The sequence below is a fragment of the Mytilus californianus genome, unplaced genomic scaffold, assembly GCF_021869535.1.
Source record: "Mytilus californianus isolate M0D057914Y unplaced genomic scaffold, xbMytCali1.0.p SCAF_1, whole genome shotgun sequence".
Lineage (NCBI taxonomy): Eukaryota > Metazoa > Mollusca > Bivalvia > Mytilida > Mytilidae > Mytilus > Mytilus californianus.
In genome coordinates this window covers 74505551-74649729 of record NW_026262581.1, presented here as the reverse complement: position 1 = coordinate 74649729, position 144179 = coordinate 74505551, and the positions used below count along the sequence as shown (strand labels likewise).

At 32.5% G+C, this 144179-nt stretch overlaps 2 protein-coding genes across 2 annotated transcripts; both read right to left on the bottom strand.

Annotated features, from left to right (window-relative positions):
* Window positions 1–52100: 52100 nt before the first annotated feature.
* Window positions 52101–85175, bottom strand: LOC127723988 (sialin-like). The gene is made up of 11 exons (XM_052230699.1): window positions 85063–85175; window positions 76095–76160; window positions 75567–75787; window positions 74174–74407; window positions 72875–72962; window positions 70997–71092; window positions 68919–69058; window positions 68068–68217; window positions 66377–66509; window positions 65471–65712; window positions 52101–52585 (listed from the first exon to the last, which is right to left on the bottom strand). The coding sequence occupies exons 2-11, from the start codon at window positions 76156–76158 to the stop codon at window positions 52397–52399; spliced, it is 1557 nt and encodes a 518-aa protein (XP_052086659.1). The 5' UTR covers window positions 76159–76160; window positions 85063–85175; the 3' UTR covers window positions 52101–52396.
* A 33571-nt stretch (window positions 85176–118746) lies between these two features.
* Window positions 118747–134494, bottom strand: LOC127724012 (elongation factor Tu-like). The gene is made up of 2 exons (XM_052230749.1): window positions 134050–134494; window positions 118747–120082 (listed from the first exon to the last, which is right to left on the bottom strand). The coding sequence occupies exons 1-2, from the start codon at window positions 134450–134452 to the stop codon at window positions 119100–119102; spliced, it is 1386 nt and encodes a 461-aa protein (XP_052086709.1). The 5' UTR covers window positions 134453–134494; the 3' UTR covers window positions 118747–119099.
* Window positions 134495–144179: the final 9685 nt, after the last annotated feature.

The window sequence follows — 144179 nt, the reverse complement described above, 5'->3', positions numbered from 1 at the left end:
CTTTCATCTTCTGGATGATTGTGGTGTTGATCTTATGTTGTTCTTTATTACCCTTCCGTTTAAACTCGTAATTGTCTGTTGTCAGTTCTTCGATTTTTGCAATTTGGATATCGGAGAGCTTTTCTGGGATTCTTTCATGGAACTTTCAAAAGAACCTAGCTTATTGCTCATCAGAGTGTCGATTCTGGAAAGCATGGAATTCTGAGGACTCTGTACAGCATTATGAACCTCGTTTGCTATTAACTGTTTAAACGCCGGCTCGTCCATTTTGTTGTTTACTATCGAACGTCCACGGCTAGAATGAAGACCTTAACACAAGACACTACATTTGGCGCCAAACCATAAAAACCTTGACCATTGGTCATTCTAAACACGTGACTACACTTAGTCTTGATGAACCGTGCAATACATTATTTTTCTACTATACTACGAAACGCAGAAAAATATACTTGTGTGTGGATTGTAAAATTGAAAAAAAAATCAATAAAGGAAAAACAAATATGCAGTCTACTTTCACTTTTATACCACAGTAACTATGCAATATAGCTGGAAGTTTTCAATAAGTTTAAATTTCAAGGGTTGATAGAATACAGGACTAACAGAAATTCGATAAAAATACAGGACTTACAAATATGGTGATCTTCATTAATTCAGACATTTTTGTGTAGATAGCATTATCTTTTGTACACTTTTACAGTAAGTATTTGTTAAAGGAATTTATGTATTATTTTGTAATACCATTTACAGTAAATGTTTTATATCTTAAAAAAGATTACTTTTACAAATATATGATACGAAATAGTAAACATGTATCTAATCCATGAGGTACGAAATGGTAGATGCATTAGGCCCATAGGGTACGAAATGGTTTCTATTGTGGGTACGAAATGGTAAATGTTGGGTACGAAAGGGTAACTTTGGGTACGAAATGGCAGAGGTACGAAATGTTCAAGGTACGAAATAGTAAACATGTATCTAATCCATGAGGTACGAAATGGTAGATGTATTAGGCCCATGGGGTAATAAATGGTTTCTATTGTGGGTACGAAATGGTAAATGTTGGGTACGAAAGGGTAATTTTGGGTACGAAATGGCAGAGGTACGAAATGGTCAAGGTGAGAAATGACTTGCTACAGTTCAATCGAAGTAGCAATATGGCGGTAAACACTGAAATTTTAGATTTGTGGCATTACACGTCATCAATGAAATATGACCTCTGTTTCAAAGGTAGATATGGTATCTGATTGTCAAACAAAAATGATTAAAACAATGCTCTTCTCGAGGTATTCCATTGTTGTTTCCTTGATTCATTTTCATGAGAGTACATTTCGATATTGTTTTGATATATATGTTTATGTATAAGTAATGGCGTGTCAGGTTTTAAAGAACGTAATATTTTCACTCAATATTAAATATATTTTATAGTTAAACAAATATAGATATCTTACTGATTAGATAAACTTTTTTTACTAAATTTTTCATATACTCGTTACTATGGAAGTAAAAGTCACAATGATTTTTTTTTAAAAGTGGTTTTTCAAACACAGCTTTTTGCGGTTGTACTATTTATAAAACTTATAAAGAAGTTAGGAAATCCAAATATTGCTTTTAAATCTTTCTATTTGTCTTAATAGACGCTTTGAAAAAGCGAATATCTATACCGTTATTGCGTAGAGTATTTTCCAGTTCCTTTTGTTTTTTCGGCATTAAAACTCTATGCAGATTTTATTCTGTACAATATTGTGGGTTTTTTTTGTTTTTGTTTTGTTGATGACCTTGCGGCTTCACTCTGAATTAAATAAACCGATATTATAAAAGATAGGACGACACATATTTTGGTACTTTAAGCTGGCTTTCAACATCTGCGAGCATTCTTTGATGCGGTATCGTGAATCATACCATCTTAAAATATATAGTTTTCCTGTAATAATTTTTATTGTTCATGCATGTTCTTTTATGCACATTTTAATGTGTTAGTCCACTCATCGAGATTTACAAGGAGAGAATTTATATTTATAAAAACAAAATACCTCTCTACATTATTCAGGATTCTGTCTGCAACCTTGTCAGTGGTATAGACCCCTGTATATTATTGTAGGCTGTATGTTTACAGGTAGATGCCTTTTGGTTTGATTTGATTTGAATTGAGGGAGGAGTTTATGTATCGTTAAGTTGTTGTTTCATTTATACATTCACCTAAAACCTCTATTTACTCAAATCGAATACAATTTATGATTCAGTGTTATGGTTGTGGAATTCGATATATATCCGCCAAAACATTTGATGAAAATTTGCAGTAAAATTATATCATAAGATTGAGAATGGAAATGAGGAATGTGTCAAAGAGACAACAACCCGTCCAAAAGAGCAGAAAACAGCCGAAGGCCACCAATGGGTCTTCAAGACAGCGAGAAAATTCCGCACCCGGAGGCGGGCTTCAGCTGGCCCCTAAACAAAAATGTGTACTGGTTCAATGAAAATGGACGTCACACTAAACCCCAAAACATATAAATGGACTTCAACTAAAAAACATAAAAGACTAACAAAGGCCAGAGGCTCCTGACTTAGGACCGGCGCAAAAATACGGCGGGGTTAAACATGTTTTGTGAGATCTCAACCCTCCCCTATACCTCTAGCCAATGTAAAATAAACAAACACAGCAATACGCACAGTTTAAAAGAAGTCCGAGTCCAATGTCAGAATAGACAACAAAAGAAACTAAGCAAAATGACAATGATACATACATTAACAAAGGACTACTAGCAGTTACTGACATGCCAGCTCCAGACGTCAATTAAGCTGATTGAAAGATTATGTCTTCATTATATGAAAATCAAGTACAATCCTTCCCGTTAGGGGTTTAGTATCATACCATCATAAAATAAATGAGAAGAACATAACCCGTATCATGCCAACAACTGGTTGTAGGATAAATGTGTTTATTTCCGATGCAAAGACCCTATGATTGAATCAATATTAATACCAAAATATGCCATCTTTAATGACCTTACAACCGTATCGTAACTATATCCCTTCTGAATAAGTCTGTTTAAAGGTTTGGTTAGCTTTTGAGGTGAATGTCGACACTTTTGTGCTTTGTATAGAATATTACCATAAAAGATTGAATGTGAAATACCTGAACGTATAAGATGTCTGCATGTTGATTTATATTTACGAATGATGTCCTTGTACCGATGATAAAATTTAGTAAATGTTTTGACTAGTTTGTGATATCGAAAACCTGGGTGTAATAATTTTTCAGTAATACAGAGGATTTTTTCGTTAAAATCAAATACGTTGTTACATACACGAGCGAATCGAACAAGTTGAGATATATAAACACCATAAGATGGTGACAAGGGAACATCACCATCTAAAAATGGATAATTAACAATAGGAAATGAAAAATCATCTCTTTTATCATAAATTTTTGTATTAAGCTTCCCGTTTAAGATATAGATATCAAGATCCAGGAAAGGGTAGTGTTCATTGTTAATATTAGCTTTATTTAAAGTCAGTTCAGCAGGATAAATCTCTTTAGTGTACATACTGAAGTCGTCATTATTGAGAGCCAATATAAAAGTGTTATTACATTTTTGTATCAGATGTTGTTTCGAGCGGTCTTTGCTGATTTCGGTCATAAATTGTAACTCATAACATTACAGAAACAGGTCCGCAATAAGCGGTGCACAGTAAGTCCCCATTTCAATTCCGATAACTTGACGATTTACGGAATCTCCATTGCGAAGAAAAATGTTATCTTGTAAAAATTCAAGGGCAGTTAACGTATCAAAGCAGGTCCAATTGACATAGTTCTTTTGTCTGTTGTTACTTAAAAATGACTTAAAAGAGTTAGAACATATATATATTTGCATTCTGACTTTTTGAATGCCCATTTGATTAGGTGTGTGAATTTTTTCTTAATAAGATTATGAGGCAAAGTGGTATATAGGGTAGAAAAATCAAAACTTTGAACAGATTCGAAATCACCAATATTAGCATGCAATTTATCAAGTACTTCCAAAGACGTTTTGACACTCCGAATAGGGCGGATATATTTGATTTATGTACATTAATCTGAATTCAGAAAGTTTACTTATTTGAAATCAATAGAATTTGGCTGTCACCAAGGCAAAACAGTACTTCAAATACTAGCTGTATTTTAAGTAATATGAATTACAACAACTCTAAATTTAAACATATAACAGGAAACAACCTCTGTAAGAAGTTATAGAACCAATTCGAACTAAATGTGTAATATCTACATTTTAATAACTCAAATATTTGACACCAGATCTTAAACATCTATCTTTCAAACTTTCAGAGGCGATGCGATCACAACCAAAGGAGAAAATTGAAGACATGACATTGACCTTTGACCTTGACCCTAACTTTCAAAGTCATAAGCCAAGAAACTGTAATCAAAAGCCTCTATGACTTAAAGGTTTACGGTTACTGTTTTACACCTACACACCGCAAAGAACAACTACCCAAGGGGAGCTAACTTCTTTAAGATGTCATTGGATTGCTTCTGTCAAACTAAGCAATTTAAAACAAAATAACATTTCCGATATCTTTTTTATTTTATAAATTAAAACCTTGGGATCACTGGGTATATGGTCATCCCTTAATTGTTCTTCTTCCGAACGGAGGTAAAACCTTTGCCAAATGAAAATGAAAATAGGGTGATGGAAACAACACCAAACAATGATAATCAAAACAATTTCTTAATGTCTTTCCAGTAAAAGATGGAAACAACTGACAACCACTAGTTTTTGTGTTATCAACTCCTACAGTTTTATTTTGTCATACAATTGGGAGGGAAGATTGAGCTAGCTATAAAACCTGGTTTATTCTACATTTTTTTGGCGGAAAATGCCTGTACCAAGTCGAAAATGTAGATATATATAGGTAATGGATATAGGGGTGCACGTATTCTAGTATTTAACTAATTATGCACATGTATAGCATGGACTTATTTGAACAAAGTTAATACTACATAATAGTTATTATGTGGTCTTAACAATTAACTTTCTAGTAGTATGCATGTTTCAATACCCATTAAAATAATTTTAATCGTATTGCAATCTACATATCATATTTAAATGGGAATGGGACAATAGTCGAAACACAAGATATCTAGCTTGATTTTCAATATTATAAGGAAAAATAGTTTCATTCAACTTAAGCAATTCTCAATACTATGTATTTTTCAAAGTAGTTTTAATTTGTGTACAGTCAACAGGTTATTTAAGTATATATCACGTACACGAGCAGCATTTTTTTTGTGCTTTTCTTGTGCTAATTATGCAAAACATTTCCAAATGATAAACAGTATCAAGAAAGTTGCACTTTTTTCACGTTTCAATGTTGATTTTGTTGTATTCATCCTGTAGGTAAACATTTTAGTTTTCTCTTTACGAGAAAAAAAAACCCGGTGCAATCTAAACGACACTCAGTAGTGTCGTATCACATATTGCCGGCTTTTTCAAATTTTCCCAGCTTCCTTTATTCTACCCTTTATGATGATTGTGGATACACGCATATAAATTTATGATATCTTTAACAAAATCTAAGACCATAAATCTTTAAATCTCTTATTTTCTATTTTCTACAAACTTGCATGAGTTATTCAGACAAGGGAAAAAGAGGTTCATAAAATATGTGATCTTAATCATGAACAGTCCTCTTAAAACTTCAGTGTTTTCAACCTCCTCACCTGTGACTTATCAGTCCACTGAAGCTATCCTGATTACGTTTTCTGTCATATACTCATATGTTCTAGCAAGATGCATGTGTAACCTTTTCTTTGTGTCGAATACAGAACGAATTATTTACCTAAACGTACTTATTCTACTGCAGAAAAACAACTGTGCTCAGAGTTGTTACTTATAATCGTGCGTAATTACTTACTGAAAGCGTTTGTATGATATGAGCCATAATTTTATATATGAAGGATGTCTGGTCGTTAAATGTGCTAGGAATACATTACCTTAGTTGTATTTGGCAAAACCTTTTGAAATTCGGGGTCCACAATGCTCTTCGACTAACTTCTTTATTTGGCCTTTGTAATTTTTTTATTCGAGCATCACTGATGAGTCTTTTGTAGACGAAACGTGCGTCCGGTGTACAAAATTTCAATCCTGATATCTATAATGAGCTTACATGTGGTGGAACTGTGAAGTCATGGACAGCAATGATTGACATATTTGAATGATAATGGCCATTTTAGCATATAACTTTCAGTTAACTAAGTATTAGCCGCACTCTTACCCAACAATTATTTTCACTTGTATAAGACACTTCCTTTTTGAGAGGTTGTTGCTCATATCTAAATATGAAAACGGAAAGCTGATAATGCAGCTAGTTTGTCAGTTTTATGTTTCACCTATATTTTTCATAATGAAATTCATTCTTGATGACAAATTCTGTAATCTTTAGGAAAATATGATGACGCCCTTGTTCAATAAAGAAGTTATTTTTACTGTTGTTAAACTTAGATACCCTATAATCCTTACTTATCTTCTATTTGCGTTGCAACATTATTTGATCATCTATATGTACCATTTTGATGAAAAAGATCACAATATTATCGTAACCAAAGACAGATACACACGCGTCCGCGGAGTTACTCAGGCAGAAAGGACATTCAACGATTTTTGAGTAGATAAGTAATATGTATTACCCATACTCAAAAAACGACAGCCCGTCGAATGGTATACACGCCGGATATAATTATGTTCAAATAACACTTAAAATTCACAAATACCAAACATATATAACATATACCTATGTATCAAACAGTATATTTGCCTATAGTCATATCTCTGAATTTACCCGTCATAGATAGTCAAGGCAGTTCAGGAAAAACGACATATTTTTTTATAGATATTTAAGTATGAACCATGGAAACCTGTATCCGATGCCAATGCTTGGCCTCTCGAATATATATGATAAGCAGTAACACCAACACAGTATTTTCCCGCTATACCATTCGAACCGCGGAATACTTCTAGTATCATCTATACGGTATTGCTAAATATATAACAAACAAAAAAAACCCAAACAAATGTGAATTTCTTGACAGCCATCGAACGTGATAGCTTGCTGTGGTAAACAAAATGAAGCGATTGAAAAGAACAGCCATATCTTAAAACAAAATCCGACTTCCTGATTGGTCGATTTTGATCGACCTTATGAATATCTATGATGATCATAACAACAAAACAATATTTTCACTATCTGACTTTTGGAAAGTCTATTTTCAGTTTTATATCAAAAGTAACTATCGAACTGGTAATTTTCTATTAAAAACACGAAATAAAGAAATGTTATGTGTTGATTATTGAATCAAAAAATAAAACAATAAAGGAAAAAAAACCAATATGAAGTCTACTTTCACTTTTATATCACATTAACTTTGCAATAAAGTTGGAAGTATTCAATAATCCAAAAGTTCAAGGGTTGTTAGAATACAAGAAATACAGAAATTCGATAGAATGCAGGACTTACAGATATGGTGATCTTCATTAATTCATACATTCCTGTATGGATAGCATTATCTTTTGAACGCTTTACAGTAAGTATTTATTAAAGGAATTTTATATCTTTTTGTAATGTCATTTACAGTATTTTTGATAATCAGTTCAATCGATGTGGCAATATGGCGGGCAATACTGAAATTTCAGATTTCTACCATTACAAGTCATAAATGAAGTGACTGAATGAAAGGTAAATATGGTATCCGATTGCAATAATGATTAAAACCATGCTCATGTCGAGGTATTCCATTGTTGTTTCATTAATTCCTTCTTATTGAGTGAACATTTCTATATTATTTTGATATATATGTGAATGTGTAAGCAATGGCGTCTTAGCTTTCAATGAAGGTAATATTTTCACTCACTATTAGATATTGTTTATAGTTAAAAAATACAGATATCTAACAGATAAGTTCAACTTATTTGCTTAAATTTCCCATATACACGTTTAGAGATTTATTATGTAGGTAAGATTCAATGTGATTTTTTTTAAAGTGGTATTTCTAACCCAGTTTTTTCGGTTGTATTTGTGATAAAACTTATAAAGAAGTGCTCTTAAATTTTTCTCTTTTGCTTAATAGACGCGTTGAAAAGGGGAATATCTATTCCGTTATTGCGTTATATGTTTTTTCGGCATTTAAAGTCGATGCAAAGTTTACTCTGTACAATATATAGTGGTTTGATTTCTTTTGTTGATGACCTTGCGACTTTACTCTGAAGTAAAGCAATCGATATTATAGGACGACACATATTTTAGTACTTTAAACCGGCTTTCAATATCTACCAGCATTCTTTGATGCGGTATTTTTCATCATCATTAGATTCATATAGAGTTTTCCTGTAATGCTGTTTATTGTACATGAATGTTCTTTTATGCACATTTTAATTTGTTAGTCCACTCATCGATATTTACAAGGAGAGGATCTGTATTTGTAAAACTAAAATACCTCTTTACATTCTGTGAGCCACCTTGTCAGTGGTGTTTGTCTGTTGCTATCTTTGAATAATTTTGTCATTTGAAAATTGTGTTGATCTTTGATAGTTTCTGCTCAGTTCACATTTTTTTGGTCTCGGGGCGATTTAAAATTTGATACGTTGTATAGAACTCAATCTATTATTGTAGACTGTATGTCTATATGTAGACGGCTTTTAGTTTGATTTGATTTGATTTGAGGGAGGAGTTCATGTATCGTTAAGTTGTTGTTGCATTTATACATTTATCTCAAACTTCTATTTATTCATATGGAATTCAATTTATGATTCACTGTTATAGTTGTGGAATTCGATATTTATCCGCCATGTAGGACGGATATATGTGATTTATGTACATTAATCAAAATTCGGAAAATCAGTTGTTATGAAATCCATAGAATTTGGCGGTAGCCAAGGCAAAAAAACTTTAAAAAGAACAAACTATAAAGAATTAAAGAAACGATTGTTTATAGAGAAAAGTTACTTCTGGTGTCAAAAGATAGACTATGTGCTTATGAAATAAAATTATTACTTAGATTGCAGTCTATGTTATATGAAATAACGGCAATAATACGCACTTTCTTATTTCACAAAAATTCCTAAACATATATGGTTTCTTCGTATTTTCATTTGAATCTAGTGTTGGGAGGTAATTTGCTACTTCTGGTTTCCAATGTAATATCAAATGTTTTCTTTTTACTTCTGGTTGATTTAACGTCACTTCCGATGTCTCCTCAAAGGCTATTTAATTCCAATTCGAAACATTTATGGTTTCCTAGTACATTTCTATGAAATTAGAGTTACTTTCGTTAAACAACGGGCCATTGTCGTTATCATACGATAGCTTCGAACTGCTATGGTTGCAAAAGCACTTTTCCATGAAATAACTACAAAACAACTACCAACGGTTAGTTCAAGGTCATTTTCGATTGACTTTTGTCAAGGTTTCCATGCCGCCAATAATCTGCCGCAAAGATCCAATGGCATTGTCGTGTAGCAGTTTTAAGTAATATGAATTACGAAAACCTTAAATTTAAACATATAACAGGAAACAACTCCTATAGGAAGTTATGAAACCAATTCGAACTAAATGTGTAACATCTACATTTCAATAACTAAAACATTTGGCACCAGTTCTTAAAAATCTATCCTTTATACTTTCAGATCACAACTAAAGGAGAAAACTTAGAACATGACATTGGCCTTTGACCTTGACCCTGGATTTCAAAGTAATAAGCCAACAAACTATAATCAAAAGCCTCTATGAGGTATCCGGTTAATGGGTTGCAACTACACACCGCAAAAAAAAATAAACAAGGGGAGCTAACTCCTTTAAGATGTCACTTGATTTCTTCGGTCAAACTAAGCAATTCAGAACATCAGAACTTTCCGATAACTTTTTTCTATAAATCCAAACCTTGGGATCACTGGGGTATATATGTTCATCCTTTAATTGTTCTTCTTCCGAACGGATGGAAAATTTTTGCCAAATGAAAATGAAAATAGGGTGATGGATTAAAACCGAAATAATGTTAATCAAAACAATTTCTAAATGTCTTTCCAAGAAAAGATGGAAACAACTGGCAACCAATAGTTTTTGTGTTATCAACTCCTCCTACATTTTTCTTTGTCATACAGTTGGGAGGGAAGGTTGAGCTTGCTATAAAACCAGGTTTATTCCACAATTTGTTTTTCAGAAAAAGCCTGTACCAAGTCAGGATTTACAGTTGTTTTCCAGCTGGTTGAAGTCAAAAATTAGATTTAATAACTTTTTATTGACTTTCCCTTTTTGAACTTTTTGAACTTACCTTGGAGTTCGATATTTTTGTTTATTTTTTTCCTTCTTCAGTTTTCAATCTGAAACTGTACTGAAAGATTGCATATATGTTGAAATTGTGCAACTGATATTATTGAATTGTTTGAAGAATTTTTTCTCATTTTTCTAGACTTGGGAACTGTATCATTTTTCAGCAAAGTTAATGTTATGAGCACCTCTTATACGTTTTAAATCCAGATTCAAGACTTCAAAGAAAGATTGTTATGCAACTTCTATTATGGAATTATTTGCAGGAATTTTTACATTTTTCGGACTTGGGACCTTAGTTATTTTCCAGCGAAATTTACAACCTTCGTGAAATTGCAACTACATAGTAAACATTCTACATTGATTAGTCACAAATATTGCAACCCATTCATTTATAAATTAGGCCCATTTTTATGCAATCGAAAATGTAGATATATATAGGTAATCGAGTTAGGGGTGCCCATATTCTAGTATTTAATGTATTATTCACACATATAGCATGTAATTATTTGAACAAAATTAATATTATATAATAGTTATTATGTGGTCTTAACAAATATTTTTCTAATGTTATTCATGTTACTATACCCATTACAATAACATTAATCATATTGCAATCTACATATCAAAATTTAAATGTGAATGGGACAATTGTCTAAACACAAGATATCCAGCCTTAACTATCAATTTAATAAGGAAGAATTGTATTCAAATTATTTTGTTTCACTCAACCAAATCAATTCACAATATATAAATAACACATAGCTGAGAGGGTGATAGAGTAGATTGTTACCCCGAGAAAACATTGTCAACAGCGGCGAAGCCAAGGTTGACAATGCTTTTTCGAGGGGTACCAATCTGCTCTATCACCCTCTCAGCTATGTGTTATTTAATTTATTATACTGAATGTCCTATCATTTTTGTCTCTTACAGATTAATTTTATTTTAAAAGTATTTTCAATGACGTCACGTACATAACAACGTTACGAGTATTACAAAAAACAACAAAAGTGAGGCAAGATTTTTTATTTTATTTTATTTTGACAGTCTAATAATAAAATCTGAGCCAAAACGTAGAACTTAAGAATTGTATCTAATTACTTGATGTAAATTCAATTCATTGTCCTTTAAATTGTCGATTTTTGATTGGTCTGGACGAGAGGGTGACATTCAAAAAAATTGTCACCCGCTCAGCCATGTGATAGAGTAAATTTACACCCTCGTATTAGCCAATCAAAATATGGCATTTTAACGTGAAGTATAATAATACTATATATTTTTGAAGTAATTTAATTTGTGTACAGTCAACAAATTATCTAAGTATATATTATGTACACGAGCAGCATTATTTGGTGTTTTTCTTGTGCTAATTATGAAATACTTTTCCAAATGATAAACAATATCAAGTAAAAAGTACCGAACTCCAAGGAAAATTCAAAAAGGAAAGTTCTTTATCAAATGGCAAAATCAAAAACTAATACACACCAAACGAATGGAAAACAACTGTCATATTCCTGACTTGGTACAGGCTTTTTCCTGTGTAGAAAATTGTGGATTGAACCTGGTTTTATAGCTAGCTTAATATCTCACTTGTATGAAAGAGGGACGAAAAGATACCAGAGGGACAGTCAAACTCATAGATTGAAAATAAACTGACAACGCCATGGCTAAAAATAAAAAGACAAACAGACAAATAATAGTACAGAAGACACAACATAGAAAACTAAAGACTAAGCAAAACGAACCCAACCAAAAACTGGGGGTGATCTCAGGTGCTCTGGAAGGGTAAGCAGATCCTACTCCACATGTGGCACCCGTCGTGTTGCTTATGTTATTACAAATCCGGTTAATACTCTAATTCGGTAGGTCAAATTCGTGAAAAGGGAAGGATATTGTAGTTACGACATAAGAGTAATATCCGATATCATCTGTGAAACGGTTATTCCATAACGGTCAACCAACTCGTGATGGCGTCCGTAAAATTTACGAAGGGATGATTTCAACTTCACCATTTGGAACTCTTGGTTTAATAGCGTCCGTGTGAGCAGCAATCCTCTACAAGGAAATAATGATAGGAAATACAAGCCCGGGAATATCGTATCAATTGGGAGATATATACTCCGTATGCAGGCGCTGCTGGAATGTTGCTACATCGAAATGGAAAGTTCACAATTGGGAAGCTGAAATCATCTCTTTTGTCGTAAAGTTTTGTTTTCAACCGAACCTCATTGTCAGTTTCTAGATGTAAGTCAAGATATGAGGCAGACTTATCTGTATCTGTAGTATCCTTTATCTCTAGTTTGATGGAATAGATTCGTTCAACATAGTCACCAAATTTTGTATTAATTAGTGAGAGAACATCATCTATATAGCGAATCGTAAAATTAAAGGATTTTGCTAACTTCTTATCGTTCTTCCTAAGAAGTTCCTGTATGAAGTCAGCCTCGTGATAATAAAGAAACAAGTCGGCAAGAACAGGGGCACAATTGGTTCCCATTGGAATTCCGACAATCTGTTGGAAAACACATCCTCCAAACGTAACAAATATGTTGTCAATCAAGAAATCAAGCATCTTGATAATGTCAGTTTCAGAGAAATTTTTGTTTGAATCAGAGTGATTTATCCCTCCCCAAAACAAGATACTTGTGAGCAGCAATCCTCTATCAAGGAAATCATGATAGTAAATACAAGCCCGGGAATATCGTATCAATTGGAAATGGAAAGTTCAGAATTGGGAAGCTGAAATCATCTCTTTTGTCGTAAAGTTTTGTTTTCAACCGACCCTCATTGTCAATTTCTAGATGTAAGTCAAGTATTACAGTTGCAAAGAATTCCATTATATTGACAACAATTTGTGAACAAAACAAACAGACATAATAGGTAAAAATGTCAAAAATAGGGGTACAGCAGTCAACAATGTGTTATAATCTTAAAACAAACCAATATGTTAACAAAGAAAAACAAAATGGCATACAGACAAAGCACATAAGCAAAAATGAAAGCATGAAGACAAAACTTGACCATAGCACAATTACACAATGGCGTGATGTTTAAGGATCGAGCCACGCCCAAAAACGGACTAAACAGTAAAGGTTAATAATTTACAAAGATAAGTAAAAGAACACTAAAACACGTAATTAAGATGAAAAACAACGTCAGTACCTAGAATCTATACTTCAGGACCATCAAGTCCATACGTAATATTTATCAACAAGGTCTTGGTATCTTTCGATGAACTTTTTTTTAGAAAAAGGACGAGATGTTCTTTAACATAACCCTGTATCATCAACTTTCTGCTCAGACAATAGATTACCGTAGCCGTATTTGGCAAAACATTTCGAAATTCGGGGTCCTCAATGCTCTTTTACTTCGTTTTTTATTTGGCCTTTGTAAATTTTTTGATTCGAGCATCACTGATGAGTCGTTTGTAGACGAAACGGGCGTCTGGCGTACAAAATTTCAATCCTGGTATCTATGATGAGTTTTAATCCTGCAATCAGCCAACTATTGTACAAATAACAGGTACACAAATAAATGTTTGCTTTATTTGTACTTGTACAAATAGAATCTTCATATTGGGCAAACGGTAGTGTGAATATTTCATTTTGTGTGACAGTTCATTTTGGGCACCTCTTGGCGGTCCGCTTTTTAACTATGACAATTTCTGTGAAAAATCAGGGACAACTTTTTGGACTTGAACAACTACAGCTCAAAGTTCCGGGTGTAAATTGCAGGATAAAAACAATATATATGTGGCGCAACTGTGAAAATTGTCATTTTAGCATATACCTTTCAGTTAACTTTAAGTATTAGCTGCACTCTTACTCAACATTTAATTTCACTTGTTTGAGACACGTCCTTTCAGACAAAGTTGGCCTTAGATGGATTGGGCTATTTTTTAGGGCCTTTTTGGTTTAAAGCTCTTCAAATTTTCGATCCTTATACATCTTTGGCTTTCATATATTCGGCTTTCAGCGTTCATGATGAAGGTAAATCCAGAAAAGCGCTTCGGACGCATGAAATTTATAACGTGTTGTTTTAATTTTTTATAAGAGATTGTTGCTAATATCTAAATATGAAAACGACAATCTGATAATGCAGCTAGTTTGACAGTTTTGTATTTTACCTTAAACGAAGGAACTTTGAAGGCTTGTATCAGATACGTAAGACCAATTCAGATATGTCATGATAGGTATCTGACATACACAGTTTTGTGTACATCTGATGAAAGCTATTTGGTTGATCGATTTATAATAAATACTTGGTAATTTGTAGACTTATCGATCTTGACAATGTCGTTATTGACATAACTTTAAGTGGGAATAAACAGTCAAGTTTTTTTATTTGGTCATATGTTTAGAATTATAAATGTTGATACTGATTGCTTGATTATTTTTGTGGTTGTTTAAAGTCCAGTATCAAATATTTCATTTATATTCAGAACGAGCATTTAAGTTATAATTGGCGTTCAACCTTCTGACCAGTTGTAGGTCATCAAAAATAATTCCAGACACTCAAACAAAGGATAATTAATATGTTTCATTTGTGATTGTGCAATCAATATCAAACACAGTTTGTGATTGTGCAATGAATATTAAACACAGTTTGTGATTGTGAAATCAATATTAAACACAGAAATAGATAGTACTGATTTAAAATCTCTACAAAAAGGAAATACTTGGATGTTCTTCCGCTATCATATTTCTTTTAAAATTTTACACCATGCTTTAGATTTTTGAAAGTTACTACCATTGTGTAGTAAAGCTTATGTTTATGTCCATTAAACACTTTTAATATATGCATACTGTTCTTGCTCTATGAAAATGTTGTTTGACTTTAAATTATTTATCAATGATAATTTAGGTCCATGCCTTTATGCTATATTAAAAACAGAATTGTAGTAATAGTTATTTACTTAAATCAATGAATAAATAATGAATAAAAGAAAGCATATTAGATACGTGAAAAACAAAGAAGGAAAAAAAAAAAAAACTTGCCGATATCGTGTTATCAATTTATAACTGTGATAAGATTTTTTTGTATCAGTCAACAATTGGAACATATAATGATAAAATTCGTACTTAAGAAGTTTTTTTCTTCATCGTCTATTCCTCGATTCTTCCATAATGAAAGTAAATTAGTTTAAATAACAATAATAGCCCCTCATTATAACTTTTTTTTTATAATTTGGAAAGATTGCAAAATTACTGGATATTTTTATTGAAATTCGTGATTAATGGAGTACAATTTAATTTATTTGTTTCATAATGAAATTCATCCGTGATGACACATTCTCTAATCTTAAGGAAAATATGATGACGCCCATGTCAGACTTAGATACCCTAGAATCCTAACTTATCATCGATTTGCGTCGCAACACTATTTATGATCTATATGTACCATTTTAATGAAAGACAGCACAAAATAGCGTAAGAGAAATACGTGTCCGCGGAGCTTTTCAGGCAAAAAAAAAAAACATTCAGGGATTTTTGAGTAAATAATAATATTTCTTATGAAGCAAGAATATTGCAATATGAGTGGTTAATTACTCGGTTGTAAATGACAGCCCACCCAAAATGTTTCCAAAATTCAAAAAAAAAAAAGAAGCATAAAATACAAAAAAAATATAGGCGAAATAAAAATATTTTTTTGCCCAAATAATTTTTTTATTAGTGTATTTGACTATATCTATATCTCTGAATTTACCCGTCATAGATAGTCGAGGCAGTCCAGGAAAAACAGGGACATGTTTTTTTTTTTAGATATATAAGTATGTTTCTGATTGCAATGTTCGGCCTTTTGAATATAAATCTTCATTTCAATTTTTAACAACGGTCATTTTAATGTGTTTAACTACCTAAATAATCATGACGAAAAATATATGTGTTCAGTATCGAAGTCAAAAGGAAAATCGGAACCTGTTTGCAACCGAGATTCCGCAATAGGAGGTGAATTCGTGAATTCCTCGTGTTCCACGTTTTTCTTTTCAATTGAAAACTGTATCAACGACTTATTTTTCCACGAATATTAATACATTTTGAATGTTTTCTTCATGTTTACAGCGCCGGAGTCCGCCATTTTTTATTTCACGGACGCAAGAACCATAACTATACCAATTGAAATGACTGAAACAATTTGCCCCGATCCCGACCATAGACGATCTCGGAATCAATCTTTATTTTTTGGAACCTCATTTCAGAGATCATTTCTCTTGAGCGGTCACATTTGATACTTCCCAAGAGTGAATGCTTACCTTAATACAGATTTGACTGTATATCGTAAAACAAAACCAAACTTCCTGATTGGTCGATTTTAATCGGCCTTATAAATATTTATGATAAGCATAACGACAATACGATATTTTCACACTATTCTATTGCAACTGCGAGAAAATATTATTACTTGACAAAATGAAATTTAAAAAAAAAATGAACTAACAAATACATAATATCATTTGCGTATCTCATTTCATGATTTCAACTTATAATAAAATTCCATGCCAAAACATAAATATAATTGAAATAAGATGTCTGGGCATTCAAACTCATAAGTCGATAATAGACTGATAACGTCATGGCTATAAAAGAAAAAAGACCAACAGACAAACAATAGTTCACAAATACAACATGGAAAACTAAAGACTGAGCAACTCGAACCCCTACAAAACTGGAGCTGATCTCAGGTGCTCCGGTAGGGTAAGCAGATCCTGCTCCACATGTGGGACCCGTACTGTTGCTCATGTTAATTCAAACCCGGTAATAAGTCTAATTCGGTAGGTCACATTCGGGGAAAAGGGAACGGGATTGTAGTTACGATATTTGAATATATCTGCTATCATTTGTGAAACGGATATTCCTTAGCGGTCAACCAACTCGTGATGGCGAATTGGGATGATTTCAACTTCACCACTTGGAACTTTTGGTTTAATAGCTTTCATGTGAGCAGCAACCCTCTATCAAGGAAATCATGATAGGAAATACAAGCCCGGGAATATCGTATCAACTAGGAGATCTATACTCCGTATGCAGGTGTTGCTGGAATGTTGCTACACAGAAATGGAAAGTTCACAATTGGAAAGCTGAAGTCATATCTTTTGTCGTAAAGTTTTGTTCTCAACCGACCCTCGTTGTCAATTTCTAGATGTAAGTCAAGATTTGAGGCAGACTTAACTGTATCCTTTATCATCTCAAGTTTGATGGGAAATATGCGTTCAACATAGTCACCAAATTTTGAATTATTTAGTGAGAGAACATCATCTTTATAGCGGAAAGTAAAGTTAAAGGATACTGCTAACTGTTCTTTCTTCCTAAGAAGTTCCTATACGAATAAAGGAACACGTCGTCAAGAAGAGGAGCACAGTTGGTTCCCATGGGAATGAATGTCGATTGTTTATCAAAAACACGTCCTTAAAAACGTAACAAATATGTTGTCAATCAAGAAATCAAGCATCTTGATAATGTCAGTTTCAGAGAATTTTTTGTTTGAATCAGAGTGATTTTTTTTCAAAGTAGGATTTACCCCTCCCTTAGACAAGATACTTGTATCTACGTTGGCCTTTCTTTTTTATGAAACAAAGCAGGACCAACGCTTTCAATTTGTCTTTTAGTTTGGAATGGGGGATACTCGTATCAAGTGCAGAAAAGTCAATTGTTTTAATACTTTTGCAAGATGAAAGAGTCTTAGATTGTATGTACTCTAAAAGATTTTGGAATTTTTTAGTATCCACATCTGATTCACGCCACCTCTAGAATATGTAGTTTCACAATAACTTTGAAGTCCGGCTTTTGTTGCTGATAAAATTGATGTTAATAATTTAGAAAGAGGTTTCGTGGAGAACTTGGAAGACCCACCAATATACCATAAATGTACCCAGTATATCATCTGCGAACATATCTCCCAGTTGATATGATATTCGAGAGCTTGCATTTCCTATCATAATTTCCTTGAAGATGTGCTGCTGCTTACAAGGGAGCTTTAACCAAGAGATCCAAGTGTTAAAGTTCAAATCATCCATTCGAAAATTTTACGGATACTATCACGGGTTGGTTGACCGTTACGGAATATCTGCTTCAAAGACGACGGATGCCACATGTGCTGACCCTTCCCGAGCCGCTCAGATCAGCCCTGTGTTTGTTGGGTTCGTGATGCCTACCTAGTCTTTGGTAGCAATACACAGTTAGGTGTTTGGTTTTGCATTTTTGCCTGGTGATTTTTTTCAATATAAAAGGTTTTGTGCAATAAAATTGGTTTTTAGATAGCTGAAGAATAATTTACCCTTCAAAGTGGGTTTATATGAACATCAAGATTTTTTTGCATGTTTTATATGCTATTTTCCGGTTTTTTTCACATCCGTACCACCCATATGTCCATAAGTTATTGTATATTTAGTTTTTGTGCAATAAAATTGGTTTTTAGACAGCTGAAGAATAATTTAGCCTTCAAAGTGAGTTTATATGAACATCAAGATTTTTTTGCATGTTTTATATGCTATTTTCCGGTTTTCTTTCACATCCGTACCACCCATATGTCCAGAAATTATTGTAGTGTTTTCCAACAAATATTTGACGCTCGAAATGTTCAATACAATTTATCGAAAAATAAGGTGAAATGCATATGATTTTTATTTGATAGATAAATGGCAATGGTTTCAGAAAATGTTTCACTTTAATGTATTGAAATTCTACTTTGGACCATATTTTGGGGACTTTTGTGACCCCCTTTTTAAAATATTTTGTATCAAATAAATGCAAATAAATGTTGATTGTTGCCATGGCTACACCAAAAAGAGATTATTTCATTGTTTAACTATCGGAAATCAAATCTATTGAAGATACTGTTTCCATACATATGAACATACATAACACAAACATTAAGCCTTATTTGATTTAAAGCAAGGAAAAGAAGGTGCTTAAAATTATGAGTGTCAATCTTAGGTTTTTTTCCTGACTGTGTATTGCAACCTTTAGTTTTCTATGTTGTGTTTTAATATTTAAGACTTTAGCTAAGTGTTTTGATAAGTAAACATGGGTCATGCCGAACTCATGATATATGACCTTTCAAATATCCAAATCGTCTAAAGTCAATTAAGAATGCACAATAATATTATGGAAGCCGGATACGACCAATTTCGCTTTTTTGCTTTTGTATTTTCAAAACCGAAACCGCAAATTCGCGAGAGCAAAAACGCTAAATAAAGTTGATTTCGCATGTTCGCGATTTCGACAATTCAAGGTCGACAACGCGAAAACGTAAACTGGCCCCATCCGTCTTCCATAAGTAGTATTTTGTTATTTCAAAGGCGAAATAGCGAACTTGATTCGCTTTTGCGTTTTCGCCTTAGAAAATACGGCGATTAGGCGTAATTTGCCACATACGGCTTCCAAAACTATTAATTGTTACAACGAGTACTTACGTATTTGGTATTGATTATCTGTAGCACTGGCCGGTTTTATTTTATTACAGGTGGCTAAACGAAAACCTGATCAACACAAAATGAGTTATACGATAAAAAATTACTAGATAATTTCATTTTCAATTTAAAATATTTGAAATATAATTTACAAAAACAATGAATGATCATGAATTGTTTGAATTCCTGACTATTCTATTCCATTGCACTCTCAATTTTCTTTTTGTGATATAGGATAAATGCAATCAAATGCCTTTTCATGATTAAAACTATTTCTTTATAAACTCTAGAGCCATTTTGCATGTAATGTATTATAAACGATGACTAACTTAATACTCTGTCAGAGACAATTTTCCCTATAATCTGGCCAAACCCATTTTACTGAGTAATTACAAAGTTACAATTATCCTTGGTATATGACACACACATCTTCAACTTTCATTTTATGTTTTCATTCAACTTGATAAAAATCATCTTAGAATTAGCAATGCAAATAGTTTTTGCATCACAAGTCCCTACTCAATGGTTAAACGAAAAAAAAACAGTACTAATTTAATAGAATAAACAAGAATTTAAACAATTCATTAGCATTCATTGTCGGTGTTAAATATATTAAAGATATTGTAAATCAAAAATGAAATAACTTTAGTAAATGTTTATCGTATAACTCATTTTGTGTTGGAATTTCACGATTTCGCGTTTTCGCTATTGAAAATACGTATGCAACAACACAAAAACGCGAAAACGTAACATTCACCACATCCGGCTTCCATACAATATTACAAATATGTATCAGCCAATAATTAATAAGAGTGTACTTAATAAATCATAATTCACATCTGGCCGGATACAAACTTCTGGGGACTTAGAGTCCATCCGCAATGTCATAGATCTGCTCTTTATTTGTTTTTTGTTTTGTTTTGTTTTGTTTTGTTAAGGGAATTGAGCATTCATGATTTCAAATGAAAGAATCTGATGTCATGGCCGACAGCCGAAAGGAAATTCCTGATGAATGTATAAATGAACAAAACACACAGGAAATAAACTCTGATCCGTCTGGTGGCTTGATTGATAGTCAAGTGCAAATAAATAAACCATCATGTCTTAATATAGCTCCTAACACTATACAAGTTCAATGGAATGAATGCAGAGTATTACAAGAAAGTCTGATATCATATGAAATAAGATACAAGAAAGCAGAATCTGACTCAGAACTATGGCAAACTGCATTAACAAATAAGACAGATTGTCAAAGAGATTTTTCCAACTTGGACGAAGACACACATTATTTTTTCAAAGTAAGAGCAATATTCAACAACTCCGAAGGTCCATTTAGTATGGAAAGTGATCCTGTCTAAACGTCTGTAAACATGAGTGAGCCACTGACTTCATTAGGAAGTTGTATAAGCAGCCAGGAGAAGAACACTTCAAATGCGTGTGATAATGAAAGTGTTGAGAGTGAACATGATAAGTATATCCCAATAGTTGAAGATTATAAGACAGTAAGACAACCGGTATGCTTTCCTATCTCATCAGATACAATCAAGGTAACATGGGTTCCGTTTTCGCAATTGCCTAAGAACTTTCAGTCGTTCGAAGTAAGATACAAATCAACAACTGAAACGACAAAGCGATGGCATTCAAAATTTACCAACGGAAACGAATGTGAACTTGACATTGTCAATTTAGTTGGAAATACCAAGTATTGTTTTAAACTACGGTCTATATAAGATAATGTCGAAGGACCATTCAGTGATATCAGCGATCCCGTGTCAACACTTCTGATCACTTTAGATCTGCAGTTAAACATGCCAGGAAAACAAATGGCAGAAAACAGAACATCAACCTCGATATCTTTAAAATGGACATCTCCAGTGAAAACTACCGGTGCAGTTGATTGTTATGAGATAAAATACAAAGAAAAAGATACAGTAAGCAAACGGTGGATTTCCCTATGGACAAACGGAACTGAAACTAACATACTGTTAGAAGGACTAAAGGACAATACAAGTTATTCCATAAAAATTCGACCAATGATTGAAGGAGAAGACGGTCCGTTTAGTAAAATGGTGACCGCAAAAACCAATGCCAAAATGAATAGACCGGGAATTCCTCAGAAAATAAAATCTTCATCAACTCAACTAACTATTTCATGGTTAGAGCCATATTGCAGTTCCACTAAAAAAAGCTATTATGAAATCAGATTCAGAGAACAAAATTTAGGCACTAAATGGCAGTCTATTCATACAGACGACTGGCATAATATAGTGGAAGTACAAAATTTGAAGGAAAATACATTTTATGAATTCAAAGTTCGAGCTGTCTATGGGGAACCGAAGGGCCATTCAGCGATCCTGTTGCAAAAATATCAACCGAACAATCTGGTGCTAACTGTCCTATACCTTCAAACAATTGTCCAACAATTAAAGTTGAAACTGTTACCAAAAACACAGTTATTTTGACATGGGACAAAATTGATTGTAGTAGTAGCTCTGTGGACTTTTTTGAAGTTCGGTATACAGAAATGGGAATAAACAAGGTGTCGTCCATTACTACCACTGGAAATGAATTTAGAATTGAAATTAGTGGGTTGAGAAATGAAACAGAATACGAATTTAAAGTGCGTGCCATAATCGACGGAGAAGATGGAACGTTTAGCATGCCAGTGAAAGTTACAACACGAGATGCATCCCATACTACAACATGTCCTAAGTTTTATCCTCCCACTGAACTCAACAGAACAACAGACAGTATTTATTTGCAATGGAAACCAACAGCCCTATACCCTGAGAAAATTTTACATTATGAGTTGAGATACAGGAAACAATGTGGATCAAAATGGTTGACCACTCACACGATTGGGAACGAAAATGAAATCAATGTTTCTAAACTTGATGCCAATATAGAATATGAATTTAAAGTCAGACCTATATATGAAGATGAAGACGGAGTTTTCAGTGATGTCAAAAGAATATGGACATTACCCATTACAGATGAACCCAAAGCCTTAGTTGCAAAAGAGGTTTCATATAATTGCATTAAGCTACAATGGACACCATCCGAAAATATTCAACACGTTGATTCGTATAATATCCGATATAAGATGAGCCCAAACGGAAAATGGACTCTTGTTACTACAGGTGAAACAGAACACACCATATGCGATTTACTAGAAAATACCGAATATGAATTCAAGGTAAGAGCGATTTATGGGGACATAGAGGGGAGTTTCAGTGAAACTATCAAAACTTCAACAAGATGTCAAGATCAATTGTTACCTCGGATATTTCAAATTGAAAAGTTGCAAGTAAAAGATATTTCAAGTAATACAGCAACGATCGAATGGGATCTTCCTGAAAACTCACCAAATGTGGAGGTTTATGAAGTAAGATACAGACAACGTCCAAAGGGAAAATGGTATTTTGAAGGCAAGTTTAGTGATACCATCAGCGTAACAACAACGAATAAGAATATTGCAGTCGAAAATCAAAAACCTGGAAGTCCTGAAAAGGAGCATGCAACATTTAACACTATCAAAATCATATGGAAAAGTCCAGTGAGCTCGCGTGGTATAGGATACTATGATGTTCTGTACAGACATTATAAAACGGAAAAGTGGATTATAAATGCCGCAAATGAGAACAAAGCTACTATAAATAACCTACAGCCATCAACTGAATATGAATTTAAGGTTCGAGCAGTGTTTGGGAATTTTCATAGAATTTTCAGTGAAACCACCAGCATTTCCACGGGAAAAATTGAGTCACCACAAACAGAATCAAATAAAATACAACCAGGAAAGCCAGTGATTATAAAAAAAGGATATTGTCATGCAGTCTTACGATAGTCAATTTCAGATTTGAAAACACACGATATCTAATACCATGAGTTGAAATAAAGGGAATTTAAGGGAAGTAAACGAGGAAACTGGGAATCAGTTCAATCTGACAATGGTCAAAATGAATATAAACTCCAAGGTTTAAAACCGTCGACGGAATATGAATTTCGTGTTAGTGCTGTTTTTACTAATTCTATAAAGAGTCCTTTGAGTGCCGTGAGTGACCCAGTTAGAACATTTACATGTGAAATGGGTGAGGTTCAACTGAAAGATGAAACGCATGAAACTATACCGTTATATTGGAAACCTCCAGAATTCGAAGATGAAGTGGAAGGTTATGAAACTTTATATCGTAAGCGACTCTCTACAGTTCAAACATGGCAATCAGCGAAATCAAACAAGAACGAAATAATTCTTGTAGGACTTAGGGAATTTACAGAATATGAAGTTAAGATCCGCTGTCTTATGCTAAATGGTGTTGGTTGTTTTAATGAAGTTAAATCAGCCTGCAAAACAAATATGCGACCCATTCGAAAAGAGCCTGGTCAACCAGTAAAATTTGCAGTGACATCCAGAAGTATTTCCATAACATGGAAGCCTTCTGAACTAACAAAAGTTGATAACTATGAAATAAGATATAGAGAGCAGGGGACAAAGACTAAAAAATGGCTATCTGTATTAACAGAGGATGGATCGGTGCAGTTTACAGTTATTGACTTAAAAGTCGGGACCGATTATGAATTTAAAGTAGCAGCGATAGTAAATGGTGAGTCTGTTGCGTTCAGCGTAGTAAGCCAAAAGATTTGTACAAAACTGTCATTAGCAAGAACAATACAGTTAGATGCAAAACAACTCATAGACCGTGGACCTCCTCAGAGATTCAAATTACCTGTCGTTGTAAAAACGGAAAACAGAGTTGCAAAAACTAGGAAATGTCAGTTGGGTGAGTTGTATTTTACCTTAAGAAATTTAGTACACCGAATATTTCACTGACGCTTGATGCATGCAACCTCTTTTTGTGTTAGAAATATGTTCCTAAAATTTTTAAAAGCTTATTTTTATTTAATATTCGATTTTATGCTCACGCCAACACAAATTGATAGTATCAGTAGTTCATTAATGTCGTCCCTCCAGAGAAGTGAAACATATGAAGTATTGCCATAAAGGTAGACGTTCGGTACACTGTACAAAATAAGACGATATGGTATGATTTCCAAGAGACCACTTTCATTATTTTTTTTCAACCAGAGACCAAGTGACATAGAACTGCAGGTTTCTGACTTAGGACAAGCACATACATAGTGATTAAAATTATAACGCAATGTTGACTGCTGTACCCCAAATTTTGACATTTTTACCTATTATGTCTGTTTGTTTTGCTCACACATTGTTGTCAATACAATGGAATTCTATGCGACTGTCATACAAGTGAGAGGTTTAGCAGTTCAGTGTTTCTGTTGTTCCGTTTTGTTTTCTCTTATAGTTGATGTGTTTCCCTCAGTTTTGGTTTGAGACCCGGATTTGTTTCAGTTAAATCGATTTAAGACTATTGAACAGCGGTATACTATTATTGCCTTTATTTAGCAAGCTATACAACCAGATTTTATCCACCATTTTCTACATAAGGAAATGTCTGTTCAAGTCAGGAATATGACAGTTTTTCATTGGTTTGATGTGTTTGAGCTTTTGATTTTGCCATTTGATAAGGAACTTTCCGTTTTGAATTTTTGTTGGAGTTTGGTATTTTTGTTATTTCAATTTATACAGAATATGGCGAGATTATATATTCGTGTGAGCGCTTAGCATTCCCGGTTGCACGGGACAGTTATAAAATAGCACAACATTAAAACAAAATATGATTTTAACCTAATACATGTAATATATTTAAGTACTAATTTAATAAAAGGTTAATTCAAAGACATATAATGTCCCCAAGAAATCTTAACATATAGTATTGAAATCATAACATGAACTGCTGCTACCATAAAATTGTGTTTGTATGAACAAGAATGTGACTATATGAAATAATTAAGATGCTTTATTGAAAAAAATCTTTAACAAACAAATTTGAAATAAGAAATCGTCTTTTGGCAGTGCGGAAACAACATAAATGAATCTGAAAATAAAAATTTACGGATCATCCAGACAAACAAATCTTATTGTCTTACCATACGATCAAAATGAACGTTAATTTACTTTGGTTATTGAATAGAATGGTTAGTTGATTAAAATTTATAATGTATGTCACACTTGGAATAACAAAATTGTTATGGACTTATCTAGGCTTTTTAGATTCAATACTTGTGTGATTGGCACTAATTGTTACATATAAAGACAATTCATTAATTGTTATAGGTAATTTTGTTTCTGACTTGTCATGTAGTCTTAGAAAAAAGACGAAAATATTATTTCCTAGATAAGGAATCACTGTTTCCATGTTTGTCATCAGATCAGTATGAAACTATGATTTTCTATAGAGCTTGTCTCAATCATTATTTTTTGGGAGGTCTGATCTCATTTCATTTTTAATTCATTCAGAGAAGAAATTCAAAATTAACCAATCGGATCGGAGAATTGCCTCATGCAGCCACGTTTTCCGGAAGAGATTATAATCTGTCATATTCTTATAAAGGCTTTCCATTTAATTTATTTTTTTAGATACGTTTAGTTCGTGAACTATTCGTCTGCGTTCAAAAAAAAAATGAATAAATATGAATTTTAATAAGATACTATCTTTGCTGCCACCTGTGCCTTTGAATCAGCAGGAAGTTAGGAATCATTGTTAATGATCCCATTACTTTGAGGTTTAAAAAGAAAAGGACTCGCAGCTTCGAAAGAGAAAATGAAAATCGACCAAGACCAATCTGAATCGCGAATTGCCTTTGTCATGTTAGCATATTGTTTTTTGCCGAATCAGAATAAAGAAAATATATATACACGAAGGGCGTTTTTTTATATTATTGCTGGTTTGTTCAAACTAGCCAATTAGTTTTAGAGAGGAAAAAAAGTAAATGCGATGTAGTTTCAGGGGAATTGAAATTTATAAATTGACCAATCAGAGTCAAGGACAACTTCTGACGGTCACGTGTTTGCATAAACTGGATAAATCAAATATTTTTAATTGTAAGTTTTCCATACAGTATTTCTTGCGAGTTCGCGACAAATTATTCGTTTAATTTAGAAAAAAACAATGAAAATGTGATTTTCCATAGAGCTCAGTGGAAACCTTTGTGGCATGATGTCCGCAAAGTTTTCAAACAAATAATCGAAAAAGGAAGATTCGTTTAGAATAATCTTCCAATCCTCATTTGTTAAAGTTTCAAAAAATTGGTCTTCAAATGATACATTAATTTAAAATTGATCAATTAGAATAAAAAATTGCGATTTAATAATTTTTTTTCATCCCACTGAAAAGATAAGTTTTTGATAGGACTTTATTTATATTATTCTTTGGTAGTTTGTTTCGATTGCGGGGATCATTCAAAGAAGAAAAAATGAAAATATAAAAAGGTATTGGATGCCAATGATGGATATAACTCACCCTGTTCCAAAGGTTCAGATGAACTAAAATTATTAAGTAGATTAAGAATTTTAACCCGTATGCCGTGATATACAGATTCCTTCGTGATGTCGCTGGTAATGGATCACTTGATGTGCTCTAGATTATACGTTCTAAGTCAGACTGGACGTAACTGCGTATTATACAAACTTTTCGCAGACTTCGTAGCAGTACATTAAACGCACACACACTTAAAAGAGAGGGAGAAGATACCACAAAGGATATTCAAACTTCAAAACGTCGAAAGTAAACTGACAACCCCATCGAAAACACGAAAAACAACGAACACAAACAAAAAACTAAAGACTGAGTTACATGAACCCCACCAAAAAAAACGGAGATGATTGCCGATGCTCCAGAAGGGTAAGCACAACCTGCTCCACATGTGTCACCCGTCGTGTTGCAAAAATACGTACACAGCCAGTGCTAAATCTCATTTGGTGATGTCACAATCGCCAAAAAGAAGACGGGATTTTGGGAACGACAATTAGATCATTCCAATCGTCATCTGTGAAACAGATATTCCATGACGGTCAACCAACTCGTGATGGCGTCCTTAAAATTCTGAAGGAATGTCTTAATCACTTGAAACCCTTGTTTCAAACACCATTCAGCAGCAACCTGTATCAAGGAAATCATGATAGGAAACGCAAGTTCTTGAATATCATGTCGACTGGGAGATATACACTCCATATAAAGGCACTGGTGGAATGTTGCTACATAGAAATGGAAAATTCACAATTGGGAAGGAAGCTGAAATCATCGGTTATGTGTAAAGTTATGTTTTCCCAACCGACACTTATTGTCATCTCCTAAATGTGAGTCAAGATATGAAGCAGACTTTACTGTATCTGTGATATCCTTTATTTCAAGTTTGATGGGATAGATGCGTTTAACATATTCATCAAAATTTGAACTATTTAATGATAGGACATTATCTATATACCGGAACCTGAAATTAAATGATAATGCCAGCTTCTATTCCTTCTTCTCCCTGTTTGAAGTTTGCCATAATCGACAAGAAGAGAAGCCCATCTGCTTCACATATTAATGTCGATTGTTTGTTCAAAACACGCCTTCCAACAATACAAATATACAATCAATCAAGGAATCTAGCATCTTGACAATGTCCGTTTCAGGGAATTTGTTTTTAATCAGAGTGGTTTTTAAAGTATGATTTATCCTTCCTTGAACAAGAGATTTGTATCTACATTTGCCATTCTTTTCAATCTGTCCCTAAATTTTGCATGGGGAATACTTATGTTAAGGGTTGAAAAGTCAAATGTTTTATACTATTGAAAGATGAAAGAGACTTAGATATTCTGTACTGTAATAGATCTTTTAACTTTTTTAGTATCCCCTTCCATAGAGAATGTAGCTTCACGAAAACTCTGAAGCCGGGTTTTGGTGTTAATAGTTTCGAAAGAGGTTTCGTGGAGCACTTTGTAGACCCAGAAAAACAACTTTGTTTGTTAGGAAAATTTTTTAACATTTTGTTAGGAAACGTATTTAACATTTTGTAAGGAAATTTATATAGCATAGGTGTCCAACAAAGTGATGTAAGAGTCAGTTCTGTATCTTTGGTTGAAATCCTGAAAATTCCTAGAATAGACTATGATTTTTCAGAATTATTACAAGGAGTATATACAAAACAGACAATCCAAACTTTCAATCGAAACAAAAGACAACATATCACGGCCAAAAAGAAAAACGATGAAAAAAAAACAACTGTCCACAAATCATCTGCATTTCTATTTCCATTTTAACCAAAGTGTAAAATATTCATCAGAAACAACATAACATCTATTTTCAGATCACATAAGCTTTGATGTAAACAAAAACAATAATGCAAAGACATCATCTGCTCAGAAAAGAGGCTCAGGTTGGATATTTCTCTATTTAATTCGATTATTAGTCAAAGTAGTTTATTATTTGAATGAGTATATTAAGATATGTTGTTTTTTTTTCTTAATGTTCGACTGACTACTGTTTCTTTCTTTGTGGACACGAAAACAAACCTAAATGACCTTTCAACTTAAAGATTGACTTGCGATGAAGTAGAATTCGGAGTTGACTTCTTTATTCGTTTTTTACGTACATGTACAGTAAATGTGGCAATATTCAACCTATTTCATTTCGCAATTCTGTATGTATATGTGATGGAATAAGATATGAATGACCAACAATTATTTTTGCAGGATTTAATAGACCATTTACGTTTTAATTTTTTTTAATCCACCATCTCTCATTGGATATTGTAACAATTTTGTTCCTGGACTAGAGTATTGTACATTTTATCACCTTGTTTTCAGAGATTTAAATTATTGAATAAAGCGTACACTATAATTTTTTGCATTAAGTCCGACTTTTGAATTATATAATATCTGAGTAAAAGGGAGACTCGCATTTAATTTCTGTTACAAACTGGAGTGGTATAAGTGAAGATAAATGACTTTATTGAAAACTTCAAAAAGTCCTTTACTAACAGTACTTGTATAAAATTCATAACATTCAAACTGAATTTTTTCATCTACAGGTTTTGGATCAATGGTATATTCATGGTTCAAATCAAGTAAGTATCATCATAAGCTTTAAAGCAGGTAAGACCCATTTTGCATGGAATACTTTCATCAGCAGTCATTTAAAATAAAACTGTATCACAAGTTTTTGTGTATATATTGAGATTGTTACGACATTTGGTATTTCCTTTGGTGTTATCTTCATGCTAACAGATTTCTTAAGACTAAAGGGGATTGATTATGAAAATAAGTGACTTGATATTTTCAATAGAATGTACTGAAGATTATTGAGTCACCTTCCTTTTCAGACTTTTTATTGGGTTTTGAAATATAAAAATAAGAAGATGTGGTATAATTGCCAACTCTCCACCAGAGACCAAATGACACAGAAGTTAACAACTATAGGTCACCGTACGGCCTTCAACAATGAGCAAAACCAATACCGCATAGTCTGCTATAAAAGGCCCCGAAAGTATGTGTGGTCATTGGTAAAATTAACATTTATGGGCAGTGTTAAATTTAATTTTGCATTCTGAACAAAATAACCAAAATACAAATACCATTACCGTTAATGTTATCAATTTTACTGCACCAGCTGTGCATTCCGACAATAAACGTCTCTTTAGGGATGCTTGAGGCCGAAATGTTTAAAGTCCAAACCTAATAAAAACGTTGAAGAGCTGATATGTATTGTTTGTCTCTTTTTGTACCGTTTTAGTCAACTTACTGATATCTAGAAAAGGGGGAAAGGGGTTCGGGGGGGGGGGGGGGTTGTTGGGGGGGGACGGGGGGCGGTAATATCTTATTTTGTCATATCTTAATGTTTTTTGCTATTAGGGGAATTATGATACAACATCTCTTTATTTTGATATTAGTTTTGTTTGAAGATCTTTTCTTTTATATTAATTTGCATCGCTTTGAAGACTCCAGAAGGTATAGAACCATTAATTCGGGCCAGAAAGAGTCAGAAAGAACATACAAGAAAGTAGTACATATTTTAAACTAAATCGTTCCTACGCATAGCTGTAACTTTGTCAATAAGTTAAATATATAGATAATTTTAGTATCAAATGAAACCTAAGGACTTGAGATCACTGTAGAACCCTTGTTGAAAGTTTGTTTTGAATATTTGAAAATAATATGAAATTATAATAGGAGGGCACAATTGCCCTGTTGCTCAGATCAGAATTACCTGTTTTTGTACTACCAAACTTCCGAGAACCAGGGCGCTCTAATATGCAATAAAAGATATGTTGCAATGTTCAGCACAAGTCAGGATATGGTATAGTTTTGACATGAAATGACTGCCACTTTATTTGAACTTAAGGCAACGTAGCCATTAATGCTTAACATTACAGAATTTAACATAGAAAGCAATGGAGCTATGAATTAGTGGTTTTATTCCAGAAGAGGAACATTTATTGTGCAGACTCATGTCTATCGTTGAAACCTTTATTTTGTCCTTTGGCTGACATTTGGTTAATTTAGTTATTGCTTTCGTAAGACTAACAACCCAAGTCTCTTTGTGTAAGCTTATATTTTATTCTATAAAATTGGCTTCATTAACTTCAGTTTTGTTGTTGTTTCAAAAACGACAGCTTACAATACCTTCAAGCAAACATGTATCATTTTTGACAGGTGCCAAGAAGTAAAAAATAAGCTTATAGTATGGTGATATCGGGCGGGCGGCGAAAAGTTGGTACTTATTTTGTGTTATCAACTGTCCTTTAGAAGTCTTTTGGTTATTTAAGTTGTTGCTTTCTTACTAACCCACAAGTCTCTTTTTAGGTTATAAATATATTATTCTATGTAATCGGTTGCTTTTTAGACGGAAAAAGTAGGTCAGCAAAATTTTTTTCTTATTTTTTTCTATTTGATCGTCAAATCCGAAAATATCCTTATCGGTTTCGGCATTGAATCTGTTATTGCATTTCCCAATATTTTTGGTCAACAGCTTTTTGTCAGAGTTGTTTTTGTCAGTCATATATGTTTACTCAGTTTTACAAAAACTTGTTGATAATAAAGAAATGTCAGCAATAAAATAAAAACAATTTTATATACACAAAAAAATCAATGATAACTATGCTTGGGTATTCATAGGCTTGACAATGAGAAAGGTAAATCTGCAATTTACATTCAAAATAGACGATTTTCTTGTATAGAACTGAGTAATATAGCAAACTCTTGCAGTCGTAAAATAAATCCCTTTTAAATTACCTAAAGAAGCCTTAAAACATTGCACATACCAGAGATGCTGCCACTCTTATATCTTATTATTACTATCTTCAGATTTATAACAAATCTTTCTGAAATTGTCCGATTATCAATTTAGAAATAAATAATAATTAAATCCCTAAGGATATGTTGACCTTAGCTGAATTTTGCTATTATTTCTATGTCCTTTTTGGTCATATAGCTCTTCAACTGTTTCGGTTCTTATACATCCTTGGCTTTTAAAAATTCGGTTTGACCGTTCATAATGAAGGAAAATCCAGGACAGCGCTTCGGGCGCATGCAATTTATAACGTGTTGCTTTCTTTTTTACAGCAGTGGATTGATACCGCTTGTGGTGAATTATCAGTCCCCGAGGGTATCATCAGCTCAGTTTTCAGTACTACGGTACTGACATGATTTATAACAACCGTTTCTCAAATTTTCCGATTATAAATTTAGAAACTATTAAGAAACTAAGGTTTCAACTCCCTCAGGCAAAGTGAACTTTAGATGGATAAGGCTATTATTTTAGGTCCTTTTTGGTCATATAACTCTTCAACTGTTTCGGTCCTTATACATTCTTGGCTTTCAAAAATTCGGCTTTGAGCGTTCCTGATGTAGGTAAATCCAGAAAAACGCGTAGGACGCAACAAATTTATAAATTATTGTTTTTTTACTTTTTGCAGAGCCAAATGTTCAGTATTCACTACCGAACGCGATAGGATTAAACGAAAAGACTATAATGTTGGTTGGAGCAACAGGTTCCGGCAAGAGTACACTTATTGATGGCATGATAAACTATATAACTGATGTTTCTTGGGAGGATGATTTCCGATTTTCTTTGATCGATGTTACACAAGATGAAAAGAAACATCAAGGTGATCAGTTAAGTTGGTTCCCTGATTTCACCAAAATGAATCCTAAACTTTTATATCACAATACAGCACCTATGTTCGTGCAGAACTAATATCTTTTAATGATTCTCGAGTCTAAATATTTGGTACTCCGAAACCGAAAAAAAGGATCAAAATTAGGTTTTTCAGTTAATTGTTCCATATTCTTGTACATATTATTCAATTGATTTATTTTGTTCATTTTGTTCAAGTTATAGAACGTAAATGTCTGTATAAAAAACCCAAAGCAAAACAAACAAAAAACCAAACAACAGACAAAACTAAACAAACAATGTTCAGTATGTATATATGTATGAGGAAAGAAAAAAACGAAAATGCAAATATATCGTCGTTTTAAAATTGTTTACGTTATTCCTACGGGTTTCACACCTCACAAAAGATATGTATGGCAAGCATCCATTATCTAATAATACAATAAACGTTGTCTAAAGTTACGTCACCCTATCTACAAAAATACAATACTAAATTTTAAGGTTCTAACATTAAAGATGAAAAATAAAAGGTGCTCCGTATATGTGGACGTCTACATTTTTAACGGAACGTTCATTGTTATCATTTTAAAACCGAGTATTGGTTTTCGCTCATTTTGATTTTTTTTTTATCTTCTAAGGCCCGTCTCTAGTTCTAGAAATGCGCTTCAATAATGGCACATTTTGATAAATCATACTAAAGGCATTATTGTTTTTTAGTGTGTCGAAGTATATGGTAATACATTGATATTTTCTTGAATTTTGGTTGTTCGTAGTTCACGAATATTAATGGATTAGGCTCTCGCTATTCCGTAGTAAATGACTTAAACTACACAATTTCTGCCTATGAGGACCTGTAGACATTCGTTACACAATTTCGAGTAGATACCCATGACACAATAGTACATATTAATTTCGATAGTTAAACGGGGTATTAGTTCTGGTATGTTTCGATAAACATGCATTAGATAATAAGTATTGTTTGGAATCCGTTGGTTTTTAATATATGTCCGTCTCTATGCGGTTGTTTCTTTTGAGAAGTAGTATATGCAAGAAGGTTAGTTTATTTTTTACCGTATTCTATCGTAAAAAGTTTTGTTTGACGCCAGTAATCATTGTTTCAAAAACTAGAAGCTTTTCATCACCTTCATTCCGCAGTCAACCAAACTCTATTTTAAAAGAATTTCTATTAGATATTTGTAGAAGTCTTTTCATAGATTTTGGTTTAAAGATACCCAATGACTAAATGTGCCTAGTTTAAAGTTACTCAATTGTGGCCATAGCAGCAATATCGTTCAGAATAAATTTTGTACCCTTTTCAGAAAATAATTGTTTAGGGGTTAAATAACTTTTCCAAGTTTATATTTTTGACATGTCTAAGTATTACAGTTGCAAAAAGAGAACATTGTGCGTCTTAAATATATAAACAAACAACAGTCAACACTTAATCTGAAATACCAGTAAATCCCTTCTGAATAAAACGCAAAATTAATCAAAATATGGAGAGGTTTTCGATAGAAGAAGATTATGGGATATATTAAGATTCGTCTTTAATATATAACACAAAATTCATGTAGCAACCATTTAAGCCTTAGAAATACAAAACATCCATCCAGAAATAGACCAAATAGACCAAAAAAGTCTATGAAATCAACATGTACACCACTCCAAAACATAAATCATTGTTTGACATGTTATAGTTAGAATTCAGCATAAGGAATACGTTTACACTTAAAGTTGATTATTGAATGAATAAAGTAATAGTATCGTCATTGTTACGGTTAATTTTGCATAATGTAACTTTTTACTCGTAGACTGTATCACAGACAGAATGGATAAGTACTTACAGAATTCCATGTATTCGTGGAAGTAAGTTGGACTATACCATAAACATCATCGATACACCAGGTTTTGGAGACACCAGAGGGATAACGAGAGACAAAGAGTTAGTAGCACAGGTATCAAAACTGTTTGAGGCTAGGGATCTAAATGGAATTCAAACATTGGATGCTGTTTGTTTTGTAACACAGTCACCTTTAGCCCGGCTTACACAACCCCAGCTATAAATTTTTGATTCTATCTTATCCTTATTTGGAAAGGATATTGCTAACAATATTTTTGTTTTAATCACCTTTGCGGACGGAAAAACTCCACCGGTTCTTGATGCACTTCAAAAGGCACAAATTCCAGTCCAAAAACATTTTATATTTAAGAATTCGGCACTTTTTGAAACTAATAATGTTGCCGTCAATAAAGCAGGATTTTCAAAACTGTTCTGGAAAATGGGGGGAAGATAGTTTCAAAACATTTTTCAAGCATCTCAAAACAGTGGAACCTAAAAGTTTGCAGTTGACAGCAGATGTTCTTTAAACCAGAATGCTTCTGGAGGTAACGATTGAAGGTTTACAAAAGCAAGTAACAAATGGTATGATTCAACTTAACACAATACGACAAGAAGCAGAAATATTGAAACATCATCAGAGTGAAATTAAATGTAATACAAATTTCAATTATAAAGTTGAAGAAGTAGTAATGACACAAATTAATTTAGAAGCTGGAGAATTTGTAACTGATTGCCTTCAATGTAACATTACGTGTCATTATCCTTGTCTTATCAAAACAGACGAGGACAAGAAGCGTTGTAAAGCAATGGGGGGAACGGAGACGTGTCAGGTATGTCCCATGAACTGTCATTGGACAAAACACAGAAATGCAAGTTTCAAACTAGAAGCTATTCCACAAACCGTCAAAAAAACTTATCACGAATTAAAGCAGAAGTTTGAAATTGCAAAGAAAGAAGCAACATGTCAAACTGCTGTCCTACAAAAAGTTAAAAGGAAATTTCTTAATTTGAGAAAAGACGTTTATGGAAAAATCGTTGGTGTTCAAAGATGCATTAACAATCTTGACAAATTTGCATTAAAACCGAATCCTCTGAGTAATTCGGAATACATTGATCTCCTTATCGCAGCAGAAGAGCATGAATTGAAGTACGGCTGGGAGGAAAGAGAGAAAATGCTTCAAATTTTTTAGAAAAGAAGCTCAGATGATCCACGCAGTAAGATCCGGAACACTTCAACCATTTAAGGATACAGATGACATTCTGCGAAGCTTTGATATTGATTGAAACGAAGACTCTTTTTTTATATATTTTGGGATCCATTTGCTGTCTCCCTATGCAACAATAATATGAGATGTCTACATTCTTCGAGTAGTTATTTTTGAACCACACTGTTTTATTTCCACGCTTACCATTCAAGTATAATGTAGCTTATTCATCTAGTTAAGACACCGGAAGTAAAGAGAAATATATTTTTTGAAGTGTTGTATCTCCACTATAGACAGAATGCGATACATAGGTATTACTATCCACCGGCGGCGACGGTTTTGTAAACTATTTGTATAAAGCTTTATATTTCAAAAGGTAGACAACATGGATGCTTCATACCTTGTATGCAGATACCTGATGTTGCGAAGTTTCCATCCGTAATATGTTCATTGCCTTTGATCTCATTTTCATGTTTAAGCGACTACTTGAAAAAAAGTATAATTGTTTGGTCATGTGAATTTCTCACTAATGAGTTATAAGATAACTATATTTCATATATCATGTATATGGTTTCCTTGTATTGTCTTCATGTCCGTCAGACAGGGTTCACCTGACCTCAACCTCATTTCATGAATTAGTGAGCATGGTTACAGTTACGTGATTATGTCCGTTTCTCAGATACTAAAAGGGGTACATGTCAGTCTGGTAGGTTTCATCTGACCTTGACATCAGTTTCATGGTTCATTGGTCAATGTTAAATTTTTTGTGTTTTATTGTGTATTTCGAATACTTTAAGCATTAGATAAACTATATGAGATGTATGGAATTATTGTAAGGTGTACATACCTGTCTGGCAGATATCATTAATCCTTGACTTCAATTTCATGGTTCATTGGTAAATGTTTAGTTTTTGTGTTTTGGTATGCTTTTCGAATACTATAAGCAATAGGTCAACTATATTTGGTGTATGGAGGGATCGTAAGATGTACATGTCTTTCTGACAGGTATCATTTGTCCTTTACCTCATGGTCCATTGGTCAATGTTAAGTTTCCTGGTTTAGTCTGTTTCTTTGATACTATAAGCAAAAGGTCAACTTTATTTGGTGTATGGAATGATTGTAAAGTGTACATGTATGTCTGCCAGGGTTTATCTGATCTTGACCTTGTTGTCATCGATTATTGATAATGTTAATTTTATGTGATATTTGGAGAAAACCTTTATGATGTAACTTGTATGATTTTCAACATTTAATCAGTCAAAGTTAGTAAAGTAGTCGAGACATTTCAGCGTGTGCACTCTTGTTTTATTCTTTTTAAATGCCTACTTTTTTGCGTGATTTGAACTTAATTTATGACTAATTTTCATCAAATCAAACATCCCCAAATTCCAAAACCCATGGTCTATTTCCAATAGAAATATATGAAATTATTTCAGAAAAAAAATAATAATCTGTGATAAAGTGTTCTATCTTTACGAAAGAGGATACAAAACAAGTGAACCAAGAGTTGTTTTTCAAGTCCTTAATTTTGGTTGTTTTAACACAACTTTCTATATCCTGGTCAAATATTTATGATATTGCGCTTTTAAACTTCATTTTCGATTTCCTGACATTTAGAAAAATATGAGTTACAAAATGAATAAAACTCTCACGGCGTAGTTTGCATTTATTGTTAATTTGATACCTATTCGAAATGTTGAAATGATTTTCCTGTTTTGCTCCGATTGATAATTGTATACCGTTTTGACGATGACGTATAAACACCAAGAGAAGTAAGGAAATCGAATGAACCCAAACGAAGCGAGATGTGGTGCTTCGACATGGTATACGTCTCTTGAAATGAATGCACCACCATGAATGCGAATCCAGACTCAAGATAGCCTTTTGGTGTAAACGTGTCGTCATTTATTCAAGTATGCAATTACTAACTTGTTTCATGGTAAACTTTGAAGAATTATATGTCTTGTTAATGTTTATCGTGTTTAATATTTAGTTTATTTTATGTTATTTCATGTAATTAACAATGTCTTATTTTAATGACTAATAATTTGTTTATAGTGGCCTGAAATTATCGTTTGTTCTACACATGGTTTGATAAATATTTTTTATGATCGAGACAATTTTTACCAGCAAGAATAGAAGAGCAACATGTTTTGTTTTGATTGAAGTGTGGCTCCCAAAGGAAAAGAATGATACAAAGAGGGTGTATCTTTCGTATTTATAAGTTTGTCTCATTTTGGGAAATTTAGTGGAATATTAACATTTGTAAATAGTTGTGTTAAAACATAGATGTGAAGTTTGGGAAATAAAGCATACTAAGTTTACTTGATTATATCCCTGATTTTCATTATTAAAGCAAAATGAACTTTTCTGCTTAAATTTCAGAACGATATTCGCTTTTTTCGGTTGGGACAACAGGAAATAGGGTACAATTATTAACCAAATTTCATTATGTATATTTTTTTAATTCAATTTACCACAATTCCTGTTTAGCTGCCTGTATTATCAAAGAATGCATTAGTAGACAAGATGGGCAAGGCTCGGTTTATCAAGGATGATGAAATGGAGAAGAGCCCATTCAACCGAGTAGTATAGATCCCTCGATTTGGATTTATCGGACCAACAATGTGAAGTCATTTGCAGTTCCTTGCCGCATTATAATTTTAGAATATTTTATATTCTAAATAACACATTTGAAGTTGGAGTTCGGTATTTTTTTTAATATTTTTTGGCAAATCAAAATGAATTGTGTTTGTCAATTTCTTATCACACAATACATTAAAATTCAAGGATTATAGAGAAATCAAAGAAAGAACGTGGATTACTCTGTTGTAAACGTAAACAAATGCATAGCGGAAAATGCTACACTGAGTTTCAAAAAATATTTATATTACCAAAATTACTAAAAGTAACATTGTTATATTTGACATTTATCTTGGGAAGTTTTAAATATTTTGTATGTAAAGGAAAATTGGTCAGCTTGAAAAAATTTGGTCCGCTGAAATAACTGTTAAATTTCCTTTTTAATTTAAGTGTTATGGAAATAAGAAGATGTGGTATGAGTGCCAATGAGACAATTCTATATATGGATAAACCTTTGGATCCGCCATTATGTTAATTAAAAAAAATTAACGGAAAAGTACTTGTAGTTTAACTAGATTTGTATAAAGGATCCGAATAACCCAAACTAAATTTCAAATACAGAAAAAGTAAAATAGCAAAAATACCGAACTCCAAGGAAAATTCAAAAAGGAAAGTCTTTTATCAAATGGCAAAATCAAAAGCTCAAACATATCAAACGAATGGAAAACAACTGTCATATTCCTGACTTGGTAAAGGCATTTCCTCATGTAGAAAATGGTGGATTAAACCTGGTTTTATAGCTAGCTAAATCTCTCACTTGTATGACAGTCGCATAAAACAGCACATATTTAAATTGGAAAAAAAAACCCCGCAGAATATTGACATTTGACCTACATTCGATACCAGTTAACGATCCCATCGATTTCCTTAAGATTTTAGTGACACATTTATTTTGTCATGTGATTGCTTCGGAGATGATTTATTACAATTAGTTGCAAAACAAGTCTTTCGAGTCTTTCGTGTCTTACCTATCTTAAAAAGAAGAACACCATGAGCTCCAGTAGGGTAAGCTGATCCTACTCCACTAGTTGCACCTGTCATGTTGTTCATGGAAAGTAAAAGATCGGTGAAATATAGAGGTAGCGATTGTGACACATATATACAATAACTGTCAAGTAAATCATAATGGCGTCCGTAAAATTTACAAGAGATAACTTCAACTTGACCATTTGCATCTTTTTGTTGAATATCTTCTTTGTAACCAACAACACTCTATAACGGGAATCATAATAGGAAACTTAAGCCCTGGAATATCGTTACAACTGGGGGTATAAACGAAATATGCAGGAATTGTTGGTATGACAATATGGAAAAATGAATGTCATCTCTTCGTCATAAAGTTCGTATTCAAACGACGTTTGTCAATTTCTAGATTTCAACCATAATATCAAGCAGATTTAGCAGACAAGCAGACTTCGCAGACAAGCAGACAAGGAGACAAGTCTAAATAGTTGCTTACCTCCACTTCATTTGGTTTCGGGTGGATAGTTGTCTCAAAGGCAATCATACCATATCTCCTTATATTTCTTTTACAATAATTGCATCTTTGGTATCCTGTATTTGAAGTTAAATGAAACAGTTGCGATCAACATAGTCACGTAACTTACTACAGTGAGAGGACATCATCTATATAGCGGAGTGTGAGGTTAAAAGACAATGACAGGTACTTCTTACGCTTCTTGAGAAGCTCCTGTATGACGTCTGCCTTATACGAATAAAAAGAAAAGTCGAGGACAAGTTGTGCTCAGTTGGTTCCCATAAGAATGTCGATCGTCTGTTGAAAAACCCTTCGTTATAATTTTGTCTTAGCGAGATTCTTCAGTAATAAACAATACTAGAAAAGATAACATTTTACAAATTTACTAATAATTAGTATTAATTTCAGTTTTAAATGCAATACGAAATACTGACAGCAAAGTATTGCGTCCTATTTTCATAAAAAAAAATTCATGTTATCGTTTTAATTTGAAATAACTAGACACAAAAATGTGCAAGCACCTGTATCCGCTGGCAAGTTGCAGAAGCTATTCTGATCAATTCTATCAAAGACTATTGACAAAAATTGAAAACAACACGTTATAAATAGCATGAGTCATAAGCGCCTTTCTGGATTTACTTTCATCAGGAACGCTCAATGCCGAAAATTTGAAAGCCAATGAAGTATAAGAACCGAAACAGTTGATGAGTTATATGATCAAAATGAACCTACATAAAGCCAAATCCATCTAAGGCCAACTTTCTCTGAGGGAGTTTGTAACTTAAAATTTATAAACGGACAATTTTAGAAAGGTTTGTCATAAATCATGTCAGTCCCTAAGTACTGACGACCTTCATGAGGAACGATGAAAGCCGAATATTTGAAAGCCAATGATGAATAAGAACCGAATAGTTGTAGAGCTATCTGACAACATAGTCCGGTAAGCAGAGTAAGAATTGTTTTTAATCGTCAGAACTACTACACGGCTATAGCATATATCATTCGATTCAAAATATTGGTACTTTAGAATTAATGTGGTCGTCAAAAGAAAATATGACGCAGTTTTTCAGACATCTAGAAGATCAATGGTAACCAATACTTTTCCTCAAAGAAATATTGAATATCTTATTCTAATTTAAATCCCCTTTTTTGCAGTAGAATGATTACAAACTTGCATATATATATTTTTTTTCCTTTTCCAATTTTTTATTCAAAGAGTTGAAAACACCTATAAGATGATTTTCTCGAGTAAACGTATGCCATTTTACAAAAAGGGGGTTGTTTTTATTTAAAAAAAATATTTTTCAAATCATTAGACTCAGTTCAACCGCCGTCAAAACTATACAAAATGTATAGAAAATGTGCAAAAACATTTATATAATTTAATTTTATTAATATATAGATATGAGAAGATATGGTATAAGTGCCAATTAGACCAACTCTCCATCCAAGTTACAATTTGTAAAAGTAAACCATTATATAGGTCAAAGTACGGCCTTCAACACATAGCCTTCGCTCACACCGAACAGTAACTTAAAATTTATAAACGGACAATTTATAAAGGTTTGTCATAAATCATGTCAGTCCCTAAGTACTGACGACCTTCATGAGGAACGATGAAAGCCGAATATATGAAAGCCAATGATGAATAAGAACCGAATAGTTGTAGAGCTATCTGACAACATAGTCCGGTGACCAGAGTAAGAATTTTTTTTTAATCGTCAGAACTACTTCACGGCTATAGCATATATCATTCGATTCAAAATAATGGTACATTAGAATTAATGTGGTCGTCAAAAGAAAATATGACGCAGTTTTTCAGACATCTAGAAGATCAATGGTAACCAATACTTTTCCTCAAAAAAATATTGAATATGTTAATCTATTTTAAATCCCCTTTTTTGCAGTAGAATGATTACAAACTTGCATATATATTTTTTTTTCCTTTTCCAATTTTTTATTCAAAGAGTTGAAAACACCTATAAGATGATTTCAACCGCCGTCAAAACTATACAAAATGTATAGAAAATGTGCAAAAACATTTATATAATTTAATTTTGTTAATATATAGATATGAGAAGATATGGTATAAGTGCCAATGAAACCAACTCTCCATCCAAGTTACAATTTGTAAAAGTAAACCATTATAGGTCAAAGTACGGCCTTCAACACGCAGCCTTCGCTCACACCGAACAGCAAGCTATAAAGGGCCCCAAAAATGGCTAGTGTATAACCATTCAAACAGGAAAACCAACGGTCTAATCTATATAAAAAACGAAGAAACGAGAAACACTTATGTACCACATCAACAAACGACAACCACTGAACATCAGGTTTATAACTATATATTATTCCTCAATGGAAGTGGAAATATTGAGTTTTGAGCATATAGTTTTAACTTAGTGCATGCCAAACTGGCAACAAAATCTCTTTCAAAACAGAATTATATTTAAGCTGAAATAGTGTCATGCCTTTTTGTATGAAATGAAATGCATTAAAAGAAACATAAAACAGTATAAAATAGACTAACAAATTTAAATTGAATTTTGAATGACTAGAAGCGTCTTTTCTCCTGATTAAAAATAGTGAAAGCTTCGATTGTTCAATCCAAAACTTACTGACACAAGATTAGAAATTCTTTTCTATACAGGTAATTAAACATCACACTAAAAACTTTACTTTAATATGTAATTTAGACCTCGAATGACTTCTGTTAGATTATCGTGGGAACGTTATTACAAGGTTTCGACCCTTGGCGGGAACATATATGTTCGTTCATACCAGGTTCTGCTAAATAAATCACGAATGTAAACATCGGTCAAAAGTTTCACGATAGTGGATAAGAACACGATAAATTGCTTAAACCACAAATCTTGATAATATTGCGATTATGAATGTTAAGCTTCGGACATTTGAATTGTTGTGCAATGGAATAGAGTACTGGTCGAATATTTGTGTACAACATGAGGTGTGCTTTAAATTTGTCCAGCAGCATAGGACAGTTCAAAACATTTCTTTATTGCGGAATACACTTTGGCCATATCAATCGGTTATGTATTTAAAATTATGGGATATTAAACAACTGTAACATCGGGGCACTTTTAGGACAAATGATATTTACTAAAATCTTGTTCAAATGAACTTCTACCGGCAATGACAAACATTGTTAATTGCTCGTTGTCAGAATCACTGGTGCCATCTTTATTTAAGCAAGCTATCGTCCGACCATTGCTGAAGAAACCTAGTCTAGATCGTGAAGTGTTCAAAAATTACCGTCCGGTGTCAAACCTTCCGTTTTTGTCGAAGGTCTTGGAAAAAGTTGTTTCATCTCGGCTTGAACACCACATAGAATCGAATAATCTGCACGAAAATCTGCAATCTGCATACCGAGCTCGTCATTCTACAGAAACAGCTCTTCTACGTGTTCACCACGATATAGTTTCTGCACTGGACAAAAACAGTTGTGTTGTACTTCTGATGCTCGATCTTTCGGCCGCATTTGATGTTATTGACCACAAGATTTTACTAGAACGTCTGAACTATTCTTTCGGAGTCTCCGATAGCGCCTTATCGTGGATAGAGTCTTACTTGAAAGATAGAACTCAGCGAGTTGCCATTGGCACCTAACAATCTGACGATCTACGTCTTCAATATGGTGTGCCTCAAGGCTCTGTTCTAGGACCAAAGTTATACTGCATGTACTCGAAACCTGTTGGTGAAATATGCAGGCGACATAAAATGCTATACCACTCGTATGCCGACGACACTCAGGCATATCAAGTGATTAAACCGAAAGGTGATTGGGACGATCTATCCGACCGATTGAAAGCGTGTTTGTCAGAGATAAGCGACTGGATGACTTCAAATATGCTGAAACTGAATCAGGACAAAATAGAGCTCATCGTATTTTCTCCGAAACGTCGAGTTAAACAGTTATCAAAGTATGAGCTACCCTTCGATGGCACTATTTTAAGTGATGCGAACTATGTTAGGAATCTGGAAGTGTTCTTTGATAAGACCTTGAGTATGGAACAGCAGGTAACAGCCGTCTCAAAATCATGTTACCACCAGATTCGAACCATCGGAAACATAAGGTCATATATCACTGAAAATGCGTGTAAGACACTAGTCTGCTCTCTTGTCACCTCCAGATTAGACTATGGAAACGCTTTGTTATATAATGTAAACTCTTCCACTATAGCAAGACTGCAACGCGTTCAAAACATAGCAGCTAGACTTATCACAAGAAAAAGGAAGTTTGACTCCATAACACCTGTCCTGATGCAGCTGCATTGGCTCCCCGTGCAATACCAATCACATTTTAAACTTTTACTTTTACGTTTTTAAGGCATTACACGATAAAGCACCTAAATATTTGGAAGAACTGATTGTACCATACGCTCCTATTAGAACACTTCGGTCAGAAAATGAAGGACTCATAACGAAACCAAGAGATGTCCGCACTAAAACATACGGTGAAATGCGGTTCGACCGAGCTGGAGCTACATTGTGGAATGACCTACCAATTCATTTACGGAAAGAACAATCGCTTCCTCGTTTTATAAAAGGTTTAAAGACATATCTTTTTAGATTGGCGTACTGTGATGTGTAAGACCTGTATTATTTATTTATTATTCTAACAGTTTAAGTGATAGGGCCTTTTTAATTTTATTTTATCTAAATTTTTAATTTTTAGTTTTAAAATTTTTATTTAAGAGACAGTTTTATTTATTTTTTCTCTGTGTTTTACTGGTTAAATTTCTACCTTATATTTTCTCTTAGCTAAGTGAATAAATCCTTTAATGCAAATTGTTATAGGTTTTACTTGTGTATATACGGCAGGGAATGTAAATACTTATAATTTTCATCATTATTTTATTTAATTTTGATTAACTGTTATATTCTAATATGTTTTTATGGTATTCATTGTGATATATATTTCCCCTTTCAATGCTTTTAATTTACATCATTATTCTATTTAATTTCTGTTTCATTCTTATGTTCATATAAATATATATATATATATATATATTTGCTATTATTGTATTCATTGTGATATATATTTTCCTTCAATTTTATATGCTAAGCGCTTAGAGTAGTATGTTTATTAGATAGGCGCTATATAAAAGCTATGTAATAAAATAAAAATAAAATAAAATGACAAATTAAGCCTGTCCAGAAAGGAATATTTTGTCCTGTTGCTAGCACCTGGGTCAGAGGGTATGGTACTAGTGAAATCAATCAGACCTAGTTTGCTATCTATTTATATGTATATTTATGTTTATATCGGGTTATATGATCGTCGACATGGATAACTAGACGGTGTCTGGTCATAAATACGCACGAAATGCTGATACCTTATAGCGAGCCCATACGTTAATAACTGTTTGTTTTGGACTTTTTTTAATTTGGATATACGTTTTAGTATGTTATAAATAATTATGAAAATTTGAGTCAAATCGGTGAACATGAATTTGATAGCTAATGCTCTTTTTAAGACTACAAATTACAACTGATACATAATTGTCCTTATGGTCGAATCTTATAGAGGATTGTTTTAAGGTTTAACTCCTCCATAGCAATGACGTCACTAGCAATTTTATGTCAGAATAGTACATTAAAAACATTTATAACATACATGCAGTGTTGTGTAAATTCAATATAGAATAAGTTATTCTATGTGAAAGATGATATTTCAGGCATAGAAAGACTCCCTCCCTTCATTTAATATTCGTTGGTTTATAAACAATTTATAACAGTTGAAGTGAAATGACTTCTTTTGCCTAATAACTCAAACAGAAATTTCTAAAAAAATTTTGTTGTTTTTCCGGTTAAGTTAATTTTTCTTCTATGCCATGACATGTTAGTTATTATAGAAGACATTTTTACAGGGTACCAGAAAGGGTTGGAGTTCATGAATAAAGGTAGTGACTTTATTTGAAATAAAGCGGAACAGGTAACATTTTAAAATGCTTGATTTACAAAAGAATAATACGAGAAAATGATGGTGGTATTACACCTTCCTTACTTTCGGAATAGCATGCTTGTGTATAAAGATTAATCTTTCATTCTACTTTTTCAAAAGGTAGTCAGTCCATAGTAAGATTCTTGAATTTAATTGGCCAGACAATTTGAATAATAAAACTAGTATATTAATCCAATACGCACGTTTCGTTACCAATTTTAGTTCATTGATTCATCACCTTTAAACTGAAAAGAGAGGCGAAGCATACCAAATGGACATTCAAACTCATAAGTCGAAAATAAACTGACAACGCCATGGCTTAAACAGAAAAAGACAAACAGACAAACAACAGTACACAAAAAACAATATAGAAAACTAAAGACTGAGCAACACGAACCCCACCAAAATGGTGTTGATCTCAGGTGCTCGGGAAGGGTAAGCAGATCCTAGTCCACATGCGGCACCCGTCGTGTTGCTCATGTAAATACAAACCCGATGATAAGTCTAATTTGGTAGGTCACATTCGGGGTAAAAGGGAACGGGATTGTAGTTACAACAATTAGAACATATCCGTCGTCATTCCTTAACCGTCAACTACCTCGTGATGGCGACCGTAAAATTTACGAAAGGATGATTGCAACCTCACCACTTGGAACTCTTGGTTTAATAGCTTCCTTGTGAACAGTAACCCTCTATCGGAAATCAGGATAAGAAATTCAAGCCCTGGAATATTGTATCAACTGGGAGATACATACTCCGTATGCAGGCGCTGCTGGAATGTTGCTACATAGAAATGGAAAGTTCACAATTTGGAAGCTGAAATCTTTTTGTTGTAAAGTTTTGTTTTCAACCGACCCTCATTGTCAATTTCTATATGCATGTCAAGATATGAGGAAGACTTAACTGTATCTGTTGTATCCTTTATCTCAAGGTTCGATGGGAAAGATGCGTTCAACATAGTCACCAAATTTTGAATTATTTAGTGAAAAAACATCATCCATGTAGCGGAAAGTGAAGTTGAAGGATACTGCTAACTTTTTTTCTTTCTTTCTAAGAAGTTTCTGTATGAATTCAGCCTCAAATGAATAAAAGAACAAGTCGGAAAGAAGAGGAACACGGTTGGTTCCCATGGGAATGTAGATTGTTTGTTGAAAAACACGTCCTCGAAACGTAACAAATATGTTGTCAAGTATCTTGATAATGTCAGTTTCAGAGAATTTTTTGTTTGAATCAGAGTGATTTTTTACAAAGAACGATTTATTCCTCGAAATGATGTTTCCCTAAATTTATCGTGGTCATGGAACTTCTCGATAAAACTTCTTTACAGTTCTGATTATAGTCGCAGTCATAAAAGTTTTCGATCTGACACGATTACATGTTGTTTTGGTAATCCAGCTTTTATCATTCATTGGACATCTGTACGTTCTGTGCATTTATTATTCTACGGTTATATGAATATGGGTGGGTATTTAAAGGAATTTTATGGGACCGATAAAAATCAATGTGTCGATGAAATTAATTATGACGAAAAGAACGTTAACATATAATCAAATATTTTTCATTCGTTTTTTATATACAAAATGTACTATCTCCCTGAAAAAAACGTAGAAACTGCCTCTTTTCAATTTTTTTGTGTGAACAGTACTCATTTGAATATTGTAACGCAGTTTACTGATTTATTAAATTTTGCAACAAGTTAAGGAGCAAAATGATGATGGCATATTTTCCATGTATATATATATAACTCGTATATTCCTCTTACTACTTTTTTTTATCCCTTTTTAAATCAATGTGTCGATGAAATTAATTATGACGAAAAGAACGTTAACATATAATCAAATATTTTTCATTCGTTTTTTATATACAAAATGTACTATCTCCCTGAAAAAAACGTAGAAACTGCCTCTTTTCAATTTTTTTGTGTGAACAGTACTCATTTGAATATTGTAACGCAGTTAACTGATTTATTAACTTTTGCAACAAGTTAAGGAGCAAAATGATGATGGCATATTTTCCATGTATATATATATAACTCGTATATTCCTCTTACTACTTTTTTTTATCCCTTTTTAAATAAAGAGAAATTATTTTCTACCTGATTTTGACAACAGTCGATGTGTTTTCTAAACAAAGAAAAGCAAAATGATCCCTTTTTGCAGATGACGTGATTTTGGGCAAATGTAAAAAAAAAATGGGGCCCATAACAATAAATGATAAATGAGCTGAATTTCAAGCTATATTTTAGTGTAGAGATTTATAATCGTACCGATGCCGACACAAGTAATTATTCACGATCATGTCCAACCATTACGAAGCTGAAAAGATATTTTTTGTCTGTGTGTATGTTATTTTGTCGTATAAAATGTTCAACTTTTGTATCTGGTTCAATAAGTATTATGTACTGCAACGGTTACGTGCAAATAACCTGGTAGCTTAAACTGTAGTGGTCTAAATACTGGCTTCTAAGTCAACAATACAATGAACAAAAACATTTATAAGTTTCAACAATAGATATAAGAAGATGTGGTATGAGTGCCAATGAGACAACTCTCCATCCAAGTCAAAATTTATAAAAGTAAACCATTATAGGTCACAGTACGGTCTTCAACACGGAGCCTTGGCTCACACCGAACAGTAAGCTATAAAGGGCCCCCAAAATTACTAGTGTAAAACCATTCAAACGGGAAAACCAACGGTCTAATCTATATAAAAAAACGAGAAACGAGAAACACTTATGAACCACATCAACAAACGACAACTACTAAACATCAGATTCCTGACTTAGGACAGGTGCAAACAATGACTATTTATTCAGTCCAATCAAAACCTGTATAGAAGTTTTTTCGAGATATTCAAGGACAGCGAAAAATATCAGTGCATAGTATATAAATAAATCCCCCAAGAGCGAATAGTACAATGACCAACTTGTAGTTGTCCTGAGTAAACATGGCATAACTTGTAGTATTCCCATACTTTATAATGGTTATACTGTATATATCATGCGGTCGAAATATAAAGAGTTCATGTATACAGTCTTTTCGTCAATAACAAATACACAATAAATAAATAAGTGCTGCTAAGTGTATCAAAACCATGAACATGACAAGAAACCGGGAATGTTAAAATGAACGTATTTGATATACAAAAAACACAAGACAAGAAAAAATAAATAAACCAAAAAGCACGTCATATGATCACTTTAAATTACTGAGTTATTCTAAATTTTCAATTTCGACCACCAAAATAAAATATCTTTGGCGTAATATAAACGGTCTGAAGAAATACGTTTATTAAACTTTTTTTTTTATCTTAGTCAAACGATTTTAAAAATTGTAAAAATGCTCCACAGAGGAGTATTTTAATTTTTTTGTGAAATTTTCGAAAAATGAAAATTAAACCACGATGCCTGTACCAAGTAAGGACTATGACAGTTGTTTTCCATTCGTTTGATGTGTTTGACATTTTGATTTTGTCATTTTATAAGGGACTTTCCGATTTGAATTTTCCTTGGAGTTCGGTATTTTTGTTATTTTACTTTTCATGGACTATTTTTTAAATTGATCGAGAAGTTTCAAAATGAAATAAAAATGTTTTACAGAGGAGTATTCTTTTTATTTTTGAGTTGAAAACTAAAAAAGGGTAATGTAATTTTTATCTTAGCATTTCAAGTTTCAATTTGTGAAAAAATGAAAAATCCTGTAATGGACGGATTTTTTTATATTTTTTTTTTACCACATTCTTTAAAACGAAATTGAAGAAGCCGTATAAATGTGCATTCATTTGTAGTAAAAAAACCAAAAAACAATGTTCTGTAAAAGTTCACTTATACTTTATTAATTCTGTATCAATGTTAAGAAATGAAATTGATCTACAACATGAACCATTTTATTTCCTTTCGAATTATCTAGAAATACAAGTAAATATATTTTTTAATCTTCAAGTTAATATTGAAATGAGAAAAATTTTTGTATTTTTCAATTGTTATTTTTTCCCAGATATGGGATCACTTTAAAGTACTGAGTAATTCTAAATTTTCAATTTCGACAATTTCGTATGATATGTCGGTTTTAAAAGCTCTAAAGAACTTATGTTTTACTTTATTGTATGCGTTTTACCGACTTTAAAAAAATTCTATTTGATTTCATTTGACCACCAAAATTAAATATCTTTGGCGTAAATATACACGGTCTATGTCATCATACAAATAAACCAATCACACTTAACTCCTACCCTTAAAGATAACACTACACACAAACTCCAAGCTTTATTTTGAGTTTATCACTATAAGTGCGTACAGTGGACAGTTTGTATTCAATAGGAACTTATAACATACAAAGTGACAACGGTTATTAAACTAATTTTGTATTTGAATATACTCATCATAGATACCAGGATTAGAATTGTGTACGCCAGACGCGCGTTTCGTCTGTAAAAGACTCATCAATGACGCTCGAATAAAAAAAGTTAAAATGCCAAATAAAGTAGGAGGTTGAAGGGCATTGAGGAACCAAAATTCCAAAAAGGTTTTGCTGAATACAGCTACGGCAATCTATGAATTATATCTTTACCAGTATGTTGATGAATAAATGTAGCCGATACACATGTAAAACATTCAATGCATTAAATCAACCACAGCAAAAACAAATACATTCTAAGGTGATTTTCCTTGGATTTCTCGAGCTCCGCCATGCACTTAAGGAAAATATCTTATTTCAGTTTTAAATGAAAAAAAGGAGACAGGAAATACCAAAGGCACGCTAAAAAATCATAATTTGAAAATATTCCAACAATACAATGGACAAAAAGAAAAACGACGAACTACAAAACACGGGAAAGAAAACTAAAGACTCTTACTTTTATACAGAAAAAAATATCTCATTGATTTTTCCTTAAATATTTTCACTCAGAGTAAAACTTTTATATGCACTATTGAAATATGCAAAGAAAGACATTCCTTCAAAGCTTACTTTTCGAAATATTTAAGTTTAAGTTTTACATGCTTCATGTATATATATGTAGATACACAAAATTTCATTTCTGACTAGTTTGCAAAGAAATAACACAAACTTGAAACAAAAAGATATAATGTCATCCGTTATTTTGCCCAGTGTGATCCTTACCTTAAATGCCTTTACGTAAGTCCCCACAGAAAAAGTCTGAATGCGATAAAATTTTTGGGATACAAATTTTTTACACACAAAAAAAATAAAAAGTCGTGGAGAATTTCTTGCCAAAACAAATGCATATAATAGAAAAAATTGTCGTTGATATTTTCTTGAAATTTCGGTATGTTGTTCCTGAAATAGTACATAGTCGATTGCAAAAGAAAACAAATCGGGTTCCTTGTGCTTATTTTTCAGTTAGAAATAGAAAACTTAGTGTTTTAAATGCTGGGGATCCCGTTTCTCTTTTTGACGATTAATTACGTCGTAGTGTATTCTTAATGCAACATCGTCGGACAGCTATTCCCATCGTACACCAAAACGCTATACGATACACTGTCATATACGAATATATCGATAAAAGAAAAGTAAACAAACTCGAATTTTATGCTCTACAGCGTGTGCTTAAATATTCAACATATAATCGTATTCCCTTACTCTGCTCGTACATAGATGTAAAGAGTCTAATGTTATCTTAACTTAAAATATCCATAATGTAAATTCAAATTTTAGTTGTTTTGAAAGTTCACATTTAAAAAGATGGAGATTTTTAAGTAATTGCCGCGATTGCTTCAAAATGAAACTGCACAACCGGGCAAAACTTCCGATGAAGATCTTTTGTAAAGTTGTTGTGTTAGTATTACACACGTTCAAAACAATGCAAATTTTGAGAATCGTTCAGTGTTTGTATTGTATATAGAACACTTATCTTGTCTATAGCATTGATAGAGTAAAGAAACAAAAAAATTAATCTCAGCATTTAAGGCAACATTACAGTCTGACTTTTCTCAAACCTACTGTCTTTAAAGACAACTTTCACCAAAAATACACACTGGTTTTTTTTTAAATCTTCAACTCATTTTAAAACTGGGGCTACCAGTAAACATTCTATTTTCAATCATTGAAAACAATTTGCATGAAAAATTGTATGAAAAATCCTCTCAAAACGGAATATCCTCCTTTAAACCCTTATAAATGCACTATAAATATAAAAATTCCACTGAAACTCTAAAGGTGTGATGTTTTCTGACACCATAATTTAATCAGTTTAATAAAGAAACTGAAATTAACTGTTATATAATTTAATAAAAAAACATTAATCACAAAATTTTGATGCCAAAGACAGCAGACATCATCCCTGATACGTTCATAAATATCGATTATCAAAGTTATCGTGGAAAGACTAACAACAACAGCACAATATCATTATGTGACATATCAAACCTTGGAGTCGCATTATAAAGTTATAAAACAAACACATACTATAAATCAGCAACAAATAGAAAAATATGATATATCACAGAAAACGCTGATTTGTTCATTTTACAAGCATATTAATCAACAACAATGCATTATTCAAAATCACATATCATCGTCATCGTCCATAAGATTATCGGCATTTTGCTCTTCCAGTGGAATCGATATAGTAACAGGTTCCTGTGCCCATGGTTGTAATTCACCACTAGCAAATATAATATAGAATATTGCACCAAATAGATAAATGCCTGCTGCAATGTAGAAAACTATCTGCCACTCAGCTCGAGTTTGTGCCTGTAAAGACAAATGCGTACTTAGATGAGTTAGGTATATCATAAACGAGTGCCAAATTAAAAAAAGAAACTCCAAAGTCTTGTTATTGCTTTACCAAAGCGACAGTCCTTTTTTGGATGAACACTTTTTTTAAAGGACTGTATTATAAACTCGATTATTCCGTTGTCGGTCTTCTAAGAAAGTTCATAAATAATGAAAAGACATAACAAGTGTGTCCAAATACAAAAAGCATAACAAAACAATACAACACATAAAAACTAAATTAACAAACAAACAAACAAAAAATATTCAGATTGTTGCAATTAATTTTTTTTTGACACAGATGCATATTTAGAGATTTCAAACCTTTAAACAATGTAGCGTAGCATATAATTTATCTAGAAAAAGCTAGTTGGAACCAAAGAGCTTGAACGTTTCAAATAAACCGGAATTTAGAAACATGTATATGACTTGTTCTATAATTTTCCTGGTGAAACATTTATAACAAGTTACAGTTGAACGCAAAGGCCGTGCTGGGTGCAGCATGATACGAACGTACTATTTCGAAGAAGCGTATATGAAAAGTGTTTATTAGATTATTTAATCCCCTTTATTATACACATTGTCTCTTGATATAAGCAGTGACATTGAATTAACTTATGCTATAACTAAAACTGACTGTCAGTAAAAAGTGACGACTTTGTTGTGTCAGTTTCCTCAAGCCCCTAAAACCACTACATCCGTAACTATAAAGGTAAATCAATTAGCCTGAAAAATTTAGGCGGAGAATTTCATAACACATTAAATGTAAAAGACTTCAAAATTGGACAAATTGTTTTTGACTCTTAGTATTTTTTTGTTTAAAATACATCTCATCCTTATGCTACTCCAATCGGCAAATTAACTTTTTATTAAAATTAGTTGCAAAAAAGTATTTAGAGTCTTTCGAGTCTTTCGTGTCTTACCTATCTTAAAAAGAAGAAGAACACAATGAAAAAAACGACGAAAAGAACAAACAACAGTTTAAACAACACTGCAAAGAAAACTAAAGAGATTGAGCAACACGAACCAAACTAAAAAAAAATCAGGGTGAACTTATGTCATGAGCTCCAGTAGGGTAAGCTGTTCCTACTCCACTAGTTGCACCCGTCATGTTGCTCATGGAAAGTAAAAGATCGGTGAAATATAGAGGTAGCGATTGTGACACATATATACAATAACTGTCAAGTAAATCATAATGGCGTCCGTAAAATTTACAAGAGATAACTTCAACTTGACCATTTGCATCTTTTTGTTGAATGTCTTCTTTGTAACCAACACCACTCTATAACGGAAATCATAATAGGAAACTTAAGCCCTGGAATATCGTTACAACTGGGGGTATAAACGAAATATGCAGGAATTGCTGGTATGACAATATGGAAAAATGAATGTCATCTCTTCGTCATAAAGTTCGTATTCAAACGACGTTTGTCAATTTCTAGATTTCAACCATAATATCAAGAAGATTTAGCAGACAAGCAGACTTGGCAGACAAGCAGACTTAGCAGACAAGTCGAAATAGTTGCTTACCTCCACTTCATTTGGTTTCGGGTGGATAGTTGTCTCAAAGGCAATCATACCATATCTCCTTATATTTCTTTTACAATAATTGCATCTTTGGTATCCTGTATTTGAAGTTAAATGAAACAGTTGCGATCAACATAGTCACTTGTACGACTTTGCCCCCAGCAGAGCTATAGAAGAACAGTACATTAACGGGTGTTACACGGACACTTTTTAGATGATACACGGACACTTTTTAGTTGTTACACGGACACTTTTTATGAATAGAATCACTCGTGCATGATCAGTGAGTTCATGGGCACTTTAAATTTCAATCAGATTTGAACTTTTTGTTTCACCGACATATTTCCTGTCTTTTTTATTAAAATATTTACGTTAGCATCAATAACTATATTTTTTTTCAAACAATTCCAGTAACTATTCATATTAGTACACTAAGGGGTTGACCATTTAACTTCAAAAGGCCGGTTATGGTTTTTTCCTAAAAAAACACATTTTGATCCCCAATTTTCTGAGAAAAAATATATAATGGTCAAGCAGATGACACTGAAAATAATGTTCTGGCTCCTGACTTTCCGAATACCGTCTATAAAAGTGCTGATTTCGAAAAAAAAAATATTTGGGCGATAGCGTTGAAAAACTAAATAATTTTCTTACTCAGAAAAGAACACACCCCCTTTTGAAGCTAAATGGTCGGTCCGTAAATGTATTTTTTTTTCAATATATGGACATGAATAGTATTCTGGACAATGCTGAAAGAAATGCTGGTACCAACGTTTATATTTCAATAAAAAGACAGGAAATATATATATATAAATCAAATCTAATCAAAAGATAAAATCCCTATCAACTCACCAATGCACGATTGATCCTATAAATAAAAAGTGTCCGTGTAATACATGTTCAAATATGCAGCAAATCGTAAAGAAAATAATTCAACTTATGTCATCAATTTTGGACGGTAAGCTCTGATTGGATCATATAGTGACACGTGTTTAATCCTGATCAACACTATCAGAGACATATAAAAACCTATAAGCATGAACATTTTTTTTTGAATCCAAAACATATGCCTATATATATATATATAATAACAAGACATGGACATGGCACATCCTGCATTTTTTCAACAAAAAAAGGATGAAGCCTGTTTATCTTAAATTTATTTTAACACCCCCCCCCAATAAAATCAAATGGTAGCTTGCTTACCTCTGAAATCTTTTTTATACATTACTTACTTGCGAAGTTGTATTTCAAAAAGTCTCAAATGTGTATAACATTCACCTTTAACTTGAAATGGTTCTTTTTATAAAGTTATTAGATTCTTGAATTTTTTGAGAAAAAACTCTCGGCTGAAGGGAAGTGAGAAAAAAAATTGAGTTTAAACTGTAACTTACATTAACTGGTATATGGCCATTTAAGTTTCTAATATCTTAAGTTTTGCTACCTCTTCTAAATGCAAAATGTACTTCTTCCTTCTTGAAACGTCGTACAAGTCAGATACAAAACAAAGGTAACAAAAAACAGGCCGGAAACAACCTGCCGTATAGTTTGTCTGCACTTGTAGTCAGGTCAAGGTCCTCGGCTATCGCCTCGGACCTTGACCTGACTACTCGTGCAGAAAAACTATCCGGCAACGGTTGTTACCGGCCTGTTTCTTTGTTACCTTTGTATTGTATCTAATACGTAACTTACTACAGTAAGAGGACATCATCTATATAGCGGAGTGTGAGGTTAAAAGACAATTACAGCTTCTTCTTACGCTTCTTGAGAAGCTCCTGTATGACGTCTGCCTTATACAAATAAAACGAAAAGTCGGGGACAAGTTGTGCTCAGTTGGTTCCCATAAGAATGCCGATCGTCTGTGGAAAAACCCTTCGTTATAATTTTGTCTTAGCGAGATTCTTCAGTAATAAACAATACTAGATAACATTTTACAAATTTACTAATAATTAGTATTAATTTCAATTTTAAATGCAATACGAAATACTGACAGCAAGGTATTGCGTCCTATTTTCATAAAAAAAAAACATGTTATCGTTTTAATTTGAAATAACTAGACACAAAAATATGCAAGCACCTGTATCCGCTGGCAAGTTGCAGAAGCTATTCTGATCAATTCTATCAAAGACTATTGACAAAAATTGAAAACAACACGTTATAAATAGCATGAGTCATAAGCGCCTTTCTGGATTTACTTTCATCAGGAACGCTCAAAGCCGAATATTTGAAAGCCAATGAAATATAAGAACCGAAACAGTTGATGAGCTGTATGATCAAAATGAACCTACAAAAAGCCAAATCCATCTGAGGTCAACTTTCTCTGAGGTAGTTTGTAACTTAAAATTTATAAACGGACAATTTATAAAGGTTTGTCATAAATCATGTCAGTCCCTAAGTACTGACGACCTTCATGAGGAACGATGAAAGCCGAATATATGAAAGCCAATGATGAATAAGAACCGAATAGTTGTAGAGCTATCTGACAACATAGTCCGGTGACCAGAGTAAGAATTTTTTTTTAATCGTCAGAACTACTTCACGGCTATAGCATATATCATTCGATTCAAAATAATGGTACATTAGAATTAATGTGGTCGTCAAAAGAAAATATGACGCAGTTTTTCAGACATCTAGAAGATCAATGGTAACCAATACTTTTCCTCAAAAAAATATTGAATATGTTAATCTATTTTAAATCCCCTTTTTTGCAGTAGAATGATTACAAACTTGCATATATATTTTTTTTTCCTTTTCCAATTTTTTATTCAAAGAGTTGAAAACACCTATAAGATGATTTCAACCGCCGTCAAAACTATACAAAATGTATAGAAAATGTGCAAAAACATTTATATAATTTAATTTTGTTAATATATAGATATGAGAAGATATGGTATAAGTGCCAATGAAACCAACTCTCCATCCAAGTTACAATTTGTAAAAGTAAACCATTATAGGTCAAAGTACGGCCTTCAACACGCAGCCTTCGCTCACACCGAACAGCAAGCTATAAAGGGCCCCAAAAATGGCTAGTGTATAACCATTCAAACAGGAAAACCAACGGTCTAATCTATATAAAAAACGAAGAAACGAGAAACACTTATGTACCACATCAACAAACGACAACCACTGAACATCAGGTTTATAACTATATATTATTCCTCAATGGAAGTGGAAATATTGAGTTTTGAGCATATAGTTTTTTAACTTAGTGCATGCCAAACTGGCAACAAAAACTCTTTCAAAACAGTTTCACGATAGTGGATAAGAACACGACAAATTGCTTAAACCACAAATCTTGATAATATTACGATTATGAATGTTAAGCTTCGGACATTTGAATTGTTGTGCAATGGAATAGAGTACTGGTCGAATATTTGTGTACAACATGAGGTGTGCTTTAAATTTGTCCAGCAGCATAGGACAGTTCAAAACATTTCTTTATTGCGGAATACACTTTGGCCATATCAATCGGTTATGTATTTAAAATTATGGGATATTAAACAACTGTAACATCGGGGCACTTTTAGGACAAATGACAAATTAAGCCTTTCCAGAAAGGAATATTTTGTCCTGTTGCTAGCACCTGGGTCAGAGGGTATGGTACTAGTGAAATCAATAAGTCCTAGAAAAATCTAATTACACGAGTTTGCTATCTATTTATATGTATATGTATTTTTATATCGGGTTATATGATCGTCGACATGGATAACTAGACGGTGTCTGGTCATAAATACGCACGAAATGCTGATACATTATAGCGAGCCCTTACGTTAACAACTGTTTGTTTTGGACTTTTTTTAATTTGGATATACGTTTTAGTATGTTATAATTAATTATGAAAATTTGAGTCAAATCGGTGAACATGAATTTGATAGCTAATGCTCTTTTTAAGACTACAAATTACAACTGATACATAATTGTCCTTATGGTCGAATCTTATAGAGGATTGTTTTAAGGTTTAACTCCTCCATAGCAATGACGTCACTAGCAATTTTATGTCAGAATAGTACATTAAAAACATTTATAACATACATGCAGTGTTGTGTAAATTCAATATAGAATAAATTATTCTATGTGAAAGATGATATTTCAGGCATAGAAAGACTCCCTCCCTTCATTTAATATTCGTTGGATTCATAAACAATTTATAACAGTTGAAGTGAAATGACTTCTTTTGCCTAATAACTCAAACAAAAATTTCAAAATTTTTTTTGTTGTTTTTTCGGTTAAGTTGATTTTTTTTCTATGCCATGACATGTTAGTTATTATAGAAGACATTTTTACAGGGTACCAGAAAGGGTTGGAATTCATGAATAAAGGTAGTGACTTTATTTGAAATAAAGCGGAACAGGTAACATTTTAAAATGCTTGATTTACAAAAGAATAATACGAGAAAATGATGGTGGTATTACACCTTCCTTACTTTCGGAATAGCATGCTTGTGTATAAAGATTAATCTTTCATTCTACTTTTTCAAAGGGTAGTCAGTCCATAGTAAATTTCTTGAATTTAATAGGCCAGACAATTTGAATAATAAAACTAGTATATTAATCCAATACGCACGTTTCGTTACCAATTTTAGTTCATTGATTCATCACCTTTAAACTGAAAAGAGAGGCGAAGCATACCAAATGGACATTCAAACTCATAAGTCGAAAATAAACTGACAACTCCATGGCTAAAACAGAAAAAGACAAACAGACAAACGACAGTACACAAAAAACAATATAGAAAACTAAAGACTAAGCAACACGAACCCCACCAAAATGGTGTTGATCTCAGGTGTTCGGGAAGGGTAAGCAGATCCTAGTCCACATGTGGCACCCGTCGTGTTGCTCATGTAAATACAAACCCAATGATAAGTCTAATTTGGTAAGTCACATTCGGGGAAAAGGGAACGGGATTGTAGTTACAACAATTGGAACATATCCGTCGTCATTTATTAACCGTCAACTAACTCGTGATGGCGACCGTAAAATTTACGAAAGGATGAGTGCAACCTCACCACTTGGAACTCTTGGTTTAATAGCTTCCTTGTGAACAGCAACTCTCTATCGGAAATCAGGATAGGAAATTCACGCCCTGGAATATCGCATCAACTGGGAGATACATACTCCGTATGCAGGCGCTGCTGGAATGTTGCTACATAAAAATGGAAAGTTCACAATTTGGAAGCTGAAATCTTTTTGTTGTAAAGTTTTGTTATCAACCGACCATCATTGTCAATTTCTATATGCATGTCAAGATATGAGGCAGACTTAACTGTATCTGTTGTATCCTTTATCTCAAGGTTCGATGGGAAAGATGCGTTCAACATAGTCACCAAATATTGAATTATTTAGTGAAAGAACATCATCTATGTAGCGGAAAGTGAAGTTGAAGGATACTGCTAACTTTTTTTCTTTCTTTCTAAGAAGTTTCTGTATGAATTCAGCCTCAAATGAATAAAAGAACAAGTCGGAAAGAAGAGGAACACGGTTGGTTTCCATGGGAATGTAGATTGTTTGTTGAAAAACACGTCCTCTAAGTATCTTGATAATGTCAGTTTCAGAGAATTTTTTGTTTGAATCAGAGTGATTTTTTACAAAGAACGATTTATTCCTCGAAATGATGTTTCCCTAAATTTATCGTGGTCATGGAACTTCTCGATTAAACTTCTATACAGTTCTGATTATAGTCGCAGTCATAAAAGTTTTCGATCTGACACGATTACATTTTGTTTTGGTAATCCAGCTTTTATCATTCAATAGACATCTGTACGTTCTGTGCATTTATTATTCTACGGTTATATGAATATGGGTGGGTATTTAAAGGAATTTTATCGGACCGATAAAAATCAATTTGTCGATGAAATTAATTATGACGAAAAGAACGTTAACATATAATCAAATATTTTTCATTCGTTTTTTATATACAAAATGTACTATCTCCCTGAAAAATTGTTTTGAAAAAAACGAAGAAACTGCCTCTTTTCATTTTTTTTGTGTGAACAGTATTCATTTGAATATTGTAACGCAGTTAACTAAAAAATATCAGTGCATAGTATATAAATAAATCCCCCAAGAGCGAATAGTATGATGACCAACTTGTAGTTGTCCTGAGTAAACATGGCATAACTTGTAGTTTTCCCATACTTTACAATGGTTATACTGTATATATCATGCGGTCGAAATATAAAGAGTTCATGTATACAGTCTTTTCGTCAATAACAAATACACAATAAATAAATAAGTGCTGCTAAAAGTAGCAAAACCATGAACATGACAAGAAACCGGGAATGTAAAAATGAACGTATTTGATATAAAAAAAAACAAGACAAGAAAAAAATAAATAAACCAAAAAGCACGTCATATGATCACTTTAAATTACTGGGTTATTCTAAATTTTCAATTTCGACCACCAGAATAAAATATCTTTGGCGTAATATAAACGGTCTGTAGAAATACGTTTATTAAACTTTTTTTTATCTTAGTCAAACGATTTCAAAAATTGTAAAAATGCTCCACAGAGGAGTATTTTCATTTTTTTGTGAAATTTTCGAAAAATGAAAATTAAACCACGATGCCTGTACCAAGTTAGGACTATGACAGTTGTTTTCCATTCGTTTGATGTGTTTGACATTTTGATTTTGCCATTTTATAAGGGACTTTCCGATTTGAATTTTCCTTGGAGTTCGGTATTTTTGTTATTTTACTTTTTATGGACTATTTTTTAAATTGGATCGAGAAGTTTCAAAATGAAAAAAAGTTTTACAGAGGAGTATTCTTTTTATTTTTGAGTTGAAAACTAAAAAAGGGTAATGTAATTTTTATCTTAGCATTTCAAGTTTCAATTTGTGAAAAAATGAAAAATCCTGAAATGGACGGATTTTTTTAAATTTTTTTTACCACATTCTTTAAAGAGAAATTGAAGAAGCCGTATAAATGTGCATTCATTTGTAGTAAAAAAACAAAATGCAATGTTCTGTAAAAGTTCACTTATACTTTATTACTCTGTATCAATGTTAAGAAATGAAATTGATCTACAACATGAACCATTTTACTTTTTTCGAATTATCTAAAAAATACAAGTAAATTTATTTTTTAATCTTCAAGTTAATATTGAAATGAGAAAAAATTAAATATTTTTCAATTGTTATTTTTTCCTAGACATGGGATCACTTTAAAGTACTGAGTAATTCTAAATTTTCAATTTCGACAATTTTGTGTTTATGATATGTCGGTTTTAAAAGCTCTAAAGAGCTTATGTTTTACTTTATTGTATGCTTTTTACCGACTTTAAAAAAATTCTATTTGATTTCATTTGACCACCAAAATTAAATATCTTTGGCGTAAATATACACGGTCTACGTCATCATACAAATAAACCAATCACACTTAACTCCTACCCTTAAAGATAACACTACACACAAACTCCAACCTTTATTTTGAGTATATCACTATACGTGCGTACAGTGGACAGTTTATATTCAATAGGAACTTATAACATTTAAAGTGACAACGGTAATTAAACTAATTTTGTATTTGAATATACTCATAAAAGATACCAGGATTAGAATTGTGTACGCCAGACGCGCGTTTCGTCTATAAAAGACTCATCAGTGACGCTCGAATCAAAAAAGCATAAAAGGCCAAATAAAGTAGGAGGTTGAAGAGCATTGAGGACCCAAAATTCCGAAAAGGTTTTGACAAATAAAGCTACGGTAATCTATGAATTATATCTTTGTCAGTATGTTGATGAATAAATGTAGCCTATTCACATGTAAAACATTCAATGCATTAAATCAACCACAGCAAAAACAAATACATTCTAAGGTGATTTTCCTTGGATTTCTCGAGCTCCGCCATGCACTTAAGGAAAATATCTTATTTCAGTTTTAAATGAAAAAAAGGAGGCAGGAAATACCAAAGGCACGCTAAAAAATCATAATTTGAAAATATTCCAACAATACAATGGACAAAAAGAAAAACGACGAACTACAAAACACGGGTAAGAAAACTAAAGACTCTAACTTTTATACAGAAAAAAATATCTCATTGATTTTTCCTTAAAATTTTTCACTCAGAGTAAACCTTTTATATGCACTATTAAAATATGCAAAGAAAGATATTCCTTCATGGCTTACTTTTCGAAATATTTAAGTTTAAGTTTTGCATGTTTCATGCATATATATATAGTTACACAAAATTTCATTTCTCACTAGTTTGCAAAAAAAAACACAAATTTCAAACGAAAAGATAAAATTTCATCCGTTTTTTTTGCCCAAGGTGATCCTTACCTTAAATGCCTTTACGGAAGTCCCCCCAGAAAAAGTCTGAATGCGATAAAATTTTTGGGATACAAATTTTTTACACACAAAAAAATGAATAAAAAGCCGTTGAGAATTTCTTGCCAAAACAAATGTATATAATAGAAAAAATTGTCGTTGATATTTTCTTGAAATTTCGGTATGTTGTTCCTGAAATAGTACATAGTCGATTGCAAAAGAAAACAAATCGGGTTCCTTGTGCTTATTTTTCAGTTAGAAATAGAAAACCTAGTGTTTTAAATGCTAGGGATTCCGTTTCTCTTTTTGACAATTAATTACGTCGTAGTGTATTCTTAATGCAACATCGTCGGGCAGCTATTCCCACCGTACATCAAAACGCAATACGATACACTGTCATATACGAATATATCGATAAAAGAAAAGTAAACAAACTCGAATTTTATGCTTTACAGCGCGTGCTTAAATATTCAACATATTTTCGTATTCCCTTACTCTGCTCGTACATAGATGTAAAGAGTCTAATGTTATCTTAACTAAATATCCATAATGTAAATTTATTTTTGTTTGTTTTGAAAGTTCACATTAAAAAAAAGATGGAGATTTTAAAGTAATTGCCGCGATTGCTTCAAAATGAATCTGCACAACCGGGCAAACTTCAATGAAGATCTTTTGTAAAGTTGTTGTGTAAGTATTACATGCGTTCAAAACAATGCAAATTTTAAGAATCATTCAGTGTTTGTATTGTATATTGAACACTTATCTTGTCTATAGCATTGATAGAGTCAAGAAACAAACAATTCAATCTCAGCATTTAAGGCAACATTACAGTCTAACTTTTCCTACTCAAACCTACCGTCTTTAAAGACAACTTTCACCAAAAATACACACTGGTTTTTTTTTTAAATCTTCAACTCATTTTAAAGCTGGGGCTACCAGTAAACATTCTATTTTCAATCATTGAAAACAATTCTCATGAAAAATTGTATGAAAAATCCTCTCAAAACGGAATATCCTCCTTTAAACCCTTATAAATGCAATATAAATATAAAAATTCCACTGGAACTCTTATTTTATCAGTTTAATAAAAAAAAAAAAGCTGAAATTAACTGTAATATAATTTATTAAAAAAAACATTAATCACAAAATTTAGATGCCAAAGACAGCAGACATCATCCCTGATACGTTCATAAATATCGATTATCAAAGTTATCGTGGAAAGACTAACAACAACAGCACAATATCATTATGTGACATATCAAACCTTGGAGTCGCATTATAAAGTTATAAAAAAAAACATACTATAAATCAGCAACACATAGAAAAATATGATATATCACAGAAAACGCTGATTTGTTCATTTTACAAGCATATTAATCAATAACAATGCGTTATTCAAAATCACATATCATCGTCATCGTCCATAAGATTTCCGGCATTTTGCTCTTCCAGTGGAATCGATATAGTAACAGGTTCCTGTGCCCATGGTTGTAATTCACCACTAGCAAATATAATATAGAATATTGCACCAAATAGATAAATGCCTGCTGCAATGTAGAAAACTATCTGCCACTCAGCTCGAGTTTGTGCCTGTAAAGACGAATGCGTACTTAGATGAGTTAGGTATATCATAAACCAGTGCCAAGTTAAAAAAAGAAACTCCAAAGTCTTGTTATTGCTTTACCAAAGCGACAGTCCTTTCTGGATGAACACTTTTTTTAAAGGACTGTATTATAAACTCGATTATTCCATTGTCGTTCTTCTAAGAAAGTTCATAAATAGTGAAAAGACATAACAAGTGTGTCCACATACAAAAAGCATAACAAATCAATACAACACACAAAAACTAAATTAACAAACAAACAAACAAAAAATATTCAGATTGTTGCAATTATTTTTTTTTACGCAGATGCATATTTAGAGATTTCAAACCTTTAAATAACACAGCGTAGCATATAATTTATCTAAAACAAACTAGTTGGAACCAAAGAGCTTGAACGTTTCAAATAAACCGGAATTTAGAAACATGTATATGACTTGTTCTATATTTTTCCTGGTGAAACATTTATAACAGGTTAAAGTTGAACGCAAAGGCCGTGCTGGGTGCAGCATGATACGAACGTACTATTTCGAAGAAGCGTATTTGAAAAGTGTTTATTAAATTATTTAATCTCCTTTATCATACACATTGTCTCTTGATATAAGCAGTGACATTGAATTAACTTATGCTATAACTAAAACTGACTGTCAGTAAAAAGTGACGACTTTGTTGTGCCAGTTTCATCAAGCCCCTAAAACCACTATATCCGTAACGTTTGTTTTAGTTAACCAACAATAGGTAGGATAAACCTAAATGATAAACACGGGAATTTGATTTGGAACAAAATCGGATCAAATCTTTGCTCAAAATTAATTTCTTATTTTCGATTTTTTTTTAGTCAATATCATATTAAAAAAACGGTAAAAGCAAGTGTCTACACAAAAATTGCGATTTTTTTTCTATCTTTAATAGCAAAAGTCGTTAAAATTATGAAAAATTAGACAGAAGCAATCAAACTAGAATGGACAACAAAGAAAAAAAAATGAAAAAATGAAAAAAAAAAAAAAAAAAAAGTTAAATTTGATCTCATTATATTGATTTTATCTACAATAAAACAATCTGTAAAGCAATGTCCAATTTGTTAACATACCCCTATTTGAAAAATCATAGTTATTACAAAGTTAACACTATCACATTCAAATCTCATGAAAATAAAAATTGCATACAAAGTTTATAATACATTCTTATGGAGTTTTCTTATAAACGGTTAATTCAATCAAAACCTTTAATTTGTGTGGAAAAAAATAATTAATACCAACTTGAATGTTAGAAAGCTTGCTTTCTATGTCTTATTTTTCTAGTTGCCACTTCAGTGTCCTTACGGGATGTAAATTCAATGTTTTTATTTTATAATATTGTTGGGTTGTTGTCTCAATGACGTGTAGCACATATTCATTGACCAAATGTCAGTGCATTGACTAAATTAAATGACTACAAAAGCATAGTTGCACAAACATTTTCAAAAACTAACCTTTTCTGTAATTGCCCCGACTATAATTGGAGATATGATTCCTGTCGTAGACGCCAGAGAATTCGATATTCCAAGTAAGATCCCTGCATAGCTGGGTGCTATATCAATATGATTAACAACCCATCCACTGTACTGAAATCCTGCCGAACTTACAGCAAGAATTACCAATACAATTGCCAAGGCAGTTTGGGAACAGTCGACATAACCTAAACCAATCAACATCGAAGCAGGAACTAGTTTTGCTGAAACAGATTAAAATATAATTTAGTTTCTAATGGATTATATTCTATTCTATTCGAGAGGGAAAAAACTGGTTAAACAAAGATTTGGAACATTTTATAAATAACACATTGCTGAGAGGGTGATAGAGCAGATTGTTACCCCGAGAAAACATTGTCAACTGAGGCGAAGCAAAGGTTGACAATGTCTTTTCGAGGGGTAAAAATCTGCTCTATCATCCTCTCAGATATGTGTTATGTAATTTATTATACTGAATGTTCTGTTATTACTGTCTATAAAATTTCAAATTCAAAGTAATAAACTATGACGTCTTGTACATAACAATCATCCGTATCAACATATCTGGCCTTTGTTAGTCTTGTATTTTTAATTTTAGTTCATTTATATGTTTTGGAGTTTAGTATGACGTCCATTTTCACTGAACTAGTACACATTTTTATTTAGGGGCCAGCTGAAGCCCGCCTCCGGGTGCGGGATTTTCTCGCTGTGTTGAAGACCCATTGGTGGCCTTCGGCTGTTTTCTGCTCTTTGGTCGGGTTTGTTGCCTCTTTGACATATTCCCCATTTCCATTCTCAATTTTATTGATAAACACGTTTTTAAATATTTTAATTTTTAATTTTTGGAATGCTATTTTGATAAAAGGTGGGCAGTTTAATGAGTCTTACCAACAGTGTCAAATACTTTCCGGGTATTAGTAGTCGACATCAACTTTCTGTTCCGGAAAAAATCAGCAAGCCAACCTCCACAAAATACTGTTGCCCAGAAAACAATATACGGTAATGACGAAAACAGTCCATTCTGTAAGTTAATTTTGCATCAGTTACTTTAATTGGTTGATATGACAATTTTATACAAGATTAATTAATACAAAAAATTATAAAGGCACTTAGTTTATATTTTTGAAAACTTTTAGCATACCATACAATTGATCTGAAAGGACTGTTAACAGTAAACAGTCAGTCAGTTTGTATATAAAAGGCCCAATTCTATCACGAACTTGAGTTTGGTTTTAGATTGTCTCCGTAAATATGCTTGTTATAAGATGGCAAGTGCTTCTATTGAATAATCGTTGCTGGTTGACTACAAACCAAATATAAAGTCACTGCATCCCCCTACAGCACCTAACTATTGGACTCATTGTTAATATGTTCTCGTTCAGAATATGAAGTCAAGGAGTATGAGTATGCATGAAATTTTTGCAAAAGAGCGTTTAGCGAACATTTATCAGTCAACCAATCACCCCAACCCTATTATAGCGGAATTTACGGGAAAGCGGGGACTGAAAGACACATTGTTTGACATATTGTATACTTACCAAGCAGGAGAAATTGATACATAATAGATTAAAGATATTACAACCAACTCTGTTTTATTGTTTTTATATATATTTTAGTTTTTTACTAGCTTTGTTTTGCACTTATTTTTAAAAGAAATTTATAATTTTTAACATGATGTTTTCACGTTTAATAGGTAACCTTCTACAGAACTTGGACTACGGACACTTCAAAGAGTATATACAGTATTACTCTTTTGGTGCACGATTCTTCGGATTGTCCGCCCTATTTTGTTTTTATGTATTCATCCTGTATAACCAAACTGACTATCCTTATATTTGGGGGCGGGTCGTATTCCTCACGGCGAATAAAATGTTACTACTTTCTATTGTAATTCCCTGTGTCATCATAGAAAAGGGGGGGGGGTAATTTACTTGTTAATATTTTCATTGTACTCATAACTGCCATAAACTCCAAAAGATTGATTAAAACTTGATCATTTACGTTTTAAAGTGACACTGACCTGCTTAGTTCAAGTTAGTTATTTTATTTAAACAAGAGACCCACTTCCTACAATATGAGGGCCTGTAAGAGAAGGTTTGACATGGTTTTTAAAAGAATGCATAATATGTTAACTAAAAGAGAGGAGATAGATGCCAAAGGAATATTCAAACTCATAAGTCGAAAACAAACTGACAATGCCATGGCAAAACACAAAAAAGAAAACTAAAGATAAGAAAATAAGATTTGAGTGCTTATTATTTGAAATCGGCTTGTAACTCTTCACATGTCAATATTTCCGAATAACTTTCTTGTTTAAATTTTTACATTTTACATCATTATTTACCTACACACAGCAAAACGTACTAATCATTATTTTTCATTATCTAATAAATTTTCGGAAGCGGACTGCTTGATTTTTTTAAAAACGATTATAGAGTTTTATAAGGGTTTTCTACGTTGTTTCCTACATAAAATCATCACTATTTCCCAATATATCGAGAGATCCTTCTTGCTTGTAAATTGGTCTAATACTTCTCTTATTTTAAGTTACAAAAAAAAATGTCGCTTATGTAACTTACCGTTGTGATATCGAGCTTTAGAACATCGTGCATGTAAGTCGGGATGTATGTTAGCAGTGTATAAAGACCCCAATCACATGTTATATTAGATACCACGATTGCATAATTCGGCATTGACTTTGCAATCGCCAACCATGGCACATGTAGTTCCTTTTAAAAAGAAATGAATGAGAGTGTCAATGATCAATCTTCAATTCTCTTTGTAATTTATCTTGAATGATGCATATCTTTTCTATTTTGTCTTTTTGAGACTTTGTTATTTGTCCTTCAACCCAAATCTTATAATTTACGTATTGTGTTATTTTTTTTATTTCTAGAGTGTTCAAAACTTTGACGACAATTGAAGATAATCTTCAGACTTAGTTAAATAGTTTGATGGCTTTTTTAAATCTTCATAAAATTTACTTACAAGATCATAAATGTTGTCTTTGGAAAATATGGTTTATTTGAAGTCGAAATCGGGCTGTGAACTAACTGTCAGTTACTGCGAGTACTCATAGATCGATAATTTTGTGCCTTTTGAACTTTTGTTGACCGGCGTCAGGTGACCTGTAACTATTGACATTCTTTTCATTTTGTCTTTATTTGAAAGTTGGAATTTTTTATCTGGATCTTTATAACTTTTTGTCTATGTTTTTTTTCCTTTCGACACATGGTGTGGTTTTCATTTTCCATTAAATCAGTTTTCTACAACTCTTCATAGTACGTATTCGAGTAAAGCAATGGTTTCAACAAACAGTTCTCAATATAATTTATACTCTGTCACAAGCTTCACTAAGCCCGATTTGTACCCACAAACAATGAAGCCAATTTTGCATACGATATATGAATAAGTTTTCATTAATTTTTACCTTCTTTTTAGTGTCATGGGTACTGTCTGCTAATAAACCCATTATGTATTCTTTCTCCTCTTTTGAAATTCGTTTGTGCTCGGCTGGTGTATCACTTACAAACCACATCCATAAAATGAACCATATGAAACTTGACATGCCTAATGTGAAAATAAAAGAATGTTCTTTAATTTATTAAGAGCATTTGAACAACGGCCATATAATTGTTCAAAACGATCGAAATAAATAAAAAGTATATACTCTTCATACTTCAGGGGATACTAAAATTTTACGAAAACATGTCTCTTATATTGTACGCACATTTAAAACAATTTGCATCAGTTCTTTACAATTTATTTTATACAATAATTGTTTCTATGAAGATCAACTTTCTCTATAGGCCTTTCAACCTTACCAATAAAATACCATTTGGAATTGTTCTTATAATTATTTGGCCTTTCAACCTTTCATAAACAGACGTTTTGCCTTTTTTTTATAAAACTTCTCTTTCAATTTCGTTTGTCGTTATACTTTCTTGAAGTTTTTTGTTTCATCTTAAATCGAGAAACAAGCTTTGAATGTAATATTGACCCTGCGTAACCAAACATTTTTCTCAAGGTAGTTTTCCGGCTAGTTTAGTTTAAACATATTTTATTGTTCAAAAAGGACAAACGGATCGATTAGACACAAGTTTTTTTAACTTAGTAACGCCTTCTCCAAAAGTGTTAGTTTTCCCGCTGACACTGTTGGTCTGATCATCGTTTCTGACGGCCTAATTTATGTACAAAGTAATGAACGAAAAACAAATATGTTACACAGCAACAAACGACAACCTGTAAATGCCAAATCCTTTTGTGACTGTTTATTCTTATTTCAGATATCTGTGACATATATTAACTCCTCATAGATACCAGGATCAAATTTTATACACCAGACGCGCGTTTTGTCTACAAAGACTATCACTCATCTGTGACGCTCGAATCAAAAAAGTTAAAAAGGCCAAATAAAGTATGAAGTTCAAGAGCATTATCAAATCAAAGATATTAGGAGGAACATAACATTTGGTTTTTTTTCAGCAGATGCGGAAGTTTAAAATTGTCACAGTTTTATTGCAAAAAAAAAACCCAAAAATTGAGCCGGCTGAAGACCAAACTTATAACTGCTGGTTAGGTCACAATAAACTCAAATAAATTCAAATGAATAAATCATGAAATTGAAGAGAATCTAGTGGAAAAGTTATGGCCTGGAAAAAAAATCAGTTAGGGGAAAATTCATACTGACTTTATGAACGCAATTTATTGATGATCATGGATCACGTGTCTCCATTGAGTATTGATTTTGGAATGTTAGTCCTACTTACATGTACATTGAATGGTTCATATGATTAAGTTATAAAAGATAAGCCCGACATTTCAACAATGTGTTTTTTTTTAATATAATATATATAAAAGACTTTACTGATACATACAGTGGGCATTGACGAATTAAGATCTACAACAGCGTCGACGAATAGGCCAACCTGTATACACCATATGATAATATCCTAACCGACCGTAATAATTTTTTAAAAACTTGTTTATTTTCATAAACTTTTTGTACTTCCAGTTTTATGTTGAATGATATTTCTTTACTACAAAACATTTGATTGGAACATTCACTGATTATATTGTTCACTTAACTAAATTTAATTCCTAGTTAAAAAGGGGTACTACGCGCCGAAATAACTTAAAGTATCAAAGGCTTATTCTAATACCACCTTTTTTGGAAAGGCTGCTGGTGTGATGTCAGTTTTTGAGGATTTCTTCCGCAAAGTAGCTATGGCATGATATAATTTATACATTTAGACTATTAATTATAATTTTATGGAATGCATTATTATACAAAGTAATAAAACTGAGGCTGCATTTGACGAAAATAACATTTTACTTAGAATGTATGATAAGGATTTCATCACTAAAATTTATTTACTTTTGCATGACAAATAATTCGTTACAAGCGTTCTTAAAAGATATCCAAATCCATATCCTGCACACTGAAATCGGAAATCGTAATCGGAAAAATAAATTGAGATTTTAAATGTTTCATGTTTATTTACATACCACAGACATAGAATATTGACGGCCAACCTCCAGCAAAACCATGTGCACACAACAATGAACCAAGTGCAAATGTTACAACAATGCCAAGTTGTGTACCTGGAAAGAAAACATTAACTTCACTATGTTAACAAAAATAAAATCTTATTTCGATGCAGAATATTGTCTGAAATAAAAGCTTCGTATAATTTGTTGAAGTCATTACTGAAGTAACAGATTAACTGTTATATTTTGCTTTCAGTTTATTTTTTATTTTTGGCAAGAAGGAAATTTATGATTGCAAATGTTTTAAATTGTACATTTTGTTTGTAAATATCCAGTTTGTTATTTATGATTTTTTTGTTAAATCGGTGATTGCAATAACAGACAAGTATCAATATAATAAATCTTCCATATTATCTGACCGACATTTACAACACTACACCTTAAAGCTTCTTTCAATTTTAGCATATTCATGTTCTTTGTCATAAGCTGACCGTTATTGAAGTACTTGTAGTAAATACTTTAGTAAATACTTCAAATAAAATATGGTTTAATAGAATAACATGTTGAAACCCAGAATATGAGGTAAGTGAGCGTGCGACTCTAAACAATTAGATTGAGCGAAACGAGGCGATAGTTTACCTGTTTTATGTCAAACATATTTTTTTTTCAGATTCTATCTGAGGGGTTGCAGTCCTAGACTGGTACCAGGCCGTTATTTGACTAGCTTTGTATATTCCGAAAGCGTACTGAAAATTTTACGCAGGGAACCAAACTATTGCAGTCCACAACTGAAATCGCCTTTGCAGGTTGTATAGGAAAATAATTCACAAAACGACATATATAAAGGACGACACTTGAAAGAGATCCTCTGGTGCTGCTGAAGACTTTGATAAAAATGCTCTTAATAGATATGAAAGAGCGATTCTTTCATTCGTGTAACATATAACGCCTTTTTAAATAGGTAATTACACAGGTATACTGGTCACAGAGTCAACATAACTATGCCATGTGTATGTTTAACTAGATCCGACACTGGAATATGTGGTTCGGTTCAGCTAATTTTTGAGATTTTAAACCTCTCCTTTTATTTTCCTATGAAACTATCTGCATGAATTAAATTGAAATGAGAAGTCATAAATCAACAGGCTGCAACAAAAATATGACCTTTGGAGGTAACACACGACCTTCAACAAAAAAACAAACGGCTACGCTTTAAATAAACTTAAAATCAATTTGACGCAGACAGCCAAATACCTAGCATCAAATCTAAAAAATCTTGACAGAAAAAAAAAACATGTAGGGACACTGACAACCACTTAAGAGATTACAGATTTGGAACAATTATATATGGCGGGTGTCAAACTACAGTAGTGATCAGTTATTACCTTCCCTAAAATTCTCAGGACATGTCAGAAGTGTTTTAGAACAGTCTCTAAGACTTGAACAGTACTCCTGACACATTTAGAACATTTTCTGACAGAAGCTGTTCTACCGTAGAACCATTTTGGAAATTTCTAACAGTTTTTTAGACAATTGGACAATTTTAAACATTAGAACAATGCCAATCATTCACTGCGATTAACATTTCCATTGGGCTGTGAGAAGACGAAATAAATACGGTTGGCATACTTGGATGGCCGGTTACGAATGATTCCGACGATAGAAAAAGGAGTGTTGTACACCATTTTGTAGATAGTTTAATGTAAATTTACGACATAACAAGTTTCAGTGGGATAGACAACAACGGTTCAATATATGGAACAGTTTTAGACAGCTCTACCTATTTGTTTATTTATATATTTTATTTATTCATTTAATGATTTAATTGTTTGTTTGTTTATTTATTAATAATTCTTTCTTTAAAAATAATAAATCAAATGTAACCAAACTTCTTACCTGAATACGTCATTGCAGTAAACTTGGTTCGTTCCGACGGAGGTACCCAATTACCCAGGAGAGAGTGTATTGCAGGAAATACTGCTCCCTATTAACAATATTAGTTTCAAGATTATCTTTTAATGTAATCTTATTACAAGATACTTGTTACTTTTGTGAATGAATCGGTTTCCCGGGTGTTGATATCATATGATAAAAAAGGCAAAAATTGCATTTCAGAATAGAGTAATACTTCTATCTCCAGAACGAAACGACTCTCTCTCTCTCTCTCTCTCTCTCTCTCTCTCTCTCTCTCTCTCTCTCTCTCTCTCTCTCTCTCTCTCTCTCTCTCTCTCTCTCTCTCTCTCTCTCTCTCTCTAGGTTGGCACATTTTTATGTTACCTACTGATAAAAATAAGAAGATGTAGTATGATTGCCAATGAGACAACTTTACACCACAGACCAAATGACATAGACGTTAACAACAACGGGTCACCGTACGTAACAATGAGCAAAACACATATCGCATAATGCGCCGTAAAAAAAACGAAATGGCAAATGCAAAACAATTCAAACGTGAAAACTAACCTGATTTATGTTCAAAACAAAAAACAAATATGGAATTAACTCATCAGATCGAAACAAAGCACACAAAAGCCCTAACACAACCACAAAAAAACTCAAAGTACAGATATGAGAGTACTTGTAGTTAACTGAAAGCTAGTTCAAAGCCAATGCAAAGAACAGCTAATAAAAAACCAAGTGTCGGAAGACTGAAACATTAATCCGTACACATCCAACACCCAATGAATTTCGTGTAAAGACGTCAGTAACATCACCGTAAAAATTAAGATGTGCTATCCCATTTGTAGTAGGTCTTCTACAGGTACAGGTAAACGTCCAAACGAAGTTTTTGTATCCATGGAAGAATTACCTTAAGTAAAAGTTTTTAGTAATGTCTGGTAACGAATTTGTGGTATTTGTTCTCTGTACCAAACTATAAATGAGATGTTTATGTATGTTTGCATCAAAACTTCTAAGCAAAACATATACAGCTGACAACAATAACGTCCAAGTTTTATTCGAAGAAAGATAAAAATAAGAAGATGTAGTATGGTTTCCATTGAGACAAATCTCCACCGATGTAAGCAACTATAGGTCACTGTATGGCCTTCAACCATCAGAAAAACCCTTACCACATAGCAAGCTATAAAAAGCCCCGAAATGACAAATGTGAAGCAATTCAAACGATAAACCTAACGGCCTGAAGTTTGTATAATACAATATATGAAAAACAGAAACAAGCAATATATGACTTACTGTACACATTCCGATAATAATCCTAACAACTACTGCAAAGATAAAGCTAGTTTTAGCAGCAAATGGTGTTAGCAATGTGAATATCATTGAAATAAACATGCTCCAACCAGTCACCATCTTTCCACCAAATCTTGTAGCTATCCAGCCTGCTGGCATCTGTGTTATCAAATATCCCCAGTAAAATCCACCGAGTACATATCCTTGTATCTCTGGATCCCAATTTAACTCACCACCCTAGAAATAATGAAGAGAACAAACTACAGACAAACTTTAACCTTCTTCTCTTATGGTCTGCAAAATATTTTGTTCCTTCTGTAGGACGTCATCAGACACGTAACGTCGTACTAACAAAATAGAAAGACAAGAAAATGTACATCACAATTAATTTTCGACCAATGAAGAAATAGAACAACCGACCCACGCAATTATAAAAAGGGAACTGGTCGGCTAAAGCTTAAAGCGTACACATAAGTAAATAAATGTATAAATATTTGATAGAAGACACCCGTAAAAAATGCAACAATATCATAGAATTTGTTGCTTAAAATCTTTTCATTGTATTTTCCGTTCAATCTATTTCATCGTTATTTCGGCAGTAACGGGTGACTTATCTAAATTAACTAGGGTAGTAAACCATACTTCCAAATATGATATAGATTTATCATTTCTCTAAATGCCTCTCGGTCTTTTGTGCAGTTTTAAAAGATCATTAAAACACATTGTACATTCATGTTTGGATGAAAAGATGATTTGGCTTCGACATATAATATTGTTAATAATTTATGCAGAACGATGAAGGTCGACAGACAGAAATAGAGAACATTGTCTTGTAAGCTTGGCAAATTAAACACAATCAAACTTGTTATAAAGTTTTTAAATGATACAAGCTTTCATTGAGGATTATGGTTTAGAAACCAAAGTGAACGATAAATTGAATGTTTAATTTGCATTAATTGTCCATAACCTATTTTAGAGAGTAGTTTGATATGTTGCAGTCAATGCATCTCACCATTAGAAATAAGATGATATGGTTGGGTCTAACTAGGCATCGTAAAGTAAAACACCTGACTACTGTTTTTTTTTTCATTGTCTTATTGACGTAAACCCCACATCTCCCCGACTCCATACAATACACCTTATCGCTATTTGATCGCCATTGCTGGACATCACAAAGGTTCCGTAAAATTTTGACGTCACAATAGAAAATATCTGACGCCACAATGGAAATGTGATTGTTGTATGACGTCAAAAATGATATCAATTCTAAGATACTTTAGACTTAGAATCTTGAGCCTGTTATCAAGAAATAGACTGATGATATAATCTCTCTCTCTCTCTCTCTCTCTCTCTCTCTCTCTCTCTCTCTCTCTCTCTCTCTCTGGCCTCAACTTACAGGGATAGAAGATACATCCGATGAGTTATCTTTCTGACGATAACAGTTACTATCTTCATTGTGATTAACTGTAGAGTTATCACTAGTATATATCGCAGTCCTATTCACCATGCAGACAATCGCAACATTAATGTTAACAAGCATCGCATACATGTTAAGTAGTCCAAAAAATCCTAAGATGGCTAGTGCAAAACGACTAGAACCAAACAGAGGTACAGATTCTACAAAACAAAAACAGAAAAAAGTAATTTTTTTTTTATAAAAGCAATACCCCATATATACTTTCTAAACAATTCATCAATTGTCGTTTTTATACATACTTATCAAAAGAAGGTTTTACTAGGAATACTAATTTAATGATACTAAATAATTAGAAAATGGTATAAAAGTACTGAAAAATTAAATATATCTTTTGAAGAACAAAAGAGCTACTCGGTTTAAGTGATATCTTTATGGTTAGATGAACAAGTGAATATTTTTTCGAAGTATATTCATGGTCTACACATTTAAGGAGCCAGATTCTATTACCCTTCTTAATCTCTAAATTCTCTTGTCCATTAGGAACCAGTGCATGTGTTGTTCCTTCTTCCATTTCTGTAACAATAAATATTGACAAATTGCATTTGAAAAAATATCATCTGTTGCCTATTATGAATTAAAAAAAAACTTACAGCTGGTCTTGTGAAATCGCCTTAATGAGAACAAATCTTGAATCACATACATACTAAATACATTGGTAAAAATTAACCATTATCACCTGATTAACCGTTGTAGAATACATGAAACTGTTCTACAGATGACCACACTTATATTTCTCATTTGTTTTTGTCATAATCCCGTGCTCTTTCGCATTTATTGTTATTTGCACCTCAAATCTCAAGTACAAATATGAAAAGTACACATGCAATGTAGATATAATACTCTTTCGCCTCAACTATATCACCTGCCTCCCAGTTCATTCTTTATACTGTTTTAGAAGAACATGGACTTACTTCCAAAAGTAATCAGCAAGATTGATGCATTTATGAAGAAACTTTGTTTTAAGTATTGAATGTTTTAACCAATTTTCTCACTTCTGCTCAGACAATTGCCGTAAGCAGGAAGAGTCGTTGATGAAGATACAATATTCTTTCGATTGATTTGAGATGATGGACGATATTTTGGTTCCTTTTGAGAAATTGATAACCTTGTGTTGCTTAGAAATTTATAATAAACCTCGTATTAAAACATGACCGTAAGGTTCATTTCTAAACCTTTAATTTAAATTTTCAGGACTATAATGATTCTTTTCTGAATATATATTTCAGAAGAAAAATGCGAAAGGCTAAAAATAATATTTCTTCTAGTCTTTATGAAATTTAAGATAAAATTAATAATCGAAAACTATCAAAGTATGGCGATCCAAGTCTTTTAACATTACAGTCATTTAATAGATAATGTCAAGTACCTTGAATAACAAATTTCTGTTCCAAAAAAAACAAAAAAAAAAACAAACAAGTGTGTGGTTTTCTTGCCTAACATTTTGTGGAAGACTTTTACATAGAAAAAGATATTTGACAATAAAATCTTTAAATTTCCCTATTTTGTACTGTACATTCCTCATTGTTTTTTATATTTGATCTCTGACCATCTGAATTCAATTACTGAATGTTTTGTTTGTTTACGAATATAAATGTAGTAAGGTGATCACTTATCAGAACTTGCATCCGCATACCATCTCTTTGTTTACAGCAACGGCGGAACTTAACAGTGTTTGGAGTTTGGTTGACGGTGATATAAAATGAATCCGTATTTCATCTTTTTATTTTATTATTTTTATATAATAATATCTATATATTTTAGAACGGAACTCAACGAAAAAGGAGATGAAATATTCCCATTGTGAGCATTCAAAGTTATTATAGCAACATACCAGCAATACATGAAGTATGTGTCTCCCTGTTGATACTATACATCAACGTGCGTTTCCTATCAAGTTTTCCTTGACAATCCGTGGCTGCTTACTGCAAGGTTACTGAACCAAGGATAAGAACGGATGTGGGGAAATGACACGAAGACAGTAAGACATCACACAATAAATGACAGAAATAAGACATCCAAAGCATGTCTTTTGTATGGGTTTTTCCTTTACCAAGAAAGAGATGTTTTCGCTTCATTTATAAATCTTGCATAACCTTATCTCGAGAAACGTTGGAAATCTCAAGTGTATTGTCTTAAACTTATTCTATATTCTGTGTTGCTAAAAAAAAACCGGTTATGTTCCAGATGCAACATAATTGGACTTGGGCATTTATTTGTTAAACCAATCAGTGTCATGTACCTCAGAATTGCAGCTACTACACATCTTCTACGATGTTTCACTAAAGGATACTACGAAATATGAAACTGAAGAAAACCTAAACCAAATGCAAATTAATCAGTTGCCCCAAAGTTTCCAAGTTTGATCTCCGTTTGGATACGTTTTAAATTGATCGACCTCTATTTAGCCTACCATAATCACGTTTACCTTTGCTCGTATATGAGTACCACCGATATTGAACTGTTACCAGAGTTGTACTTGTGTTTAAGACGTATGCCACTTCTTGAGCATGTACGTTGCTTACGCTGTCTGTGTTCACCCTTTTATTCCGGTTTCATGCTGCTCCACCTTTAGCTTCTTTATTTGGTGTTTTTAGAACTTTAAGACTCTTCATCTTTTTTACTTTTGATAATGATGTTGTTTATCTTTTTCGACTTCTTTTGACAAAAGAGATAACTGTTATTTTCCTACTGCAAACATTCTTTTTAAATAAGGACACTTTCCAGCAGCACTTCTATATTGCTAATATATATCTGTATTGATATCATATTCCAGAACTTCAGTTTCATCACAAGATTGTCTTGATAGATGGTTTCAGCTTACACGGACTACTGAAGGTAAGGTTCCTCGTTGTTGAGTTATTCATCTGTTCAAAACTTTTACAGAAGAGATCCTGCTTTGGTTTATTTTCTTTGAATATCTGCCTCACAGATGACCATGGACATATTTCTTTTGTTGAAACCGCAATTGTGATTTACTTGTTTCAATTTTCACAAGATTTGTTTTAAATTTTTCATGACCAATATAACTGCGGCCAATTGCCAAATAGAGTTTTTTTTTCAATGGGATAAGTGCTATTCTTGTGTGAATGTTTTGCGTGTTTGTGTGTGTCTTTGTCTTTGACGTGTTTTTTTTCAATGTCTGTGTTGATATGGTCGTGCACGGTCTTGGCGTTCCTTTGTCCAGAAGGGTTTTTTTTCCAAAAAAAAATTTAATGTTTCCTTCAATTTTACAAATGTTAGTACATGTATACAATATTGACGGTCAATATGATTGTTGATGGCAAATCGTTCATAGTCACTATCAATTTGTTGACAATATTTCAGATTCATGACTCGGGAGGAATTGAGATTGACATAGTGTATAGAAATATATCTGTTGTTGTAGACTGTGTTGAATTTCAGATATCTAATTGGTTATTTGAATTGATTCGTAGGGTTTCTGTTTCATTTTCATTTACCCGACATCTATCCATGCCATGCTTAATGACACCTTATCTTTGTAACAAAGTTACACTGGTTACATTACCATGAAAGGTTGAATCTTTCGTAATTATCTCTCATAAAATAAGGTCACTTTTTTGAATGCATGGATTGTTGTTAAAGTCTTGGTGTTTTTATGTGAAGATAAACTGAGCGATGACTAATATCAGCGTTAAAATTACAAGATGGCATTATAGGAAAGACAATAACGCTTAATTAAAAACCATTTATGAAGGTATTGAGGTTCGAAGAAGTGTTCAAAAGGTGTCTATGCAACACTAGGTCAAAATGGCCAAAACAACCTTACTGTTAAATCGGTGTGTCGTGTATTTTGTAATTTTTGTGTGCTTTAAATTGTATCGATCTGACGAGTCAAGCCCTTTTAATTATTTTCTACAGTTTTATCTGATGTTGTGTTGTTAGAACACTGACAAATGTTATGTAAGGTTAAGAGCTAAAAACATGGATTCTGCGACATAATCTTTATGTGTATGTCTTCTCATCGACAATAATACCCCATCTTCTTTTTATATCAATGAATAAAGGTTTTGGTCAAATTGGCTCTACAGGAGTAGTATTCATAACGTGTCATTTTGAAGCAATAGTTTTAAAAAAATTGAGGTCCCATAACGGTAAAATTATATTTCCGTTATAGTTTGGTGCCGGACAAAATACATTTCACTACGTGTGAAAGTTTTGGGAAATAAAGTGTTGGAGAAGGAGCGTTCACCAGTTTTTATAATTCCACAATTACCGGTAATAGTCTCATCACTACTCTAAATTGTAAAATCAAAATGGCGGTTAAGAATCGTCAACTACACTTAGAGACGAAAAAGACCTCATAGTATGCAGGTTTTCAGACTACAGGTTTCAATATACAATAATTGGTTTAACATGACAAATGTACATAAACCTACAGTCAAAAGCTTATGTCCTTATTATATTATATCGATTTTGTCAATTATAATTTGGAAAAAAGATTAAAGATTACTATTTTCGCTAATAAAGACTATTTTCTTTTTACTAACATTTATATGCCTAACAACAACGAGATTTGATAATTAAACTGATTTAACCACCAAAGGCCAAAGAACGAGACAGCGAGATTTCGCGATGATCATATCTCTTTAATCTTTCTCGGTGGTTTTTGACTTATTTTTTTATATAATTATCCCTATAACTATTGATTAAACTAGCATAATTTTCTTTTACATGTAGTCCAACGTATCACACCTGAATATGTTTGCCATCTTGATTAAGGTAAAAATAAGTATAATACATTGTTGTTAAGTGATCATCTTCTTGGTAAATTTCAAATGAGGAATCGTTTTTATTTGGTTTATTGCGAATGCGATATCATCAATTTTAGATTTACACAAAGTATTTTCTTTTAAAAACAAATTTACTGTGCCTGTTTTATAAGGTATAAAGAGGTGAAAGTATAATAAAGCCTATTTCACGACCCATGCATTTAACCGGCGCGTTACGTTTGCGCGAATTCGTCCTACATTTGCGCGAGAAAAAAAAATGCACGTTTGCGCGACAAAATGCATTACGTTTGCGCGAAATTTACCTTTTGAAAAGTTACACATTTGCGCAGATTTATACAAAACATATGAAAAATAAATCCATAACTTTTTTATAAAAAAAAAGACAAAATTTACTCTAATATATTTAGAATAAACTGAAATTATTTTGAACAAATTTACTTAATAAAAATTAAAAAAAAATTAAATTAAAAACCAATTGTTCACAGAACAATTGAAGGTCTTTCCACAGTAATTTAAAAATTTATCGAAAAGAAGCTAGTTCGTGTTTACTCAAAGTTAAAATTGGCATCTTATCATCAGTTTCTTCATACTGATGCGATAAATAAGTGGTTTCTATATACTTCTGAGTGAAATAAGAGAGATAATTAGCTACTTCCGGTGAAGTAAATGTCACTTCCGGTCTCATATAAAAGTTTCTTTCACACTGATTCCAAAAATATATAGTTTCTATATACTTTTGCTTGTAAAACAGGAGACAATTGGCCCCTTTCGGTTTATCGAAAGTCATTTCTAGTCTTCAGTGATAAGTTAATGTATTAAAATTACTAAATATATGGATTCCGAGTACTTTTCGAAGAAGAAAGTGCAAAAATGACTTCTTCCTGTTTTCTCAAGGTCACTTCCGGTTGTCATTTTTCAAGGTCATATGTCATCCAACCTTTGGTAAAAGATCATATGGCTTTATAATGAACCAAGTTGAAGTAATAATCAATTAATCTTATAATTGGACATTTCAGAGGCACTTACTCCTATAAGATGCCATTAGATTGTTTCAGACCAAATGTGACATATCTTCATTACAATAAAGCAAACATGTTCCGCTTGTTGTTTCATATATATCTTTAAAAGGAATAGCATTAAAAAAATGATAATATTTCATATTATTTTAGATGAAACCTTCCTTCAGTACAATAACTCTAATGATGGGATCGTGATTTTCACATGTGATTCAAATCTCACATTTTTATGTGATTCGACTGATGAAATCTTTATTGATGGAACATTCAAGTATTGTCCCAAATTCTTTTATCAATTGTATTCTATCTATTGATGCAGAAACGGAAACTACGTTCCTTTACTTTTTGCTTTGCTTCCGTCAAAACATGAGATCACTTACACTAATTTCTGGACAGCAGTTAACCAGCTTTGCGCTGACAGAAATCTAGTATTCAACCCTACATCTGTAAATGTTGATTTTGAATTGTCAATGCATAATACGGTTCGAAGAATGTATCCAAATACAACAATCAAAGGTTGTCGTTTTCATCTTGGACAGGCCTGGTTTCGAAAAATACAAAATTTAGGCATAGCCAATGAGTACAAAGATAAGTCAATTGAGTTAGGAAAATGTTTAACCAAGATTTTTGGATTGCCATTTCTTCAGGCAGAGGAAGTTGAGGACAGTTTTGCAGAAGATATAATGGCAAATGCTCCTGTAAATGAAAATTGCAACAAATTTGCCGACTACTTAGTAGAAAATTACGTTACCAGCGAGTCAAAATTTCCACCATCAATGTGGACGGCTGTGCCTAATGAAGAAACAAAACGTACCAACAATAGGCCAGAGTCTTTTCATAGTCATTACAATGAACAGTTTTATTCAACTCATCCAGCCATCTACACTTTCGTTGAAATTATTCTACAAGTTCAGGCGACTACTTACATTAAAATTCGCGGCAGCGATAACCAATCCCTTGTAAAACGCACAGACAAAGAGAAAAATCAGTTTACCGTTCAGCAATTTCTGATATTTCAAAATAAAGACTTGTCTAATATATGTTTATCAATATGTGAAATAAGAAGACGTGGTATGATCGCCAATTTATGTTCAAAACAATAATCGAAAAACAAATTACAGGTAAAAAAACTCAGGTAAATCAGGTTAATTCGCCAAACGTAATGCCATTTCTCCGCGCAAATGTAATGCTTGTCATTTTCAAATCCGCGCAAATGTAGGTCGCCCCATTTAACATATATCTAAGAACAGAGAGAGATTGTACCAAGGGGAAAATCAAAATTCAGGAGTCCAATAAAACACAAAACACCTTGGCCTATAATAAAAACGACGAACAGACAAACACCGATATTGTCTTTACTAATTCTCTTTTACCCAAAACGCTGCCTCTATATGAAAGAATACGAAATCTTACAATTAAAGACCATTTTGATATCGCCTCATGAAGATCCATAATCATCAACATTGAGTTGCTCGAAGTCATTTTGCCAGAAAGATGTTAATGTAGACATAAAAAAAGATCCCGACTTAGTAAGAATTTTAAAGTCCGAGCCTTGGCGTAAATCTTATTCGTGACTACGTAAGAGACAAGACCATTATGTATAAAACATCATAGAGTTTGATAGGTTAAACAACACCCACAAAATTCAACATAAAAACTAAATTAATCATTTTTTTTCGTAAGACTGTTGCTTAGCTTTCTATGAACTTTTTATTAAACAAAACCTGTGTGAAAAATGAATTATCATGTTATATATATATATATATAGATTCTTACATTGGTACCCGTGGATTATTTGATTTATTCTTCTAGATAGTTAAATTATCGAATTTTAAAGTCCGAGCTTTGGCGAGGACTTTAAAATTGATAATTCAACTATCAAGAGGACTTTAAATTTGATAGTTTAACTATTGAGATTGGATAAATTCGATAATCCACGAGTAACTATGTAAGAATCTGTTTCTCTAATGATTATCAAATGAATTATCATTTTTGATAAACCACAATCCCCTTTGAGTGCCTTCAACATACCACAAAGTTGTCAATTTCTCTAACACCTGTTAGCACATTTCGATTCATCCAGTGAGCTGATAAAAGTTATGACCCTTGAACTCAGCCAATCATCTTTTGAGATCATCAGCAACCACATGTTGATTACACTTTTTATACAATGCGTCGAGAAAGGGTTAAATTGCCAAAGAATTAGAGAAATATAGATTCTTACATTGATACCAGTGGATTATCGGATTTATCCAATCGAGATAGTTAAATTATCAATTTTAAAGTCCGAGCCGATAATCCACGAGTAACTATGTAAGAATCTGTTTCTCTAATGATTAAAAAATAAATTTTCCTTTTTTGCTAAACTAAAATCCCCTTCGAGTGCCTTCCACTTTCCATAAAGTTGTCATTAACACCTGTTAGCATATTTTGATGCATCCAGTGAGCTGAGAAAGGTTATGACCCTTAAACTCATCCAATCATCTTCTGAGATCACTGGCATCCACACGTTGATTAAATTTTTTTATACAATGGGTTCGGAAAGGGATACATTTCCATAGAATTAGAGAAACCAATTTAAACATGTTTATGACTGTTTCTGACGTCCCTTAGAAACCATAATTCATAGGCTACATTATTCTATTATTTAAATCTTGCATTAGATAAATTTTGTTCAGGAATATTCAATAATATAACTCATTTTGATTTTATGGATGCTTTGCAAGTTTAATGCATAACAAAATAAAAAAGAACTTGCTTAAAAAAATAAAAGAATGTTGCTTATCAAATATAGCATACTGCTGTTCTTACAAAAGTATTGAAAATGTATCACGCAAGCCTTAATTATGAATTATTATTTATGACATACATTTTGAGTGTTATGGGATATAATGCTTGTGTATTCAATTACACCGACGTTTTGTTTTATAAGGTCATAAAATTGGATTGATGACATGGACAAAAGTGGTTTAAAAATCTTTTTATTCAGACAATATACTAGGCCGGTACACGCTTCATGATTACGAATAAAGAACTGACAGCTGATATTGTCATAAATGTATCAGTTGTGAAAAAATTACATTACCATACCTCTATCAGTTAAAAGATATGACGGAATTGTTTGTTAAGATCATATACTAAATTTCAAAACAAAATTTAATCAAATTTCAGCAATTTCAAAATTTACCTATGCACGCATTATCTTGAAAATGATATCAGCAGATTTAATTTTCAAATGTCTGTCCTATATATCTCCAGACATACATACATAAATTAACATGCAGAGCGTAAAATATAAATACAAACCATATAGAGACATTAAGTGGTTACCCAGGAGATTCTTGGCATTCATTTATTATTGGATTAACTGCACAACTTGTTTTGATCAGACATATTGTTACTATTCATATTATATTGGAATTTTCAAATATATATAACAGGTCTGGAAAGTTTTTTCATTATAGGTCTATTGTCATACCTTCGTAACCCAAAGAGGCATATATTTTTCTCATTTAAATTGTAATTTCTGAAATTTATCATCTGAATTGACATTTATTTAAAAAAAGTTAAGCTTGCATGTTTATGTGTTTTAACTTTTTTTTTTTAATTAAATGTTTTGTACATAAATAATTTGAATATGAACTTTACCTTTACACTGAAAGTTTGTTGTTATAAAGAATGTCTTCCCTTTTCGAAATAAAACTAACACAGTTATACATTTCCCCGAATTAGCTGTCACATGACTTAAAATAAAACTATTCGATTCTATAGCTGGCAAATGATGTCATTGTCTATTTTATGAAAATGAAAATTTATGTTACTAAATATATTTCATTGTAAGATTCTATATTTTCTACAATTGCAATACTTTCGGTGACGAAAATGTATATATAGTTCAAACAGAGATATCTAATATTAAACGTCTCTGGTTTAAATGAGAAATTCAAATTAAAACATTTAAAACTTGATCATAGTCGCAATGCATCCCCAATATTACCAATTTCCCGTACGAAGAGGGTGGACAGAAAAAATCTTGCTTCTTTACAGGCGTTCAATACTGCATTAACATATTCGACATTTCTGATTTGTTTTATATTCACGGTAATAAGATAATTGTACTAATTATTTTTCTGTGATAATCAACAGAATGAAATAATATCCTTTTTCGATTGTTTAAGTCTGCAATCATTCCCAAAAAATAATACATATAGCATAGAGATAAAATATGTGGGTTGCCGAATTCTGAATATTTCTTACTACTTCTTTCTAACTACACCTCAAATATGCGGATTTCTTTTTGTGTGGCGAAAGCCTAATAGCCAATGCTTATAATACCCAAATAAGAATAAAGGCGAAAATATCCTGAGCGGCCAGTCTATTAACAACAATTCACAAGCATTTGATTATAAATATGAAATAAGGAAAGGGAAGTTTAAAGTGCTTAAAATCAGGAAAACAATTTTGCTATTTTTGTAAGCTTAAAATCGAAAGAAAAATATGTTTACTTTTTGGAATTGACTTAATTTAAAAAAAAAAGTAACAAAACACGTGACTGCATTTGGTTTGCATGTATTCATTTTTACATGGAACTTTCCATTTTCTAAGAAATTAAGAGAATACTGTTCTTATTATGTTAGTTAACTTATATAAATATATACACTTGCATATTGGATTTTTTCATGAGAAAACTAAAATATCGTGTAACAGAATCTCCGTGGAATATTGGGTCATAGTCTAATGAATTCCTGTTTTCATGACTTTTGAAAATAGAGTGGATAGAACTTTTATTGTAAAATATTGTACCTACATCGAATAAATCCGACATATTCTGGCATTATTTAGTACATAATGCCATTATGCGAATCTAACATAAACAAATAAACCCATCATAGACCTGTTGTACGCCAGACGTCTACAAAATTCTACTCGAATGAAAAAAGTTAAAAAGGCCAAATAAAGTACGAAGTTATGCTATGTTTATGACGGTTTTACATTTGATAACGTCATTAGAATTATTTCAAATAGACAATGTCACAAACACAATCACAATCAATCCATGCAACCAGTTGCCTTAAAATTCTCTATTTTCATTTCGAACTTGTAAATCTTCTGATATTGGTCTACACAGCTGCTCGGTCATTTTTTTCATCGCAGATTTCGATTTGTTTCTCCTCCTACATTGTTGGTTTGGCACTTTTTTGAATGATTGATTGTTGATTGCTTAACGTCCAGTAACAAATGTTCTATATATAATAAATAAATCATAGATACTAGTACCAGGATTAAAATGTTGTACACCAGACACGCCTTTCGTCTACAAAAAACTCATCTGTGACGCTCGAATCAAAAAAGTTTAAATAAAGTAGGAAGTTGAAGAACATAGAAGATCCAAAATTCAAAAAGGTTTTGCAAAATACAGCAAGGTCGTCGATTCCTGGGGTAGAAAATCCTTAGTATTTCGAACAATTCAAAGTTTTGTAAACAGTTAATTTATATATTATGACCATATCAATGATAACTCATGTCAACACAGAAGTGCGGACTACTGGACTTGTGATACCTTCATGGAGGAAACCCCCTCAAGCAGTGGCATCGACCATGTGGTTTTAAATAAACTCATCATAGATACCATAGATATAGATAACTGTTTCGTCCCCGAGGGTATCAACAGCCAAGTAGTCAGCACTTCGGTGTTGACATGAATATCAATTATATGGTCATTTTCATAATTTCCTGTTTACAAAAGGTTTGATTTTTCGAAAAACTCAATTTAGATTACTGTAGCCGTATTTGGCACAACTTTTTGGAATTTTGGGTCCTCAATGCTCTTCAACTTTGTACTTGTTTGGCTTTATAACTATTTTGATCTGGGCGTCACTGATGAGTCTTATGTAGACGAAACGCGCGTCTGGCGTATTAAATTATAATCCTGGTACCTTTGATAACTATTTAGAAGATTAATCACTTTGAGCTTGCTTCAGAAACTGCAGACATTCCTTCATACTGCTCATTGTAGCATGAAAAGAGATTCGATGTATTTGTAAACGAGACTGTTACCCACGACACAAAAACAATAGACTTATATAAGCAGTCAATATAGGTCTTTAACAATGTACATACAAGTTTTTGTTTTTTTCTTAATTTTGGTGTTTAAATTCGTTGTTTTTTTTGTTAATTAAAATTCGAAGTAAGACCGCAAAAAGGAAAATATTGTCTGACTTTTGTTACAACTTTACTAAAAGCATGTTGCTTCGTTGAGGTACACCAATGTGAAAAAAATTCAACCTTACCGTATACAGAAAAAAAACGCCTACTACCAACAACAACAAAATAGAATTAAAGTCTGGATCCCTATTAAATATCTATATCTGTGTTACGTAACTCATGAGGTCATCAAATTTCTCATCAATTTGATGTTACCCGGAATTTTGCACATTATTTATCTCAGGTGAAACACAAAAGTACTTAGAATATTTATAGAAATTGTAATGAATTCGATCCAAATCATTTGAACAGGAAACAATTGTGTTCAATACTTCACTTTAAAAAGTAATGTATTGGATTTGTGGACATACTGGGATATAATTAATTTTATTTCTATAGACAGAGTGAACACCAAGGAAAGTTGTCTATATTCTTTAAAGATATCATTGAGTATAAATGCTGCCAGTTAATATCTGAATTGAATTACAAAAACATATTGCAGTACTTTATACATACATTTATACTGCAGCTAGAGCATTTCATGTTGTCTTTATTTACCAAATATAGTAACAAAGTGATGTTTTGTGCAATGTTGATTTCATTAAATGTCACTTTTCTTTAAAATCTAGGGCTCGTTTAGGAATTGCAAATAAGTTTCGATAACTATAATTGTAATATAAAAACAATATTTTGTCAATGTCAGACAATTATAAATTGTTTTTATTCGGCACGAACTTAATGAAGGGCTCGGCTAACGTCGTCCCTCCCCTGTTTCTAAGCCTTATACAAATAATCTTTCTGACATTGACCTAGTATTGTCTATATATGTATGTCAAAAACTCACACAATGTTTGAAATGTTTAATTGGAAGAATGATATGAATATTGGTAGTTTCGTATATCACTTGACCTTACCAATTATTTCTACTTATTATCAAGCATAAATTACGAAATTTGAACATCATTGTAAGAGTAACAAGGGATTAATTCATGCAGAAAACTGTTTTGACATTGCCCCATTAGAAAATAATACACCCGTTACATTTATAAGTATACTTAAAACTTTGAAAACACATTTTACTTTAGAGTATGTAGTATACTTCTTCAAACCTCGTACATTTTATTTAAATGATATTGCTAACTTTTTTTTTTGGTGGAAATGTCATGGTATCATTTTGATCAGATATTTTAGATATTCAATTCCAATCACGAATACCTAGGCCAATTGGTAACTTCAATACGCCATTCAATGTCGTCCTAGAAGCCGTTTTGAACATCATTCTAATGGTTTGCTATAAATCATGTCAGTACCGAAGCACTGATATATAATTGACGATACCCTAGCTGGTGGGGTTCTTGTCTGTGGACCACAGAATAACTTGAAAATTTCTTCAGCTAAAACCACTCAATTATCTAGTAGAAGCTATATTCAGTCACAAATCACTCTATCACTGGCTAGTTTTTAAATATATATATATCGACAAACAACATTGGCAACATTACTATAGACAAAAACCAAAAACATAGGAAAAATTTGTCGACTGCATGGTAATCTTCTATGGCTATCATGTCAAGTCTGGAATATGACTACGTTTTCAATTCGTTCTATTGGTTGATCTGACGTTTGATTTTGTCAGTTTTTATGGACTTTTCACTTTTCGAATTTACCTTGGAACTCGGTATTTTTGTTATTCTTTTTTCATATATTCAGCACTTTTTTTTTTACAAAAATGCAATTATTTAGTTAAAGGTATTATAAAATTGAGAATGGAAACGAGAAATGTGTCAAAGAGACAACAACTCGACCAAAGAGCAGAAAACAGTCCAAGGCCACACCAATGGGTCTGCAACACAGCGAGAAAATCAGCTGGCCCCTAAACAAAAAAGTATACATTTTTTGTACTAGTTTATTATGTTAGTGTTATTCCAAGTAATACAGCTATGGACAGGTGATACCTACGGTAAACAAACGCCCACCTACAGTGTCATCGACCCAGTTGTAAAACTCATAAAAGTGAGAGAGAAAAAAAACGCTATTGTTTAAACGCTATTATATAAAAGCTATTGTATAAATATATGTATATATCTTTATATTGTGTGGTTTCAAAATTAATACCTCCTCTACAACCTTCTTTTCTCTTTTTTCCCTTAATAAATTTTCATGTCTTAACTAAAAATCTTGTCATACCATCTTCTCCTTAGAAAATAATATAAAAAAGAATATGAAAATAAGGAGATGGGGTATGATTGCCAATGAGACAACTACCCACCAAAGATCAAATGAAGTGGATGTAAGCAATCATAGGCAACGTACGGCTTTCAACAATGAGAAAAAAATCCATACCGTATGGTCGGCTATAAAAGAGCCCGACATGAAAAATATGAAACAATTTAATTTAGAAAACTAACGGCCTAATTTATAACAAAACAATTTACGAAAAACAAATATGACAGACATGAACCAACGACAACCACTGAACTACAGACTCCTGACTTGGGACAGGCACATTAAGAATGTGGCGGGGTTAAACATGTTTGTGAGCGCTCAACCCTCCCCTAACCTGAGACAGTGGTGTAACAGTACAACATAAGAACAAACAATAAAAATCAGTTGAAAAAGGCTGAACACATCAGATGAATACTAATACAAATACATCTAACAGAAACACAGAGTGGACGTGGACGGGTACTTATACATCCCAAAAACAAAAAGACACTAAGTAACAGATCTGAGAGTACTCTCAGTTACTGACAGCTAGTTCAAAGCCAATACCAACAAATGAAAAAAATCATGGATCTTAGACTAAAATATCAATCAGTACACATACAACATCCAATGGATTTAATATAAAGACGTCATTAACAGTCAGAGAAAAACATGACCTTGTGCAATGCCAAACTATAGGTATCGACAGATTGTAATACTGTGAAAGTACATATGTGTAATATTTAGTATGGTTTTAATTTACTGATAACAAAATCAATATTTATACCAATGAAAACAATATTCTAAGATTTATGTGTTGAATAGGTAACCTTTTAGAATAAGTTTATTTAAAGGATTGATAAGTTTACACGGATCGTTTCTAAATTTCCGGGCTCGGTTTACAACATCATCGTAAAATTTAGGATGTGCTATTCTTGTAATTTTTTCTACAGGTACAGCCAAACTTGCAGACCAAATCTTTGTATCTATGAAAGAATTTAGTAAAGGTTTTAAGTAATTTCTGCCTTATTAATTTACTAGTAATACATAGATTACGCTCATTAAACGTCACTACAGACACGAGCATAGCGAACGAGTTGGGATATATTAACAATGTAAGACGGTGCCAAAGGAACATCACCGTCCAAAAAGGGAAAATTAACAATAGGGAAAGAAAAATCATCCCTTTTGTCGTAAATTTTTGTGTAGAGTTTCTGGTGTAATACTGAAATATCTAAATCTAGGAAAGTGCAGTTATTGCTGTTGATATTAGGTTTATTTAAGATAAATTCCTCTGGGTAAATTTCAGCAGTATAGTTAGAGAATTCTTGATTATTTAACGAAAATATATCATCAAGATAACGGTAAGTGTTGTTGAATTTATCAATTAAATGGAATCTAGACGGTTCTTTACTGAGTTTGGCCATACACTGTGATTCATAACAGTAAAGATACAAGTCTGCTATTAAAGGGGCATAATTGGTGCCCATAGGAATACCTACAATCTGTCGATAAATCTTATTGCCGAAACGTACATAAATGTTGTCAAGGAGAAAATTTAGTGCTTTAATCATCTCATCACACCTCCAGTAAGTATATCTAGCATATCATTAGAGAAAAAGGCTTTATATGAGTTGCAGCAATTAAATTTGCAACCAGCTTTATCAAACGACCATTTAATTAGATAGGAAAACTTTTGTTTGATAAGATTGTTTGGAAGTATAGTATAAAGAGTGGAAAAGTCAAAACTGTCAACCGAATCAAAGGGACCATCAAAAGCAAGTAGTTTATCCAAAACATCCACAGAATTTATTGCACTCCAAAAATGGTTAATTCCACTGTTTTCATATGATTTATTACAAAAAATATCGATAAGTTATTTGATAGTAGTCAAGGAACTCGTTAAAAGCACCGAAAGATTAATAGTAGAACACTTACTAGAGGCCGAGATGAAACGATATTTTACGGGTTTTTTTTGTGTAGTTTAGGTAACCAATACATTTTTACATAGTGGGGACCTTCAAATGTTCAGAGGAGGCCTTAAGCTGATCTGTGGTAGTGACATGATTATTTACTATATATGACTCTCTGTGGAGCGTACGGCCTTGAATGTAGTTGAATATACAATTTCATTCTTAAGGACTTCCGTGTAGTATTTACGTCATACCACCACCACATTGTTAGCTGCTTTGTCGGCCGGTACAAACACAAAGCGCTTTGATAGTTCTTGAATTTTGTTTTTAATCCTAGAAATGGACGTATTACTTACTTTTTTATTTATTTCTAAATTATTTTCGAAATGGGATATGCGAATATCAACAATATTCATACATTTATTCAAAATAGAATCAAGTGACTTTTTGTCAGATTTCTCCCGTTTACACCATTTTTTACAATAGGATGAAAGAGCATCTTTAATATTCTGACGACACTCTTCCCAATTTATTTTAGACGGTGGACGATATTTTGGTCCCTTTTTCAGAAAGTTATAACCTCTCGGTCTTGAACAATATTGAGGTCCCCTGTAATTACATGGCCATAGGGATCATATCTTAACTTCGATGTTTCACAGTCTCATGTTGAAGGTGCATTATTTTCTATACAGACGTCTGATGTAACTGACGTATAATTAAAAATTAAACTTCTACTGGTTTTTTTTATACGAATAAGAAATTATAATCTTTATTGCAAAATGTTATCAAAATATGGAGGTATAACGTTTTGAACGGTAGTCATAAAAAATACTAGACAAATTAATAAAATTAATACCTCTATTAATGTTTTTTTATTTTTAGAAAATACTTTTTATGATCTTCAGGCTTGTCAATTTGAGGTTACAGTCTATGGTTACAAAAAGCTGTAATAATCCGTGTACACTCATATTTTGGACTAAAAAACGATATCATATCACACTCGTTATAAATATTATGCAATGTGCTAATTGGCATTTGACCCAGTTTGCATAATAATTGATGTCTACCATTGGTTTTAAATATAGATAAAAAATCATCAAGTGTAAAATTAGAACGACGTTTACTTCGTTGATTGCGGTTAATGCGATTGCCATGAGACCTATGATTGCGTTGTCTTTTGTCAACAATAGTCATTATATCAATAGAGGAAGTATAAGATATGTTCCCTTGGTCTATGATATTGTCATTTAGACCTAGAGAATACGCTGTTTGTAGTCGTTTAATCCAAGACAGTTCGCAAATTTTACGGGAATCTTCAAACTGTTTATGTAATTGTCCTGGTTGTTTATGGACTGTTTGAAGTGGTTGAAATTTGATAAATCTAATATTGTGTTTGTGTTTAAGTAAATGTTGGTAAATTAAATTTTGAATTTCTTAGTTCTGCGGAAGCGGTATAGATGTTCTTGTGTTCGTTTGAAAAAATCACGTCCAGTTTGCCCTACATAATGAATACTACATTTCGGTTTTATTCATGTTACAAGATATATGATGCTTTGGGTTTTTTAAGTAATGTCATATGAAAAGGAGAGAGAAAAAGTTCTTCCGTTCACTGATGACCGAACTGTATTATCTGAAGATAATCTGAATCAGGTTTTGTCATTTTCTGGCATTGCTAGGGAATATTTGTGGATATCCACGTGCGTTTTTGTTGAACAGTCTATCTGCAGATGTATTGCCTCCTTTAACACAATTGTGAAGGTGAATTTCGATTAGCGGCAGTTGAATTTATATTAGGGACGCGGTTTTTTAAGCACGTGGATATTCGAAGTGTGGAGAGGTTTGTTGTTATTTTACCGTTTCTTAAAATCATGATATTATATAGTATAAAAGTAGATAAGTAAAAGAGGCCGAAAGTCAAAGCTTTGAATTAGGATCATAATTACGGGATGAGTAGACCTAAGTAGTACAGTCGAAGAATTCTAATAAAAGCTGTTAACTGGCCCGAGAACACAGTTATTTCGTTGTGTATTTATTTAAGACAATAAATTCAAATAAAAAAATGGTCATAAAAAGATGGTCATAAACTCTTTTTACAAATGTGGAAGATCAAACTTTATAACCTAAAATAAATAAGATATAGTTGTAGTCCAGGATATTTACGTCAATCCTTTACCCTTTATATTTGTTGATAAACATTCTTACAAAGACATAAAATCAGACAAAGTTCAATGATAATTTATCCCTTTTTCTAAAATCAGTTTAAAACAAACACTTAGCGTAATTTTTATTTGTATTTCCGCAAAATATGTATTTACACTTGCTGATAAAATATTTAATCACAATATTGAGAATTCATCAAAGATAACTGACTTATGATTCAGTACGTCAGTACTGCTAGTAAGTAAGTAGGTAAGTAAGTGAGTGTGTAAGTAAGCTGTATCTTACTTACAGAATTTTGAAATAAAATATGAGCAGATAGGTTTTAAAATATGCTTTAAGAAAATAAAAAGAAAAAATAGTGTCACCGAACTTGTTTTCTTGCTAAAAGTAAATATTGAAAATTTCTCAATCATTCCTTTATAAAAAATATTAATATTTAAATTATCTCCGCTTAAATGGCTAAGTTGACAATTTGATTTGAACAAACACAAATTTGGTATTTGATAAATAAGTCTGAATAATGCAGTAAATCGCTTATTTTTCTTTATTCCAATAAATAGACTAACCCATTAATTGCCAATTTGTCTCAAAATTTGCAGATTTAAGCAAAGAACTAGACCTATTGTGAACTGCTATTTTACAATCCAAGACGGTGGTATACAGTTAATATACCTTAAACTAACTGACTTATATAATTTTACTCGTGAATAAGGGCCTCCAATATTCAAGCAATGTTCAAAACACGTAAATCCAATATGAACATAAAATACAAGATGACAAAAAAACTGAAGGATTTTCATGAACTGCAAACGAAGTCTATCATTTGAAATATGTAACCCTTATACAATTGGAAAACAGAAACTTGATATTCAAGTTTGTCAAAAGATATCATACAACCAGACCTTTGAACTCGTCGCAGTATCCGGAATGTCAAGTTCTCCCAGGTATGTTATATCAAGCTCTCATTGGGTAACTGAATAACATGACGTTATCGATATATCTGAATGTGAAACTAAAGTACTAGGAAAGGTTCTGTTTCTTTATATAGTTGACAAAGTTGTATATATATCCACGTCATTTGAACTCTCGTGGATTATTGTATCATTGACAATCATACCACGTGTCCTTATCTTTATATTGTTTATGAAGTCTGCTTCACATCACTGCAAACAGAAGGCGACCAGAATGGGTAAACAATAATATCAACTGTATCCCGATATTTCATTGAAAGATGACAAATAGATTGATTGATTGGTGTTTTAAGCAATTTTTAGCACTATTGGCTATTTCGTGACGATCAATTTTTATTGGTGGAGGAAGCCGGGGTATCCGGAGAGAACCACCGACCTTCGGTAGGAAAACTGACAATCCTAATCAATTGATATTGGAGTCGATCGCACCTGTTACGTGCGGGGTTTGAACTCACAACCTCAGTGTTGACAGGATAGTGATACTTAGACCACTCTGCCACCGAGGCCCTCATGAAGAATAGAAGTATATATTGTGAAAATCAATAATTTTATCAGCGTTACAAAAGTTAAATGATCAAATTTTTGAGTAATTGTTAAGAATTTTAAGAATCAACATCTGATTGGCCTTATTTAATATTTGCGTGTGTTATATTTAATGGTAAGTAGAATTACGAGAAAAAAAGTTCAATATAAAATATACAATGGCAAATCAAGTGGCAAAAATTAATTTCCCTGTGAACAGTAAGAATTTGAAGGTAATAACCACTAGAGTTCTTTTTCCATCTAGACATAGATGGCCTATGGCGGATTTGGAACACCTTTTCGGAAGTTTTGGTTTTCATTGTTCTTAAAATTTGTAACTTAATTTCTTCTAGAGAAAGTAACGTCTGTTGTACTTCTTTAACTATACGCTTGGTAGATTTGATGAGTTTTTACAACCGCCATAGGTCAATATCACTGCTGATGGACGTTTGTCTCCGAAGGTATCACCATACCAGCAGTCCACACTCATCATGCTATCTCATTCTTTCTGTATTTTTTTCTATATTAAAATCGAATTTATATCATTAGTAACACAAATAAAATTGAGAATGGAAATGGGGAATATGTCAAAGCGACAACAACCCGACCAAAGAGTAGACAACAGCCGAAGGCCACCAATGGGTCCAACGCAGCGCGAAAATCCCGCACCCGGAGGTGGTCCACAGCTGACCCCTAAATAAAATTGTGTACTAGTTCAGTGAAAATGGACGTCATACTAAATTCCAAAACATATAAATGAACTAAAATTAAAAAAAAACATACAAGACTAACAAAGGACAGAGGCTCCTGACTTGGGACAGGCGCAAAAACGCGGCGGTGTTAAACATGTTTTGTAAGATCTCAACCCTCCCCCTATAGCTCTAGCCAATGTAGAATAAAGAAACACATAGCAATACGCACAGTAAAACTCAGTTCAAAAGAAGTCCGAGTCCGATGTCAGAATATGTAACAAAAGAAACTAAGCAAAATGACAATGATACATAAATTAACAAAGGACTACTAGCAGTTACTGACATGCCAGCTCCAGACCTCAGTTAAACTGATTTAAATATTATGTCTTCATCATATGAAAATCAAGTACAATCCCTCCCGTTAGGGGTTTTGTATCATACCATCATAAAATATATGAGAAGAACATAACCCGTATCATGCAAACAACTGGTTTTAGAATAAATGTGTTTATTTCCGATGCACAGACCCTATGAGTGAATCAATATTAATACCAAAATATGCAATCCTTAATGACTTGACAACAGTATCGTAACTATATCCTTTCCGAATAAGTCTGTTTAAAGGTTTGGTTAGCTTTTGAGGTGAATGCCGAAATTTTTGTGCTTTGTAATGAATACCTGAACGTATAAGATGTCTGCGTGTTGATTTATATTTACGAATGATGTCCTTGTACCGATGATAAAATTAAGTAAATGTTTTGAACTAGTTTGTGATATCGAAAACCCTGGTGTAATAATTTTTCAGTAATACAGAGGTTTCTTTCGTTGAAATCAAATACGTTGTTACATACACGAGCAAATCGAACAAGTTGAGATATATATATAGAATAATACATGGCAAAATCCGTATCGCATGCTGTATCACCACGAGGAACCAATATCAGTCCCGAGGGCCGAAGGTCCTGAGGGCTGATATTAGTCGAGTGGTGATACAGCATGCGATACGGATTTTGCCATGTATTATTCTGTTTATCATATATTTTAATAGAATCAGATAGATTCATGGGATCCTATATCCTTTTTTTGAAATCGTCTTTTCTTGTATTGTTCAAGCTTTATGATTTATAGATTTTTTTACCCATTTGGAACCATATATCAATACATGTAGATGTAATTTGTTTATATTCAAAATGATTTGGATTTTGAAGTGAACAATTTGCTTTTTAAACCCTTGATTCAGGAAAAGTATCAATGCACATATTTGAATTTATTGCTAATTTTAATACAAATGCTTTAGAATAGTAATCTATAGATTCCTTACTGTAAATACCTCAGTTCGATGCCGATTGCACAACCAAAGTTAACACACCTTCACGTTCATGTACTTTTAAACAACAAAAACTAGTGAAGAGAGAAAGAGGGTGGTAAAGGGGGGTGCTTTCACGGAAAAAACGTGAAATAAGACATAATTTCACGTTGAACGTGAAATAATTTCTGTCATGAACGTTGCACGAAAAATAAAGACTTTGATATGAACCTTTTGTGACTGAGTCACTGTCTTCTTGTATATATTAACTCTCTGTTTTACTTGATATTCCCGATTTAGTATACATATTTATAATATAAATGGTTTACGGCTTTTAAAAAAGTATATAACGATCCTTCTTAACTTTTAAAAAGCAAATATCCCGCAGACACGAAAGTGTATTCTTGACCTATTTCGTTGTCTTTATTAACAAGAATAACATGTTATCCATGCCACCAGCTACCACGACTCGTGGTTAAAAGTATCAGAAATACTAAGTTTGAACTGACAGATGATGGAAAGTACAAACACGTTAAAGCTCATCACTGTTAAGATGTCGATCCTACTTAAAGTCATTCTTTTCATTTTACCAAAAAATTCAAAGAATCGGCAATGAGGAAGCATGTATCTAGGAGATCTGAAAAGTGTTCACAAGTTAAAAACATATCAGATTTGAACTTAATATGAAGTCATTATGTAAAGTTGTTTCTTAGAAAAATCTAACGGAAATATTTGTTGGATTAACGAACAGAAGCACAAGTTGATTGTAATATATCCCTAATCCTACAGCTTTCCCTAGTAATTCATACCATGCAGGTCTCATTAGTTCTTTTATTTTTTTATGTTTTCTAACATTACAATCATGAACTAGAGACATATATGGCAATACAGCAATCCATCAACATATTCATACCAGAGGACTATATTAGCATATGGTACAACGATTTTGAACTTATCGCAAACTGAATCAAATCGAAAGAATACGACAAAAATAAATATGTATGGCCCGTTACAAATTTGTTTAGACAATAAAATGTCAGTGTGATGTAGTTACGTAATACTTAATGAACAATGTGTTAGGACAAACCAGTACATACATCTTGGAAGCTCCAAAATCGACAAGGAACAACAGCAAAGGCCTTTCCGCTTTATCAAAAAAACAAAATTGAATCCTTTTTTTTCTTGACGATCCCTGCCAAGTGATGTTTGAATTTTATTTGAAAAAATACCGAGCACGCAAAATAAGCATTTGAAAATCACGATGCACGTAAAATTAAATAAGCAGAACACGTTGAACGAGGCACCTATCTTGCACGACTGGACGTCAAAAAAAGTAAAAACACGTTGAACGTGAAATAAAAAACGGCGATCACGTTGCACGAAAATAACCCTTTACCACCCTCGAGAAAGGGTCTTTTAATCATTTTCCAAAATGAAAATTTCTAGTCTGATTCAGTGTCATAAATGACCCATTTTTCTTTCAAGTGTTTTTCAGAAATACTAACGAAATGAACCAGTAGGGAATACAGCAACTGGACGTCATGTGTCAAACTTTGACGTCACGCCCGGTATGCGATACGGGGTTAGCTATGCGATACGGGGTATGCGATACGGGTTTAGCTATGCGATACGGGGTATGCGATACAGGGTAGGTGATATAGACTCGAAAAAAGAACCTTTATTAGATATACAATGTTGCTGTATTTTGTACTAAATATATGATAAATAAACATAATAAGATGGCGACAAGGGAACGTCACCATCTAAAAATGGATAATTAACAATAGGAAATGAAAAATCATCTCTTTTATCATAAATTGGTATTAAGCTTCCCGTTAAAGATAAAGATATCAAGATCCAGGAAAGGGCAGTGTTCATTGTTAGTATTAGCTTTATTTAAAGTCAGTTCGGCAGGATAAATCTCTTTAGTGTACATACTGAAGTCGTCATTATTGGGAGCCAATATATCATCTAAATATCTAAAAATGTTATTAAATTTTTGAATCAGATGTTGTTTATTCTAACTCTAGTCAATGATGGCCGTAGCCAGATTTGGTACACTGACTTTTCGGAATTTTGGTTATCATTACTCTTCACATTTGTAATTGACATGGTTCCGAACTGTTTGGATTCGAGCGAAACTGATGACTCTTGTGTAAGTCAAACTCGAGTCAGAACTTTGTACTAAATTGTTAGCCTGTTATCATTGATGAGTTTTTGCAACAAATAGTTTACCAGCAAAATGATATTCACTTTAATTATCAAAAAAAAAATGTGCATCGATACCAATATGACTTATATACGAATTAGATGAATCTATATGGTATAGCATCGAGTTTTATAAAAAAATAATTTCTATCTTTCTAAATAACTGCATGTATTTTTAAGACTTGCAACGTCATTTCCAGGCAATATAATAGGTTTTCTGTGTACCGTCGGTAGTTTTCTGCAGACTCTCATATTTTACCCCTCTCGTTGTGCAACTTCATTGGACAACCGAGACTATAGAGATTCTACTATAATGATTTACTTATTTACGTCTTAAATTCAGCTCAATTAATTTGGTTCGTTCAATGTGATTTTAATTAAATTGTTAAAATTATTTAATAATCGACGGCAACTCGGACTGTACTGCATACAGTACCCTAAATCACTCGGTTAATCCGGCCGATTAATAGGTGTAATACCACCATTGATTTTCCCCTATTAGTCTTTGTTAAATTTGCACTTTTCAAAAAATTGTCCAGAATTTATCTTTGTTTCAAATAAAGAAATACTTGGCATGAGTAAAGTTTTATCCTGTCCAGTACTATAGAAAAAATTTCACATAACATTTCATTGCATATAAGAAAATAACCATCACTGGAAGTTAACCAATCAAATTTTCCCCCTTTTATTAACCTGTGTACAAGCTTTAGTAACCATGTAACCTCAAGTTTCCAAAATATTCCATAGAAACCCTAAATAAAAAAATAATGGTGCTTTTAAATACCCAAGATATATGTTTATGACCCAGAAATGTTTTACTGCAATGAAATGTAGGATCAATTACCTACAACTGTCAAATTCAAGGGAATATTTTTTTTCTAAATATACACTTTTCGTTAGTCAGACGATGTCTTTCCTCTTCGGCTTGATATAGGGATTGTAATACAGTGATAGATGTATGTTAGCTTTAAGATGGTTTATCTGTCCAGTTCGATTTAAAAAGTAAAATAACAAAACAAAAAACAAACTCCAAGGAAAATTCAAAAAGGAAAGTCCTTTATAAAATGGCAAAATCAGAAGTTTAAACACATCAAACGAATTGAAAACAACTGTCATATTCCTGACTTGGTACAGGCATTTACTTATGTAGAAAAACTGTTAACAAAGATATATGTCTCGCTTTTTTGTTATTTTGATAATGCAAATGTTGAAATTAAAATAGCAATACTTTAACATGTAAGTTATGCAAATATTCAATGTCAATGAACTGTGACTGAAGGTACAGGGCTAAACAATCTCCATGGAAATGAGAAGTGCCAATACTCATACAATTGCATACCAAATACCATTGACTTATCATAAGTCGTTCCCTTTAAACAAACCTAAACACAAACATTAACTTGTAAACAATGTAATAGTTTTAAAGTTAATGGACCTTGATGAGGGGGTGGGGCTATATAATCTCCATGGAAATACGACTTGCAAATGCCAATACATTTGCATACCAAATATCATTGACTTAACATTAGTGGTTCATATTTAACTATCTAATCACAAACTAATACACGTAAACTAAGCAAAAGTTTCAAAGTCAATAGACTATGACTGAGGGGTAAGAACCAAATATTCTCAATGATTGAAATGTGATGTGCTAATGCTTATACAACTGCATGCCAATTATCATTGAACTACCACTAATGGTTCCCCTTTAACTGACCTAAACATAAACTAATACATGTAAACTAAGCGAAAAATTCAAAGTCAATAGACCATGACTGAGGGCGGGGCCAAATATGGAAGTGAGATATGCCAATTCTTATGCAACTGCATACCAAATATCATTGACCTACCACTAGTGGTTACTCATAAACTGACATAATCACAAACTAATACATGTAAACAAAGCAAAAGTTTCAAATTTAATAGACCATTACTGAGGGGGCAGGGCCAAATAATCTCCATGGAAATGAGATATGCCAATGTTTATACAACTGCATACCAAATATCATTGACCTACCACTAGTGGTTCAACATTACCTAGACCTAATCACAAACTAATACATTGTTGTAGCCGCCGACGACGACGGAAACCTCATACCTATGTCTCGCTTTTTGACTCCGTCGAGCCGAGAAAATGGTGGATTAAACTTGGATTTATTGCTAGCGAAAGCTCTCACTTGTATGACAGTCGCATAGAATTCCATTATAATTGTTTACGATGATAACGCTACTTGTCATTACGACAAATTTTATCTTAAATATATGTATTTGTCTACGGAAGAGTATATTGGCCTCGTGTTCGTTAATTTTTTAAGGATTATTCAATTAATTTGTCTGTATATACTTTTTTAAAATCTTTATTCAAATGTTCTCGTATATATGCCAATAAGTTTATACTTTGAAACTAGTAATTTTACGGAATGAAATGTTTTATCTCGAAAGTAGAGTTTTTCAAATATCCTGTCATATGATAAATAGTAATATTATTAATTCGTATATTTTATCAAATTTGATTCGTTTAGGGATAGTCACATGTTAAACTATATTTTCGAAGGTAGAGAGAAAACGGCGGATAGAAAAAAGCATATTGCACAGCAAAAAGCATATTGCACGGTTATTTTTAGAATATCTAAACCGATATACTTTGTGACGTCATGTAATGAATTTCAGGATATTGTTCAACGTTTTGAAACAAATGACATCTGTGATCGATTATTTGACAACATTTTTTTCAAATACATAAGATGTCAAACAAACAAAAAAAAAGTAATGAAATAACAACTAATATGTTGTTATTGTCAAGGAGACAATATAATATCTATAAAATTCCAACAAAATCAAATGTCGATTTTGATACAAATATGGTCGAAAATTAATAATATAACAAATATAGCCTTTGTATGAGGTCAATACAGGATATATCGACCCAAATTTTCATGTTACTAAATATATAATGTATTCAAAGATTTTATATTTTATAATTTTGTTTTACAAAGATATAAGTGCAAAGATCAAGTCTTACATGTAATCAAAAATAAATTATTATGGTTTTAACGAATAATGTAAAAAAAAATTTAAATATTTTAAAGCACAGTGTATCCGAATATTTCATTGTTCCTTAGAAATATATGCATTACAGAATGTGATGATAAAAGTATGCTCTTTAATACACTGATAATTGATATGCATTTTATAGACCTTTAATATGTTTTGAATTCAGCTTTTCATGTAGTAACTTTTAAAGTGAATGCTTTCAAGTGGTAAAACATTATTTATCAGTATAAATTGAAGAAATTTGCTTAAATTGTTACATTTAGTACCAAATTTAGACAACACGATATCAGTAACATTCATTCGATTAGATTTATAACATATAATTTTTTAATTGCATTACAAAGCAGATATCGAAAAATTGCTGAAATTCTAAATTTATTTGAACCTCAACTATAAATACTCCAAAATTATGAAAGATGATCTGAATTACAAAACCATAATAGCCTATGCTTATATATATTACATTAATTTGAATTACCTTAACTAAAATATAAGCAAATCTATCCAGAACTGTTACGCTATTTGACACCTTACTAGTAAAACTTAACAACTCATTGAATCATCGATATAAGATATGGAAAGGGAAGTTTAAAGCGATTGAATTTGAAAAATAAACTTTTTGTTTTAATCATAGCTTTTCAACCGAAAGAACTGTTTTTATACATTTTTCGACTTACTAAATTTAAAAATTGACATGTAAGGTTTTGTAACACTACACGTGTCAGTCATTATGGGTCATAAACAACGTTTAAAAAACTTTAAATATATTTCGTCAAATCAATTTAAAGATTAAATCCAATAAACGCAAGCTCAAAAAAACAATTACAGTCGAAGGTATATTAGAGAAAACCTTAAATTTTAAATTTGATATATCTATCTTCAGCAAAATACAAAATTTAAATCTCATGTAAAAATGGAACAATAATAGACCGACATTAAAAATTGGTTTATGTGGAATACACATTCAATACCAAACAAACCTTACAATCACTTTGCCTAAAGATTTTCCCTTTTGTTTTCGCTTTATGAATGCATCTGCATTGCTTGATTTGTACGCATGGCTCGGTTGTGCATGTTTCTGAAGATTTCGATTTTTATTCCCTAAGTCAAGGAACAATATATTCAAAATTACAATAGCAAATATAAGGAGATAACGGTATTGTGATAACATTAACGGTACTACTTTTTGTGCAACAGATGCACATTTCGACAATAGTGATGCTCGAGGTCAACATATTTGAATTCCAAACTTATTACAACAATGAAGAGTGTATAAACCTAACATGACAAAAGATATTGCCAAAACAGGGCCAAGAATCAGAGCTTTGCATGAGGGAGATATGTTCCTTAATTTAAAATAATTTCCAAAATTTTACAACAGCAAATTTAAATAAAACAGTATTCGTATTTTCATCTCAGTACCGAGATATTGGCTACTGGGATGCTGATATCCTCCTGGACTAACAGTCCACCAGCAGAGGTATCGACACAGTGGTAGAAATAACATTAACGGTATCAGATTTTCTGCACCAGATGCATTTCGACAGAATTCGTCATGTGACTTATTTGAAAATCTTACCTATCCTTTTGAAATTTCTTATCTATTGTAATTTTTCAAGACAAATTATAGCCTTTATCTTTCAGCTGGCATTGGTAGAATGCAACAAGATTATTTTCATACAAAGACAATGAATCCCACATAGAGTCGATTAAAGATTTTAGCCATATTAATGTATTGGTAGATCTTGTTTTGATGGTCATTTTTGCTGGATACTGTGTGTATATCTTCTATAGTTTATCAAAATAAAAACATATAAAAATGGTAAAACATTCGTCTTTCAAAGGCAATAACTCCTATAAGATGTCATTACTGCTGCCAGTGTAAAAGTGTAATGGTGATTGACAAAAAATAAGCCCATTTACAGTAAAGTACAGAAAACAAATTGTTGATATTATTTCTTGATACTGAAGATGCTTATTCCTAAGTGTTTTAATCAGTAAATTATAGATTTTGTTTTTATCATTCTGTTGGTTTTTTTTTCAGATGTTAATTTTTTTTTATCTTGAAGAAGCTTATTTTCAAGTTCATTTATCAATTAAAGACCGAAAACTTGGAAAAGGGGGCGGAGTGTGGGGGCGTTGGGTATGTGTTACAAAATTCAAAATTTTGTCTGGATATTTTTTTTATCGTAAAAAAGCTTCTGTCTATTAATTTTAATAAAATTCCATGGAAGTTAGACTAAGTTATTGATGTCTGAAAAACTTCAACGTTAGACTTCATCTTAATGTTAACAGCGATTGTTTTTAACTTTTATCAGTAAACTTAAGGCGACAGTAATTTACCGATGTTCAAATTTAGTAAATCGATTATGAAAAGATAAATCAACGTAACAAACAAAAACTGAGGGAATCGCATGAACTTCAAAAGGAGCGAGACTGTGTGCGTCAACAGGGTAAGTATCTCCTCCTATGCATGCATCATCGGCCACACTCAAACATCAAACGAATTGAAAACAACTGTCATATTCCTGACTTGGTACAGGCATTTACTTATGTAGAAAAACTGTTAACAAAGATATATGTCTCGCTTTTTTGTTATTTTGATAATGCAAATGTTGAAATTAAAATAGCAATACTTTAACATATAAGTTATGCAAATATTCAAAGTCAATGAACTGTGACTGAAGGTACAGGGCTAAACAATCTCCATGGAAATGAGAAGTGCAATTACTCATACAATTGCATACAAAATACCATTGACTTATCATAAGTCGTTCCCTTTAAACAAACCTAAACACAAACATTTACTTGTAAACTATGTAATAGTTTTAAAGTTAATGGACCTTGATGAGGGGGTGGGGCTATATAATCTCCATGGAAATACGACTTGCAAATGCCAATACATTTGCATACCAAATATCATTTACTTTACATTAGTGGTTCATATTTAACTATCTAATCACAAACTAATACACGTAAACTAAGCAAAAGTTTCAAAGTCAATAGACTATGACTAAGGGGTAAGAACCAAATATTCTCAATGATTGAAATGTGATGTGCTAATGCTTATACAACTGCATGCCAATTATCATTGAACTACCACTAATGGTTCCCCTTTAACTGACCTAAACATAAACTAATACATGTAAACTAAGCGAAAAATTCAAAGTCAATAGACCATGACTGAGGGCGGGGCCAAATATGGAAGTGAGATATGCCAATGCTTATGCAACTGCATACCAAATATCATTGACCTACCACTAGTGGTTCCTCATAAACTGACCTAATCACAAACTAATACATGTCAACAAAGCAAAAGTTTCAAATTTAATAGACCATTTCTGAGGGGGCAGGGCCAAATAATCTCCATGGAAATGAGATATGCCAATGTTTATACAACTGCATACCAAATATCATTGACCTACCACTAGTGGTTCAACATTACCTAGACCTAATCACAAACTAATACATTGTTGTAGCCGCCGACGACGACGGAAACCTCATACCTATGTCTCGCTTTTTGACTCCGTCGAGCCGAGAAAATGGTGGATTAAACTTGGATTTATTGCTAGCGAAAGCTCTCACTTGTATGACAGTCGCATAGAATTCCATTATAATTGTTTACGATGATAACGCTACTTGTCATTACGACAAATTTTATCTTAAATATATGTATTTGTCTACGGAAGAGTATATTGGCCTCGTGTTCGTTCATTTTTTAAGGATTATTCAATTAATTTGTCTGTATATACTTTTTCAAATCTTTATTCAAATGTTCTCGTATATATGCCAATAAGTTTATACTTTGAAACTAGTAATTTTACGGAATGAAATGTTTTATCTCGAAAGTAGAGTTTTTCAAATATCCTGTCATATGATAAATAGTAATATCAATCATGTGTTCAATTGTTGTTATAAATGAAAATTTTCATGTTACTAAATATATAATGTATTCAAAGATTTTATATTTTATAATTTTGTTTTACAAAGATATAAGTGCAAAGATCAAGTCTTACATGTAATCAAAAATAAATTATTATGGTTTTAACGAATAATGTAAAAAAAAAATAAATATTTTAAAGCACAGTGTATCCGAATATTTCATTGTTCCTTAGAAATATATACATTACAGAATGTGATGATAAAAGTAGGCTCTTTAATACACTGATAATTGATATGCATTTTATAGACCTTTAATATGTTTTGAATTCAGCTTTTCATGTAGTAACTTTTAAAGTGAATGCTTTCAAGTGGTAAAACATTATTTATCAGTATAAATTGAAGCAGTTTTGCTTAAATTGTTACATTTAGTACCAAATTTAGACAACACGGTATCAGTAACATTCATTCGATTAATTTATAACATATATTTTTTTTTAATTGCATTACAAAGCAGATATCGAAAAATTGATGAAATTCTAAATTTATTTGACTTCTCAACTATAAATACTCCAAAATTATGAAAGATGATCTGAATTACAAAATCACAATAGCCTATGCTTATATATATTACATTAATTTGAATTACCTTAACTAAAATATAAGCAAATCTATCCAGAGCTGTTACGCTATATGACACCTTATAAAACTTAACAACTCATTGAATCATCGATATAAGATATGGAAAGGGAAGTTTAAAGCGATTGAATTTGAAAAATAAACTTTTTGTTTTAATCATAGCTTTTCAACCGAAAGAACTGTTTTTATACATTTTTCGACTTACTAAATTTAAAAATTGACATGTAAGGTTTTGTAACACTACACGTGTCAGTCATTATGGGTCATAAACAACGTTTAAAAAACTTTAAATATATTTCGTCAAATCAATTTAAAAATTAAATCCAATCAACGCAAGCTCAAAAAAAAACAATTACAGTCGAAGGTATATTAGAGAAAACCTTAAATTTTAAATTTGATATATCTGTCTTCAGCAAAATATAAAATTTAAATTTCATGTAAAAATGGAACAATAATAGACCGACATTAGAATTAGTTTATGTGGAATACACATTCAATACCAAACAAACCTTACAATCACTTTGCCTAAAGATTTTCCCTTTTGTTTTCGCGTTATGAATGCATCTGCATTGCTTGATTTGTACGCATGGCTCGGTTGAACATGTTTCTGAAGATTTCGATTTTTATTCCCTAAGTCAAGGAACAATATATTCAAATTACAATAGCAAATATAAGGAGATAACGGTATTGTGATAACATTAACGGTACTACTTTTTGTGCAACAGATGCACATTTCGACAATAGTGATGCTCGAGGTCAACATATTTGAATTCCAAAACTTATTACAACAATGAAGAGTGTATAAACCTAACATGACAAAAGATATTGCCAAAACAGGGCCAAGAATCAGAGCTTTGCATGAGGGAGATATGTTCCTTAATTTAAAATAATTTCCAAAATTTTACAACAGCAAATTTAAATAAAACAGTATTCGTATTTTCATCTCAGTACCGAGATATTGGCTACTGGGATGCTGATATCCTCCTGGACTAACAGTCCACCAGCAGAGGTATCGACACAGTGGTAGAAATAACATTAACGGTATCAGATTTTCTGCACCAGATGCATTTCGACAGAATTCGTCATGTGACTTATTTGAAAATCTTACCTATCCTTTTGAAATTTCTTATCTATTGTAATTTTTCAAGACAAATTATAGCCTTTATCTTTCAGCTGGCATTGGTAGAATGCAACAAGATTATTTTCATACAAAGACAATGAATCCCACATAGAGTCGATTAAAGATTTTAGCCATATTAATGTATTGGTAGATCTTGTTTTGATGGTCATTTTTGCTGGATACTGTGTGTATATCTTCTATAGTTTATCAAAATAAAAACATATAAAAATGGTAAAACATTCGTCTTTCAAAGGCAATAACTCCTATAAGATGTCATTACTGCTGCCAGTGTAAAAGTGTAATGGTGATTGACAAAAAATAAGCCCATTTACAGTAAAGTACAGAAAACAAATTGTTGATATTATTTCTTGATACTGAAGATGCTTATTCCTAAGTGTTTTAATCAGTAAATTATAGATTTTGTTTTTATCATTCTGTTGGTTTTTTTTTCAGATGTTAATTTTTTTTTATCTTGAAGAAGCTTATTTTCAAGTTCATTTATCAATTAAAGACCGAAAACTTGGAAAAGGGGGCGGAGTGTGGGGGCGTTGGGTATGTGTTACAAAATTCAAAATTTTGTCTGGATATTTTTTTTATCGTAAAAAAGCTTCTGTCTATTAATTTTAATAAAATTCCATGGAAGTTAGACTAAGTTATTGATGTCTGAAAAACTTCAACGTTAGACTTCATCTTAATGTTAACAGCGATTGTTTTTAACTTTTATCAGTAAACTTAAGGCGACAGTAATTTACCGATGTTCAAATTTAGTAAATCGATTATGAAAAGATAAATCAACGTAACAAACAAAAACTGAGGGAATCGCATGAACTTCAAAAGGAGCGAGACTGTGTGCGTCAACAGGGTAAGTATCTCCTCCTATGCATGCATCATCGGCCACACTCAAACATCAAACGAATTGAAAACAACTGTCATATTCCTGACTTGGTACAGGCATTTACTTATGTAGAAAAACTGTTAACAAAGATATATGTCTCGCTTTTTTGTTATTTTGATAATGCAAATGTTGAAATTAAAATAGCAATACTTTAACATATAAGTTATGCAAATATTCAAAGTCAATGAACTGTGACTGAAGGTACAGGGCTAAACAATCTCCATGGAAATGAGAAGTGCAATTACTCATACAATTGCATACAAAATACCATTGACTTATCATAAGTCGTTCCCTTTAAACAAACCTAAACACAAACATTTACTTGTAAACTATGTAATAGTTTTAAAGTTAATGGACCTTGATGAGGGGGTGGGGCTATATAATCTCCATGGAAATACGACTTGCAAATGCCAATACATTTGCATACCAAATATCATTTACTTTACATTAGTGGTTCATATTTAACTATCTAATCACAAACTAATACACGTAAACTAAGCAAAAGTTTCAAAGTCAATAGACTATGACTAAGGGGTAAGAACCAAATATTCTCAATGATTGAAATGTGATGTGCTAATGCTTATACAACTGCATGCCAATTATCATTGAACTACCACTAATGGTTCCCCTTTAACTGACCTAAACATAAACTAATACATGTAAACTAAGCGAAAAATTCAAAGTCAATAGACCATGACTGAGGGCGGGGCCAAATATGGAAGTGAGATATGCCAATGCTTATGCAACTGCATACCAAATATCATTGACCTACCACTAGTGGTTCCTCATAAACTGACCTAATCACAAACTAATACATGTCAACAAAGCAAAAGTTTCAAATTTAATAGACCATTTCTGAGGGGGCAGGGCCAAATAATCTCCATGGAAATGAGATATGCCAATGTTTATACAACTGCATACCAAATATCATTGACCTACCACTAGTGGTTCAACATTACCTAGACCTAATCACAAACTAATACATTGTTGTAGCCGCCGACGACGACGGAAACCTCATACCTATGTCTCGCTTTTTGACTCCGTCGAGCCGAGAAAATGGTGGATTAAACTTGGATTTATTGCTAGCGAAAGCTCTCACTTGTATGACAGTCGCATAGAATTCCATTATAATTGTTTACGATGATAACGCTACTTGTCATTACGACAAATTTTATCTTAAATATATGTATTTGTCTACGGAAGAGTATATTGGCCTCGTGTTCGTTCATTTTTTAAGGATTATTCAATTAATTTGTCTGTATATACTTTTTCAAATCTTTATTCAAATGTTCTCGTATATATGCCAATAAGTTTATACTTTGAAACTAGTAATTTTACGGAATGAAATGTTTTATCTCGAAAGTAGAGTTTTTCAAATATCCTGTCATATGATAAATAGTAATATCAATCATGTGTTCAATTGTTGTTATAAATGAAAATTTTCATGTTACTAAATATATAATGTATTCAAAGATTTTATATTTTATAATTTTGTTTTACAAAGATATAAGTGCAAAGATCAAGTCTTACATGTAATCAAAAATAAATTATTATGGTTTTAACAAATAATGTAAAAAAAATTTAAATATTTTAAAGCACAGTGTATCCGAATATTTCATTGTTCCTTAGAAATATATACATTACAGAATGTGATGATAAAAGTAGGCTCTTTAATACACTCATAATTGATATGCATTTTATAGACCTTTAATATGTTTTGAATTCAGCTTTTCATGTAGTAACTTTTAAAGTGAATGCTTTCAAGTGGTAAAACATTATTTATCAGTATAAATTGAAGCAGTTTTGCTTAAATTGTTACATTTAGTACCAAATTTAGACAACACGATATCAGTGACATTCATTCGATTAATTTATAACATATATTTTTTTTTAAATGCATTACAAAGCAGATATCGAAAAATTGATGAAATTCTAAATTTATTTGACTTCTCAACTATAAATACTCCAAAATTATGAAAGATGATCTGAATTACAAAACCATAATAGCCTATGCTTATATATATTACATTAATTTGAATTACCTTAACTAAAATATAAGCAAATCTATCCAGAGCTGTTACGCTATTTGACACCTTACTAGTAAAACTTAACAACTCATTGAATCATCGATATAAGATATGGAAAGGGAAGTTTAAAGCGATTGAATTTGAAAAATAAACTTTTTGTTTTAATCATAGCTTTTCAACCGAAAGAACTGTTTTTATACATTTTTCGACTTACTAAATTTAAAAATTGACATGTAAGGTTTTGTAACACTACACGTGTCAGTCATTATGGGTCATAAACAACGTTTAAAAAACTTTAAATATATTTTGTCAAATCAATTTAAAGATTAAATCCAATAAACGCAAGCTCAAAAAAAAACAATTACAGTCGAAGGTATATTAGAGAAAACCTTAAATTTTAAATTTGATATATCTATCTTCAGCAAAATACAAAATTAAATCTCATGTAAAAATGGAACAATAATAGACCGACATTAAAAATTGGTTTATGTGGAATACACATTCAATACCAAACAAACCTTACAATCACTTTGCCTAAAGATTTTCCCTTTTGTTTTCGCTTTATGAATGCATCTGCATTGCTTGATTTGTACGCATGGCTCGGTTGTGCATGTTTCTGAAGATTTCGATTTTTATTCCCTAAGTCAAGGAACAATATATTCAAAATTACAATAGCAAATATAAGGAGATAACGGTATTGTGATAACATTAACGGTACTACTTTTTGTGCAACAGATGCACATTTCGACAATAGTGATGCTCGAGGTCAACATATTTGAATTCCAAAACTTATTACAACAATGAAGAGTGTATAAACCTAACATGACAAAAGATATTGCCAAAACAGGGCCAAGAATCAGAGCTTTGCATGAGGGAGATATGTTCCTTAATTTAAAATAATTTCCAAAATTTTACAACAGCAAATTTAAATAAAACAGTATTCGTATTTTCATCTCAGTACCGAGATATTGGCTACTGGGATGCTGATATCCTCCTGGACTAACAGTCCACCAGCAGAGGTATCGACACAGTGGTAGAAATAACATTAACTGTATCAGATTTTCTGCACCAGATGCGCATTTCGACAGAATTCGTCATGTGACTTATTTGAAAATCTTACCTATCCTTTTGAAATTTCTTATCTATTGTAATTTTTCAAGACAAATTATAGCCTTTATCTTTCAGCTGGCATTGGTAGAATGCAACAAGATTATTTTCATACAAAGACAATGAATCCCACATAGAGTCGATTAAAGATTTTAGCCATATTAATGTATTGGTAGATCTTGTTTTGATGGTCATTTTTGCTGGATACTGTGTGTATATCTTCTATAGTTTATCAAAATAAAAACATATAAAAATGGTAAAACATTCGTCTTTCAAAGGCAATAACTCCTATAAGATGTCATTACTGCTGCCAGTGTAAAAGTGTAATGGTGATTGACAAAAAATAAGCCCATTTACAGTAAAGTACAGAAAACAAATTGTTGATATTATTTCTTGATACTGAAGATGCATATTCCTAAGTGTTTTAATCAGTAAATTATAGATTTTTTTTTATCATTCTGTTGTTTTTTTTTCAGATGTTAATTTTTTTTTATCTTGAAGAAGTTATTTTCAAGTTCATTTATCAATTAAAGTCCGAAAACTTGGAAAAGGGGGCGGGGTGTGGGGGCGTTGGGTATGTGTTACAAAATTCAAAATTTTGTCTGGATATTTTTTTTATCGTAAAAAAGCTTCTGTCTATTAATTTTAATAAAATTCCATGGAAGTTAGACTAAGTTATTGATGTCTGAAAACATTCAACGTTAGACTTCATCTTAATGTTAACAGCGATTGTTTTTAACTTTTATCAGTAAACTTAAGGAGACAGTAATTTACCGATGTTCAAATTTAGTAAATCGATTATGAAAAGATAAATCAACGTAACAAACAAAAACTGAGGGAATCGCATGAACTTCAAAAGGAGCGAGACTGTGTCCGTCAACAGGGTAAGTATCTCCTCCTATGCATGCATCATCGGCCACACTCAGTCACAATCGAGAATAGGACGCATCATCGGCCACACTCAGTCACAATCGAGAATAGGACGCATCATCGGCCACACTCAGTCACAATCGAGAATAGGACGCATCATCGGCCACATTCAGTAACATTCGAGAATAGGACGCATCATCGGCCACACTCAGTCACAATCGACAATAGGACACAACCGGTATAAATCATAGATCAAACGACTATACTAGTGTTGAAGATCGCAAAAACATATCGCTAATGAGTTGAGACACCGACTCATCGTTTCAATTCGTGATGGTGACCGTTAAACTTACGTTGTTTCGATTTCAGACGTTCTTCCTCTGTTGGTTCAGGTTTTGTGAAAGGAGCACGCCCCTTGTGAACTGTTAACGTATTAACTGAGATAAACTCCAGATGAAGTAGAGGATGTGTTACTGCTGAGAAATGGGGAATTTACAATTGGAAAATTGAAATCATCACATTTTTCATAGATTCTAGTTTGAAGTCTACCTGTGTTAATATTGAGGAAAGGGTCAAGATATGAAGCAGACCTTCTACTTTCGGTAGTCTCCTTAATTTCAATTTCACTAGGATTTATGATATTTATGAGATGTAAGCACTCATTGAAAAGTTAGTTATTGAGTACCAGAACATCATAAATATATATCTGAAAGTGAAACTAAAGAAATTTGCAAGATGCGTTTACTTTTTGTCTTTGAGAATGTTCTTTGGGATATCTGCTTAATATATCTGAGTAAAAAGGCAAGTCGGTGAGTAGTGGTGAACAATTAGTAGTAATCCATTTGAACACCCATTGTCTGCTGAAATATCAATCCACTAAACTCAACAAATATGTCATCGATCATAAAAGTCCAGCATTTTAATGATATCATCTTCAGTGTAATTGTTGTGGGAATTAGTGTGGTTCTTCACAATTTTTTTGATATTACTGCACAATTGTAAAGATAATGATTGAGGATTTAGGAGTAGATCTTCAGAATTTTTAAGAATCCACATCGGATTGACACCGTTGCTTGGATATACCTCCCCACAATATTTCTGAAGCCCACCTTTAACTATAGAAAGAATGGTGGTAAGAATTTTAGAAAAATGTTTTGAAAAATTACTCTGCTATGTATCGTCATTATAAGATTTTTTTGTGTTTTAGTTGTCCAGTATAATTATGGGAGATTTACATCGTCCGTTTCTATGTATAACCAAAGCAGAAAAGGATTGTGATTTTCTAAAATCTCCTCTTTCGTGAATGTTGTAAGAGTAAATGTGGGAGTTTTGTTGTGAATTCCAATTTCTTAAGTTAGACATACCAAATAATGGCTTTTGCATAGAACACAATATTTTTAGGCTTTGTCTGCTTGAACAACAATATTTTATTCGTTAAAAGAGGATAAAGCATTCACAACTTCTGGTATCTTGAAAGGGTCTGAAACCCGTGAGCTCATTGTGCAATGTGCATCGTAGATTTTGAATGCGTTTCTGAATGCATGTCCGAACAGCTTTGATCCAATCAGTTGGTGTCTTGCGCTTTATCCAGATTGTGGCATAGTTCTCAACTGCGTCCATAAGTAACCTGTGATCCTGTCTTCAGTTGATGGACTGGGGAATTCAATATGTCGATCTTTTGCTAACAACTCTCTAAGTTGTTTACGATGCCAAGCTAGGTCTCTAGCTCTAACATGACCATGCAGCGGGACAATATTTGTATGAGGACGATGCAAGACAGGAATCGAGAGGTTTGGATTTTATATCCCTGAGGGTAAAGGTCCAATACCCTCTCGTGGTTGAAAATCTTATAGCAATTAGTTTGGTCTAGGTGTGTAGTTTGATCTTAGAAGTAATCAGGTAATGTTTTCTGCAAAGAGTTTTGGTGGAAAATATTGCTACTATTGATGGCATCCATACCCATATTAGCAAATTCAAAATAAAAAAAACTACTTTTTCATCATCTTTGGGAGAAGTTGTCACAAGTGTGAATAGCCTATGTTTGATAATGTCCATAATTATTGCAACCCATATGTACTTAGCAGAATTTGTATCAATAAAGGAAGTGGTTTTGGCCTCTTGAATATACTGAATGAATAGTTTAGTTCGAATATTTATAGAATAACCAATTAAAGAATTCAAATATAGAAAAATATTTAATTTGTTTATCTATAAACTTGATCATAAATGCAAAATATTTTATTTAGTTGTCTTATAATTTTTCAAGAAAATTCGTTCTCGCAATAACATTGTCGTGTTGCTTACTCACATACGAGTTTAACTCGGATGATATTGATGTGTAAGGTGGTGTGTCCCGATTCTCAATAAAGAACGATGTGGTGACCTATATGTTTGTTGAATTTATCTGATATAACATGTCGTTTAATTTAGAGCTTACTATATATAGTTTGGTCATTTGGTCATCCTTTGAGGTCTAATAGTTACCTACGGAAGTCTTTTTTTTTTTGTTGTTGTTAACTCTGGCTTTGGTCTTTCGCGTATCTGCTGGAAATTTTTAAACAAATAAAGTTCTATAACTGCATAATTGAAAAAAAAACAAAAACAACACAAAAACAAGAGGGAGCTTATTCCAATAGATATAAACAAGCCACCAAAGTTTCATGAAAACTCCTCAAAGCGTTTTGAGTTATTATCCGAAAACTGGAAAATCTGCCCTTTTTATGAATAATGTCTCAATACTCCAAAACGTAAAATCAGAAATTTTCAAAAAATCGAAAGGGAACTTTTGTCAATATATATAGACAATTCACCAAAGTTTCATGAAAATTGTTCAAAACATTTTTGCGTTAGAGTCAGATAACTGAAAATCGCCAATTTGTTTATAAAATAAAATCCCATAACTCGGAAACGTAAAACTCGTTATTATCCGAAATGTTGACGTCAGACGGACAGACGGACGAACAACGGTATACAATAATACATCCCGTAAACGGACGTGTAAAAAATAACCGGAGTTTTGTGTAATGGTTTGTAGATATAGCTTTGCTGATATTGTTTTAAAGTTTCTCTATTCTATTATAGTTTTGAAGATTTTTCCTGGGAAATAATTCCTATGCAAAGCCAGCTGACGATTTTGTCAATGTTTGACTTATTTATAGACTTTGCCTTACAGATAATTTTGGTATTTAAAGTTTCTATTTATCTTTTCTAGTTTCCAATAGACAAAAATGATGCAAAAAAATCGTAACAGGAGGCTCTCAAGAGCCTGAATCGCTCACCTGTATTTCAGAGGAGAAGATTTTTAAATGTTAGCAAACTTGATGAACAAATTGTGTTAAATTGTCTTTAAAGGGCAATAACTCCTTAAGGGATCAATTGACAATTTTGGTCATATTAACTTTTTTGTAGATCTTACTTTGCTGAACATTATTGCTGCTTACAGTTTATATATATCTATAATAATATTCAAAATAATAACAAAAAACTGCAAAATTTTGTTAAAACTACCAATTCGGTGGCAGCAACCCAACAATGGGTTGTTCGATTCGTCTGATAATTTCAGGGCCGATAGATCTTGACCAATTAAACAATTTTACTCCATGTCTCATTTGCTCTAAAAGATTTAGTTTTTGATATATAAGCCAAAAACTGCATTTGACCCATATATTCTATTTTTAGCCATGGCGGCCATGTTTGTTGATGGATACAAACTTCGGATACAATTTATAAACAAGATACCCTAAGGAACATTAAGTTAAAGTTTGAAGGTAATTGGCCTTGTAGTTTCAGAGGAGAAGATTTTTAAATGTTAGCAAACTTGATGAACAAATTGTGTAAAATTGTCTTTAAAGGGCAATAACTCCTTAAGGGGTCAATTGACAATTATGGTCATATTACCTTTTTTGTAGATCTTGCTTTGCTGAACATTATTGCTGCTTACAGTTTATATATATATCTATAATAATATTCAAAATAATAAAAAAAAAACTGCAAAATTTTGTAAAAATCTACCAATTCAGTGGCAGCAACCCAACAATGGGTTGTTCGATTCATCTGAAAATTTCAGAGCTGATAGACCTTGACCAATTGAACAAATTTACCCCATGTCAGATTTGCTCTAAAAGCTTTAGTTTTTGAGATATAAGCCAAAATCTGCATTTGACCCCTATGTTCTATTTTTAGCCATGGCAGCCATGTTTGTCGATGGATCAAAACTTTGGATACAATTTATAAACTAGATACCCTAAGGAACATTTAATTAAAGTTTGTAGGTATTTGGCCCAGTAGTTTCAGAGGAGAAGATTTTTGAAATAGTTTACAACGACAGACGACGACTGACGCCAAGTGATGGCATAAGCTCACATGGGGCCCTTTGGGCCCCGGTGAGCTAAAAATGGTTATGTAAGGACAGAAACATATAAATTATACAATAATATTAACAATGTATTATATGTTTCTGCTAAGGGCTATAACACCTAGGAGTTGCTGAACAATTTCTGCCATGAAACATATTTGTAGATCTTGTTTTGCTGATCAGTTATGCTATTAAGTCTCTATTATAATTTCAAGACAGTAGGCAAAAATGAACAAAAAATTGGTAAAATTCCTCATTTAAGGGCAATAACTGCTATAAGAAGTCGTCTTTTAGTTTTGATATAACTGGACAGTATGTTGATCTCAACATTCTGGACACTTTTGTCCCTGTCAGAGTTAACCATCCATCTATAGTGGTTTTCAAGATGATAGACAATGCTTGCTTTTTACTCCTATGTTCAATTTTTAGCCATGTCGTATGACATGCTGCATCATCAGACAAATATTTTAACTAGATACCCGAAAACAGCCTGAGGCACTTATCTCTGAATAAATTACCTATATATACATCAAAGTGTATAGGTATTTTTTTTCAGAGACAAGTGCCTGTGCACCCGAATGATTTCGGCCATGTTGGCTTATTTGTAGATCTTGCTTAATGTCCAGTGGTTTTCCATCAAGGTTATAACTCAGCCACCTGAGTAAAAGTAAGGTCAACCAAAACCAACCTGAATAGATGGTCCATGACATTATGTGACAATTGCAAAAAACTTGCTCAACCTTCAGCTTATTATTAAGAAACCTAGAAATTCTCAACATTTACAACTGTTTAAAAATTAAATCAACACTAAACGTAATAAATATTAAAAAATCTAACCAATCCATACTTTTCAGATGAAAAATGGGCATATTTTTTGTTTATTGTTTTGAACATAAATCAGGCAGTTAGTTTTCTTGTTTGAGTTGTTTATCATTCATCATGTCCGCGCCATTTATAGCTTGCTATGGGATGTGGGTTTTGATCATTGTACAGTGATCAATAGTTGCCAACTTTTCTTCATTTGGTCTCTGGTGGAGAGTTGTTTCATTGGCAGTCATACAACATCTTCTTATTTGTATAATAAGACTAGAAGGTTGAATGTCTTTTAAATGATTCCTGGACATACATGTTGCAACATGCTTATTGTCCAAATTATTCATGTTATTTGATTAAAAAACAAAATTAAAAGAATGAAAACTGAACAAATTGTTTCAATGAGCTTCAATGATGAAGAGAATGAAAACTACAAATTTTTCAATGAACTTCAATGATACATTCACACAAAACATACATAAATTTGTTATTTAATATCAGTATAAACTAAACTGTAATATCTATTTGTTTTGTTCTCTTGATCTGACAATACTGTTCAAAACTTTTCCATCTTTAAATCTTATTTTTTTACTTACTGTAAATGTATTTTCATGTAATAAATACTTGTTTGAATATTCTATATAAATTCATGCATTTCTAGATTCTAAATCATAAAGTCGGTTTCTTGTCATTCAGTAAAAAAAAACCACATATACAACATTTTAACTACATTTAAAATTATCTATTCACATGCTTGCTAATTCCCGTTCTCTCTTTTTGGCTTTCTTTATCTTTTTCAAACCTTCTTCAAAAGCCTCAATATCAACAGCGTCCAAAATGTTTGTTACAACACCATAGCCTATTGTTTGTTTTCCGTCACGGACTGTAAACCTCTCTCCGAGCTCTAGGGCCATCTTCTTCAACAACGTAAATGTTACTTTGGTGTCTTCTCCTGGCATCACCATCTCTCTGCCTGGAGCTTCCAAAAATCCAGAACAATTCCATGTCCTGCAGAAAATATGACCTTGGAAATAATCTGTCAAGGGCTTTTGTCTACCCCCCTCATCTTTACCCAATAAGTAAATTTGGGCCTCAATTTTGTTGACGAGTTTGATTTCTCCTGGTTTGGCAATAATCATACCTCTTCTAAGTTCGTCCTTTTTAATTCCCCGAAGAAGACAGCCTATTTGATCACCAGCTTGTGCTTCATCCAAAATCTGTCGAAACATTTCAACACCTGTGATGATTGACTTTATTCTCTTGTCATAACCAACAATTTCACATTCAGTATTCTTTTTTATTATTCCTCGCTCAAGTTTTCCTCCTGCGACAGTCCCACGTCCTGGAATTGAATATACACTTTCAATAGGCAAATAGAATGGTTTGTCCAAATCTCTGATTGGTTCTTCAATGTAAGTGTCAACAGCATCTAAAAGTTCTTTAACCTTTTCTTCCCCTAGTTCAGCATTTTCCCCATTCAGAGCATTTAATGCTGACCCACATATAACAGGAGCATTGTCACCATCAAATCCAAACTCAGACAAAAGTTCTCTCACTTCCATTTCAACTAATTCCAACATTTCCTTATCGGCGGCATCTACTTTGTTTACAAATACCACAATACGCTTGATGCCAATCTGTTTGGCTAATAATAGATGTTCACGAGTCTGTGGCATGGTCCCATCTGTGGCAGCAACTACTAATATGCAGCCATCCATCTGTGCAGCACCTGAAAAAAGCAAACATTTAAATAAGGTTATCCAGTGAAATAGTTGGTTTGCTATTACTTTGAGTTTGGTAAATAAGGTCAAATGAATTGACCTTAAGATGAATTTGGCTATTCTTTTAAGGTGTCTTTTGGTTGAACTGACGTATTCAGGTATTTATACAGGTTATACATTGTACATCCTCGGCTTTTCATTTTTTTTTTATTTAAGCGCTCCTAATGAAGATATATCCAATAAAGTGCATCGGACGCACCAAATTTATAAAGTGCTACTTTCGTATTGTAATGACAAGAAAATCAATATATCATTGGGCATTTCATCAGAACAAAAACTTCATAACCATACGAGAATCAAGCCATGTACCAAGTTTATATGCAATGTAATAACACTTAACACTGGCATGATAATAAGAAAAGATTACTACACCATAGTGAAATGTCCCCACTTTGTATAAATGAGGAATTAAATTGTGTGTCATAATGTGTCATATTTGTAGTCAAATTGTCTCGACTATTGAAGGCAGGGATAAACAAAATTTTTTTGGTGATTGGCCAAGAAATCTTTTTTTTTCTTTTCAGGGATGTAACAAATTCCTGTTTCCCCTTTTTCAAGAATCAAATAAGTAAATGTATGTCAATAAGTGCTATGTTTCAATGTCCTGGCATGTTGACATTATGAATCCTCCTGTGTATATTTTTACACAATATTACATATACCGGTACATTATAATGTTAATTGTTATACATATAATGCAGTTATAAAATTATTTCATTTAAAACATTTTAATAATCAACTAAGAAATTAATCTTTTGAATAATTGATTCTTTGTTCTGCATTTAATAATTGTAAAATGTACATCAATGAAGTCATATGCATGTAACATGAAAACTAAATTGTGTTTCATATTCTTTTCACAACAAAGTTAATTTCAAAATAATCCAAGTAAAGTATAACCAAGAAACTACTAGTATAACAAGCATCCGGAGAGTATTGCATGGCAATACATAGTCCCCTACCTGTTAGAAATTCATTGTACTTGAACAAAATGCAAACTTAATCTAATTCGTAACATTTTCTATATTAAAAAAAAGTCCAAATATCTCCATGTGTTAATATTGAACACTAAATCTGTTTTATACTAGAATATATGAAAAGTTTCTCCTGTGAATAAAGTTTCACTACAGGAGTAATCCGAGTTGTATCAAGATTAATAGACAGATCGACAGACAGTGTGATTTCTAGTGTTTTAAAAAGTTTATTATGCAAACATTACAACAGCAGAATGGAAATGTTAATCTCGCAGTGAATGATTAATTATAATTGTCCCCTCTCTTATACATATCTCGGTTTCTGGTTGGTCAATCATATTGCTAAAAATAAATGTTTTTTGGAGTTATCTCAATTTTATATATAAAGTCCAGAGAGAGTCTGAATAACATTGATGGAATGGGAAAATTTGAGTTTAAAAATAGAAACTGGTAACTCATTAGACATACCTCAAATAACATTTATTACATTTTTTTCACGGTATCTTTTACTTTACCATCTGGATGATAATATAAAAAAGAAGATGTGGTATGATAACTAGTGGTTTGATTGCCAATGAGACAACTCTCCACAAGAGACCAAATGACACAGAAATTAGCTATAGGTCACCATACAGCCTTCAACTATGAGCAAAGCCCATACACACAGTCAGCTATAAAAGGCCCCGAAATGACAAATGTAAAACAATTCAAACGAGAAAACTAACGGCCTAATTAATGGACAAAAAAAATGAACATAAAACAAATATGTAACACAGCAACAAACGACAACCACTGAATTACAGGCTCCTGACTTGGGAGAGGCACATACAAAATGTACATACAGAATGTGGCTGGGTTAAACATGTTAGCCGGATCCCAACCCTCCACCTAAGTTCTGATCAGAGAAAAACTAACAGGTTTTGGGGAAACACTTTTTATAACTAATCATTCACTTCGAGATTAGCATTTCTATTTGGCTGTGACAAGAAAAAATAATTACAGTTGACTTCCATGGAAAGCCTGTTATGAATGATTCCCACAATAGAAATAGACTTGTTATACATTTTGTAGATACTTTAATGTAGATTTACTACATAACAAGCTTCAGTGGGATAGACAACCGCAGAATCGAAATATAACGGAGTTCGCGACCAGGTGCATTTTCTCAAATATATGAGTTAGGTACCTTGCACTATATTACCGGGGTAACTTCCTTTGAAGGTAAAAAGGCATTTTCAAAATTTTAATGGATTCTGAAAGGCTACAACTGGTAAATTATTAAGTCAGGGATTTCGTTACCACAAATTACTTAAAACCTAAAAGGTTACCAGTTCAACATTGTAATTACATCTTTGAATATTTTTTTTATTGGTATTAATTTTGATTTTGTTATCAGTAAATTAAAATCAAACTAAATATCATTTTTATATACATATATGCACATTCACTGCTCTACAATCTGTTGATACCTGTATCTTGGCATTGAACAAGGTTATGTTTTTCTCTGACTGTTACTGATGTCTTTACACTAAATCCACTGTATGTTGGATGTGTACTGATTGATATTTTAGTCGTAGATGCATGATTTTTTTATTAGTTGTTATTAGCTTTGAACTACATGTAGCTGTGAGTACTCTCAGATCTGTATTTAGTGTCTTTTTGTTGTGGGGATGTATAAGTACCCTGCCACTTCCACAGTGTATTTTGGTTATATATAATACTACTAAAGGAAGAGACTGATTTCATTGGGCCGCAACACCTCTGAAACCATACAAAGATAGAAATATTTGTGATATGACGTATAAATGTAGTGTTTTGAACTTCCTAAATTTGTCTTTGAAACAATCTTTTCTCCACAGAAAACGCCAATTTTTGATAAAATATCCAAATCTGGAGACTGTTATTGATCAGTGTCTTATACGCTTTTGCGCATGCTTAGTCGACGTACTACCCGCGAAATCCAAGTGAAAGTAAGAAGAAGGATAGAAAATAGGACAGTTAGGTCTATAAGGATCCTGTATTGTATTGTAAGTGCATCATTTTCAAGGTTGGGCGGTATTTACCACCCCCGGTATTTACCAGTGGTATTTACCGCCCCGGACAATACTCCCCAAGTGGTCAATACTGGCAAATACTGGTCAATTGAAATTTTCATGCTTCTTTTGACTGGCTTATATATCAATTCTAGTAAAAAAATGGTTGATGAGGGAAAACTTTATTCCTTTGGCATGATTCAGTTTATAAAAATGAATGATATTGGTATGTTATTAATTATTAAAACATTAAAAATAAACTGCTTCGCTGAGCGCAGCTGGATACGCCCGCAGAGGTCCAACCCTGAACAGTTGGGGCAAAAATGAACACAATATTCAAGCTTGATACAGGTCTGAATTTGGATTGTAATTAAATAATTGACATATTATAGGTTTCTGAATAAATGTAGTCAAAGAACTTGAAATTAGTTATATGAATTGAATTTATATTCAATTAAAGATTTCTTGCTGTTGTGCAATACACTATGCTGTTGCGCAATACTTAGTAAATCTGTTGTCAGACTATAAACAAATAAAGTTCAATTTCTTCTCAATGTCATATTTGAAATTTATGAAAATCAATAGGGAGATTACATCAATAACTATAAATAATTCACCAAAGTTTCATGAGAATTGCTGAAAGCATTTTTGAGTTATTGTCTGAAAACTGGAAAATCCCCCTTTTTTAATGAACAAGAGTGCACACGCTGAAATGTCTCGCCTTCTTTACTAATCATTGATATTATGTTGATAGTCCTAAATATAAAGCTTTATTACAACTGTCACATAAACTTAACATTAACGAAGTAAACTAAACATTGACCAATGAACCATGAAAATGAGGTCAAGGTCAGATGAACCATGCTAGGCAGGCATGTACAGCTAACAATTCTTCCATACAACAAATATAGTTGACCTATTGCTTATAGTTTAAGAAAAACAGACGAAAACACAAAAACTTAACACTGAGCAATGAACCTTGAAAATGAGGTCAAGGTCAAATAAAACCTGCGTGACTGACATATAGATCATAAAATATTTCCATACACCAAATATAGTTGAACTATTGCATATAGTATTAGAAAAAAAGACCAAAACTCAAAAACTTAACTTTGACCACTGAACCATGAAAATGAGGTCAAGGTAAGATGACACCTGCCAGCTAGACATGTACACCTTACAATCATTCCATACACCAAATATAGCTGACCTATTGCATGCAGTATTAGAAAAAAAGACCAAAACTCAAAAACTTAACTTTGACCACTGAACCATGAAAATGAGGTCAAGGTCAGATGACACCTGCCAGCTAGACATGCACACCTTACAATCATTCCATACACCAAATATAGTAGACCTATTGCATACAGTATAAGAAAAACAGACCAAAACACAAAAACTTAACTATAACCACTGAACCATGAAAATGAGGTCAAGGTCAGATGACACCTGCCAGTTGGACATGTACACCTTACAGTCCTTCCATACACCGAATATACTAGACCTATTGCTTATAGTATCTGAGATATGGACTTGACCACGAAAACTTAACCTTGTTCACTGATCCATGAAATGAGGTCGAGGTCAAGTGAAAACTGTCTGACGGGCATGAGGACCTTGCAAGGTACGCACATACCAAATATAGTTATCCTATTACTTATAATAAGAGAGAATTTAACATTACAAAAAATCTGAACTTTTTTTTCAAGTAGTCACTGAACCATGAAAATGAGGTCAAGGACATTGGACATGTGACTGACCGAAACTTCGTAACATGAGGCATCCATATACAAAGTATGAAGCATCCAGGTCTTCCATCTTCTAAAATATAAAGCTTTAAAGAAGTTAGCTAACGCCGCCGCCGCCGCCAGATCGCTATCCCTATGTCGAGCTTTCTGCGACAAAAGTCGCAGGCTCGACAATAAAACCCCATAACTCAGAAATGTAAAATCTAAAATTCATAAAATTCTAAAGGGAGCTTACATCAATAGATATCAACAATTCATCAAAGTTTCATGAGAACTGCTGAAAGCATTTTTGAGTTATTATCCGAAAACTGGAAAATCCCCCTTTTTTTATGAATAAAACCCCGTAACTTGGAAACGTAAAATCTAAAATTTATAAAAATCAAAAGGAAGCTCATGTCAATAGATATAAACAATTAACCAAAATTTCTTGCAAGTTGGTGAAAGCATTCTTGAGTTATTGTCCTAAAAATGGAAAAACCCCCTTTTTTTAATGAATAAAACCACATAACTCGGAAACGTAAAATCAAAAATTTATAAAAAACGAAAGGGAGCTCACGTCAATAGATATAAACAATTCACCAAAATTTTATGCAAATTGGTTAATGTTGACGACGGACGGACGGACAGAGGTATACCATAATACGTCCCGTAAACGGGCATACATGTATAATGACTAATTTAGTTCTTAGGGGTAATTATATTGCATACTTTTGGTATACATATAAAATTGAGCAGCTATATCAGTTATTTTAACATGTATAAATCAAGATATTTTTTTCTTGAAAAGGTTTGAATTTTACAGGTAAATAGAATTACAAGTGACTAGCAATATGGATATCAGAGCATTACCTATTATATGGCTAACAGGTGTCAAAAGTTTAATTACTATAACAACTGTCCCCTAATAAATGTTGACATAACAGGAAAAAAGTCATAAAAGTGATTTCTAAAGATTGTTTTAAACAATGAATTAATTCCTGGCTATTCAACAGCATGATAAAATTGTTCTAAATGCAGGAAATGTTTTTTTTTAATAAATATATAACATATATATATATGTAAAACAATTTTTTTTAATTTTTTAATTGCATCTTTCAAAATAACTGTTAAGATAAAATGCTTTGCTGGGCGCAGCTTGATACGACCGCAGAGGTCGAACCCTGAACAGTTGGGGCAAGTATGGACACAACATTCAAGCTTGATACAGCTCTGAATTTGGATTGTGATTAAATATTTGACACAGCATAGGTTTCTGACACAGAAAGAATGTGGTCTAAGAACTTCAATTTTTTTAATTTACCTATTATGGTCCAATGTCCAAAATCAAAATACATGGTTAGATTCAGCATATCAAAGAACCCCATATATTCAATTTTTGTTGAAATCAAACAAAGTTTAATTTTGGACCCCAACTTGGACAAACTTGAAAACTGGTCCCATAATCAAAAATCTAAACACATGTTTAGATTCAGCATATCAAAGTACCCCAAGAATTCATTTTTTGTTAAAATCAAACTAAGTTTAATTTTGGACCCTTTGGACCTTAATGTAGACCAATTTAAAAAACGGGACCCAAAATTAAAAATCTAAAAACACGGTTAGATTTGGCATATCAAAGAACCCCAATAATTCAATTTTTGATGAAATCAAACAAAGTTTGATTTTGGACCCTTTTGACCTCAATATGAACCAATTTGATAGCGGGCCCACAAATAAAAAATCTAAATACAAGGTAAGATTCAGCATATCAAAGAACCCCATATATTCAATTTTTGTTGAAATCAAACAAAGTTTAATTTTGGACCCCAATTTGGACCAACTTGAAAACTTGGCCAAAAATCTAAAATCTAAATACATGTTTAGATTCAGCATATCAAAGAATCCCATATATTAAATTTTTGTTGAAATCAAACAAAGTTTTATTTTGTTGGACCCCAACTTGGACCAACTTGAAAACTGGGCTCATAATCAAAAATCTAAACACATGTTTAGATTCAGCATATCAAAGAACCCCAAAAATTCAATTTTTGTTAAAATCAAACTAAGTTTAATTTTGGACCCTTTGGACTTTAATGTAGACCAATTTAAAAAACGGGACCCAAAATTAAAAATCTAAATACACGGTTAGATTTGACATATCAAAGAACCCCAATAATTAAATTTTTGATGAAATCAAACAAAGTTTAATTTTGGACCCTTTTGACCTCAATATGAACCAATTTGATAGCGGGCCCACAAATAAAAAATCTAAATACATGGTAAGATTCAGCATATCAAAGAACCCCATATATTCAATTTTTGTTGAAATCAAACAAAGTTTAATTTTGGACCCCAGTTTGGACCAACTTGAAAACTGGGCCAAAAATCTAAAATCATGTTTAGATTCAGCATATCAAAGAACCCCATATATTCAATTTTTGTTTAAATCAAACAAAGTTTAATTTTGGACCCCAACTTGGACCAACTTGAAAACTGGGCCCATAATTAAAAATCTAAACACATGTTTAGATTCAGCATATCAAAGAACCCCAAGAATTCAATTTTTGTTAAAATCAAACTAAGTTTAATTTTGGACCCTTTGGACCTTAATGTAGACCAATTTAAAAAACGGGACCCAAAATTAAAAATCTAAATACACGGTTAGATTTGGCATATCAAAGAACCCCAATAATTCAATTTTTGATGAAATCAAACAAAGTTTAATTTTGGACCCTTTGGACCTTAATGTAGACCAATTTAAAAAACGGGACCCAAAATTAAAAATCTAAATACACGGTTAGATTTGGCATATCAAAGAACCCCATATATTCAATTTTTGTTGAAATCAAACAAAGTTTAATTTGGACCCCAATTTGGACCAACTTGAAAACTGGGCCAAAAATCAAAAATCTAAATACATGTTTAGATTCAGCATATCAAAGAACCCCATATATTCAATTTTTGTTAAAATCAAACAAATTTTAATTTTGGACCCTTTGAACCTTAATGTAGACCAATTTGAAAACTGGATCCAAAATTAATAAAATGCTCCGCAGGGTGCAGCTTGATACGACCGCAGAGGTCGAACCCTGAACAGTTGGGGCAAGTATGGACACAACATTCAAGCTTGATACAGCTCTGAATTTGGATTGTGATTAAATATTTGACACAGCATAGGTTTCTGACACAGAATGAATGTGGTCTAAGAACTTAAAAATGTTAAATTGGACATTCACCTATTATGGTCCAATATCCAAAATCTAAATACATGGTTAGATTCAGCATATCAAAGAACCCCAAGAATTCAATTTTTGATGAAATCAAACAAAGTTTAATTTTGGACCCCGATTTGGACCAACTTGAAAACTGGGCCCATAATCAAAAATCTAAATACATGTTTAGATTCAGCATATCAAAGAACCCTAAAAATTCAATTTTTGTTAAAATCAAACTAAGTTTAATTTTGGACCCTTTGGACCTTAATGTAGACCAATTTGAAAACGGAACCAAAAATTAAGAATCTAAATACACGGTTAGATTCGACATATCAAAGAACCCCAATAATTCAATTTTTGATGAAATCAAACAAAGTTAAAATTTTGGACCCTTTTGACCTCAATGTGGACAAAGTTGATAACGGGGCCCAAAAATCAAAAATCAAAATACATGGTTAGATTCAGCATATCAAAGAACCCCATATATTCAATTTTTGTTGAAATCAAACAAAGTTTAATTTTTGGACCCCGATTTGGACCAACTTGAAAACTGGGCCCATAATCAAAAATCTAAATACATGTTTAGATTCAGCATATCAAAGAACCCTAAAAATTCAATTTTTGTTAAAATCAAACTAAGTTTAATTTTGGACCCTTTGGACCTTAATGTAGACCAATTTGAAAACGGAACCAAAAATTAAGAATCTAAATACACGGTTCGATTCAGCATATCAAAGAACCCCAATAATTCAATTTTTGATGAAATCAAACAAAGTTAAATTTCGGACCCTTTGGACCTCAATGTGGACCAATTTAAAAACGGGGCCCAAATTCCAAAAACTTAATACACGGTTAGATTCAGCATATTAAAGAACCCCAAGAATTCAAGAATAAAACCCCATTGAAATTGATCAAGAAATAAGCAATTTATACGAAGTATCTTCTTTTGCACAATACTGTGCAATTGAATATTTCTTGCTATTGCGCAATACTGTACAATTGACAATTTCTTGCTATTGCACAATATTGTGCTATTGGATATTTCTTGCTATTGCACAATACTTATTAGATAATAATTTACACATCCTGTTTGGTGTGTATCTCCTACCATATCATTATTATTTGCTTTTAAATATTAATCAGAAATAACCAACTTAAAATGGAAAATTTTAAAAGAAAAAAAAAAGGAAAAAAAGAAAAAAAAAGAAAAAAAAAAATTCCCCCCCCAAATTTTTTGAACCCCCTTATGATTCATCACCCCCAAACTCAATCCCAGCCTTCCCTTTGTGGTATGGTACCTTGCAGTACAATTTCAGAGAGATCCATACACTTGAACACAAGTTATTGTCTGGAAACTAGAAAAATGCTTATTTTTGGCCCCTTTTTGGCCCCCAATTCCTAAACGTTTCGGGCAATTACCCCCAAACTCAATTCCAGCTTTCCCTTTGTGATATGGAACCTTGTAGTACAATTTCAGAAATATCCAAACACTTACACACAAGTTATTGTCATGAAACTAGAAAAATGTTTGTTTTTTGCCCCTTTTTTGGCCCCTAATTCCTAAAATTTTGAGGCAATTACCCCCAAAATCAATTACAGCCTTTCCTTTGTGATATGGAACCTTGTGGTACAATGTCAGAGAGATCCATACACTTACACACAAGTTATTGTCTGGAAGTTACAAAAATGCTTATTTTTGGCCCCTTTTTGGCCCCTAATTCCTTAACTGTTGGTACCATAACCCCCAAAATCAATCCCAACCTTCCTTTCGTGGTATTGAACCTTATGGTAAAATTTCATGGAGATCCATTCACTTAAACTAAAGTTAGAGTGCGAAAACCAATGTGTCTTCGGACAACGCCAGACGACGACGCCGGACGACGACGACGACGCCAACGTCATACCAATATACGACCAAAAAATTTTTAATTTTTGCGATCGTATAAAAATCTAAATACATCATTAGATTCGGCATAACAAATAAATAAATGTGGTCAAAGATTTTACAAATCTAATGCGCCATACTGTGCAATTAAAGATTACTTCTTGAAATTTTTCAATATTTGAAATTTGAAAAAAAAATAATATTTGAAGAATAATTCTTTTTAATTTCTGAAATCTGAAATAAGAAAAAATTGACCCCCTACAATTTCTTTTTACCCCCCTCCCCCTTCATTTTTTCCCCCAAACCATAATTACCCATTTAAATTTACCTGATGCTAATTTAATCTATTTTATAATAGAATTTAAAATATAGTGTCAAATCTTTCATATGGATTTTTTTGTAAAAAAAAAAGATGCAACATTTGCAGATATTTTTACTTGTCTTCCTTTATAAATATGCATTTCTTTAAACATAATTTAAAAGCAGTGTAAGGGAAGTAACCAAAACGTTGTATTTGGATTTCCTCCCTTACACTGTTTTAAATAATCTTAATTGTTCATTAACCATTACTTTATACATAATTTAAAAGCAGTGTAAGGGAGATAATTTCAATGATGTATTTGATTTATCTCCCTTACACTGCTTTAAATTATGTTTTGTACTAAAGTATTTGTCCATTAACCAGGACAACCTTGTTTTTCCCCCTTTTTTGCCCCTAATTCTTAAACGGTTTGAGCCATAACCCCTCAAAGCAAATCCTAACCATCCCTTTGTCGTATGGAAACTTGTAGTATAATTTCAGAGAGATCCATACACCGTTCCACAGTTATTGTCTGGAAACTAGAAAATGCTTATTTTTGGCCCCTAATTCCTTAACTGTTGGTACCATAACCCCCAAAATCAATCCCCACCTGCCTTTTGTTGTATTGAACCTTATGGTAAAATTTCATAGAGATCCATTCACTTAAACTAAAGTTAGAGTGCGAAAACTAATGCGTCTTCGGACGACGGCGCCGGACGACGACGACGACAACGACGCCAACGTCATACCAATATCCGACCACAAAAATTTTTTTGCGGTTGTATAAAAACCAGATGTTATATAGTCTCTCTTAAGTGACTGACTTCATGGTGTTAATGACTGAATGTAGGACAGAAAGTCACAGGACAAAAAGTCACGGACAAAAAGTCACGGACAAAAAGTCACGGACAAAAAGTCACAATTCAGTTTTGAGATTATTTTTCTTTGAACAAGAAAAAACAATTTAAAAAGAAATATTTTGTTTTTTTTCTTAAACTAATATTTATAAAGCAACTTTGTAATAAATATTAATAATGATCAAATAATTGCTATGAAAACAAAATGTCAAAGAGGCTTGATCCTTAAATGGCTTCATGGTGCCAAGAAATATATCCTTTGCACGATAAAATTTAATAAATTTTCATTTATCAAGGCTTATGAACAATTTCCTAAACTTAAAAATGAATATATGTAATAAAAAGAAAATATTTCAAGATCTTTCTCTTATATATTCAAACAGTTGTCAACAAACTATTTGTGACTTTTTGTCCTATCAAATTTGTGACTTTATGTCCTGTGAGATTTTGTCATGTGACTTTCTGTCCGTTTACCTTAATGACTATATCTGTTGTATGATTAAATTAATATGTGATAAATCTTCTTTAAACCATGTTCATGAACTAATTAATTGTGACTTTTTGTCCTATTACAATGTAGTAAATAAGCGACTTTCTGCCTTGTGACTATATCTATCCATTTACCAAGTAATTGACCTGAGGTAGGGACTAGCTTAATAGTAAAGTCCTATCAAAATTTCAATTGACCAGTATTTGCCAGTTTTGACCAGTATTAACCGCCGGCATGGTCAATACTAGTATTGACCGCTTTTTTGCCAACCTTGATCATTTTGCTAAATTAAATGACATCCACCCTTTTTACTCCGGTGCAGAACTGTCCAAAAATGAAATGGGCGTTGAACGTGTTGAAGTGATCCGCCCCCTTTTTATGTGTAAACACAGGCACCCGATGTCCAGACTCCTCCCCCCTTTTTATGTGTAAACACAGGCACCCTTGACTCTTTTTGTTTCAACATTTGCCCAACTGTACCACGATTTTGTGGGCATCTTCTACAAGTTCTACTGTATTACTATTTGTATCCATCTGATGAGTCAAGCCTTTTTCAACTGATTTTTATACAGGGTTGAAGCTAGGATTTTGAGGACTTTAATGACTTTAGTCACTTTTGCGTGATAAGAAAAACAAGCTTTCTTGGGTAATGTAATTAAAACTTGGAAATTATAATTGAGCTATCTTTCTTGTATTCGGTGTCCTCCTTCTCTTCGGGGGATAATACACAGTAGAAGCACATTCAATTAAAATGGCCACCTGTTTTGTTATTCTACAATTGTATATCAAATGTAAGGACAGGCAAAGACAAAATTTGTCCGAATTTAACATTTTTAACTGAATTCAGGAAAAACGATGTGTTTGAATAAGTTCATTACGGTTTTGGTCTTTCTGTCAAATACTTAAGATCTTTGCGCAATCAGTTTCTTTGTTGAATTAATGAGATGAAACATTGAACTCTAATCAAAAATTATGAGCTTACCTGAGAAAAATTGTTAAAGGCATTTTTTTACATCTCAAAACTTGAGAATTTTTGTGGGATTGTAAAAAAATTTACTCATACAAGTAAATTTTTGAGAAAATTAAGGGGAGATTATTCAAACATTATAATTAACTTATATAAGTTTATTTTATTTACTTCTTCAAGTAAATAAAGATTACTTGTACAAGTAGTACCCCTGACTGACCCATTGGATAAGCAGATTACCTGTAACAACAAATTATGACACTGGTTGTACCCGTTGATTAGCTTGGGGTCGTAAAGTAGTCATAAACTTGTCACCAGGTATAATTTTAAACTTTTTGTTTTTTTTTTCTTTTACAAATTTAAATGACGAAATTGATCAGAAGTACTTTTATCATTCCAAAAATAGTTTAAGAAATGGCGAAAATGACAAGCGCTAGCAAAATAACTGTTTATAGTTTGTTCTTATGTTGATCCGCTGTCCCAGGTTAGGGGAGGGTTGGCGGCTTCAAACTAGTTTTATCCGGCCACATTCTGTATGTGCCTGTCCCAAGTCAGGAACCCGTAATTCAGTGGTTGTCGTTTGTTGCTGTGCATCATATTTGTGTTTTGTTCATTATTTCGTACATAATTAGGCCGTTAGTTTTCTCAGTTTGAATTGTTTTACATTTGTCATTTTGGAGCATTTTATACCGGACTATGCTGTATGGGGTTTGCTCATTGTTGAAGGCCATACAGTGACCTATAGCTGTTAATTTCTGTGGCATTTGGTCTCTTGTGGAGATTTGTCTTATTGGCAATCATACCACATCTTCTTATCTTTATGATATGTCTCTTCAATTCCAACTCAGAATCCCAAAAGGGACTAAATGTTGATATCAGGTCTGTTTGCTCCCATAACACGTTCGCACCCTACACATTCGCCCCTGGGTTCGTTCACACCCAATTTTTATTCAAATACAGGTTAAATTATTAGATGTTTTTAAGATGTATATATCACAATATTTATATTTTCATAAATAAAAATTCATGAATGTTTTAAATGAAATGTTGTTTTGTGATTTGTTGATTAAATTACAGTCAAGGGTACTACTTATACAAGTGATATCAGAATAACATCTTTAAGTGATTTAGGCTTTGAAAAATTGAAAATTTCAACAAAAATAGACACAGTCTTTTTTAAGTCACTGAAACAATGAATTCGAGATGTATTTTATGTGGTATGAGTTAGCAATAGTACAAGTTTACAGTGGTACGAGTTGACATTGGTACATGTTTGCAATGGTACGAGTTGACATTGGTACGAGATAGCAATGGTACAAGATAACTATAATTCATTATAGCTTGCTTTGAGGTATGGCGGTAGGAGTTTTATAAAAATTGTAGTACAATGGAATGGTTAGAACATTCCCTGATATTTGGTAAAATATTATCAACTGACAAATACTAGATATGTCCACGGTCTATACCTGTTATCATATTTTTAATGAAGTCTGCATGGCCAGGACAATCAACATGACCATAGTGACGTTTGTCTGTCTGATATTCTACACAAGCTGCGTTTATGGTGATTCCTCTTCGTTTCTCCTCTGGTGAATGGTCGATATCTTCGTATTTTTTAAACTCTGCTTTCTTTTCAGATGATAAAATTTTTGTTATAGCCGCTGTCAGTGTCGTTTTGCCATGATCCACGTGCCCTATAGTTCCGACGTTCATGTGCGGTTTGTCTCTTAGATATGTTTTTTTCTGACCCGGCTTTGTTGGTGGTTGTGCTCGACATGTTGTCGTAAGTGATAATGCTCTTTTGTGAGCATGAAACAGTTCATTACGTAAACATTGCACTGGAGTTCCAAAAAACATTCGAGACAGCATGGTGGAGCCCTGTTTTGTAACCTTCAAAAGTTACTTCCGGTGTAAAATATAACATTCGAAACCCAAATCCGTCACAAACGGGACATTTTTTACGGGAATACGAAATTGACTCTAAGACCTGGTTTTGCTTTGAAGTTTCCACAAGTCAAAGTGGACTACGAAATTGTGTAAATAAACTATCGCAATTTTTTGCTGATTACAGAGACATACATACACATGTGTATATGTATATATGTCTCTGCTGATTGGCATATGAATGTGAACATAAATTAAACAAAAGTTTTAGACTAGTTACATGATAATGTTCTACGAAATAGTTCATCATTCAAATCGTAGCAATCCCATCTGCTATTCTCATACTGAGACTACTTCTTCTGATGATGATGATATACAGTGCCAGCTTCATATAATATTGATTCAATGAAGATTACGAACTGTTGCATGCGCGGAGTATGTGATTAAAAATATTCAAATTATAATTTCACGGGGGAAGTCAATATTATATGTTCCTGAGCTACACAACAAATTTTTTTTTTTAATTTGTAGATTACTTGAATGGTGATATTTACATGAAATTAAATAGACAACAAAAAGTGATTAAAAATATGTACATTGATATTTATTAAGTTAATTATGTTGTGGAGAACAGTAGGTGTAAACGGTTCTCTATCGGTTTCAATAGTTTGACATGCTACTACAATTTGTGGTTACAAGTTCCATTGTATTATTGTTTGTGAAAAAAATAACCATTTGTAACTGTCTTTTGAGGTGGATATTTGCCGAAATGATTGGTTATGTGCTTTTCTTGTTCTAGTATCTGTTGGTATAAGAACTCTCGATGGAATTGCAATGAGTCCATGGATGACTTTACAGAACATAATCAGCCTGGTTTTGAGGCGGCGCTCAGCAAGTGAGGGCCATTGAAGATTGGTTATCATGGATGTAACACTATTGGTGTTGTGGTAGTTGTTACATACATAACGGGTAGCACGCCTCTGTACCATTTCTAGTTTATTTTTGTATTTTGTTGTTTGTGGATCCCAAAAACTACAGGTGTATTCAAGTTTTTGTCTCACTATGGTTTGGTATGCACGGGATTTGATGTTGGTGTTTGATACTTTTAGGCCAGTTTCTATTCAGGAAGCCAAGAGATTTGTTTGCATTTGATGTGATGTTGTCATAGTGAATATTCCATTTTAAATTTGACTGCATGTAAGGTTACACCAAGATATTTTTGCTGATTTTACTGGATCTAAAGTATGGTTATGCTTCATGTAATCGTGTTTGAATGGCTTCTTTTTCTGTGTGATGGTTAGAATAGTGCATTTTCCAGGATGGAAGGCCATGAGCCAATAATTAAGCCTCTCATCTAGCAGCCACATTTAGATCCGCTCGTAGTTTTGTGCAGTCTTGTTGATATATTATTTCGCGGTATATAACATCATCAGCGAAGAGTCGTAATTTGCTGTAATCGAGGTATTCTGGAAAATCGTTTATTTATATCAAAAGAGTATAGGCTCAAGGACATATATATGGTATTATATAAAGTAGATATTTATGTTGTTTAGTATCTGGTTTGCCTCAGATGAATGCTGGTATTGACCAATTCTATAAATGTGTCTAAGATTAAAGTCCCCTCCTTTCCATATATTTGTGGTTGATGTATATAAATATCACTGTCATCACTGTAAATATACCGGACGCCTGACGCGTCCTGACACGTTCAAAACTTGTACACCGAATGTTCAATATTTTAACGTCATATGTTCATGCTTAGAGACGTGTTCAAAATTTTAACGTTTGTGTTCAAAATATTAACACCTGTGTTCAGACGCAGTGAACACCGGTGTTCAAGTTCTGTTCTAAAAATGAAGATAGTCGTTTGTCCGATTTTCTATCCTTCCAATTGGCAAATTCAAAAAGAAATTCTTTAAAAAATATGAATGTATACGCAAGATGTTGATCTTGTGAGTTTTTGGTTGATATTTTAGTAATTGTGAAATATAAAACTTTCAAGCTGGCATATATGTATAGTTTATGAATGTATTACAAGTTTTACTTATAAGTGACATAATTATGCATATCAATGAGGCCTGTTATGATAATATCGTAATAAAAATATGTCGATGTTTATCTTATTTCATGATCCGTTCATTTTTTTAACTTTACATGTTCAATCAGTGTTCAAATCGCTCGAAATTTTGAACACCTCGTGTTAAAAAAAAATATACCAGGATACCAATTACCGGAAAAATATATCGGCTGGCGATTTAGGCGGTTAAACGAAGAATGGATACACATACAGAAGAGAACTGGAGAAGGGACTTCTATCCCACATGAAAACGAATGAAGTGAGTAACTTAGAATAATCTCCATATATAATTCGATGGCTTCCTTGTTATTTTCTCATGCCAGATATATATATATATATATTACTATTAGGTGAGCGAACGGGTTTTCGTCAAAACATTTCATTGCACTTGAATATCAATTTGTACTCTAGTATATATTAACATTAAAGCATAACAAGCATTGCATAAGTTGATGCTTTTATAATCCGGTGCTACTATTATTAAATATGGTAAACATCCCAATTGTATGCCGATAATATAATTCTGCTATCCACCATGGCAACAGGCCTCCAAGCTAAACGTAATATCCTTGATAGATATTGTAATGGCTGGTGTCTGGCTGGTATCTGACTATAAATCCAATTAAAACAAAAATCTGATCTTCAATAAGGCGATCATAAATAGTATTATAAGGTACATGAACTCGAATATGTACAACACTGCAATAGTAAGGTGTATATACCTTAGGGCCGACCTCTGGTTCCTTTTCCCTTGCTCAGATTGGCAATCGTAGTATTACCAAATCTTCTTATTTTTATTTTTACAAGAAACGCTTAAAAGCGTATTAAGATACAAGATACAAGATGTAAGATATTTTATTATTTAGCTAATTATGGCGCCCATTGCTGAGCATAGCAATCATTCATAACAAAACAAACAAATACATAAAACTATTCTTTTATATTGGAACCGACCTGAGCATCTAGGTAAATTTATCTCGCTGCAGAATGCGTATATGAACGATCCCAAGAAATTATATAATCAAGGAATATCATCTTGGAATGGAGTAAAATACCTCATTGAACGTTGCAAATTCCAGATTTTGGGATTTGGAAAGAAAACTTTGCGACTGAATACAGCTCTAAGTATTCAAAATTCAGAAGTTGTATGTTTGTTTATCTATATCGCTATTGTAAAGGTACGTGCTTTACGTGTACCGATTTCTATTGTATCTTCTCTATATACACTTTTTGTTATCACACCGATGGGAGAGTTGGGCGCTTCTTTTACTTAGTTTACTTATACATATCGTATTTCTCCTTTCTTATTTTTTTTTTCATTAATTGACGTTAGTGACAGATATATAATAGTTACTTTTACATGTAATCTCATTTTTTTGGAGGGGGTGATTTGGTTTTAAATAAATGCATATCGTTGAATACCGTAAGCTGACCTCTGGATGTCTTATGTGTTTTGTCCGTGATGTTGATTGCGCTGTTTTGGTGGCGTATACCCAATGTTCATCTCCCTTTAGTCACAATAATACAATACATAAAAATGGATAACAGGAATCCGCAAAAATACCCAGCGTGCAACAGACGACATAAACAACCAAGACCTCCGAAAAAAACCTTCACACACCTTAAACAACTGCGAATAACATATACTTGTAGACCGCTGGATACTAGTAAAGTTACTTATTACATGAACAAGCATAAAACTTGGTGGTGTTAAACCACACAAAATGAAATAAGGAGATGTACATGGTACGATTGCCTAAGAGACAACTATCGACAAAAAACAAATAAGAAGAATTTGTAAAGCCTATATCTGGGACATTTGATAGCTAGAGAATCTCTTTGTCTACCTTACTAAGAAACTAAGGTTCCAACGGTTCATTAACGGGAAGCTTAATACAAAAATTTATGATAAAAGAGATGATTTTTCATTTCCTATCGTTAATTATCCATTTTTAGATGGTGACGTTCCCTTGTCACCATCTTATGGTGTTTATATATCTCAACTTGTACGATTCGCTCGTGTATGTAACGACGTATTAGATTTTAGCGAGAGAAATTTATGTATTACTGAAAAATTATTACACCAGGGTTTTCGATATCATAAACTAGTCAAAACATTTACTAAATTTTATCATCGGTATAAGGACATCATTCGTAAATATAACTCAACATGCAGACATCTTATACGTTCGGGTATTTCACATCCAATCTTTTATGGTAATATTCTTCACAATGCACAAAAATGTCAGTATTCACCTCAAAAGCTTACAAAACCTTTAAACAGACTTATTAAGAAGGGATATAGTTACGATACTGTTGTCAGGTCATTAAAGATTGCATATTTTGGCTTTAATATTGATTCACTTATAGGGCCTTTGCATCGGAATTAAACATATCTATTCTAAAACCAGTTGTTGGCATGACACGGGTTATGTTCTTCTCATATATTTTATGATGGTATGATACTTAAACCCTAACAGGAGGGATTGTGCCTGATATTCATATGATGAAGACATAATCTTTCAATCAGTTTAATTGAGGTCTGGAGCTGGCATGTCAGTTACTGCTAGTAGTCTGTTGTTATTTATATATTATTGTCATTTTGTTTATTTTCTTTTGTTTCCTATTCTGACATCGGACTCGGACTTCTCTTAAACTGAGTTTCACTGTGCGTACTGTTGTACGTTTGTTTTTTCTACATTGGCTAGAGGTATAGGGGGAGGGTTGAGATCTCAAAAAAGATGTTTAACCCCGCCGCATTTTTGCGCCTGTCCCAAGTCAGGAGCCTCTGGCATTTGTTAGTCTTGTATCATTTTTAATTTTAGTTTCTTGTGTATAATTTGGAGTTTAGTATGACGTCCATTATCACAGAACTAGTATACATATTTGTTTAGGGGCCAGATGAAGGACGCCTCCGGGTGCGGGAATTTCTCGCTGTATTGAAGACCCATTGGTGGCCTTTGGCTGTTGTCTGCTCTATGGTCGGGTAGTTGTCTCTTTGACACATTCCCCATTTCCATTCTCAATTTTATTCCGAAGTTGACCTTATATGAATTTGGTTATTCTTTTTTATAAAGCGTTATTTTCAATTACTGGTACTATGTCCGACAACAGTGGTCCACTGCCGGTTCGTTTCCGAGGGTATCACCCACTCAGTAGTTGCTGACATGATAATACTATGCTAAAATTCACCGTTGATAAATCATGAAATTAGTAAGAAGTCAACGTCCAGCTACCGCAGGCAAAGCTGGTCTTATACAAATTTGGCTATTCTTTTTAGGTCCCTTTTGGTCATACTATACAATACAATATTTTTATTTTTCCAAATTAAAGGGCCCATTAAGAGCATAACATTAATAACAACATGACATAGACATTACAGTATGATTAAAGAAACGTAAAATAATAGTTCAAATGCATGAGGAAAGGGTCAGTGGTCAAGGGGAGATAATTTTGCTATCTATTAGAGTATTTAACTAATTTTCTGATTTTCTAAGTTGCAGGCTTTTATCAAGGTATGCACATAAAATAGATAAAAAACTGCTATCTTCATTACTCATGATCCATGTAAAAAGATCATTTCTGTTTAAATTAACTAAACTGGGGTATTTTTTGATATAATCAGTCATATCTCTTCTGAGGTTATTGTAAAGAGAGCATTCCAGAAGAAAGTGCATTTCATTTTCAATAGAATTTGAATAACAATATAAACATATCCTCTCATGTCGAGGTAATATTTCATATTTACCACATACATTGATAAAACGTTCATGTCTGCCAGTTTCTATTCTTAAACAGTGATTGCTGAGTCTGTATTTTGTTAACAAATGTTTTTGGGGGTGCTTTTATTCTAAATAATTTTCATAGTCAAATGACCTCTTGAATGAAAAATAAGTGTCCAATTTGCCTTGATTCTGTAAAAAAAATCTCGCATTTTCTTCCAATCATTTTGAAAATTTAATTTGAGCTGTTTTTAGTAAATTTTTAAATTTATTTTTGCCTAAATTTTTACATATATTTAGGTCAATACCCAATTTTTCGCTGTAGAAAATGATATTAGAGAGCCATGCATTATTGGAGATAGTTTGAGCTTTACTCTCAATCATTTTTAACTCAGAAGAAGCACTTTTCAATAAATCAGATGGGGAATTCTCTAGCTAGTCTATGCCAATACATAAACATAGGTGTTAGCAAATTTATATAAAGAGGATATCTACCCAGTTCAGACAGGACTGCTACGTTTGTGCACATCTTTGTAACACCAATAATATACTTGCAAAATTTTAAATTTAGCTTCTCAAACTCCCAATCTTTTAATATGTAATAAAGGGATAATTTTTTCCTTTTAAGAGTAATGTTAATAACACCCCAATTTTCACAACCATACGTTACAATTGGCTGTATACAATGATCAAATAAATGCAAAAAAATACATACTGCTCCGAACGTTAGGGGCCTGATGGGGGGTCTAATCACGATTCATGAGTTGATTATTTTGTCAATCACGATTCACAGAAAATAAATTTCCATGATCGCGGATCACGAAAATATAAAAAAAAAGTCTGTAGAAAAACGGATCACGATAGCGAAAATGCGCTGATCACGAAGAACGAAAATAACCCATCAGGCCCCTCTTGAATTGTAACCATGTGCAAGAATATGTCACATTTCCAAGCGAGATAACCCAATCTGTTTAATTGGACAGTAGATAATTAACGATAACTCTCAACTCCTTCCAATAGATGTCGTTGCATTTACCAATCTTGTTAAATACAACAGAGACATGTCTCTGATAAAAACTAATTAGCGTCTTCACGGGAGTTATAAATTACGATACTTGAGTTAGTGGTCTTTAAAAGGGCTATGATATTGAGATCAAAACCGCGTCGAGATTATAAATCAATGTACGAAGGGGAAATTATTTTGAAAAATTAGGGAAAAAATCCATAATTTTTGTTAATTGATCTTGAATGACATTTTTTAACAAACAGTCATAAAACGTATCTCATGAGTTTTGATGTTCTTGTATCTTTAAAAATACACTCTATGAGGTTATACGACATCCTTGTTACCAAGAAATTTAATATTTTCATTTGTCCTTATGCAACAGAGCTGACGACGAAATTGGTACCGAACCGTAGCTTATTGCAGTTTAATCACCATTAGTAATGAAATTATATGACATAATATCAGCTGTGTTTTTTATAAACATATTAACACCAGCAAACACAAGTTTGTCCAGCTTTCTAACAATAGGCTATATATATTCATTCATTTCAGTACAATCATTCATTTATGCCTTGGACAAATAAGTTGCTTTAAAATGATGCTATACATGTCTATGAAGAAATAACTTACAAGCTAGATGTTTTTCATTTTTTAAATGTTTTAGGTGAAAACGGCTTAACATATCTCAACCATCTTTAGTTAGGTAAGGCGTAAGCAGACAAAAGGTTCAATGAATCAAATTTAGACAATTGGTGAAAATTAAAGATATAAATTCTAAGACTAAATAATTGAAGAATAAGTCATTCAACAGTTAAAATATATTTTTATTGATATTGATAAGTAGAGCTCTCTCTCTGATTGATAAGTGAAGATTTATCAATTGTAGTAACTAAAGACATCATCATGAAGCGAGTTAGGTCGCAAGCGCTATTATAGTGGGTCTCCCTTTTTATGTGTGTTTAGGAGTAACTCTTATTTGAAAGTTTTCTTTCATATTTCAACTTATTTTCACTTATCTAAAATTTTCTAACTGCTATCAGTGCGATTTAATACTAACAGTATTTATATCTGATGTCCCTCTGTCCTTATTTTCAACAGTGCAAGAAAGGTAGAAACTTTGCCTGAATTAAGTCACGGATAAAAATTCACAGGACAATAAGGGACGATATCAAAAGTTCAATGTAGAATAAACAAACTTAATTCACATAGTTTTTTCACTGACCCCCACCCCCTCTTAACTTAATTTGGGAAAGATTGATTGACCAATACAGATATATGTAAAGTCAATGTCAAATAAACAAAAATTGCAGCAAAAATTGCAAAAATTGCCCCCCCCCCCCCCAAACTATTTGAATTAAGTTTTTTTTATCCTAAATTGATCTTTTGATGTCGTCCCTAAATCAAAGCTCATTTATGCGATTCATAGTTTGTCTTTGATAAATAAATCGCCTTTAAAAAAAGCAATTTACATTGTTCATGAACAATTAATTATAAAAACTTAGGAAACAATTTTCTTGTTTGAGATTTTTTTCCACACAGCAAGAAAGATCGAAAATTTAAATTAAAAAAAATCAGGGACACAAATTCGTCGGACAACACTAAATTAATAAATATAAGTTAGTTTTGATGAGTCGTGGCATATGCACCAGACAAAACGTGTTTTGAAATACAAGGAAACCCCAACATATCAACGAAGAAGGGCTTCTTGTGCTGTGCATAAGATTAAAACTTGACACCAGGTCTTCAGCAATCGTCTTTTTAATATTCATTTACAATGCCAACACATTCATCATTATAACAGAAACCAACATTCAATGTGTTGTAAGCGTTACATTTTTTCACACAAGAACATTTTGAACAGTGTATTTCTAAAATGACCGAGAGACAACTTACATGTGTTTTCTTTTGTATTGCACCATTAAGTAATTAAAAAAAACATATATATAGAAAATGACAAATTAAAAGAAGAAATAAAATAATAAAAGCTGCAACTTAAACTATCTATACATAGATAACACTAATCAATTTACTTCCATGGTCAAACTAAAGAGCGAGGAACACGATTCCCTAAAAAGAGTGATTTGAAAGATGTTTTGCATTAGTTTTCGAGTTCTCAAATTTGTTTTAATAGTTCCACCATATTGATGTAATGTCATTACAGGATGATACTTCCACAACAAACCGTGCATACATTCATTACATGTACATATGTCACCAATTAACACAAGTTGTATTGTATCAGATTCAATTTAATAAAACAAACAGTGGCATCCTGTTGAGCATATACAAGACATCGTAATTGGAGATAGGAAAGACAATCAAGCGACAGGGTGCCTGCTGATAATAAAATTCATTTGACAACATATCAATTTCGAACTTTTTTAATATTCCACCTTTTCATTTTCTTTAAATATTATCGAAATACAAATGATGGAAAAATGTTTTACGGGTGAAAAAAAAAATTGAACAGCGAATCGTTTATTATTATTTAAATGTAAATGTATGTACTTTATCATTTATCATTAAATACGTTTCACCAAATATGAATAAAAAATATCTTTATAGTCTCTATTATTTGAAATTATACGAACTATGAACTATCATGAACAAGAACCCTTACAGTAAAACTCCATTATGTCCTTTGAACAGATGAGTTATCCCGACGAATACAATTTAATATAATTAAATATAATTTTAATTTGTATTCAATATTAATTGTTTCTATTTGAACAATAAAAAATAGCCGCAGTGAACACTTTGAATTTGAACTTATTATGTATTATTTCATTTATTTAAGAATAACCGGAATTTATTTTATTTGTATAACAGTATGATCTCGCTAATGCACGTTGTTTTCGTATATTACATTTGTGTTGGTTATTTTTTTTTTTCAAAGACAACTTTTCA

Excerpts from the sequence above, each read along its gene's own strand:
- LOC127723988 (XM_052230699.1), bottom strand. The coding sequence starts at position 76,158 with ATGGAAGAAGGAACAACACATGCACTGGTTCCTAATGGACAAGAGAAT. Across the intron at positions 68,218-68,918 it reads CCCATGACACTAAAAAGAAG|GAACTACATGTGCCATGGTT; the intron begins GTAAAAATTAAT and ends TCTTTTTAAAAG. Across the intron at positions 66,510-68,067 it reads TAAAGCTCGATATCACAACG|AATGGACTGTTTTCGTCATT; the intron begins GTAAGTTACATA and ends ATTAACTTACAG.
- LOC127724012 (XM_052230749.1), bottom strand. The coding sequence starts at position 134,452 with ATGCTGTCTCGAATGTTTTTTGGAACTCCAGTGCAATGTTTACGTAAT. Across the intron at positions 120,083-134,049 it reads CATTAAAAATATGATAACAG|GTGCTGCACAGATGGATGGC; the intron begins GTATAGACCGTG and ends TGCTTTTTTCAG.